At 38.5% G+C, this 105,433-nt stretch overlaps 1 protein-coding gene across 2 annotated transcripts; it reads left to right on the top strand.

The window, feature by feature from the left end:
- Positions 1-29,092: 29,092 nt before the first annotated feature.
- JMY (junction mediating and regulatory protein, p53 cofactor) lies at positions 29,093-97,923 on the top strand. 2 transcript variants are annotated; one of them, XR_013958838.1, is made up of 11 exons: positions 29,093-30,255; positions 50,779-50,952; positions 63,801-63,951; positions 66,511-66,680; positions 71,818-71,983; positions 75,620-75,807; positions 82,681-82,767; positions 84,480-84,575; positions 85,749-86,301; positions 88,343-88,744; positions 91,820-97,923. XR_013958838.1 is itself a non-coding variant. In XM_080638784.1 (11 exons), the coding sequence occupies exons 1-10, from the start codon at positions 29,380-29,382 to the stop codon at positions 88,648-88,650; spliced, it is 2,769 nt and encodes a 922-aa protein (XP_080494910.1). In that variant the 5' UTR covers positions 29,093-29,379; the 3' UTR covers positions 88,651-88,653; positions 91,820-97,923. The 2 variants fall into 2 exon arrangements, 1 of the variants encoding a protein (XP_080494910.1); XM_080638784.1 differs by having other exon boundaries at positions 88,343-88,653.
- Positions 97,924-105,433: the final 7,510 nt, after the last annotated feature.

The raw sequence follows: 105,433 nt of genomic DNA, 5'->3' as shown, positions 1-105,433 counted from the left end.
GTATTGTATTATCTTCATACCTTAAATCACAAGAGCTCAAACAGAATAACATACCTCTAGCAAACAACTGATTTTCAAATTGATCCAGTTGATTTCTGGATATTTAATTGGAAACACTAGTTTATCTCAAAACAGCATTTAAAATGAAGTTTCTTACAATATAACCCCTGTTAATAAGAGTTAATAAGAGAATGTTCCATGATTTATTTAAAGCTGACTCATTGACTCTAGAATCTTAGCTCTAAGAAGATATGAAATGGATCAATCCACCCAAATTAAGAATACCTGTGGACATTTATACACTGCACTTGTTGAGAAGGGTTTTCTTAGGAACAGTATTACTACACCTGGAAATTATGAAGGCCGAATTTCCATAGTTTATTTTTGTGAAATATCATACAACTTAGACTTCTCTCTAAAATATCATTCCCAACTATTCTACATTAAAGCCACTACCTTTATGAAAATATTATTCCCGAATTTAGCTTTTGTTGGACTACATTTTATGTATTAGCTTATTTCATTATTACTATCCATGTTGATATTCTGCAGTATTTAAAAATGTAACATTTAAATGGGAAATTTCAGGTATCCTTTTCAGACTGTTACTGGGAGATAGATTTTAGAAAAAAGCCATCTGCCTGCCCCAAGCTTATAACAGATTGAAATAGTTACTAGCTGGAAGTTTTGCCTGAAAGCCAAAAGTAGACAAATCAAGACAGCAGATAGTTTAAAAAGTAGATTTGGAAAGCATAAATGTAAGTATATATGCACTACATTAAAGTAGTTTCCTTCCTAAAGCCTTCTGGATGTATCCCCTGCAGAAAGTAGGGTAATGCAAAATCTGTACAACAAAAAGGCCAGATCTTTAATCATCACCAAAATGCATGCAATGTTAAAGGCATATGCATGATAAAGTGGCTTAAAATACAAGCTACAATTGATAAAGCAGTGTTTTGAACAATCATTACCAGTTTAGGGACTTCCTGTAGCAAAGGATGCAGCTTGACCATCATATTCTATACAAGCAGCTGGAGTGATCTTTTTGAAACTGCCCAAACATGCAGATACTGTACCAGAGTGCATGAGTTCAGAAGACAACACTGAAGAACCATGGTATTTAAGGTGATCAAACATGATTTTAAGCATTTATTTTTAGACAGCCAGTTTAAAAAGGATGAATTTTAATAGACACTAACAACAAGAAACATTTAAAAGGCTATTTGAAGCCATTCAAAAGGAGGGCTGACCCCAGAGGGAAGCTATACAATCCCCGTTTGATTCATATCATAGGCTGGGCTTACAAAGGAATTGACAGTAAGATGAAAACAATTGTCAGAATGCTTTATTGATCACTACAGAATCCCAAACTACCAACCTCCCCAAACAGAACAACCCAACACACACCTCCTCAAAAACCCCAGCAAACGAAACAGAAAACCTGAGCAGTAAAGTCAACAAAGCTTTACTTCTCATTTTTTTCTGTGTAACAACTTAGTGAGGGGTAAGGAAAATGTTAGCCGTATTAAAGCTGTCTAATGGTTTATTACATGACTTGTTAAGGAAATAAGACAGGCTGACAGCACAATCCTAGGAAATTTGTTTACTTAGAAATCCTGTCTGAAAACTTAGAAAGGAAGTGAAAAGAACCTTTGAAGGTCAACTCCTACATTTAGTACCCTAAGGTAGGATCAGCTACCTTAGGGAAAAAGTAGGGAAAGACACTTGCTTAACCTGTTTGGAAACACATTTAATGATGGAGCTTCCATGCTAACCCCAGGCAGTCTGATTACTTCACTTTCTTCTTAAGAAATTATTCCTAATTTGAATATTCCTTGATGGAATTTTAATCCATTATTTCTTTCCAGCTCTTTGCAGACATGAAGAATTTATTCCCTTAATATTTGCTGAAGTAGATTTACATACATTCCCTGTTCCTCAGCTGAACAGACACTGCTCATTTATCTTTCTCTGTGGCTTCTGAGTCTGCAGTTCATCAAAACTCAGAGATCACCTCCATCAAGTCTTTTCCCAGAGCTTCCAGCTTCCTACATCTATGGTTGGTTGGTTGGTTGGTTTGGGAGGTTTTTTGTTTATTTGTTTCTGGTTTTTACCAGCAAGCAGAAGTGAAGTGATATGAACCTTGGAAGTGCAGATCCAGAAGAGAAAATCCAAAGGCTTTGCTAACTAAAAAATAAATCTTTACTCACAAGGCTGATGAGTGTCAGGACAAGAGGGATCTGAACAAACAATAAACTTCAAAAACTACAAGTTCTCTGTGCTGTATAAACAGAGATGGCTATACATTTAGTCAGATCTGAAGTTTTCCAGAACACCATGCAAAAAAAGGCCTAAAACCCTGCTGTTTAATGGTCAGTTGTTGGCCTAATGTATCTGTAGACTGCAGGAAAGCATGGATGGGTTTTTGGTAAAAAAGTAAATTTTGGAATGAGGTAAAAAATCACAGAAACACCATTTTTTCCCCTGATGTTTTGAAAGGAGAGTTTTCTAAGAATCCTACCACATCTGAAATCACAGATTTCTTCATAAAGCAGTCTGTAGCTCATGCTTTCTTTTTCAACTCCAAAACCAAATGCAGTGGCAAATTCAGTGTCATATTTTAATCTAAACATTAAAAGAAGTGGATTCATAGATCTGTCTTGTTCTATTCCATGGAGTTAATAAAATATCAAGCATAAACTAATCTCAATTAATCCAGCAATGCCTTAATATATTATAATATTCTGCCCATACTACTTCAATACTGTCTTATACTTAAAATAATTTATTTCAGCATCTTGCTTTATTATAAAAATTCTTCATTACCTTTTCTTTGTGTTCCACTTTATTGACAGAGATGGTATCTGGGGTAAGTTTTATTTGAGATATCAACCTCCACTACATACAATTTGTGGAATTATGGCACTAAATTTGGTCGATGGTGTCTACCTCTGTATATACACAACTCCTGAGACAGTAACTTATTACACCCTAACTTTAGGAATCCAAAGATGGATTTTCCATGTATTTTGGTCAACTTCATCTCAGAGTTTCTGTGTCCAGTAAAGTTGTAAATCTGAAAAGAAAAGCAAATTTGGGTGGCAGGACTCAATGCTAACAGAGTGGATGGTAAAAAATGAATTTCAAAGCAGATTGAAGAAATCTTTGTTTGGAATAGGGAGAAGCATGATTCTATCTCATGACTAACAAAGTAACAGCAAACACACACAGAGCAAAAAAACCATTATAAGCTTCACCAGCTATCGATGAGTGGTTCAAGAGTGTTTTGTAGCATTTATTTGCAAACATGCAGACATTTGCAAATGAAGTGCAGTTGAAGAGATCAAGTGACAATTGAAACATGGGAGGGGAATGATTGAAACAAATAAGCTCTGCTTTGCAGTTTACCTACTTGCAAATCAAAAGAGTGCTAGAAACAGACAAAGCCTGTTGAGCCCAGTAGGCTAGTCTTTGCCTTTTGATAGACAAGGTAGCAAGCTTTGTAGTAGGTATTATGCAAAACCTCTTGATCAATTTTTATTGCTAATCAGATTTAAAAAAGTCGAACAGTTCCACTCAAGAAAAAAACAAGAATAACAAGACTGTCCAATTCTTTGGGTCAAGCAGCAGTGTTCTGTCACATTTGGAAGGGAAGTCTTCTTCTGTGAAATGAAAGGCTTACATACAGGGAAGTTTGCATGTTCTTTTCAATCATGTCAGCCAGCCTGCTGGAAGATCCTGCCAGCTCCTCCTACTAATCTTTCTGTTAAAAGGCATTTCTTACTAGTATCGCAGTACTATAGCTTCATGGAAAATCAAAGATGTGTCCTATTAAGGTGAAAGCTTTTTCTTTTAAATCTTGTTTCTCACGATATAATTTCTGCTCAGACTATTCCTGTATGATGAAATCTAATCATATCGTACTTTAAAAACGCGTGCTTGTGGCAATCTGTGCGAATACTGCCTCCTGGCGACTGCTTGTACGGCTACAGGACAGGGAAAAGCGTAACCTCAAATGGCTTCCCCAGTTTGTATACACAGACAAAAATCAGAACAGAAATATATTTCTATTTAATTTCAGAACAGACTTAATTCATCTGTATTTGTTATTTAACAAGGAAGCGTTTTCTTTGCAAGAACTGTCAAAGCTAATTAAGTCTCAAATTCTGCAACGTCTCAGTCTTACTTTACTGTGAGAATAAAATGGCTGGACTCAAGTTTTTCTTTTAATATGGCCAGGTCAGCTCATATATTAAAAAATCATACGGCATACAGTGTAGACAAACGGTTTAACTTATAAGGAACAGGACAGTAGAGAAAAGATTTAGAGGGCAGTCAATAACGGTAAAATTTAAAACATCTCTATAAACACTTACCTTCTCCTTGCCTCCCCTCTAACACTACTCTGAAGTCTCAACATTTTTAGAATGCAGAATTTCCTAAGTTTAATTCTTAGCAGTTTAGAAATTTAACCAGACCTCCTTAAATCTGCCTACCGGTGTGTTTATCCTACACAGTGAGCAATACAGAGGCAAAGAGACACTGTGTTCAATACTAAATGCCACGCAACACTGCATCTACCTCATAGCACGAAAGAATTTTGATGATTTCACAGGCATGCAGCACTGCATCCACCATAGCCACTGCTTTCTGCAAGGCTAGACCTTGCCAGGTTTCTGTCTGCCATCCTGGCAAGACTGGCCCATAACTAAACAGCAAACCAAGGCTATGTTCTCTAAACCTTCTACTGCCTTTCCTGGTGCTTTTATTCATATGAGAATGCTTGTCTCAGACAAATCACTGTTATTCCACCCTACTTTCATAGTGCTACACCTATGTTTAATGTGACTGGTTCTGCTGGTTCTGCTAGGCATACAGGACTCTGAAAGATAATTAGTATTTGCACCACTGACCTGAAAGACAATTTGCTTTTTATTTTGGACCTGAAATTTTATTCATACTGATACAGCAGCACAAAGGGGTAGAAACTGGATTAGCTGCGTTAGCCTGGAAACGAAGCAATCCTTGAGTGGCATAAAGATGGTAGGCCTGACTCTTGCCCGCCAGCTTCTTCTCAGATGTGAGAATATGGCACATTGCAAAGTTGTGAGAGCATAAGCAGGACAGCTCACACTCCAGTTGCCTTTGGATAGAGAATTAAAATAATTCATCAACTTTGTCATGTAAGCTTGTGGAAGGAAGGCTGCATAGGAGTATAAAAGTAAAGAATTATGGTTTGTTCATGCTTTACATTCATGCTGGACAGAACTGTTATGAACTGCCCAAAGTGTAACAGTATAGCAACCCAGCCCTTTGATTTTTTCTTTCAATGTTTACCAGAATATTTAGTTTGGAGTACCCTGAGGTGTTACTGAAAAGCTGTGTCAGGAAGTTGTCCTCAGCTAAGAATACAAAGGAGATAGGAGTATGTCCAAACGGTAACTGTCAGCATTTCTCAAACTGTATGCAGTAAACTGTTTTGCTGTACAAGGATTTGGCACTTGGTTCAAAGTCTCACGCAGAAGCCATGCAGAAATTCTCTGCAAACCTGATTAGCTATTTTGGTGTCAGTAATATACACAGAAAATCATGGATCTAAATTAGTATTCCCTTGATTCATTATTAGTAGTTGGGCATATCAGACAGGTGAGTATTCAATGCTGGCACACCAAGGCACTTCACTCCAAACCTCTGGGCTGGTGAACTTCCCTGCAGCACAGCTGAGTAGCCAGGATCAAGGCAAACGGACTTGGTAGCTAACTACAGCAGAAGCTCTAGAAGTAAGGATGAACTGCATTCACTATTGGATATGAATAATGTCCAATATATGGATATAATATTCTATGATTCTATGATTCTACGTCTTCACTATTCATGGCTCAGTTTCATAGCCTGGCTAGAACAGATCTGTCTTAAAATTGGGTGTCTGGATAACAAACAGTTATTTGTCTGAGGCATAAAGAGATTTCTGAGTAACATACATTACTCAGCTAGCTAGTTGTAGCTAATAAATCAAAGTTCTTCTCATTCTTTTGTCGTAATATCCTGGCCTCATTTCCAAGAGTACTGCCTGAATGTGTGTTGTGCATGTGATAGTATTACTTATGAATCCGCTCCTACAGGCACCCTACTGCTATAAAAGGTGCTTTGCAGAAGCGTCTGGTAGGACATTTTTCAGTTTTTTCCTACTCACAGAGAACATACACATCAAGCTTCTATAAACCAGCGAAAAATCACATTTACAGGAGCACAGAGTGATATTTTTGTTATAATCTTCAGCGACTTGATGCATTGAATTTATTAAAATAATAGAATGTGACATACTCACAGCTCAAGTCTTCCTTACACATGGAAAACACTATTTTCTACATGAAAACCTGCTGCCCCTCAGCGGTTTTAAAAGGAAACAACAGAACAATGCCATCGATCACCCAGAACAATAAAGACCTGCTTAGAATCTGGGTTCTTTTGGCTAATAACTAAATTAACAGTTAATTAATACAGTTAGTTATTTGTTTAATAACTAAAGAACAGCACGATGTCAAGGAACAGTGAACTGATGACAATGTCAAGTTGGTCTACGTATTTCCTGGCCCTACTACGTATACCTTCTTCCATCCATACAGTTCTTACTGTCATTTCCCATAGGGTGACAACGAACTTTGAGTTAGATGGTAAGTGGCTAGGTCACAGTGGATCCTGGAAATGTCAAGGAGGAAGATGCTATAGTAAAGAAATTATGAAATTCTTCAGAAAATAGGCCCTGAAGTTCAGAAGCATTCAGTGTTCGCAGCTACATATGGAGTCAATGTGACCTGCAAGCCGTCTGCACGACCAAAACAAAATTCTTCACCAAGTAAAGAAAATAGGACTGGATGGAAATACCATCTAGTCTCTGCAACCACTAACATGATGAATAAACAACAAGGACGTAGCAGAATGCTATGTTAATGAAAGTGCAATTCATCTGAGGAAGCTTATATAATTGGATTATATTTATATAACCTCTCTTCTTGCAATCATCTTAGTGCTTCAGAGTCTCTTAAAGTGTTTAATTTTTTAAAGGAATCCAGTGAGGTCAATGGCTACTGAACACCTATTTTACAGCTGGGAAGCCAAAGCAACTGAATGAACAGAGGCTACATTCAGACTGGCTCCTTTAAGTTAACTTTGCTATCATAAATACTTCCTCCACTGGTGCCACTAGAAGCTGGGTCTTCCTGTCTTGAATAAACAGCACTCTGAATTGCTGAGCAGCACAGCCTTAAACCTGGATGCCACAGCAGTTGCAAAACCAAAGGCTGGTACTGACAGCAAGTGGTCTGAACTTCTCCATGGTCATGCTGAGTTTGAAGTAGAGCAGAAAGTTGACATTGGATGCTTCCCAAGTCCCACAGGTCAGGCAGGAAAAATTTCGCAGAAAGCAGGATTCTGAAAGTGATCATATAATGTAATGGCTGTTTTAGGTGAGTCAGAGGAAAGCATGGTCCCCTCACCCAGCTTTGTAAGGTCCTGTTGGAGTTTCTGGCAGATCTTCACAAACCTACTTTGCCTCGGCATTCCATTCTTCCCAACACTGAGTTAGCTCCCTCTGCTCTCCATGACATTTTTTGTCATTTAAGAGACCAAGAGCCTCATTTTCAATTCAACTGAAGATGATTATAATTGATGTGAATTATGCAAAGCCTTTCGTCGCATTTTCCATTCTGGCTCATTCAAAGCTCTGGATCTGAAACCCCACTCTGTAAAGCTCTGGATCTGAAACCTGTACTGCTGTTTCAGGTCTGAATCTGTACAGCAGTCCCATATCTAGTTTCAGAAATCTTTGTCTGCTTGATCATACTTGTAATTACGATTTGTATGAATATAAGTCACTACATTTAAATTTGAGTCAGTGGATGAATACCGTCAGATGAAACTGTCCTTTAGTAAGTCCTCTGCAATCCATAAATAACTCTGCTGAGAGCATAACAAAGGCCCTTTGTGTTATTGCACAGTGGAGCCAAAAACGTTCTTGAAGCAAAGTTTGTTTTCAATATAATTACATACAGCTCATACATGAAACAGCTTGCCGTGCCGAAGCCAAAAATGTAGCCCTTTAGATTCTATGAACATCTTAATGTATCTACATTAACATTAGAAACAAATGTATGGTAAGAGCTTTTATATTTCACTGGTAGCTTTCTTTTATTTTATTTTACATATTACTTCTTGCCTAAGGACACGATCTTGCAACAATCTTACTGCTGGCGCAAATGTCTGCCTGTACAAACAGCCTTGCAGCACTGGGAGTTCAGTCAGTGAATTCAGAGCTGTTTTGATATCTTTTGGTATAGTGCCTGTTACTGATCCTGACCGTAGACTTAAAAATCTGCAGAAAATGAAGCAAATATATTTTCAAATACAACACAAAATGCTGTAAATAAAGACCTAGGGTTTGTGGTTTGGTTTTGTTTCATTTTGGCTGGTTGTTTGTTTGGGTTTTGTTTGCTTGTTTGTTTTGGGGAGGTTTTTTTTTTTTGTGTGTGTTTTGTTTTTTAGTATTGGGTATGCCAAGAACAGGAAGATGTATTCAAACTTTCCAGTGAAACCTTAGATGCCTAACATTTTATTTTAGGAAACTGAGTATGTCCTTACCCATCTCTAGCAGCTGAAGCATCCTATCAGGATGATCCATTTGGAGACTTCTCAACAATTGAACAATCAGTCTGCTGTTGAAATGATGGAAACAACTTTGGATCCGCCAATGTTGGTGAGAGAACCAAGCAATACTCCCCACAAGAAAGTACCATAATTCAGCTAGGAAATTTTGTTGCTTAGTCATTTGTTCTTACATCCCTCCATCCTTCTGTTCTGCATATAATGACTGTAGAGCCAGAAGCTGATAATATCCTAATTCTCTGCTGTGTTCTCTCTTGTATTTCAGCATTTAATAGCTTTCTTTTTGAGAGCACTAGTGTGAAAGCAAATGATGATAATCCACAGTGCTGTCCCATTCCTCAGTAGTATATGTTTATAGTATATAACATATATATATAAGAATATATATATTATAATATAATAATAATATATATAATAAAATATATAATAATATATATAATAATATAATATATAATAGTATATAACATATACAGTAGTATATGTTTCTCTGTCACTACAACACCTGGGCTTGTATGGTTCCAGGAAGAATCACTTTTTACAGAAATAATTTTCCCTTACAGAAATCTGAAGTCAAACGGTTGCTACAGTGACCCATCTCATCCTCATCATCACTCCTAGTGACAGGACAGAAGGGATGAGATAGCTATAACACAATGAGAGGTGGAACAGAATGAAGGACAGTGGTAGCTGAAATACTGCAAAAATATATAAATGCTGCCCTTCTCTTCTGGTGATGGATCAAATCCTTGGAGGCATAAGATCAAAGTAGCCAAGATCTGTATAGAGCACAGTTTACTTTGCTAAGAAAGCATGAACCAGATGCCACCACTGGAAAATTTCTCTTACTGTTGGGAAAAGTCTCTTTCCATTTCAGCTTTTGGGTTTGTTTTTTTTTTTATTTTCTTCAAGAAGCAAAAGACAGTTCTGACTCTGACACAACCTACACAACTGGAGCAGTATGTAGCTATTATTTCCACCACCAACTGGGAACCACATCATCAGACATCCATAGTCCTCTGGTTCTTCCCTTTCGCTTCCTGAACTACTCTCAGGAAAAAAAAAAAAGTATTATTGCAAGTATGCTACTTTACTGTTACAGTCTGGCACCTAAAAGGGTAGAGCTAATGCTTGAGCACCACCCGGCCCACCTCTGTCAGAAGAGCAGCTTTTAACAGCAAGCAGTGACTATACAGGAGCTCTGAAGTACGTTATAATAGTAGCTTTGTCCCCTCTGCTATTATCACCTGCATCTGCATATTCTTCATGCTCTACTCACTCTACTGATAGCAACAGTAGGAGCAATGAAGGCATCCAAAATTTTTTTTCATTTTCTACACACACAAGTAGGCCAGATCAGTCTTTTCCTAAATCACAATTTATATAAACAAAGCCTAGAAATAATGGAATCATAGAAGTATTTAGGTTGGAGAAGACCATTTAAATCATTAAGTCCAACGGTTAACCTAACACTGCCAAGTTCACCACATAATCACGTCCCTCAGTACCACATCTACACATCTTTTAAATAGCTCCAAGGGATGGTGACTTAACCACTTCCCTGGGAAGCCTGTTCTAGTGCTTGATAGTGCTTTCAGTGGACTTATTTTTCCTAATATCAAATCATATTATCATGTTGCCATATTAACAATGACAACACAAGATTGTGACAAAGGACATGAAACAAATCTTTCACTAGCTCAGAGGCTTCTGGCTTTGATAGAAATAAGCAAAACACTGGAATACCTTTTTCAGTGGCACTCAAAGACAGAACATAGAAAGAAACAAATTAAAAGAACATGTATTTAAAAGGCACATCCAATCTAAAATCTAAAAACTATCTGTTCATTACTTTGCAGAAAAGCTAAAATGTAAACTTTATAGAAATAGGAGAATAAGCCCATAAAATACGATATCCCTAACCATGGTAGATACCGTCATTGCATGGAAAGCATAACTTTATCTGTTTCATGGTAAGGAACATCACAAGGAAACATATGGCTTTACTGGTATAAATTAAATAGAGCCCTTTATCAAACAGAAGTAAGACATGCTCCAAGGATCAACATTCATTTTGTATTTATTGCTAAATCTCTAAAAATAAAATAGTTTAAATGACTGATTGTCTAAGCAGTTTCAAGCTAGCTGATAAGTTGCACTGACAAAAACACTTCTTCATCTGACAGCTAGAGGAAAACATAAACTCAGCCATGAGGAGTATTCTGTGCTAAGGAAGGAATACTCTTCATATACATTTCAAATATATGTCACAAATAAAGGCTGGCAAATATGGAATCCAGCACAGAAGAAACTACAAGATATCCCTTTAAATAGAAAACTATAGCAGAAAACAAATTAAAAAAATTAACAAAGGAATTTTGGACTCCTGAAACTTTAAACAATGGGAAGAGTCTACCAAAGCAGGACTATCTGCAGCAAATTTCAGGTAATGCTTCACTTCAGTCTTGGTACATCATAACTATCCATATATATCTGGAAACTGATAAAACACTGGCAGTCTGGGCCCTAAATTCTATCTTTAGTAGTTACCTGCCTGCACTTCAATACAAACTTCAGACTTAAATGATGAAAATAATTATCAAATTCACTAGTCAACCAATGAGGAAAGAAAAACTAGAAAAGTTAACCTGAAATTTTTACTGAAAAGTGTCATTAAAATATGTGGCATTTAGACAAACCAGTTCTCACTGAAGAACAATTCTAGAAGCAGAACTTTAGTTTTTTACTTGGTTTTATTTGGTTTGCTGTGATAGAGCCATAAAGAATATTCTGTAGTTCTCCAACAGCTAAATTCCCAGTGAATGAGTCTTTGATCTGTGGGCAATCACAGCACTTCACTGAAGTTGCTGGTATGATAATTATCTTCCACTTAGCCTATTTCAGGAAACAATTTAGAGGGATCCCTTTGTTCAGTGATGGCTAAAATTGCAGCAAATCAGTCACACAAGGATTAAGCCCTGCTGAGGGTGAGGCAAGAACTGAGCAGTAGGGTCCCATGGGTTCTCCCCAAGTGTGGCAAATAGCACAGAGGTATGGGATTGATTTGAATGCAGAACAGTGTGTGGTGTGTGTGTAGGCATTCATATGTATACATGTTTTTCACAAATAGAGCAGGAAAGAGAAGCTCTGCAGATACAGACAAACAAAAAAAAGCAAAGAAAGTAAGACACAACCAGTGAAACAGTGGTGGGAACATGGCTATGAAGAAAATTAAAGCAGTGTTTGGGCCATCAGTGCTAAAAAAGGCTTGGAACTGAGAACAGAGAAACTTGCTGCTATTACTCGAGTTAAAATATACTGAAAGAAATATGCTCAGCCTCTCTAAAAGCCCTGGATTGCATCATAAAAGACCTATCTGCATCTTCCTTTTCTTCTACTACTGGAAATACCCTGTGACTCCTTCCAAGCTGACAAATTATTCATGCCAAGATGGAGAAACAATATTTAAATAGAAAACATGGGAAGCTGTACAGGAACTGGAACTAAAATCTAAAATCAGAAGATAATCTGGAATGTATCTGCAACTAGTTTAATTCCTGGTTTGGGTGTATGCTTTTGAATTTCAATTTATGAAATTGAAATAAGGAATGTCTTCAACTACTTGATTTATGAAAGGTGCACAATTCCATGTCTGTACCTAATGCCTATATAAAGCTGTTGAATAAAATCCTAGGTTAGAATTCAGTTTTGATGCAAATGGACTTCCTTAGTGCCTTCTCTAGCAGCCAGACTGCTACCTCCAGAATGCAGACTGCCATCCGTCTCACCTGCCCTTTCCCCATCTCACCTATCAGAAAGCAAACTGAATGCATATACCGACAATATTACTGAGAACAGCAGAAGCTGTTACTGACTAAAATCACTATATTTGGAAAATAAAATATACTCCATATATATTACAAATCAATTACACAATTTGCTTGATTTCTTCTAACAAAAAAAAAAAAAAGGCAGAAAAATAAAAAGAAAAAAAAAAGAAACAATGCAGTGATTTAAACAGATCCATACATTACATTGTATTTCAGGGTATCTGTGCCACTCCAGACACTATTTTGATTGAGGCACAAACCTATAAATTTGCTGAACACTGGAATGTACTCAGAATATTATTTTCCTCCCTGTTGTTACTGCAAGGGCTTAACAGAGGTTGTAAATGGTGCCCCTTTCATAGAGATGATTCCACAATGGGATCAAAAAAGTGAAAATGTCTCACAGGAATTGGGAATTGTAACTAGAAATCAGAAATAACCTCTGCAATTGGCAGCGCAAATTGCAAACCAAAAGAAAATGGAAGTAAAATGTAAGCAGAAAAGAGCTGTTCACAGACAAATCCATAAAGATTATTGCTTTCATTTATATTTCAGTGATTTTTGAAGGAAGGAGATAAGAAAATAAAGTACCTTTATCTCTATGATGTATATACTCATAACCAAGGGAGAAAACAACTTGGAACTTTAAAAAATATGGCAGGATCAAAATTTCAAATCAATTTTGTCATACACCAAAAACATTTTAATGCTTTTAATTACATTGTCTAAGGAAAATGTAACAGAGAAAATCCCTTTTTTAATTAAAAAAAAAAAAGTGTTGGATTTTAATTGAGACGCGCAAAGAAGGCCAAGCAACAAGAACACAAGTGATGGAATTACAGAGCAAAGAGGAAAACAATAACCAAATTAGGAGGAAAACAAAAGCAGGGAAAGTAGAACAGGAGGAAAGAGTGAAACAAAACACTTGGCTCTTACTGCAGTGCTCTGAGAGTTTTTCTGTTTCATTTCTCTTTCACACTCACCACGTCCTCCCCAAGTGTTTCACAACTCTAGAGATGCATCATCATGAAAATGTATCTGCATCACAGCACATCCTACATTTTTTCAACCTTCCTTTTTCTTGACTCTCTTCACACCTCCATCATAGACTGCAATCCATTAAAATTATTTGGTGTGCATTCCTGAACCATCAATCTGTCTCCAACAAAGTCATCACTGCAGATTCCCACCCAGCAGTTTCCTGCCCCTCTACAGCTCCACCTTCTACTTCCCTCCAGACGGCCGCTGCTCTTCTTGACAGAGTTCATAGGTGGCAAAATGTATTCATGTGGCTGAATTGGAGAAACTGCTTCTTTCAGGGCAGTGGAAGACCTAATTACAAAATAGCCTTTCGTCTTCATTCAGCCATCAATTAATTCCTCCTGGGCCTCAATACCCTTATGTCTTGTAGGTTGAAGGCACAATAGCTCCCGTTGCTTCTTTACCCTTTATAAGCCACAGTATTCCAGCAAAGTACTTCAGAATTCCAGGAAAGTATTTCAGAAAAATATCTGTATTAATTACATGACTCCAAAATTTCATTTTCATAATAATGTTATTTTCTTCTGACTGTAAGAAAAAAAAACAATGAAAAACCACATTTTCTTTACATTTCTATCTAATGCCAATGAAAGAGTTTTTATTTCCAGTCAAAATGAAGAAGAAATCTGAACAAAATTGAAAAAAGTCTTTGGTTTTCTTTAATTTTTTTAATACAAAATCAGCTGGTTTTGCCTACAAGCCCAAGGGAGTGAAGGGTCTTGGCCTCCCCCAAGGCTTGGCCTGAAGGGCAGAAAAACACACCCCAAGTCATCCAAAGTACAGAAGTCCAGCTCAGTTGGTATGAACGAAAGATAGTTAATCCAAAATTGAGTGGTAAAGAGGGTAACTACTAAGCAGACTGTAGGATGGGAAATACCATTAAATGTAGGTTAAGAGAGCATCTGCTGCTGGCAGAAACACGGGGCTTGGCTTGCATGTGAAAGCTCAGCCAGACCAATTCTTTTGAACAGCAGGGAACAAAGAAGGGTAGAGAGGTCACTCACTCCTGAAAGAGATGCTAAACACGAAGTTTTCACAGTGAGGGTGGTGAGATGCTGGAACAGGTTGCTCAGAGAACTCATGGATGCCCTATTATTGGAAGCACTCAAGGTCAGGTTGGACAGGGCTTTGAGCAACGTGGTCTAGTGAAAGATGTGCCTGCCATGGCAGTGCACTTGAACTAGATGATCTTGAGACAGCACTTCAAACCCAAACAACTTTACAACTATCTTATGAAGTTTTCATCACAAGGTAAGGAAAAAAAATGATTAATGAGGACTAGCTGAAATTTACCCTGTATCCATCCCAGCTCAAATGAAAGTGTAATGGTTCTTTAAAGAAAACGCAGTCAGTAGCATGGCAAATCACCGTATTTGAAGACTTATGCATGGCTCTCAAACTGTAATAGGAACAGCAGATCATATTATATGATTATCAGACATTCAAAGGCACATGCCCTGAGAGCAGCTCAGACAGAGAAAAGACAGCTAGGAAACATCAGTGATGAGCAGAGGCAGCAGGCAGTAAAATAGCATTATCTATACAAGTCAGAGAAGATTAAAGTTACAAAGGTCTCCAGGTACACACACAACGACTATGAAAAGATTGTGTGGCAAACAAACAGATCAACTGTGACCCTGCTGGGTCTTCCTTCCTCAGTCCTAAGAAACACCCTGACTAGAAGGCCTAGAAGTGCCTAGAAGGGCGTGTGCTTGATACTGACTTCCTCCAGCTTCAGCAAATGCAGCTGCTGGAAAACAAGTTCCATTCTTGCCATCACATCTTTTCACTTAGGCCCTTTTTCTTCCCCAACATGTTTTTCTTTCTGCTTCTTTTCCTTTGCAGAAAGTTTATGTCTTAGCTGGCTTGATCACTCTTTTTGGCAGCACTGATGTAAGTCTAGAACAGGAGGGCAGAGTAAAGCAATGGCTTTGAACAGCTCAATGCTTGTAAAAGCCAAATCTTGGAGTCACCATGTGCTATGCTCAGTCTCCTCTAGCAACAATGCTGTAAATTAATGTCAGGAACAGAAACAGACGGTGCGTTTTCTAACTTGTTTCTTTTGGAGGTTTTTTCCCCCACTTTTGTGTGTGCTTCTCTTAATTTATCATTGAGTAGGCAGATTCAGGCTTTTACCACAACAGTAGTAACAGCAGCTCTGGCTCATCATCTTGACTTCATGTTCATCCAAAAAGAACTCTTATTACTGTCTTTAATACTACCTGAAAGGTTGCCAAATACAACAGTTTCCCTTATCATAAGTTACAAAACAAAACAAACAGCCATTATTGCAGCTATGGAGAAAGGAAATGTGGTTAAGATCTCCCTCAACCACTTTCCCTGCTTTTTCTTTTCTTTGTGACTATTAAAGGTTTAAACTTCTGGGGTTTGATTTGTTTTTTTTTTTTTTTTTCAGATGTGGGTGTTTACTGAAGGACTTTTGGATGTCTCTGAATGGCCAAACTTTTAAGTATTGTACAGTGGTTCATATAAATAAATACCTTTGACCCTCCTGACTCATTTGTTCCAGTGAATCAGGCCTAAAGCTTCTAATTAATACAGGATGCTACTATTATCCCTCCATCCCCCACATATGACTCTATAAACACTGTGCTATTGTTCCTTCATTATTTTCTTCCTCCTAATGCTCTTCCTCTCACTGCTTAGCTGCCATTCCTTGGGTTATCTGCACATCCTTACTGACTTAGGAGCCCCAAGCATCTCTGCTTTCCCCAGGGAAGAGCAGTTCTTACACTTAAATCCTTTACTGAAGTAAAAAGCAGTCCTTTATGCTAAAACTCAGGGTATTTACTTTTGGTTACATAACCCTGAGAAAACACTGTTCTACCAGTAATAATGAGATGAGGCCCCAGTACCTTTCAATAGTTCAGATCATTCCTATTCTTCCCTTCAAGATTCTGGCCTACAACTATGGTATAATTTGTTACCCTGTTGCAGTTTACTCCTCCCTTCTGGCCTCAGCAGCCACTGTGCATCTCCATTTCTTCCCACAGCATCACCTCACACTGTCTTCTGTGTAGCCACTTTCCTTGGAAAGACTCTCTATGCATGCCAGGCTCTCAGGCTTCCATACTCTCCTAAATTATTATTCCCTGTTAATATCACAAATTCTAGCCAATACAGAGCCAAAGGACTTCATGCAGTATTGAAACAGCAAAAGGTAGATAAGTTAGACACAAAGAAGTGTCTTCCCATTACAAAGAAAACTTGGTAGTGTAAGTTCAAGTGGCCACTTACAGGTTGTGGTCTAATTGCACTGAAGCCAAACTCTTGGTAATTGTTTAACAAAAGAGATATGCTGTCACCACCTATGACCCCATTGCAGTGTGCCCAGATCCACTGGTTCTTAGTGCCTGCTCCGTCCGCAGACATGTCAAGAGTAATAGCTTGTGTAGAATATTTGCCATACTACTTGGGAAGCGTTCCTTTCAAGTCAGTAAGACAATACAGGGTAGCAAAGTTAATCACATAATGTCTATAAAATACTAGTGTAATAACAATGCAGATTTGAGAGACTGTGGAGACTCACATTCAGATACCTATAATAATAAGGAATTACAAATCAGCTACATCAAAGCTAAACTTTTGATGGCTAAAATGGCATTGATGCTTTTGCAGTTCCACAAATTAAAAATAGGAACCTGCAGTTAAAGATAATTTTCACAGTCATATGAAAAACATTTGGTACTACTCAGAATCCTCAGGAAAATTTAAAATGTAATTTCTGAAATTAAAATGGATACTAAACAAAGGCACCAGGTGGGGAGTCCTCTGCTATTGATGAGGTCATCACTCAAACACCCATTCCCAGAAGGAAATTACTGGTATTCCACTGGAGCAAAGGCAAACAAAAGATGAGGCGATAGAAATTTTTGATTCAAAACACTGAACTCCTCTCACATAGCCAATAAAATCAGAATACATTTCAGCTGACTTGAATTAGTTGCAATAGGTGAAGATCTTTGGTAGATCCATTTCTGTCAGCAAACATAATCAAAACTTTGGCTAAAAATGATCAAAAGACAGAATTGGTTAAAGACCATGAAGTCTTACCAAAACAGAAAGCTACTAAGGAAATGCAGTTGTTAATTACAGAAGAACCAGTGACATTTTAAATAAGCAGAAATAGAGTGATTAAGCATAAATGCGTTTTCTGTGTTTATAGACAAGAAAGGAATTGCCAAGCAAAAGAAGCAGGGCCATTTTTCAGCATTCAACAAAAATAAAATAACATAATCATTAAGAAAACAAACCTTTTATACCAAAAACTATCCTGCAGACAGTGTAAAGGAAAAACAAATAGAATTTAACAGGTAAGGATAGTATCAATTAACAACATTCAAAACGAAGCATGCTTTTCACCCAGCTATATTTATCTAATAAAAGATACCTCTCTTTTATTTTAAATATTTTTAGCCTTGAATTTTCTATAACTATGGTTATGACAACCTGAATATCTCCAAAAGGAGTCAACATACAGAATACAGCTTTGATAAAATTAGACACAAAGGATCTGCTGCGGTATGATGATAAGTTACCAACAGAAACCTGAATAACAACTCAGAATTCTTCAGAACTTGCATCAACAGCAAAGGATAGTAAGATGTGTTTGTCACATGATGCAATTCTAGGAATAAAGACTGCCTGGAAAAGGTGTCAGCTGGTAATTAATAACAAGCATATGAGAAACCATTAATAAAAACTATCTGTAAGGATGGCTAGCTTCTCTACAAAAGAAAAAGACTACAGCCTTACAGGAAATACACAATACCATAATAAAAACTGGTTTGTCTTATGTATGCTATATTATGTTAAAACCAAATAGGTGATTGGTAAACTATATGATAATAGCTTATGGTGCCATTAGGTTTCATTTCAGTAATGTCAGATATGAAGCAAATTTGTTGAACAGATGCTGAAAGTAAACCTTGGTAATAGGAGAAGCAGACCTTGAGCTAGCAACACTGGAGTGCCAGGCTCGGAGCCCACTGCTGGGTACGCTACATTAGCCTGACCTTCTGAGTAAATAAGGCTTACACAGTCACCACCACGTCAATATCCCTGTCACACCACACCTAATAATACTTGAACATGCTGGCCAATTTTTGCACTGAATTGCAAAATGATTCGGGTTGGATGAGTCCAGGTGCTGAAGAATCCAAAGGTAAATTAATTTTAACAATGTTGAATCACAAAGTGATTTAGAATGGATGAAACCTCAAGAGGTCATCTCATTCAACTGGTGAAGCATCAGTGGGTGAATGCATTTTTTACAAGTTTCAAAAAAACCTGCAATTAAAATACACATATACACAGAGCTTATGCTTTATATCAGCTGACCGACAAACTAAGACACACATACCTGTATTAACATACCTTTAGGTGAGTCATGGAACATACTGATGCTTACCCAGATGGAGAGGCACCTAAGAGGAGTGTGTGGGGTATGCAGGATGAGTTAGGACATTGAACTGAGGATATAGAACATACATCTTTATGAAAATAGTTTTGAATATTCTACTGTTCATACAATAAATTGTTTGCCTGAGGCATAAGTGTAAGAACTGAAAACAGACTCATTAAATGAGAGGGTTGGAGAACAATAGCATAAAATCTGACACAGATAACCTTCTCATTTCAGTTAAAAAGGCCACATTTAATTTCTGCCTACAAACAACTTTATAAAAGTAATGATATTGACATTGTTTGTATACTAAAGGGCCTGCAATCAGAAGGTGAATTTTTGTACAGAGTTGAAGATACTGTGTGAGAGGAAGAATATTTATTTCTAAAAACAAAAGCTGATAAATTTTTTTATAAGCTTGTTTTTATTTCAGCCAATCAGTAATCTTGTTACAGCAATAATCAGAGAAGCCACCACTTTCTACAAATGTTGAAAATTATTTGGATACAGAAATGTGTATTATTTCTAATACAACACTCTTTTGTATCCCACATCCTTGAAATTTGCTGCTTTATTGCAGAAAGCCTACTTAGAGGCTTGCCAAACAGTAATTCCCATTACAAAAAGAAACAAAACTCATCTCACCTTCATCACTCTCCTTTAAACTACAAATTACAGCTCCATATGATCTCTCTCAGACTTTGCTACTCTTCAGAATCTGATCATCTGGATTTAACAAGGGATTTTATCTATCTTTTGGGAAGCATGCAGGCCCCTCAAGGGAAGATTTTGACTTCTACCAGGATTGTTTCCCTTCCTTGGTGCTGGCAGTGGGATCACATGGCAATTCAGCTGAAGATGGAACCAGATGAAGATGCCATCTGTTTCTCCTGTACTGAGTAACTGGATCAGACTCAAGTATGTAGCAGCTTTGGGTGTAGCTATGTCTACAGACAGCAGCTGATGCTATCCAGCATTTCTCCAGAACAGTTTAATCAGGTTGAGAATTTCTTTTGTAAGTGAAGATAAATGTCAGGCCTTCTACGGATGTGTAGAGGAGAACACCTCAGAAATCCTAGACATTGGAATCTGATCCTCACATGCTTTGATATGAACACTCAGAATGAAGGCTTTACCACATTGTCAGCAGCATTATTGTGACCTTTCACTCCATAAGCTGAGTTTGTACTGTTGTGTGCAGTGCTCCCATAGTGCTCTGGAGAATGCTGTTGCAAGACTTTCTCACTAATGTGCATTTCTTTACCCAGCAGGCTGTTCTGTGTCTTGAACAGTTTCCAGTCTCACTGGATCCCAAAATCCTGGAACATGTATCTGCCAAACTATGGCTGCTAGTTATTTCCACTCAAAATCTGAAAGGCTTTTTGCTCTAGCCTGTTGACTTGTGGTTTACTAGGAGACAGAATTTCAAAATGCCTAGGAAAACACTCTGTGCTTGGTAAACATCATACAAGCCTAATACTTTTTATGTTCCAAACTCTCTTAATAATGGTGTTAGTCTACCTTGTGTCTCTGCCTCTATCTTAGTACTCTGTTGCTGTTGTAACAAAAGATTAATTTTCTAATGTTGCTTTTCAGAGACTTTAAGTATGTCTACACTGCAGCCAGAGTTGTGACTGAATCCTGCACAGATACAAGGCAGCTTTAACATAGGCAGTTTAGGAATTTGGAAGCATACAGCTGAACTAGCACATAGACTACTTGCAGGCTGGAGATCCACTAGATTCTGTGTCGAGGTTAGCACTCCAAACACACAGGGCATCCTTGAGACAGGAGAAAATAATAAAGACTATCAGTAAGTATCCATGTGTTTCCCTGACCTGTATGAAGGAGGGGCAGAATGACAAATACCAAAATATGTTGGTGGGAAAAAAAAAAGGACAGTGTTCTTCTAATTATAAATCAGATACTTGGTCTGATAACTGATCATACTTAGAATCTTAAGCAATACAGAGAAAGCAATGAGGATTAATTGGACATGAAAAAAAACAAACCAGATTTCCTGTCACTCCCTGAAGGTGTTGTCTTGATTGCAGATCAAATTCCTTGTCTGATTAAGACAGCTTTGAAGTCACAAAGAATGCAAACAAATTCTGATGCTTTCTTGGCCAAGTGAGTATTTTTGTAACCTTAACAGATTAAATTCATCAGATTCAAGCTAAGCTCTCTTGAGTGTTGGCTAGAAATGGTATACTTACCCCTTAATCACATAATTGAGTAATATAGGCCCATTGCTCAATCTATTCTTAGCCTTTTAGAGAATGTATTTAGAAATTTTACCATCCAAAGTGTGACCGAAGGACAGCGCTGGCTGTGCTTACAATAGCTGTGAGGCTCATCTCAGCCAGCATATAATGCAATGACATAAGCCCTGCAGAATCTTGCAGGGGTCAGATGGTCTGGAAACGTACTGGAAATATGAGTGACTCATCCAGTGTTCAAAGTTTTCCTCTCTCAGATGAAAGGAACAACAGCTTATACATTTATGGGAAATACTAGGATCACATATAAAAAAGTTAAGTGGTTGCTGTGAGCTGACCTTGATGGCCAGGTGCCCACCAAGCTCCTCTATCATTCCCCTCCTCTGCTGGACATGAGAAGAAAAAAATATAGTAAAAGACTTGTGGGTTGACAGAAGGATAAGGACAACAATTACCACAACAGGCAAAATAAATTTGACCTAGGGGAATTAATTTAATTTATTGCCAATCAAATTGGAGTAGGATAATGAGAAATAAGTACAAAACTAAAGCCACTTTCCCCCACCTCTCCCTTCTTACTGGACTCAACTTCACTCCAGCTTTCTTTGTCTATTTCTCCCAGTGACAGAGGGGAACAAGGAATACGGTTGTGTTCAGTTCATCACACATCATCTTTGCCCGTCCTTCCTCCTCACCTTCTTCCCCTGCTCCAGCATGGGCTCCTCTCTTCACAGGGCCACAGGTCCTAGCAGAAGCCTGCTCCAGTGCCTGGAGCATCTCCTCCCCTCCTTTTTCACTGATCCTTGTGTCTACAGAGTTGCTGCTCTCACACATTTTTTCTCCTCTTTCTGGCTTCTGTGGTGCAGCAGTTATTTCTACTTCCTAAACATGTTATCTCAGAGGTGCTACCACTGTCACTGATGGGCTAAGCATTGGCCAGCAGTGGGTCCACCCTGGAGCTGGCTGGCACTGGCTCTGTTGGATACAGGGGAAGTTTCTAGCAGGTTTTCAAAGAAGCCACCCCTTTAATCTTTTGCTACCAAAAGTTTGCCTTGCAAACCCAATACAGTGGTCAAAAGCTAAGTGGTCTTCAACTTTCTCTTTTTACCCAAAGGCAATCTAGATTTCTTCATATAAATCTTTTTCCATACATTCAAATTATTTTAGTATAGGCCTGGTGTGATTTGGCAGATGGACCACGATTGTCAGGCTATCAATTTCCCATCAGTACATCAGGGATAAAGAGGATGGAACCTCCAAGACTAGTTAAAACCTTATGAACTGTTTTCTTGTCATACGTTCCACTGATTAATCAGAAGGAAGCCTATATTCACTCCCACAGGAACTACGATTTCCTTTTTTTAGATTCATGTAGGTATTTCTTCTCTTATATCTCAGTGCTTGTTCCGTGGTTTGTGGCTTCCTTGCCCTGTTACAGATGTTCTTGATTGAGTTGAATTGTAGATGTGGCTAAATATATTGCTTCCTCTTTCCTGAAAATTACCTACCAGTGCTTCACAGCAGTCTTGATATTGCTTCACAGCTCAGTACACTGGGTTCAGAGCCAAGTAGGCATCTTATTTATTGATCAATATTTTGAGAATCTCAAAATATGATGACTGGAGTTTTTCACTCTTGTCCTCAATGAAAATATGACTTTTAGGGAACCATTTGATAAAATTTTGTTTAATTATGAGATAGTAAGTATGGAAAAAAGTCATTATAATTATATCTCATAAATATTTCTTTCATCTGTAGAGAAAACCCCAAGTATTTAAAAACTTTGCACTTTCAAAGCTGCAAATTGTTCTATCTATCATTAGGATCATGTTCCCTATCCCATATACTTGGGTGGAGCATGTAAGAATATGGTTGCTGTAAACAAATAAGTTGTCTAATCGCCCTGTAAACCACTAAAGAGAACTGCAAGCACCACCACTCCCAAATCGTTCAGCCTGTAAGACAGAACTGCTCCAATTGTCTCTCTTGTTGCAAACTCTTTTCTATCTACCACAGAGACTACTGGTAACTTTCAAGCAACTTAGTAAAATTCTTATTAGTCAAATTTAGGATTTCCTACTACAATGGCTTGTTTATATTGGAAAGGAAGGGGTTTGTAGCATCTGAGCTTTCAAAGAGCGATTCTTGAGTACTACCAACATGATTTCTACTCCCTGAAGTTCCTTCTGCTGTTCACTTTAACAGACAAACTAACTCTGCCAGTATACTTGTTCAGCTGAAAGGGAGAAGATTAGCTTTTATGAATGACTCTTTTCAAAGGAAGATTGACTTATATTGAAACTACTAGGTCCTCTCAGCAGTAAGCGAGAGATTATATTACATGTTCATTTTATCACACATTTGTAAAGCTTACCACACAGTAAGAGCTCCACATGTTCTACAACTGTAATAATATTTGGTTGCAGAAAATTCTTCACTTTAGAGCCAGCATAAATATACAAAGTATACAGTTTTCCTCCATAAAATGGATGTGCTATCACATGCACGGCAGCTATACTGGTTCTGCTGTACCATGCAAGTCCTTGTCCTTGGAAACTACCCCAAATCTTTTATATAAAAGCTGTTAAGGGTAGGCACTTCCAGAATTTTAAGTGCAGATACAACTATTACTAGGAAGGATGCTTTCGGGTGGATATTTCATTCCTACTAAGCCATCACAAAGAGTCAACAGTGCTTTCATGCAGCCTGCTTCTTGTTTCACTTCACACAGACTCTCAAAAATATTCTTAAAGCTTTTGCCAGAAAAAAAGACTCCCACTAACAACAGACATTGCTATTTGGCATGCCTACATTAAGATTTGAATAATACTAGCAACAGAAACCTATTAAAAATGCTTGTCCATCATAGCTGTGCTAAGCACAATACTCAATACCAATTTCAGGACACCTAAAAGTACTCCTGATAGTGCTTTGAAACATTCTATTGAATATCCCCTCCCTCCTTCACCTCAACTACCATAACGAATTGTAAAACTGGTTAACTGAGAATAATAGTCTTGTATTTGGACAGAAATCATCTTGCAACAGCAGTTGTTTTGAAATTATCAAACTTTAAATCAGGCTTCCCAGATGAGATCTGTTTTTTTCAAAACCACTTTGTACAACAACTAGTTTACCCAAGGTGTTCAAAGACTTAGATCCAGAAGGATGTAATTTAGGTTCATCCTGCAGCATGCTGTCAGAGTCACATACTAGGTTCTGGAATGTTTGTACAAACACTTAGAGGAGTATTTCTGTTCTTTTTCACAATATCAGCACACTGAAAACAATTTAGACAGCACTGGATGAGATCACTTTGCAGGGGTTCAAAATACTGAATCCACAGAGGACTCAAACTTTTATATCCAACAATTACTAACCCACCTCATACATGTGTGTATGTGCAGTTCCATTGGGATTCACCAGCCCAGTTCTGCATCTATTATGTATGGATCTGCCTAGGTGTCGTGGTTTAAGCCCAGTCCGTAAATTAGAACCACGCCGTCTACTTCCCCCCCCACCCTTTCTTCTCCCCGCTCCTGGAGGGACGGAGAGGAGAATCGAAAGAATGCAACTCCCATGGGTTGAGATAAGAACAATTTAGTAACTAAGGTATAACACAAATCACTACTGCTACCACCAATAATAATAATGATAAAGGAAATAACACGGGAAGAGAATACAACTGCTCACTGACCGATACCTCGCCCCCTACCCAGCAGTGATCTAGCCCTTCCGGGTAACTCTCAGTTACATCCTGGGCATGACATGCTGTGGTATGGAATACCTCTTTGGCTAGTTTGGGTCAGGTGTCCTGTCCCTGCTTCCTCCTGGCTTCTCCTCCTCCCTGGCAGAGCATGAGACTCACAAAGTCCTTGGTCAGTCTAAACAGCGGTGTTATCAGCTCTGTTCCCAGGCCGAAAGTCAAAAACACAGCGTTGCACCACCTACTAAGAAGGAGAAAAAATGACTGCTACTGCTAAACCAGGACACTAGTGTCCTGGGTTCAGCAGTGGCAGTCAGTTTTTTTTTCTCCTTCTTAGTAGCTGTTGCAGCACTGTGTTTTTGATTTTTGGCTTGGGAACAAAAAACTGATAACACCGATGTTTAGACTGACCAAGGATTTTGTGAGTCTCATGCTCTGCCAGGGAGGAGGAGGGGCCGGGAGGAAGCGGGGACAGGACACCTGACCCAGACTGGCCAAGGAGGTGTTCCATACCACAGCACGTCATGCCAGGGGATGGAACTGGGAGCTACCCGGAAGGGCACGTCCCCTGGTCGGTCGGGCTGTCTTTTCCGGCGGGCGGTATCGTATTCTCTTCCCTTGTTATTTCTCTTGTCGTTGTTATTGTTGGTGGCGGCAGTGGTGATTTGTGTTATACCTTAGTTATTAAACTGTTCTTATCTCAACCCGTGGGAGCTGCATTCTTTTGGTTCTCCTCCCCGTCCCTCCAGAAGCGGAGGGAAGAAAGGTGGGGGGGGGCAGTAGACTGCGTGGTTCTGATTTACAGCTTGGGCTTAAACCACGACACTAGGCAGGCCACCTTTCCTGCTGAATTTGGATTCTGTAGTTTCCTTGATCTCCCAACACTGGCCTAAACTGAGATCATGTCTGAGAGCCATCAGAAACAGGCCCAGGGAAATGATACTGCAAGGCAGAAAAAGCACAGAGTAACTCCTGAAGTTTGCAAACCTACTCTCCACTCCTCACTAACTCAAGATCTTATTAAATATCACTACTCAGAGACTGTCCAGGGATAGCAATGACTCAAAGTATTCCCTGCCTTAAAAGTTCTGGCACTTGATCAAATTTTTAAATAAAAAATAGGACATCAACTAAATTCCTAACCTTACATTTCAGCTCACTAGTGACAGAACACTTGTGGCTCCTGAAAAGCTTTGGCTTTGCAATAATTCAGTTTGTCAGCTGTGTAACTGCTACTTCCAACAACCTGTTGGTAAGGTTAACTAGGCCTCTAACGTGTGCACTTTCCATGATAGTGTTGGGATCCTCATGATTTGAAGAGCCACGTCCTCAGCAACAGCATGGCAGCAGCTTCCTTCTCTCCAGACAGTTCATGTTTTCTTCACACTCCCAAGCAGATCTTTCAGTTGCTGCAAACGTGTCACCTTCTTAAACAGAGGGAATCAACCACTGGTCAGCTTGTCTGGGTGCTACGTAACCCATTCCTGCTTGGTGATAAAACACACACCACACCACAAGCCCTGCTCAAAAGACAATTTAAGCCTTTAAGCTTTTTGTTGTTGTTGTTGTTGTTGGTTTATTTGGTAGAAATTAGAGCTGTGTTTCCTTTAACCACCCTTAGGAATAATTCACCAACATCTGAAAAGCCTGCCCTTTTTATTTTTACGAATGGCAAGTTATGCATGCCTTCCCCCAAAACCGGAAGTTACTATGAAGGCTACTCAGTGCTCTGTGATAATGTGATTTTGAAAAACTGCTATTTCCTTCAGGTTTTTCTGTAAGGGTACAATTTTTGTGGACTATAACAGCAATTGAAAGCTTACGGTACAGCTTTTCTGCTGCATGAAAAGAGGCCTGTCAGAAACTTGATTGCAGCTGAGTGATTTTCAGACTAGTTTTCAGCCAGCTCACAAATATTACATTTACACAATACCTGCTTTAAATCACACCAGCTTGCCTCTGTGCGATGTGAGAATAGTCAGGCTAATACTGCTTTCAAAGACCTCAGGCCCTACGGTAGCGTATCTGAAAAGACTAACTCTTTGGCTGATGAGAAATACTAAGACTGACTCTTTGGCTGATGAGAAAATGAACATGAATCCACGGTTAACTCTCTTAAGCCTGGGGATATAGTGAGATACATATCTACTGCTGCACTTTCATTGTTTTAATTTTTCTTTCATGCATTACTAAAGACAAAATTGAATTGCTTGCTGCTTACATTCTTCTGAAAATGTTTCAGAATACTTAACAGAAAGAGACTGTATAACTTCCACCAGTGTATTTTTTGCTTGCTTGGCCACTTCCCACATAGCGTATAACCAAATCTTCCAGATCATTTCATCAGCTTTGATCTGATGCCTAAATCTGCAGTAATAGAAAAGAACGCTGCTCTCCAAGATGTACAGCACACATCACCCTTAGCTTTAGAACACAGATACGGTCCTTCCTTTGGCTGCTGAGCCATAATTTCCTCCTTTCTATTAACACCTGTGAGTATTCAAGACGTAACCTTGATTCTCCCATATTTATGAGGCTGCTTTGTTAATGACCAGAGAATGTTTGGACTGCCAGAGATCTTCCTCAAATACTTCAGCCTCCAAGAACAGGATGCTAGTCAGTACTGAAGCTTCAGAAAAAAGCTGTGACTCACTCTTGGTTCTCTGGCAAATGCAAATGAAATGTTTCATTTTCCCAAATCTTCCTTTGATTTGGAGTAGGACAACAATATCACGGATGTGTCAATGCATAGTCTACTGACCTTATTTTTGACACATGTATTCTGGGATTATTAAGAGTAAGGTTTTGTTTGTTTGTTTGATTTATACACATGAGAAATGCAATATCCAAAGGGCACCAGGAAACTGGCCTTTGGCCTTGGAATCACAGGTGATTAATCATTCCTTTCAGACATGCTTATGGGAGTTGTCTGTCCTGGGTTACTGTAACCTATGTGCTCTGCAGTATCCTTGGAAACCTCAGGGAGCACTTCAGGCAAGTTCTCAAGTACGACTGGCCAATACAAACTTAAAATGCCATCTCTCAGTGCAGTTCACATGAGATATAAACATACACAACTGCCCAAGACAGCCATTTCAGGGCATGCCCTCATCTCCAGGACTTGTCACAGATGCTAGACCCTCTTGCAGCCTAGCCACAAGTAAAAATTTCTGCTGCATTTCAAGCCATTGGGTGCTCTTGGTAATGACCTTTGAAGTATTTTGGTTTAATCTCTAGTCAGAATCAAGCCATACAACTAACACAACCTACTGAAGCACCACATCCTTTACTCCAACCATGCATCAAACTCCTTTCTGTGAAAAAATCATATTATGACACGCTGAGAGAGCTGGGGTTTTTCAGTCTGGAAAAAAACTCAGGGGAGACCTTATAGCAGCCTTCCAGTACCTAAAGGGGGCTTACAGGAAAGCTGGAAAGAGACATCCTACAAGGGACAGTAGTAACAGCACAAGGGGTAACAGCTTTAAGCTGAAAGAAGATGCATTGATTAGGAAGAAATTCTTCCCTGCGACGGTGGCAAGGCACTGGCACACATTGTCCAGAGAAGCTGTGGCTGCCCCATCCCTGGCAGGGTTCAAGGCCAGGTTGGATGGGTTTAGTGGAAGCTCTCCCAGGCTACTGGAGAGTGGCCAGGGGCGCTCCAACGCAGGAACGGGGAGGCCAGTGTACCCAAAGGGCTGACCAGGAATCAACCGCAATGCCGGAGTCGGGACAAGCAGAGCCGGCGCTGCCTCAGCAGCTACCCGGGAGAAGCAGCCGGGAGCCGCCGTGCAGGCAAGGCCACTACAACACACTCGGGCCGAACAGACCGCTTCCTCCCTACCCACTGCCGGGCACGACCTCACCCCCTCAACCCGCCTCAACCTGGCACGTGCCCGTCCCAGCATGCAGCGCGGGGCGCTCGCGCGGCTGCGTCGGACAGCCGAGAGAAGGGGCGTGACTTCATATTCCCTCGCCCACCTCGGCAGCGCAAGGAGGGAGGGCGGGAAACCGGCAGCGAAGAGGCGGGGCACCGCGCCAGGCCCCGCCCATCTCCCTCCGCCGGAGGCAGCAGGGGCAGGCAGCCAATGGGGAGGGCGCCGGGGTGGGGCGGGGCCTCGGGAGGCCGCGGGGCGGGCCCGGCTGAGTTGCCGCAGCGCCAGAGCTGCTTGTAAACAGATCCCGCCCCACGTGACGCGCGTGAAGTACCTGCGCGGGGGCACCGGGCATTGTCCGTCGTGCGGGCAGGCTGAGGAGGAGGGTCGGCTGCAACACTCTTCTGCGGCGGGTTCCGCGCTGACAGGAGGGGATTCCTCTCTGTCCTGCCTCCATCGCCGCGCCGGCGGGGATCCAGCGCATCCCCCGCCTCGGCGCCTTTCCCGTTCCTCCGCCGCTAAGATGGCTGATGGTGGGCGGTGAGGTGGCGAGCGGGGCTGCGGGGCGGCTGACGGGACGGTCGCGGGGAGGGTGGGGGGCGCGTGCGGGAAACCGCGCAGCGCCATGTCTGCCTTCGCCCTGGAGGAAACGCTGGAGGCCGACTGGGTGGCCGTGAGGCCTCACGCCTTCCAGGAGAGGGAGAAGCACAAGTTCGTCTTCATCGTGGCCTGGAACGAGATCGAGGGCAAGTTCGCCATCACCTGCCACAACCGCACAGCACAGCGCCAGCGTAGCGGCTCCCGAGAACTCCGACGCGGCGGCCCCGCAGGCCCCGAGCCCAGAGCCTCCTCGAAGGCCGGCAGCCCTGCGGTGCGCAGGGACAGCGGCCTGCCGCGGGGATCCTCGCATTTCCGCGCCGAGCCGGGGCTGCGGGGAGTGGCTGCCGAGGCGCTGCTTAGGAGCCCGCTTCGCGCCAAGAGCAGCCTGGCCCGGAGGCCGCAGCGGGGCCCGGAGGCGGCAGGTGCTGCCGAAGAGATAGAAGTGCTAGAGCTGGGGAAGGAGGAGGTGGCTACAGCGCTGTCGTTGCCGCCCTCGCCGCTCCAGGCAGCAGAGCCAGGCGCTTCCGACGCGGAGACCACCGGGGAGGAGTGCAGCTGGGCCGGCCTTTTCTCCTTTCAAGACTTGCGGGCGGTGCACCAGCAGCTGTGCTCGGTGAACTCGGAGCTGGAGCCCTACCTGCCTGCCTTCCCCGAGGAGCCCTCGGGCATGTGGACGGTGCTGTTCGGAGCCCCGGAGCTATCCGAGCAGGATATGGACGCTCTCTGTTGCAAACTGCAAGTTTACTTGGTCCACAGCTTGGATACCTGCGGTTGGAAGATCCTCTCGCAGGTGCTCTTCACCGAGACTGACGATCCCGAAGAGTATTATGAGAGTCTGAGTGAGCTGCGACAGAAGGGGTACGAAGAGGTGCTACAGCGGGCTCGCAGGCGGATCCAGGAGGTGAGGCTTCAGCATGGTCCAGATACCTCCGCTTTAGTGTTACCTTTTCTGTGACATCTTTAGCTGTTCTCTCCAGCTGCTCCTGCAGTTCGAATTGGTCGAACTATTGGACCAAACCCCGCCCCCCCCCCCCCAAAAAAAAAAAAAAACAACACCACCAACAAAATAACCCAAAACCATACAGGAAAAATTTGTAGTTAAAAAAACCAAAACCAAAAACAACAAAACAACCCAACTTTGAAAATGTTAGTAAGAAAATGAGGCTTAACTTTTCAAAGTTCTCTAGGGCCAGGATATAAGAATGTACAGATTTCCCAAGTGTGGCTCAGTACTTTATTCTGTACAGTGAAATGTCAATGTTTGTGAATAAGTATGTGATGGATTTGGCAAGGTCTTGTTCCCAGATTTTTGTTCTTGCATTGCTTTGCACCAGAATGTATTGGAGTCTGATTTTTTTGGTTTGATGGGAGCAGCAACGTGTTTATTTTGACAGTACAGTTTAGGCATTTGAGGCCAAAATATTCTAGGTTCCTACAGGGTCTGGGTGCTGAATCTGATTATTTCAAGGGAGATGATTTTTTCCAGTGGAATTACAGTAACTGCAACTTTTGTTCAGCTGGCAAGTTCTTGGAGTTGGGAGTTTAAAAAGCAAGCTGTCTGTTCCTAGTGAGTATTTACTGTGTTGCTGGTGGTAGTGTCTGACAAGACTTCTATGATTCAGGACATGCCATCTCTCGTATGTATACTGTTTGTCCGAAGGTAGTTAAGGAGATTTGGCTAACTAATTTCTAGTATCGAGGTGTGTGAATTTTTTCACCTCTTAGTGGACTGAAGTATACGAGGATCCAGATTTCCCCAGTGGGAAAGGAGAATTTTACACTGTTTTTTCTGTTTCAGTGGCATTGGTCCAGAATGTACCAGGATCTGTCTAGGCGTGACTGCGTATATGAATCAGGTTATGGAAGTTTTTTATTATTGCATACACCATCCAAATTCTGTTGTATCAATATATACATCAAATATTTGTTTGGCTGCTTCAGCTGCCTGCATGTATCCTGCTAATGTTGTGTGTTCAAAAATATGTGATGGTGAACTTTCTTTTCCCCCTTAATAGAGTATGAACATATCTCTGTGCTGTCTGTTTTGATGGCGTAGTTTTGAGTCTTTGTCGGATTCCAGCAGAGCTTTTTCTTAGTGACAGGAGTTACGGAATAGGAGAAAATTGTTTTATCAGTGATGAAATCATGATAAGACCATCCAAGTGTAGCATTGTAAGGTAAAAGTTAATTTCCAAGCTGTTCTGTTAGGGTATGTAATTGTGATTTGTCTTTTGTTCATGGTTATTTAAAGGACTGAAGTAATCCTCACTAAATTCTGTGTACAGCTGTGAGTTAGTTTAATAGTTTTTTGCAGTAGTTGACTTAGTCCAGAGAATATGAAATCGTACTGTTTTTTACTGTTTTTGTTTGACTGCGTGACTGCTTGGGAGTGTGTGCTTAGATTGACTTAGCCTCCAGCTCAGCAGTTCTTATAAGGAGCTGAGCAGTATAGGAGAAGTTCCTGTTAAATATGTGGAGTTTGGGAGCTGGGTGCCTAACTCAAAGCATGTGGTATATTTTTGTGAAACAGTGATTTCATATTACTGAGAAGAACTATTTGTTTCTTGGAGAGTCTCAGCTTCTATTTCATTAGCACCAGTATTAGCAGCAAAAAACCAAGTGGTTACTAATATGCAGTGCAAGCTTTATCTGTCAAGATCTGTAAGTTACAGCATCTTATTCTCTGTTTATGTGCAGAACTTTGTGCAGACAAAATGACAGAGCATTTTATGTGTGTATTTGACTATTGTGCAACCTCCCTTTCCCATGGTAACCAATCCAGTCATGGACCTAAAGTCAGTACAGCTATACTTCTGTCACTGTCAGTTGTGTAAATTGATCTGTCTTTAATTAAAGATAGTTCATGTTTAAGAAAGCAGTAGAATGACCTGTTTTTTCCCACGTGGCTCTCAGGTTTCTCGTTTCCTTACCTGTTACTAGTTCACTTGGTCCACAGGAAATGTCTTTCTTTTAAGCAAATACTGATATTCTTTGTCACAGCAATTCTAAGCAACCTAAGCAATAGATGATGTGTACCACTTGGTATTTCTGAGGTAAAGGTTTCTCATACTTTGAAGAAAACCTACTGAATCCATGTTAAATAGAATCATAGAATGGTTAGGGTTGGAAAGGACCTTAAGATCATCTAGTTCCAAGGCCCCTGCCACGGACAGGGACACCTTCCACTAGACCATGTTGCTCAAAGCCCTGTACAGCCTGACCTCAAACACTGTTAGGGATGGAGCATTTACGACTTCTCTGGACAACCTGTTCCAGTGCCTCACCACCCTCACAGTACAGAATTTTTTCAGTCTGTAATTTACTTTTCCATCTGTGCTTGAAGGCTGCCTCTTAGCTGATTCTCCTGGCTAGATGATTGCAGGAATGTTGGTTTCCTGCAGTTTTAGATGATTTTACCTATTGCAAGAAGTTTTGGGGAAAAGGGAAGTGATTGAGTAGCACTGGTAACTGAAATGGTATCTAGGAGCATAATGAACAAGGAGGGATTTTAGTAATCTAAAATTGTGCAAAACAAAGAAGTTTAGGACTCCCAAGATCTTGGCATAATGTTTTAAAATATATCTCTGGTTTATACTTACTTTGTATTTCATCTCTTTTTTTTGCGGGATAAATTCCTCTCTGCAGTTAGATTATTACTTGAGAAATGCTTGCAGTTTCTGTTGATTATATTCTTTGGGGTGGAGAAGCAAAGTGAGCAACAAAACCTCGTGTTTGTTGTTTCAGTAACCCCTACTTGGCCATCTGTTGCTTTCCATAAGTTCAGTGCAAGCCAGTTTATTTTCACAGCAGTTAATAATTGTTGCTTTTTGCAACAGTAATTTTTATCTCTGTCTCAATTATAGACCTTTAATAAGCCAAAAGAATGTTGCAAGTAGAAACAGATCCAAGATGAGGATCCAAGTTGTGGAGGAACCGTGTGACCTCAAATTAATTTCTTCCGCATAATTTGCAGTTTTGAAATACCTTATCTTTTACTTTTTCAAATGAAAGTATCAATTCTGGAATAGTTTAGGAATTCAGTTCATGTTAAAGTAAAAACTTGTATGAAAAGTAGCAAATATTATTGTGCCTCATTTTTGAAAACCAATAAACACTTGGTTGGAGCCTTTGTTTATTAATTTTATGCCTGTCTAAAAAATCCTTGGGTGCTTAGCTGGGGGTCTAAGTTCCCAAGTGGAGGCATGATACAGAATCAGCTAATGACCAGATAAAGATGAGGCAGGAGAGAGGATGGCAGTGAATCCTGATTTGGGATTCGAGCTTATTGACTAACATTTCTAAAGTCTTAAGCTTTGCATCTAGAAGGTAGAAAACGTTTACCTCTGTACTCTTGCTCCTGTCAGTTTCTGGTCTGTGTTCCTCCTAGGAAATGGGAGGAGTTTTTCTAGGCTGTGAGTGTACATCGTGAATTTTTTCTAAATGTGGTAATATCAAAGATGGTGGTTTATCTGTTTGAGTGCTGTGTTGGCAAAAGATTGAACCTAGTCACAGTTTTCCTGAAAAAAAAAGCAGTGTTAACATAAACTATGATTAAGAGGGTTTGGTGGCTTAGTCATGCCAACAAACATGTTCTGTTGTATACTTATCCTTTTACTTGCTCTTGCATAGCAAGTTGTGAGTTTGGGAAGACTGTATTTACATTATATGCTTACTTTGGCATCTTTGAGTTAATGGCACCTGGGAATCTCAGTTTCATGTAGCTCTTAATTGCCATGACAGTCTGAAACTTGATGGATAATAGTGTATAGGATCTTGAATGCCAGTTACAGAACTAGGCAGAGACTTGCTTTTGTTTTCTTGTTGCTCTGTAAAAATCTATGAATTCTAGTGGCTGCTGGCAGTCTGTTAAAAGACCGTTTTGCATCTCTCTTCTGTGTGTGTTCTTTCAAATTGCTTTTGAAAGCAATACAAAAGTTCAGAAACATTTTTTAGCGCATGAGTAAATTCTGAAGAAATTCTGAGAACATCGTATTTTCTGAGGCTGATTTGGTCCTCCTTGAGAATGAGGACCTACTGCTGTTTTCAGTATCTCATCTATATAGTGGAATATTTTACTAAGTACAAAAACAGCCCTGAAAACTTTTGTCTTGTATTGGTTGGCTTAATTTTCTTTTGATTTGAAGGGCTAGAAATGCTAAGGAAAAATAAAAATATTTTATCTATTTTATTACAGTAATAACTTGTATGAGAAGAAAACGTGGTGTGTTTTTTTTTTGTTGTTGGTTTTGTTTTTTTTTTACAGAAAGCTGTATGGTCACTTTATTTTCTTTTTAAATCACCATGGATGCAAATTATTTTTTTAACTACTCTTCTGCACAGCTTTAGTAGGCAAGGGTTGTTTTTTGGTTTGGTTGTTCTGGGTTTTTTTTCTTTTTTTAATTGTTGTTTTGAATGAAGTTTGATTTTCAGCTGACATAAATTGGCAAGGAATTGGTTCAGTTAAGTCACAGAACTTTATATTTGTTGCTTTCCAGGGGTGTTGTCACATATTTCTGTTTACATCAAACAAGCTAAATAATATCCATAGGTTATTTTGTTTTGTTGAATCTGTCCTAATATTTTAGTGAAAGACAATAGCCAGGATCATCTCGGTAATTAGGAGAATTGCTTTTGGTCATGTGCATTCAGTTCTAAAATAAATGTGTATGTGGTACGTAGTGAGGCACTGTACCAGAAATGCAAATTTTCCAAAGGTAGGATGACCTGTTGCTGTTCTGTGATTTAGTGCTAGGCACAATGTGATTTAAAGAGATATTCAACATCTAACTCGAAAATAATTGAAAAGTAAATAATATAAAACACCACAAAAAATATTCAGTGTTCTAGTAACACAAAAAATTGCCAGCAGTAGCATTTCCATCAAAGCCAATGTAACACCTTTCTATGCAAGTAGCAAAGAAAAGTGGAATTTAGAAGATATATGAGGTATCTCAGTAGAGAACACCTGTTCATGTTTAACTTCGGGAGTACATAGGATGAAAATAAGATATTATTTGAGTCTTTTTTTTTCTGTTGGTATGAATGGAGTAGAGTTAAGACTAATGCTGAGCATTCTGGAATTTTAAGCTATTTAGTTTGAATGCTGCTTTTTACATACTCATTATTTGTAGGTGTGAATGCTTGTTTCCAGTAAAATGGTTTTGATTCGCTTCTAAATGCTTTGTAAATAGCCTATTTAAGTATTGCACCAGTGCTGTAAATTGCTACTAACAAAAATACATCAGCACCTGTAGGGCATGCTCTGTAGCACAGGCAAGTAGGTTCTTAGGATATGCCTACATGATACTCGCACTCTGGCTAGGACTTCTGTTGCTGTCCTAAATAGAGTGTTTTCTCAGTGTTTATCTTTGTCAGCCATCATCTTTTTATTTATCTAATTTGCAGCTGGAGTTACTAACGGTTATTTTGGGTTGTTATGAACTAGTCCTAAATTAACAAATATTTGAAAGGCTCATCATTTTGTGCACTGGAAGTTCACACCTGACTCATTCTGGAAGCATCAAACTCAGTAGTAAGTAAATGTGGAGTAGTTTCCCCATCTCCTTTTTGGCAAATAATAAAAGTCTAAGTCACATGAATATTTTGTTTTCAGAGTTTCAGTGTGTGTCTGAATTGTGTCCTGTCTAGATAAATCTATGTTACAAGTGAAAACACTTCATGATGACATGTCATACTACTGGAAGATGTGGAGTACTCATAGCAGCCTTCAGTATCTTCAGTAACAGGTGAAATTCAGGTTAGGTGTAAGGAGGAAGTTCTTTACTGTGAGAGTGGTGAGGCACTGGAACAGGCTGCCCAGGAAAGTTGTGAATGCTCCATCCCTGGAAGCATTCAAGGCCAGGTAATAAGGAATGTAATAAACATTCTGTAATGTATTGTGCTTCTTGAGATTCACAGCTCATTTAATTTCTTAGCTTTTCTCTTTTTTGGGGGGATGTCTTTCCTTTGTGTTTACCTTTGTTTGAATATTTCTTTCCCAAATTTTCCAGCATGGTTTTCTTTCTCTTCAATTGAATGTCCTACTTGCAAGTCAGCACCTTTTAAAACTACTTTATTAATCCAGTAACATCTCTTTTTGTCTCCATTTCTGGCTGAGATAGTATTACCCAGCCAAGTTTAGAATTTAAAAACAGATTTATTCTAATAATTTAATCTTTTTACATTTCTATAATATGACAAAACACTGCTTACAGATGGTCAATGAATTTTATATTCTTTTTGTATGTAAATATTGGTACCACAGTTGAAGAAGGCACTGAAAAGCAGAGGTTTGCAGAAATGGCTGCTCTTACTTTTTTTTTTTTCCCCCTCTTTTAAGAGGTACTTGTAACATTCTTTTTTTAATTAGTAAAAGCATGCCATTGCAGTCCACTGGAATATTGCTGTTCCTGAAGAGAACTTTGATTGAGGTGAGGACTTGGTCCAACTGTAGTTCCATCTGCAAAACTTTTTTATCCTTTCAAGAGATTAAAATATAGCCATAGGGAAGATGGTAGACAGAAGGAAGCTAGGATAGGAAGAGAGGAAAGAAGAATGATGATATTTTTTAGAGATGCGTATTGACTTAGTGATGTTGCATATCTGTATCTGAGCTGTTGCTCAAGACTGTTATCTGCTAAATAGGCAGTAAAATAAAGTGGGATTGTGGGATGTTGAGCCTGTTGCTTTAACGGTTGAGAATATCTTCTAAATAGGCTCAATCCACTTCCTCCTTTTAAGTTCTCCGGAGAAGAATCAACTAGTAGCATTTGGTGCATTCATATTTTTGCTGTTTGTTTGTTTGTTTTAGTATCATACAAAAGCAAGAGGAACAAATAAATATGTATTGAACTCTGTAGAGGAAGCTGCATTGAACTCTGTAGAGGAAGCTGCACGTAGAATGTTTTGCAATTTTGGGCAACTGGAATGTGCAGGATTGGCCAGAAATACATCTGTCTTGCATATATGTATATCTTGCATATATATGTTCATATATCTTGCATTGTACTAACATCTCTGTAACCATTCAGAACAAAGATCTTGGATAGTTCACTGAAAATCAATCTAAGCTCTAAGACCAGTGCTGTTTAATAGCAAACATGCAGGAATGTTTTAGGAATGATGAAGACATAATTGTTATGGCCTTGCAGGAAGTAATAGTATGATCTCATCATAAATCTGGTGGTGACATTTGCTAGAATGTGTGTTAGTCTTTAAGAATAATTCGTGAAGCCCTCACATAACTTGAAACAGGATTGTAAAACCAAAGAAAATAGTCCAAATTTGTTGGGCAGGAGATTGGATGATCTCATAGTATCTTCCAGTCATAAACTGTATAAATTAATAAGGGAAATGTGGGAAATGTGGTTTTGTTTTAATTAGTTTGTTGTTGAAACTTGCCCAATTTCCATTTTCTTGAGAATTCAGGCCTGAAATGTAAACCAAACCATTATTAGTTTGACTGAAAACTTCATGAAGAATTTTAACACACAGTAGTAGATGTTAACTTGAAATGTCCCCTTATTTATTGGCTTTTGCTTATCAACTGTGTCTGTTATTATTAGTAACTTTTTATTAGAAGCTCATTTATGCAGTTTGGATTTTCCTTTTGGATAACTCTTCTAGTTGTAGGCAGAAAGGTGCTTTGATGTGAAGATAGCTTCCCTGACAAGGTAGTTACTGAAAGTGATCATCTGGAGCCATTCAGAGTAGGCCTAAATAGAATGCTGGTGGTGTATCTCCGCTCACCAGTTGCAAACATTTCAGCAGAGGTTGTTTTCAGTTAAAAACCTTTTACTAGTAAGACCTGATTTTTGGGTTTCCCTTCTATCCTTTTCTTTTGGTTGTATTTATATAGTAGGAGTTACCAAATATATTGATTTTTTTTTTTTTTTTTTTTTTGTTACATATGGGGCAGAAAGTCATTACTCATTCAGGCAAATCTGAATGCTTGGTGGGCTCCTTTTGTGTTTGGTTTGTTTTTTTTTTTTTTTTTCTGAAAGTAAGTTGAGTACCTCTAACTTCACACATACGTAAACTGAATTTTCATTGTTATAATACTTTGCAAAATGTATTTTAGACAAATGTTTATATAACCTTCTATCTGTGATATGGGTGTGAGGGAATTGGATGGGCTTTTTTTCCTTTGAAAAATTTTTTTTTTTTTTTAAATAATCAATTAGCATTTGTTTGTGATGACTTGCAAACAATTTATGTGGGTCATCTAAAATTAGTAGTAGCACAACTTTACATGTAACAGCATTGCATCATGAATTACTTTAGGGAGAGAGTATTGCAGAAGATTTTTCAGTAAATTAGAATCATAGATTATTATATTAGCAGGAACCTTTCTGGGTTTTCTAGCTGAACCCTATGATTAAAATAGAATTCATTTTGATTAGAGCTTTTTTCTTTTTCGTCTATTTTTCTTTTTTATTCTTAAAACCAAACCAAACCTAAACTTTAAATAATGCTCTGGGCTTTATATGTGTTTTAAGGCAATTGGGGGGGGTGGAGGGGAAGAGACGGACCAAGAAACAAACAAACTCTGAATATATTCAGTTGTGAAACTTTTGAGGAAGAAAATCTGTAGATCAGTTAGAAGTTTCTGAAAGTTTATAGTTTTTCTACAAATATTACTGGGCTTCAGAGCCCAAGTTCTTCAGCCTTCAGTAATATGATATTTATAATCATCAGATGTCAGAATTTTAAATTGTACGATTTTGTCACTTCTCAGTAGTATAATTCAGAAAAAAATCTGTATATGGGAGGAGTTTAAGAAAACCTAAACTACTTGCAATATTGGAGCCATTCTGGTAGAGTTCTATTAATAGGTAAGTGATATGTCTTGTTCCAGCTGTGTTTTATCATGCTGCTTTTTCAGGCATGGATTTTATTTAGCCATAACATTTAAACTATGTATGCTTTCTCTTTCATTTCTTCATGAAAAATAAAGAACAAAATCAACACCTCAGGCTAAAAGTCTGTGCACCTGATACTAATATAAATGGCTTTTGCCTGAAATGTTAAATAACTTTAATAGTAGTACAACAACTTGTAATTTACATGATACTTGCTGTTAAAGTAAGAAGAAAAATAGTGATCCAGGATTTTGGTAATTTATTTAACTTTTGGGTGCCCACCCGTGGCAGGAGGGTTGGAACTAGATGATCTTAGGGTCCTTTCCAACCTGAACCATTGTATGAATAGTGGACTGTAAATGTATCGTTCTGCTGGGCTTTATTGACTGTTATATTCAACTTTTAAATAAAACCCCCACTATTTTAGCTGAACACCTTTTAAAATTACATTTAAAATTACAATTTTAAAATTACGTTTAGTCATGCAAAATGCTGTTTCCTTCTTAGACCTGCCTCGCCATAATTTCACTATTGTGTCATGTGCTGCAGAGGTTGAAACCGTGTTGAACTATACCAGCCTTGAGAAATCACCCACAAGGCCATTTGATTTACCATGTCAGCAGTTGTCCAGGGTTTAAAGGTGGTTTCATCATCTGCATTGTTGAAGGGAGCTGAAGAACTGGATCATCAGCTTGCTAGTGCTGAAAAGGGGAGATCCTGTCTCTGTTCTCCACCATTCAGCTTTGCATTCCTTCCTGTTGTGCTTCTCTGGCCTTGTGGTGTGCTGACTGAACTCAGTAAACCTCAGTAAATTACCAAGAGAAACCACAGAAACAGCTTTCTGCCAGATGCTCAGTTATATTGTTAAAGGGTATGAGAAATACCAAGTCCAATGCAGTGGTAGAAGAGGGCACTTGGGAGCAGAAGGAACAAGGAACCAGGGTGGAGTTACAAAAAGAGAAAGAAGAGGAGAAGGGAAGGTCCTCTTTCAATAGGAGCAAGCCGTTAGTTCAGCTAAGCTTTAAAAAGTAAATTCATCCTTACAATGCTTTGAATTTGGTTATTGTCACAACGCTTTACCTTCTTTGAATTAGGTTCTTAAGTCAAACGTTAGGTTTATCAGACATTTGAGAATATCTGCTACCATGCTTAAATGCATGGTAAAATTGGTAAAAATACTAATTCAGTGTTGCTAATAGGGAATCCTAGTGTCATAGAATGGTTTGGGTTGGAAAGGGCCTTAAAATCATCTAGTTTCAAAGCCCCTGCTGTGAACAGGGGTGCCTCATTCTGGACTGTGTTCTAAGGCTCTGTCCAACCTGGCCTTGAACACTGCCACGGATGGAGCATTTACCACTTCTTTGGGCAACCTGTTCCAGTGCCTCACCACCCTCACAGTAAAGAATTTCTTCCTTTTATCTAACCTGAACTTCCCCTGTTTAAGTTTAAACCCATGGCCCCTTGTCCTATGGCTACAGTCCCTGATTAAGAGCCGCTCTCCAGCATCCTTGTAGGCCCCCCTCAGATACTGGAAGGCTGCTATGAGGTCTCCATGCAGCCTTCTCTGCCTGTGTTCGTACGGGAGGTACTCCAGCCCTCTCATCATCCTCATGGCCCTTCTCTGGACTTGTTCCAACAGCTCCATGTCCTTCTTGTCTTGAGAACACCAGAACTGCACGCAGTGCTCCAAGCTGCATCTCACAAGAGCAGAGATATGATTCCCATGAGCTTATTTCAGAGTGAAATTGATTATTTTTTTTTTCTTCCCACCAAATGTTCACCTGTGTTTTCATAAAAGAACATTTTCTCCTTACACAGTATGTATTTGGCCTGTGTTCCTGCAAACCTTACACAAAGAAGGGTTTTAAGAGCAGCATTGTAATACCTGCTAAATAAATGTATTCATTGTATGTAAATGTTGTTGACACAGTTGTCAGTTTTTACAGGCTTTTGAATGTTTTCCTGATTAATAACATAGTTCAGAAACACAGAACAGAGTCTGTGGACCAAAATGTAGCATATTTTATGGCATAGCATGAACACTTATGTAATGTATGTTGTCAGTCTTCTGGCTTTGGGTTTGGGTATTTTTTTAATCAGATTCCTGCAGAAAAAAAATACTTAGAACTCATTAGGGCATATGTAAAATAAGCTCTTTGCCAAGCCTCCAGGGTGAGGTGTTGCCTAGAAGTCTTTTTGTTCAGAGTTACCATGTTCAAACTGATTAGTGATTCATTAGTGACTGTATCTTTTAGTTATTTTGCCATTTTTCCAAAGGGAAGGAGGTGTAGAATGCCCATAATTGCTTCGGAATATAGTTAACAGATCTATTTTATTCATCAAATTACATTACATTACAATGCAAATACGTCTGTGTTACCAAGACAAAATAGGCTAGCACTCCTGTACAATGAGCTCCTCTGTGCAATTAGCCCTTGTTTGCTGTGATTTCTGCAGCTTATTTGTGACTATGCTATTCTGAGTAATGTACTGAATTAAATACTTGGTTTTATAGACACTCGTTTGGCATGATAGTGTAACTCAGGAGTGGCGCAGCCACATCACACATAAGGTAAAATGATCAGACAAGTACCATCTTAAAATAAAAGCAACTTTACCATGATATTGCTCATATATTTTGCTTAGAGAAAAGGAGTTGCATGGGTTTTAATTGTTGACATCTCCCTCCTGAGCTTTCAGAAGAGATCTGGTGTGCCATATATTACTGTCAGAGTTGGCAGCTTTAAGCTTGAGCCGTGTGATATCGCAGCAAGTTTTATGTGTATATACATACAGTTCTGCTGAGACTATTTAGAATTTTGGGTGGGAGGGGAGAAGTTGCATTGTTCAGTAATGATGCATACCTGGAAATAATGTTCTGGCTCACTTGGCTACATTAAAGCACTACTTCAGTTTTTATGACCCAGTTCAATTCTTTTCCTTTTCTATGGACTTATATTACAGGCAGTGTGTTGAAATGAGGTGTGTTTTGGTAGGCAGTGTTAAGTGAACTTGAGAAGGGTAATTGTTACTGTCCTAGGAGTTACAACATAACATTAGTAATGTAAGTCTAAATGAAGGTAACTGATACGAGTGAAGAGGGGCCAGGCAATCTGCAGTGTGCAGCCTCCTGGTGTGCTCTTTTGTAGTGGGTTGACTTTGGCCACCAGGTTCCCACCAAAGCCACTTTATTGCTACCCTTTCTCAGCTGATCTAGTGAGAAAATATGATGAAAGGCTTGTGGACTGAGATAAGGACAGGATTACCTGCGATTACCATCACAGGCAAAACAGTTTGGACTTTGAGAAATTAGTTTAATTTATTGCCAATCAAACCAGAGCAGGGTAATGAGAAACAAGACACATCTTAAGAATGCTTTCACCCAAACCTTCCTTCCTTTCTGGGCACAACCTGACTCCTTATTTCTCTGACTCCTTCCCCTGAGTGGCACAGAGGTACAAGAAACAGAGGCTGCGGTTGGTTCGTCACATGTTGTCTCTGCTGTTCCTTCCTTCTCACACTCTTCCCTTGCTCCAGCATGGGCTCCTCTTCCACAGGTTCTCTCAGGAGCTTGCTCCGGTGCAGGCTTCCCATGAGGTCACAGTCTCCTTCAGGCATTCCCCTGCTCTGGTGCAGTGTCCTCCATGGGATGTAGGTGGATATCTGCTCCAGCATGGACCTCCGTGGGCTGCAGGGGCACAGCCTGCCTCACCATGGTCTGCGCCAGGCGCTGCAGAGGAGTCTCTTCTCCTATGCATATAGCATCTCCTCTCTTCCTTCTTCACTGGTGGAAGGAGTGAAGAAGGTATCTGTAGAGTTGTTGCTCTCACATATACCCACTCCTCTCTCTGACTGCTATTGTGAAGCAGTTTTTTCTCCTTCTTAAACACGTTATTCCAGAGGCACTACCACTGTTGCTGATGGGGTTGGCCAGGGGTGGGTCTGCCCTGAAGCTGGCTGGCATTGGCACTGTCAGGCATACGGGAAGCTTCTGACATCTTTTCACAGATCCCAGCCCTGTAGATCTCCCCACTACTAAAACCTTGCCACCTACAGCCAATACATCTCTGCACACATGCATTGAGGTACACTCACTCACTTGATATGAGTAGTTCTTCAGAGGCCTAGAAGACACATCTTAAGGAATTATGGGGATTTTTTTTATTTTTTTATGTTTCAAACACCCCATGTTTCACTTTCCAGTATCTTTTTTGGATTTTTTTATTTTTTTGTTTGTGTGTGTGTCATGTGTGTTTACTGCTTGTTTGTTAGAGTAAGTGCAAACTTTGAACTTGGTTCAGACAATAACCTTTGCAGTGCACCAGCGTACATATCCAATTTCCTATCTTCAGAAGCCTGTCTGAAAAAAATCAGACATTTTTGTCCACTCAGTAGGTGGTTGATTGCTTTGTGTACCAATTGTAAGCTGTGTGGTTTCAAATAAGTTTAATATGGAATTCACTTATTTTTATCTTCTTTTAATCTAAAGAGGTTTGACAGATGTAGTGCTGGTTCCCACACCTCTGGTGCTGGACAGTATTACCTTATTTGTTTATGCTGTCCCAGCTCTGTATTCTTGTAGATGATTTCTGCCCCAAAATTAAAATATATTTTAGATCTGTATTGGAGAGTCAGGCTTTGGTCCAGTACTGGGACATTCACTTGCTACAATAATGCAAAAGGCCTTTTTATACTGCAAAAGTAAGCATTGTTGATTGCAATGCAGTCATGCAAACAGGAAGCTGAATGTCCAGCAAGTCTTGATCTTTTAGCCTCAACAGGTGACATTTAGATACAGGACCTTGCATGTAAGACAGAGAAAAGCAGCTTGCCCACAGTACAGGTTTGGTATAGTTGAGACTCTTACTCATTACCAGGACCTTTTAAAAAGATTTTTTTTCATTTGTTTGCTTAAATACAGCTTAAAAAGAGAGAGAACAGAAACCATTTTAAGCATGCTCTGATACAGGAAATTGCAGTCTAAATTCAGCTGCTAAGATTTTGCATTTAAAGCTTTAGTTCTTTTGAAACTCATTGTCTGGAGCCCATTGCAGACTATTGCAAATGTATCAGCCTGAGGGTTTGGTATTTTACTCTCAAGATCCTGCTTCAGTAGAAGGGATGCAGTATCTAAAAGCTATTTTATCTGCACTACTGGACTTTTACCTGTGATATTAAATATGCTGCTTCAAATAAAAGTCTTCAGAATTCTTCCTAGAAATGTCAGGTGTTACTATCAGGCTTCCAATAATCTGAATTCATAAGAAAACGGGGTATTCTTTAATTACTATCAAAAAATATGAAAAGGCTTAGGAAGACACTGAAAAATATCTTCATAGCCTGTTTTAGCTAAAAGTAGGTATGTGTCATACTGCAGTACTTTCATAAAATAATAGTAATGGGGAAAGTTTTGAGAGTAAGAGCAAAGGATATATTAAACTTGACTCTTCAGTGATTAAATCAAGCTTTGGACTGTTCTCCCAACTGAGATCAACCTGCACATAATTATCCTGCCTTCTGTAATACTTGTAAATCTTTATAGATAAAATACAATTTTTTAAAATACTGAAGACAGAAATAAGAGAAATTAGTCTGTTATATAGTTCAAATACATGTGCTGTTAAATTGAAAAAAAAAAAAAGAAAAAAAGTGTTTCCTGCTGGTTAGAATCTATCTGCATAATAGTTGCCTAAAATATATGGATTCATTTAGTTGTGAACAATGTAACATCTGTGAAAGATGATTCTTAAAATACATGCTGTATTCAATGGTTATAGCACTAGTCAGTCATGTACAGGATGTTACTCTACCCTCCTCCACCCACTTCTTTAAATAATATAATTAAAAATTTGTGAAAGTAAAAAGTTAATATTGAACTGTTGAAGTAAATGAACTCTATTCCTGAATGCCTTTGCTGAGACTTAATCATAAGCGGGGCATAGAACATGCCACAAAAATTGTTCATGTATTTTAATCTAACATCTTGAAAACTGTAGTTTTAAAGTACCAGGTTGGTTTAGGCATTTGGCCAGCTTAACCAATGTCTCAATCTTACTAAAAGGTATCAGCTGAATTTTCATGTTTCTTATATAGTGTATTGTCTGTTCACACTGCCTGTTTGAAAACTGGAATATTTTCACACAAACTAGCTGTGAGTCTATGGGGATCTTGGTTTGCCTTATGACATTGTTGATTCAGTGGATTCTGTACTAGACCTAGCGTTATTGTTATCCAGCACCATGAATACAGTTTGGATGGCAGCCAACTAAAAAAATGCTTCAGCTGGCTTTGATCCAGAACAGGAAAGCTTCCATCTGACTGCTTTATAGAGCAAAGTGGGAAGAGGTCCTCTGTGCGGATCTGTCGCCTGTGTCAGTGCCCCTTCAGGACTGATGGTAATAAAGCAGCCTGGACTCATCCGGCTTACAAGGCTCTGTGTAGAAGCACACTCAAAGCTATCAGTCTTCTGTTCATGCCACACCATACTGATGAAGACTTGGCGATTGGTAATCATATCAGTTCCAAAAAGTGAGAGAGTGTAGTGCCCCTTAGAATCATTAAGGTAGGAAAAGACCCTAAAGATCATTGAGTCCAACCATTAACGTAACACTGCCAAGTCCACCACTAAACCATGTCCCCAGGTGTCACATCTACACATCTTTTAAATACCTTCAGGGATGGTTACTCAACCACTTCCCTGGGCAGCCTGCTCCTATGCTTGACAGCCCTTTCGGTGAAGAATTTTTTTCTAATATCCAGCCCAAACCTTTCCCGAGGCTACCTGAGGCCATTTCCTTTTGTCCTATCACTTATTTAAGAAGAGAGCCCAACACCGGCTTTGCTACAGCATTGTTTCAAGTAGTTGTAGAGAACGATAGTGCCCCACCTCAGCTTCCTTTTCTTCAGACTAAACCACCCCAGTTCCTCATAATGTGCTCCAGACACTTCAGCAGCTTCATTGCCCCTTCTTTGGACACACTCCAGCACATCTGTGTCTGTTTTGGCGTGAGGGGCCCAGAACTGAGCGTAAGTTTTCGAGGTGCGTCCTCACCATGCTAAGTGCAGTGGGATGATCCTTCTGGCCACACTACTTCTGTTGTAAGCCAGGATGCCATTAGCCTTCTTGCCACCTGGCACTTACCATAACAATTATTTCAGATGCATATCATGATTTCTCTGTGGTGGTGTTTTTTTTTTTTTCTCCCAAACCTGTATTTTTTCACACTTCTGTTTCTTCTTTCTTTCATGTAACTCCACCTGAGTGAAATTTGAGGTACCAGTTTTATGGTGTTAATCTGACAGGACAAAAGAATTTCACGGTGTGTTTGAGCTCATTTGCAAAATTTTTAGAAAAGTTTAATATTTGGATGTTTCTCATCCATGTCTGAATAAGCCTGTAGAAGAACATGTTAATAGATTGATGGGTATAATAAAGTTGTATGTAACCAGTGCTTGAAGGTTGGTAAACTTGCTACCTGTTTCGAAGAACATTCCTAGTCTATAGCTCTTTGGTCTTTGCTCTAAACCAAATAAGGTGATACTCTTTGTTTTCCAAATCAGTTTTCATGTTTTGTCATGTATTTCCTGGCAACTGTAGTTTGACTGAAATTTCATCACTGTTTTCATGCAAAGAAGTCCTCATTAGTCGCAGGAAATGGATTCTGTGTGCATCATTAACTTCATTACCATAGGAAGAAAGAATGAGTGCTTATCTTGTGTTAATAATTTAAGAATATGTATATTCTGTGTGAAGGACCTGCCCTCAATTGTAGTGGGTGTTTTTAATTTTTTTTTGTTTTGTTTTGTTTTGTTTTGTTTGTTTTTGAGTTTGATATTTCTGAAGGAGTTGAGGATTACTGTTAGGATTGGGGTAACCTCAGCAGCACACCGAATAGAACCAGAAACAGTGCCCATTTACATATTTTCTGTATGTGCAGGAATGTAATGATAATTCATTACTTTATCTATACTGCTTCCAGCGATGGAGAGGATTTTTACAGAACAACCAACGAATTATAAGTAGATACTTGCTTTCAGTGTCCTTAAGATGTCTTTGTGCTATACTGATGGTTGTAAAATTGCAGTGATTCTTCATTTCCTGGCACTTCAACTCCAACTTCCACAAAGTTGTGACTATCTTCCAGAGCATCAGGACTATTAAATAGGCCTTAAAAATGGCCTGTAAAGAAAAAGAATGCCCTGCATTGTATTGTTTTGTTCCTGGAATGAGATTAATAAGTTTCTTCTTGACACGCTTGAGAGGTGGGCCAGTGTCAACCTCGTGAAGTTCAACAAAGTGAAGTGCAAGGTCCTACACCTGGGTTGGGACATTCCCAGGCACAGCTACAGGTTGGGCAAAGAAGAGATTCAGAGGAGCCTTGCGGAAAATGACTTGGGGGTGTTAGTTGGTAAGAAACTGAACATGAGCCAGCAGCCCAGAAACCAGCCGTATCTTGGGCTGCATCAAAAGGAGCATGACCAGCAGGTCGAAGGAGGTGATCCTGTCGCTCTACCAATAGCTGTCTCAATAAAATAATATTTGCATACAATGAATACATTTATTTAGCAGGTATTACAACGCTGCTCCTGAAACCCTTCTTTGTGCAAGGTTTGCAGTGTGTGGACACAGGCCAAATACACACTCTGCTAAGGAGAAAATGTTCTTTTATGAAAACAAAGCTGAACATTTGGTGGGAAGAAAAAATAATATAATCAATTTCATTCTGAAGTCAGCTCATGGGAATCATATCTCTGCTCTCATGAAACGCAGCTTGGAGTACTGCATCCAGCTCTGGTGTCCTCATGAAAAAGATATGGAGCTGTTGAAGCAAGTCCAGAGGAGGGCCATGAGGATGATAAGGGAAGTGGAGCATCTCCCATATGAAAAAAGGCTGAGAAAGTTAAGACTGTTCAGCCTGGAGAAGAGATGGCTGCGTGGAGACATCATAGCTGCCTTCCAGTATCTGAAGGGAGCCTACAAGGGTGCTGGAGAGGAGCTCGTCATTAGGGACTATAGTGATAGGACAAGAGGCAGTGGGTTTAAACTTAAATAGGGAAAGTTCAGGTCAGATATTAGGAAGAAGTTCTTTACTGCGAGAGTGGTGAGGCACTGGAACGGGTTGCCCAAAGAAGTGGTAAATGCTCCATCTGTGGCAGTGTTCAAGGCCAAGTTGGACAGAGCTTTGGGTACACGGTCTTGCGTGAGTTGTCCCTGTCCATGGCAGGGGGGTTGGAACTAGATGATCTTAAGGTCCTTTTGAATTGTAACCATTCTGTGATTCTGATTTTTTTGTTGCCCTCTAGAATTTGTATCCTAGTAGAAGAGTAGGGCTTTATGATGAAACAAAGGTGTGAATTTGTTGAATAATGTATTAATAGCCTGAGCAGCTAAAGGAAATGAACATTACTGTGTACTGTAGAGCTCCTGCTAATAATAGAGACCCTTCTTGCATTGGGTGCCTTGAGAAGAAAGGTTTGGTTTTTCAGTGCCTTGAAAGAGGGATGATTACAACATTGGGACTGCTAGAGAGTTTTCTGGTACTGCAGGGGAAAGTAGGAGAAGGCTTGAAATAGGCAACTAAAAGGCAACTCTGTTTATAGGCACTAATAACAAGAAAGAATTGCTGCGGAGAAAGGTGCCTGTGTGTTTAGAACTGCAAATGGACTGGAATAATGCATGAAATCCACAGGTACTTAGGGCTCACACCAAGGGCATCTCGAGTGACTTGTGTCCCTCTGCTTGCAGGTTGTTATGGGTGTTTAGCCCTGTATGTTCATAAAATGTTAGTTTTACAGGCTGCAAGCCTCAGTGTGCCACCCAATGGTGTGAGTGAGAATCAAACGCCACAGAATACTGTGTGCTGCTGAAAGACAGCAAAAGGGAGTTACAAATGACTTTGCAGTAGGAACAATTTCCTAGGTGAAGTTGTTCAGGTAATACAACAAATGATCTCATGCTACTGAGGAATGTCAAATCTGTTTTACACATTTTTCCCAGACCTTTCATCTTGACTAAGCCTTGTTGATGGAGAGCTCTTCCTGGCTTGTCATCTGACCATTATTTTAGTGCGCAACATATAAATAAAGCTAGCACGAGCTGTTCTACTTTCTCCTCTGCATCCTCTCTCTAATCTTGGTTGACTTGTAATGCTTCAAAGGGAGCCCAGGTTACAGGGGTCTTCAGAAGTGAACTTTACATTATGAAGAAAGAAAATTTTTCTTACCTTGTTATGTAACTGAACTACAGCATAGTAATATAAATGTAATGGAGTAAACTGAGTAGACAGTATGGTAATCAAGATTTCTGTTAACTGTCCTGGGATATAAACGAATCAGATGTCAAAGAACTGCTGACCAAACCTTCAATTTCTTATCAGCAGTACCCTTTTTTTGTTTCCCACTTATGGTACTTGATGCAGTTGGCTATACTGAGAACTTCATGTAGGCTTGGCATCCAACTTGAATGAACAGACAGAAGATACTATGTGCTTTTCCACATTGTACCTAATCTATGTTAGGTTTAAATAAACTTGGACTATGAATATATGCTTTTGAGATGATATATAAAGGACAAGAGGCTTTAAGTTTGAAGATTGCATAAGAAGGGAATTAATTTCATATAATCTTGTCTTTTAAAGACATCAAGTACTCCATAATTCTGTATGAGATTAGTTTTTGTTAAATGGTTGAATATTTTTTCAGAAATGGTAGAAGATTTCCAGCAGCATGTGAGGTCTGCCCAGACAAATGCCCCAAGTAGATGCAAATTAATAACATACAGTGTAGCAAATTTGCACAGATGAATTTTTTTGCTTCATAAGAACTAATGGAAGGAATGGACAGATTTTGATGATGTTGTGTTTTCTTATATGAATTAAACCATAAATTATTTTAAGGGGTTTTTTGTTTGTTTTGGGGTTTTTTGTTTGCATCATACTTAGATAATTTCCTTAGATAATAATCTTATTTGAAATTTAATGTCTGAACTGTCTAGGCTAAAATCATAAACAAGAAGACAAAATTACCAGAAATGCAGATCACTGTTTTGTTTCATATGGATTCTTCTGTATATGTGTGGAGCTGTACCTATGCAATGGGACTGTGTTGGTCCAAAGTACAGGCAGGCAAAAAGCCCCCAAACCCCCAAAATTATCAAAAGGTGACATTGCTTATGTCTCCTTTCCTATCACTCCTTCCTCTGTTTACCCCCTGACACCTGAAAGTGGGAAACATGGGAAGTGGCATATCTGATTACCACATTACCATATTCTAGTACTAGGCTGCTTTTTGTGCTTTGTGTTTGTATTTAATACTTCCCAGGGATTTTTTTGAACAAAAAGATCAAAAGGAGTGCTGCACATCTTGAGTTCAGGTTATCAGAGATGTGCTCGTACTTGACTGGCTAAGCTCAAGATGTCGGTTGGGGTTAAGATTTCGTTTGTTTGCTGATTTTGTGGAAGAGGGAATATACTGCAAGAGGATAGGCAAAAAAAAATTTTTTTTAATGACTCACTTTTAGGAAGAATGTTTTAATACATTAATTAAAATTGATGCTTTTTCTACAGCTTCTGGAAAGACATAAGAACACTGAAAGCATGGTAGAGCTGCTTGAACTGTATCAAATGGAAGATGAAGCCTACGGTAGTCTTGCAGAAGCTACCACAGAGCTTTACCAGTACTTACTACAGCCATTCCGAGATATGAGGGAACTTGCAATGCTTAGAAGACAGCAGATAAAGGTATGATAAAAGTAACTAACTTCCTATTAATGGAGAAATCATAGTCTTTACTTACTATTTGCTACTTTTGTTACGCAGTGTATGCAGTGATGGTTTCTCCAGTAGTTGTTGACCTTGTAGTTCTGGTTTCTTCACTCTTCTGCTTCTGAAGAGTGAGAATGTCTCTTGATTTTACACCAGTTTATCTTGCTGTGTTTGGTTGTTCAAATTCATTGTTGAATTTGATAGGTGAAACTTGGAATTATATGATTACTCGGAATATTGACTAAAATATAAAATAGAGACATAGGTACACTATCTGTACTGTTGTTATTTTTAAAAAAAATTTGCACAGGAAGCTACTTTTTGTTTTCTGAGATAATCTGATTAGTCATGAAAAGCAAGTAGCTTTTCATCTAATGTTGTGAAATGCTTAAACATGGACGGGTATTAGAAGCATATAATTTTTTGCAAAATTTAACAGTATATTTTCCTAAGAGCTAGAAGAAGTAGAGCCAGCTGAAGAATAATGCATTTTTGTAAACCTGTTTTAGAACACAGATGTTTGTTTTCTTTTAAAATAATTCTAATTTTAAATACTTAACCAAAAATAACAAATGTCACCTCCTTTATTGCATCTCAGAAGTACTTTTGATAAAGGTGTTATCTCTTGTGCAGATTATTAAGACTGTAGCCCTCTAATTCTTCTAATATATGTATTGTAACATAAAAGCTAAAATGGGTCTGTTTTGTTTTCAAATGTCAGTTTATCTCAGCTTGGCACCCATTCAGTTAGCCAGCATTGTTATTAATGGTTTCAATTTTAAAAAGACAGCTTCTCTTTCCCTCTGGTTTTGATTATAGAATAATGAGGAAGGGAGGCAAGAAGATTTGCGATTCCAAAACTAGTTTTATTTTGAGCTATTGCTGTGTCCCTAAAGTAATTTTTTCAAAACATTCAGCAATCTGAAAGTAACTCAGTGAGGTAATGCGATGATATTTGAACTAGAAGTGCTAAATTATAAATGCTGCTGCGTAGAGAATTGGGATGAATATTTTTTCAGATGTATTATATGGCTGAAGGTTGTGAACACTATATTTAATGTAAAGCCTTCTTTGAAGCATGATATAGTTCCCATTTTATTTGAATTTGTCACATAGGAAGAGATAATTTTGGTTTTCTTTGTTCTTTTTACAAGCAGGTAAATGTAAATAAATTGAGCACTAAATATGAATTGAGCTGTTTTTTGTTTTGTTGTGTTATTTTTTGGTTTTGTTTGTATGTTTGGTTTTTTTAACCTCAATGATCTCTTGCATTTCAATTTAAAAATAACTTATTTTCTACTTTTCCTGAAAAAGTAACTGTGGTAACTTTCAGGGACATGTTTTTGTGGTTGATCATTTTAGTTGTACATAGTTGAATCAAATGTACATTAAGTTCTTTCCCTAACTTGGCAATTTTTGAGTTATAAAACTTGGTCATCTGTATTATGTGGTAGAGAAAGATGCCATCTCTTGTTTTTCATTTCATTGTTTGAGAGAAAGCAGTACTTGTATCTATGATGACAAATACATATTACGCTGGGTAGCTAGGGTGGAAAAATTACTTTATAAATAGAACTTGTGCATGAAATAGTTTGTGTTAACTTGCTGCATATGTTTTTCTGGCAGGCTTAATAATGGAACAAAGATCCTTGGGTTTCAGTAAACCCTAATGGCTGGGGTCAGCTCCATTTTCATGCATAATATAAGTATTTCTCATGTTTACTACCTCAGTGAAATGGGAGCTGTGACCATATACTGTTTATGTATGAAGAGTGACAGGAGAAAGATAAAATTTGGATCTAGGGCAGGGTAAGGACTGAAAAGCCTGCAGAATGTGTTAATAAAATGAAAAAAATAGATTGCAAGGATAATTAAGCTTGAATACAAATACTAGGGTTTAGTCAGGATTGCATATGCTTTCTGTAATTTTACATTTTTAGACCTGTAGGTGCAGTTGTGTTCACTGGCCTAATAGAGAGAAAAGAATCATCTTGCTGCTTTGAATTTTCTGGTCTTATAATTGTGAGCAGTACTTCACACTGATGTTGAGTAGGCAATTCATTTGATCAAACTCTAGGTGAAATCAGGGAGAGGCTTTCTTTTTTTCATCCTTCTCTTTTTTTTTTCTTTTTTTTTTTTAGGCTACAGAGAAATGTAAGATAAGTTGTTTCATAGCATGTATGTAGATGCCAATAAAACTTTGACACAAGCATTCTCAAAGGTCTGAACTGGACTGGATTTGCTTAACTGAGAACTGATAATATCTTGATATAGGTGAGAGATTACAGTCATCATTACCTCTCAATTCATCTTCAGAAATCAGAACATTAAAATGTTCTTATATATTAAAAGCACTATTAGCTTCATCACATACATATTCATTATTTTCACTGACATGTTAATTAACTTGAATGTGAGGTGCTTTTGAGGACTTTAAAAACACTAATGTTAAGGTCTAGCACTGGAAATAAGAGATGAGAGCAGCGTATACCTTCATAATTAATTAAACTTTTTTTTCTTCATTAAATCATAGAATGCTTTATTATAATGTGCTTCGCTTTCAAGGAGATACTGATATTATTGAAAATATAACTCTGGGTCAGCTGTATGTGGATTTATTTATTGGTTTTATACTTGATGGTGAATTGCAGTAGTGTTCCTTATAACTAATTTGACTTTAATTTGTGTAAAATGAAATACTTAGAAATAAATTATGACCCTGGATTTGGAGAAGGCTGAGGTTCTTAATGACTTCTTTACCTTAGTCTTCACTGGCAAGTGCTCTGACCACACCACCCAAGTCTTGGAAGGCAGACGCAGGGACTGTGAGAATGAAGACCTTAGGCTCACTATAGGAGAGGATCTGGTTCGAGACCATCTTAAGAACCTGAACATGCACAAGTCCATGATGGGACCTGATGAAATCTGTCTGTGGTCCTGAAGGAGCTGGCGAGTGAAGTTGGTAAGCCACTGTCCATCATATTTGAAAATCATGGCAGTCAGGTGAAGTTCCTGACAGCTGGAAAAAGGGAAATGCAACCCCCATTTTCAAGAAGGGGAAAATGGATGACCCAGGGGCTTACAGACCAGTCAGTCTCACCTCTGTGCCTGGCAGGATCTTGCAGCAGGTTCTCCTGGAGAGCATGCGAAGGTAAATTAAAAACAACAAGGTGATTGGTGGCAGCCAGCATGGCTTCACTAAGGGGAAATCCTGCCTGACCAATTTGGTGGCCTGCTATGATGGGGCTACAGAACTGATGGACAGGGGTAGAGCAGTTGACATCATCTACCTGCAATTGTGCAAAGTGTCTGACACTGTCCCGCATGACATCCTTGTCTCTGAATTGGAGAGACATCAATTTGATAGATGGACCACTCGGTGGATAAAGAACTGGCTGGATGGCCGCACGCAAAGAGTTGTGGTGAATGTCTCAATATCCAGCTGAAGACAAGTAACAAGTGATGTCCCTCAGGGATCGGTGTTGGAACCGGTCTGTTGGTTCAACATCTTTGTCAGTGACATGGACAGTGGGATTGAGTGCACCCTTAGGAAGTTTGCCGATGACACCAAGCTGTGTGGTTCAGTTGATACACCGGAGGAAAGGAATGCCATCCAGAGAGACCTTGATATGCTTGTGAGGTGGGCTGATGCCAACCTTATGAAGTTTAACCATGCCAAGTGCAAGGTCCTACACCTGGGTCGGAGCAATCCCAGGCACAGCTACAGGTTGGGCAGAGAAGAGATTCAGAGCAGCCCTGAGGAGAAGGACTTGGGGATGTTGATTGATGAGAAGCTAAACGTGATCCGGTGCAGTGTGCACTGGCAGCCCTGAAACCAGCCGTATCCTGGGCTGCATCAAAAGGAGCGTGACCAGCAGGTCGAAGGAGGTGATCCTGCCCCTCTACTCTGCTCTCATGAGACCTTATTTGGAGTATTGTGTACAGTTCTGGTGTTCTCAGCATAAGAAGGACATGGAACTGTTGGAACAAGTCCAGAAGAGGGCCATGAGGATGATCAGGGGACTGGAGCACCTCCCGTATGAAGACAGGCTGAGAAAGTTGGGGCTGTTCAGCCTGGAGAAGAGAAGGCTGCATGGAGACCTCATAGCAGCCTTCCAGTAACTGAAGGGGGGCTATAGGGATGCTGGGGAGGGACTCTTCATTAGGGACTGTAGTGGTAGGACAAGGGGTGACGGGTTAAAACTTAAACAGGGGAAGTTTAGATTGGATATAAGGAAGAAGTTCTTTACTGTGAGGGTGGTGAGGCACTGGAATGTGTTGCCCAGGGAAGTTGTGAATGCTCCATCCCTGACGATGTTCAAGGCTGAGTTGGACAGAGCCTTGGGTGACATGGTTTAGTGCGAGGTGTCTCTGCCCATTGCAGGAGGGCTGGAACTAGATGATGTTAAGGTCCTTTCTAATCCTAACTATTCTGTGATTCTATGCATTGAATGTTTTAGATATTGGTTTTAAAAAGTATTTTCATGAAGTGAGAAGCAAGCTTACAGGAGAAGATAAATCTAGTGATGAGAATAGCTAGAAAAATAGAATTACTTTAAAAAATACTTAGAGAATACTTTGAATAAAGTCTCACAATCAACTGAATTATGTTTTGGGGAAGGTGCATGGATGTCAGTGCTTCAAACTCTAATCTGTAGTGTTGCTTTCATATATCAGATGGATGAGTTCAATATTACTTAATGTTTTTATTAGTGGCTCTTGAATAACTGATGTCTTAACTGATTTTTGAACTGTGCTTTTAATAATATTTTTGAGTGCATGGTGGTCTTGCAGTTAAAAACATGAGAATAAGGCTACACAAGGCACATAGGAGGGCACAAAAGCAGCACTCATTAAAATTTATGCATTACTTGCATGTTAATCAGCTCAATTTAATTCCTCTCTGTTTTGCAACCCACACTTTCTAGTAGTTATAGACTAGTGACTTGCAGAAAACAAGGTGATGAAAAACTCTCTGGTAAAAAACCTTAAGGGTAGTATTCAGTGGAGTGACTGAAATACTTCAAAGAGTTCTTAAATTGCTTTTAGTATATATGTAGTTGAAGATGTGTCCTAGCATCATCAGAAATGATAGTTGAATAAACTTGGCTTTTGAAAAACATGCGGAGTATGGAAGAAATGGTAATACAAATTTATGCAAAATGTCTAGATTTGCAAATTAAGGTTATAAACATCACTGAAAATACTGCTTTCTTTTTTTGAGAAACTGGTATAATATGCTGAATTAGGCTGTGATAGTCTTTATAGTCTCAAAGTCTGTTTCAGAAGAGTTGTATGCCAGTTTGTTTACATTCTGAACTATAAATCCACTAAACTATTGTATGAACTCATAGCAAAATATTTTGCCTACTTAAAATCAGGGGTTTGTGGGCTTTCTGAAAAAATAATGTTCTAAAGAGGCCACCTATGTAAGGCAGGCTGTGGTAGTCTGAATCGGTGAGGAAACTGAGCTCTTGCTGTGAGGCTGCTGATTAGAAAATTGTGGTATGTATCTGATCACTTAAATTTGCCTGTCTGCAAAGTGAAATGCTTTAACTTGATTTAGCACTTGAGCTCACTTGCTTAAGCAAGTTTTCAGATAACTAGCAGAATATATCTTGTTAAAAAATATTTTTTTCTTTTTAAAAAAGCTTTCTTTTTGAAAGTGAACTTTTTTTAGCCTGGAGCTCAGCCAATGAAGAAGAAGTGTGAATAAAAGTTCAATGATACACACGTGGGTAAATAAGGAGGGTATAATGCAGAGTGCACAGTTTAGCTTAATTCTGTCAATTAACATTATAAAATACTTTACCTTAGTGGTTTAAATGCTCTTCTATATACACTGATACGTGTCTGGGGAAAAAAATACCACAATGGAATAATCTCAGTCATTCCTCCTACTCTTGCTATAGCCTTACTCTTCTGTGATTTTTCTCTTCTGAATACTACTTCATTTTTCAGCCTTCTCCATAGTTCTGGAAAAAAAAATCACCACTGCTCTTTGCAGTACAATGACGTTATTGTTCAGTCTTCTTTCTGTATGTCCTAACATCTTGTCTGCTTTTTCGTTTGTTACTTCCTTTACAGTCTTTATTTAATTGTGTTTGTAATTCTCCTGTGTCTTGATTGATAATCAAAACCCCTGTTGTTTGTATTGCTAGTCACAGGTTCCAGATATTTTAAGGAATCTCGACCATCCAATCTAAGTTAGTTTGCATGTATTAACATTAAAGTCCATGTCAGTATTCATTAGGATAAGCCAAGTAAAACTGTAAAGCTCTTTTTACACCTGAGTGCTTTATATATTTTGGGGCTGTACATCTGGAATTATAACATATTTTGAGAAATAGTTGTGGGTTTGTGTTACCAGCTGGGAGCATAGTTAAAATGTGTAAGACTAACTTTGAGAAATCGCTGAATAGATCATGAAGCTGAAATGCATACTTCTGGCTACTACATCCAGAAGGCTGTGTTTGGAATTAGTTGTTTGGCCTCCTGGAATGTTTCAAAGGAACATAGTTGAGTGAGCTGAAACACTCCTTTATGTCTGAAGCTATTCCTTTTTGTGTATTGCCTCTGCCATCTGTAGTACTCCCTCAACTTACTTCCTTTTGTTGTTATAATTAATTGACCGGATGTTATGATATCTCATGTTTTTCTCCTTTTCTGCCTCTTACAAGACCTTCCAAAAGAGAGGTAATAAAGGGAGCTGGAGAGATGTCACAGATCTCTGCCTAAGTTATAATGTGGTCTGGCCTGTCTTTTTCTGTCAAGTCTTGTCTCAGCTGTCTTCAGAAAGAACCTGGAAAGTATTAAAGACCCTTGAGGACTATTTCTTTATAGAGAAGATGTATACTATATAAAACTTAAAAATCCTATAGTTGCAGGCCTCTTTCTTCTGTCTTCTCACAATAAACTTACTTTACACTCTTCAAAACTTAACAACAATCTGTGAACTTTCTAAAGAAGAATGTTTCCAGTAGAAAAGCCTTGCCTCTCTGCTTCATTCTCACCTGCTCACAGGCTAGATGAGGCACTTCTTTTCAGTTTGTTTCCTCTGAAGAACTTGTTTTCCTCCAGAAACATATCCATGTGGTGTAGAAATGCATTCTTTTATGTTCCATTACGCTGAAGCAATAGTTGATGGAAATATGTTTACACAATATGTTGAAGTTAATGGCTCTGCTGTTTCTTCTTGTGTGCTTTATGACAACTACTTTTGTGAAAGCCATCATAATTTTCCTAGTTGCAAAGCATTATCTGAAGTAGAGTTTGCAAAACATGAAAATGTCCAAAAGCAAGTTTCATCATCATGGAAAAAAATTTTAGTTGGTTTTATCATGAGGCTTGGATTCTTCTCAAAGAGAATATAGTTTTAGAAAGAATGGCTGGAATGGGTTTTTTGAGAAAGTGATTATTAGAAGAGAAAGTGTAGATTTGGCTCTGTGATCTAGTTCTCAAAAGAAAGGGTTTTTAGTTAGGTCATACTTTCTCCGGAACTTTGAGTCCAAATCAAGAAATTCCAGACCAGAAAGTGAGTTTGAGAAAATGTTAGGGAAATTAAAAGCCTGTTAGATTAGATAACTATATCAGAGTTTCTTAATTTTTAACTAAAACAAATTTTCACTGGATCAAAAATAGATACCATGTTTATAAGAAGTGCCAATCAGATGAAAACACTTCATTTTTCTTTCCTCACTGTCCATTTCAATTCTTTGGTGCCTTCTCTTAGTCATATTTAGCATGACAATGGTAATTTAAAAAATACATTTGTGTTTAGTCTATAAAGTGACCTGTGCTCTGTTATGGACTATAAAAGCAAAAGCTGCTGGCATCATAAAGGCATGCAGTGAGCAGAATGAAGCATGAATGTGTTATGCATGCATTGCAAACAGTAATGGAATGCAAAAGGACAAAAGAGCTTCTTTTAATTCCATGAGAGTATTGTTTTATATCAAAGTGGTTAATTGTTGAATGCAATATAGAAAACAAAGGCTTCAAAACTCTTGAGCCTGCTCGTGTTACTGTTGAATGATCCACATGCGTTTCCCTTTTCCTTTTTAAATTCTTAGCTAGGGAAAATGAAGTGGTCATTTCCAGCATGAAGGTTTTGTAGATGTGGAGGAAAGCTGCTATATATTCTTCTTAAGCTGTTACCTCCAGGGGCAGGTTCCCAGGCTTTCCTCCTCAACTTTTCTCCCTATTACACGTGTGGTCTTACCTTAGTTAAACTACCTTCCCCTCACCCCCATGGTCTTGCTTTCTAGTTCCTGTGATAATATACAACTGTAAATAGTGTAAATGTATCCAAATTATGTAATTTAAATTGAATATTATGATTTAATATATATTTGCATATATTTGCTGTTGTGGCATGTTAGTGAACTGGAACATAATGCTTATACAGCCATTTGGAAAAGGGGGACCTTGTATATTTTACCACTATGTCTCAGTTGTTCATCTTTGGTTTTCCCTTGTGACTGTTTGTCCTGCCCCACAAGGATGACAAGCATATATTTCATTAATTTTCTAGGTAGGTTGCACTTCAGAACTGGTAATTCTTCTCTCAAGTGGTCAGTGACTGTCAGTTTTTATACTCATAATGTGGCTATCATTTTTTTCATGTTTCCTCAGAGTGTGTCAGGTACATGACCAAAAGTGACTATTTGTATGCCATTTGTCTTTCAGTTTGTCACAGTTATTTTGTTTTGATGATAAAGAATGATAGTGATTACCTTTTGAAAGGTTGCTAGCAGTGTTTATTTTACACTGGAGTGGTTTTTTTTGAGTTTTGTTTTTTTGTTTGTTTGCTTGCTTGTTTGTTAGGGGTTTTTTTGTTAACAATTCTGATTTTCTTTGTTGCATTTCTGGATGGAGAGATTGGATGTGGTAGAGCATACTGGCTGGATGGGAGGAGATTGCTTTTCCCATGGGGGAGCACTGTAACACGTTCAGGTCAATGGAGAGGTTCTTAGAGGCCACAGGGCGTGTATGTTAGGCAAGACCAGAAAAGTAAGCTTGGAAAGAAGCAGGGAGTGGCAGACAGCTAGACCCCAGAGGCTGCAATTTCCAAGGTAGCAAAGAGGACTCTTAAAAGTTTGCTGCCACTCAGAAAGTTATTGACAGAAGTGGGAAGTAAGGCCTTGTCTTCAAGAATACAGTGGGGTCTGTGTTCATAGAGTACCTTTCTGGAGTCTCCGTCTGACAAGTCTGCTTTCCCCAAAACTGTATCCTCTCATGAAGTGAAATATTAAAGCATCTTGATTCATTTTCCTCTTCCTTGCATTAGAATATCTCTGGCTGCTCTACATGAAAGACTACCTATATTTGTACTACGCAGTGCCAAGCTCCTGACATGCTGATAGGTACTTAACTTCCATGAATTTTATTTTTTAATTCATTTGATTCCTACTGCCCTGTGAATGATCTGAGGTTAGTCCTGCTGGCAGCAAATGGCCGCGGGGCGTTAACTAGGCTATCCAAAGAGTAACAAAAGAGATCTGTGGCTGAAGACTACTACTTCACGAATCAGCAAGGGAGTGTGGATCTTCAGAGCATTTGCAGATCTTGATTATTCTTGAACTTTCTCGTTCTGAATTTTTCATCCTGAACCTTGATTGCCTCTTGGTGGCAAAGCTGTTAAATGGTTGTTGAAACAAGTATTCTGGCCTAACAGCTTTAAATGTGAAAGGAACAAGCTTTTCTGCTTAGGGTTTGTCCTCAGCTCATAGCTAGCCCCCTTTTTTAAGGAAGCAGCTTTTTCACCTGTTAAAGACTGTTCTCCACAGGCACCTAGACTGTGACTTGACCTGTTCCCTTTGAAGCAATGAGAACATCCTCTCTTGTCATGGTTTAACCCTGACTAGCAGGGTTAAAATAAGTAGTACTGGAAGATACTAAGCACTACCCAGCTGCTTGCTTGCTTCAGTCTATGAGATGGGGGAGAGAATGGGAAGGCTAAAAATGAGAAAACTCATGGGTTGAGATAAAGACAGTTTAATAGGTTAAGCAAAAGCCATGTGTGCAAGCTAAGCAAAATAAGGAATTATTTCCCATTCACCACTTCCCATCAGCAGGCAAGTGTTCAGCCATCTCTAGACTGCGGGGCTCTATCACATGTAGTGGTTACTTGGAAAAACAAGTGCCATCACTCTAAACGTTGCCCCTTCCTTCTTCCCACAGCTTTATGTGCTGAGCACAATGCCACATGGTGTGGAATATCCCTTGGGTCAGTTGGCTTTGTTGCCTTCCAGCTTCTTGTGCACCCCCAGCCTGCTTGCTGGCTGGGTGGCATAAGAAGCAGAAAGGCCTTGGCTCTATGTAAGCACACCTCAGCAGTAACTGAAATATCTCTGTATTACCAGCAGAGTGCTTCCCAAATCCAAAACATAGCCCCATCCCAACTGCTATGAAGAACATTATCACAGCTAAAACCAGCATATTCCTCCTTCATCATTTCATGGCTTCAGAGCCAGAAAGATGCAAAGTCCAAACATGAACCTTAGCAGTCTTTGTACTTCGTCTTTGTAATAGAAGACACTCTAGAAGAATCATAATATATTCATGTTCATGGTCTATAATTCTAAAGAGTTCAACTGTCTTGCCAGATAACAAGCTGTTTAGATACAGGCTATAAGACTGCTAAGCATCAGGGCAGGTCAGCCCAAGCAGCATTTGAGGTATACATCTGTCCTGTGTGTCTTTTGGAGGCTCCTTTCAGACTTCTGTTAAGCATGCCACTGTTGCTGCAGGCTTGAGGCATGATGTTGGTCTGTTCTTACTCGTGCAACTACTTGGGGACCTCCTTTCAGACAGTAGTAATTTGTAGGGTATGCTACTTGGTGTCTTCTAAATGTGAATGTGTACATGAACAGATGTATAAAGGGAAAGTATACATCAGTAAGTCTACCAGGTTGAACTGGTTTATCCTCGTAAACATTTACAACCCTGTCATCTTCCTTGTTTCCCCGGTTTCTAAGGCTCTGCAAGATCATGACTGTCTACTTACAGCTGTGCATAGATGTACATACTTGTATGGGAATTAGTAAAGCAAAGACTTCTTGGGGTTTGGGATTTTTTGTGCCTTGCTGCATGACTACCCTGAGTATGAATGATGGCATGGATTACATACTTGGGATTGCAGTTAATGAAAAGGTGCTTCCCTTTTTTTGTTACTTGTAGATACTTGTTGTAGGAACAAAGATAAAATCGTATTATGCTGTCCTAAATCTGTGTAGCTTGCACTATGTGTGAATAATGCTTTGGCTGGCAAAACTTTATGAAGAAGTATTACTTCAAGGCTTCTTACTCTCCTAGAAATGATACATACAAGAAGTTACTTCCATTACTCAGTGACCCTGTGTCAATTTCAGTATTAAATCACCTCATCGTTACCAAGGAATAGAAAACGGAAGAGTTTTAACTGTATTGGTTTTTGTCCTGCTTCTCAAAGGAGCTTACTGTTTCAGAGTAGTGTGTAAATGGAAAGCAGTAACTTCACCAGTCATCATTCAGTAGTATGTACATAGTTTGACGTTTATTTGGAAACTGTTGTCTGTTGACTCATAAGTATTCTGTGTGGGAATCACAGAATCATAAAATTCTTTAGGTTGGAAAAGATCTTTCAGATCATCATGGCACATATGTGCTCCTTTGAATTATGTGATACAGTCTATCTAGTAAAATTATCACTTACTATTTGTCCACATTTTTATTTTGCCTATTCCCTTTTAAAGGTTTTTGGAAATATATAAGTAGATCAAAATACCTTATTAAACTACTTCAGACATTTTTCAACAAATTAAGAGTTACTTAGAAGGCATCTATGTGTTTTTACTTGTAAAAATCACCTCTCTAAGATGTGGGATAAGTGGCTGTACAGACATCCTGAACAGTTAAAAACCTACTGTTCATAGCATAACTATACAGTAGAACGCCTTTCTGAGACCAAACGGAAGATTTGTAAAATCAAGCTTAGTATTTGAGGCACTAGAACTTCACGTTAACATATCTGGGGACATAAAAGATGATAAGCACTTTTGGGTTTGGGGAGTTTTGTATATACTAGCGAGGTGTCTTCTTGATTGATGAAAAATATTGACAATTAATTGGCTTTGGTGTCACAGGAGCAGGCTTAAATATTTAGTTGCTTAGAAAAATAGTCTGTTGTCTGTGGTGGGACTATACAATAGCTTCTAAAAACTTTAAAGATTTCTATTTTGGGGAGAGAAAGTTGTATTTTTAATATTTCTGAAAAGAAACTCTGAATCTTTTACTGGCTTCAGATAGTTTCCACTTCAAAATAAAATTGTCTTGATCTTGTCAATGAAAAGATATTTGGATTCCCAGGCACTAGAAAATACATTTTAAAAAGTCATTTATAACAGAGAAAAACTACCAAATTGTTGACGATTACTTACCATTACCCCAACACATCCCCTGTTTCCAGCTTCATTCTGACTGAAGAGCATTCATTTACTTCAGAATGAAATATTGCAGGCTGGAAGAAAGCCTGGAGGAAACATACTCATTATCGTAAGGTAGTAAGATATTTAACAAAAAAGATACTGACAGATCAAATGTACAGTTAAGTTTTTGGTGCTTCCAGTAATACTAGCAATGAAACTGTAGATTTACTTTTTCAGCAGAAAATGACTTCAAAGAGTCTTTTTTTCTGTTGAATAGAAGTCAGTAGTTTTCTCTCTCTGCTGCGCCCTCCTGCCCCCTGGCCCTCTTTTTTTTTCTTAGCCACCCTGAAACTGGTCGCTGTTGGCAAAATAGCAACAATTAATTGTGTGGCTGATTGTGGACTGATTTCTTTTCAGATCTCGATAGAGAACGACTACCTAGGACCTAGAAGAATTGAGAGTCTGCAGAAAGAAGATGCTGACTGGCAAAGAAAAGCTCACATGGCTGTGCTTTCTATTCAAGATCTTACAGTTAAATACTTTGAAATAACGGCTAAAACACAGAAAGGTAGTTACAGTCTACTGTCCACCAAATGAAAGATCTTTAAAAAATTATTTCATGTTTAGCATGTTCTGTATTGTACTGTGGTTTATTTGTGTTTTTTTTTGTCACTGCTTCATGAAGAAAATGCAGTTGTCATTACCATTTGTTTTTACTTCTGTGTCTATTCAAATCTTTCACCAATAAGCCTTTTCAAAACATCATCAGAAGTGAGCAGAGTAGAAATCTTACATAAAAGTTTCATAATCGCTTTCTTAATGTGATTGTATTAGCTGCACGGTACATTTGCAAAGAATTTAAGGAGCATAGAATCCTGATGAATTCTGTCCTTTATACTGGATATGGCAGACCACCACAGTAAGTGCATATTACTTTTCAGTTAATTTCCTTTTTTCTGTCTCCCCTGCCTTTCACTACTTTTTTTTCCATAGCTCTAAATACTGAACAACAGCTCAGTCTAAGTACTCAGTGAAAACTGCTCTGTTCTGAAGTCTTGGATATAACCTTGGCATTTTTATGCCTGAGGAGTGCAGGAGTTTTACTGAAGAGTTGATGCAGTAAAACCAGGTCATATGACTTGTCACATACATCTGCACTCTGATCCTTGTACCATTTAGAATCATAGAATCATAGAATAGTTAGGGTTGGAAAGGACCTTAAGATCATCCAGTTCCAACTCCCCTGCCATGGGCAGGGACACCCCACACTAACCCATGCCACCCAAGGCCTCATCCAACAGCCTTGAACATCGCCAGGGATGGAGCATTCACAACTTCCCTGGGCAACCCATTCCAGTGCATTACCACCCTCTCAGTAAAGAACTTCCTCCTTATATCCAATCTAAACTTCCCCTGTTTAAGTTTTAACCCATTACCCCTTGTCCTGTCACTGCAGTCCCTGATGAATAGTCCCTCCCCAGCATCCTTGTAGGCCGCCTTCAGATACTGGAAGGCTGCTATGAGGTCTTCATGCAGCCTTCTCTTCTCCAGGCTGAATAGCCCCAACTTTCTAGCCTCTCTTCATACGGGAGGTATGCCAGTTTATTGGAGCAAATACACCTGAGAATATGGTTCCCTGTCACCAATTTTAGTAGTTTGGCTGCAGGTTACCAGTCCCACTGTCTTCCATGCCTGACTGTGGGTTCCTGTTTCTTTCTTTACCTTGGTGGTAGTGATTGTGCAACCAGATGAGCTGTATCGCTGGGAGAAAATCTTTGATGGGTTTCCTGTCATCTCACTGCATGACTGCTAGATCTGCCTCAAGAGAAGCAGTCACTGCAAAATGATTCCTTTCAATGAAAACCCAAGTTAAGCATAACATGAAACTCCTTATTTTGAAAAGTGACTAAACCAGTTCAGGCATGTTGGAAAGAGTTTAATTAGAGCAAATTCTAAATGTATTTAGTCAGGTTGGTTCCTTTTTTACTTTGACAAAGGCAGCAAATAAAATACTTCACTGGTTGAAGAACATGTATTTACAGTTGCCTTTTTTTTTTTTTTGTTCACATGCTTGTTTTTTGTGGGGAAAACTGCTGAGAAATGGAATGTCTGGAGACTGTTTATAACCATAGAACTTTGGTATACAGGTTGCTTGCCTGGGAGTTTTTTTGGCCTCCTGGTGATCACAAAGTGGTCTTATGTACCAAAATACTAACAGATGGCAGAGGAAAACCACATGACAACATAGAAGTATTTTTTGTTACCTGTCAACAGCATGTAATGTCTTCTAGCACCTGGGGACGGAACGCTACCCATTTGACTGTGTGACTTGTATGGCTTTAGCTTTGGAAAGCTAAGTGTACAGTATCATGTGGTTGTTCTATATATTAAAAGCTGTGAAAATCTCATGTGTGTCAGCTTAGATGTCTGGGGCTCAAGAAAGAAAACCTGAATCAGGCAAAGGACTGTTGCTACTCTGAAGGCTTCCTGAGAAGATTATTCTTATATTAAGAACAGATTATAATTTGTTTAGTTAATTTGAAGTTATTTTGTGAAGCAACCTTTGTTTTGAGTTTAAAGATGGCTGTTATTTAATTTTAATTTAGTATTTTTACAGAGTTGCACATGGTCAAGCTGAAATGTTTGTTTTAAACTGTAATTCTTTTCACTCTGCAGATCTGTTTAAACTTATAACTGCACTATAGAAGTTATTAAGAAAGACTGGAGACTTCAGTAGCTGATGATTGGCCCTTTTAGAAGCAGGGGAGAATTTGGGATACAGTTTAAGACCACATGGTAGCATTAATGAGATATTTTTATTATGTTAGGAATTCTGAACCAGTGGTTCAAGTTTTCAGGTACTGTGTGTTCAGAATGGTCCCTCTTGGATAACAAAAATCAGAATTGTAATGATAAAAGGATCAACAAATAGCTAACTGTAGTTTATATGAATCCTAAGAGTACTTATATCCTGGATTTGAAAATTAGTGCTCTGTGGAATAACTACTCCCAGCTAAGAGAACTTTGAATGCTTTTGGGTACAAATGTGTGCATTGCCTCTGCAGTAGGATCACTGGTGATCTGAGGAACAGACTGGTAAACTGTCTGCCTTTTCTTCCTTCTGTAGCTGTGTATGATCGAATGCGAGCAGACCAGAAGAAGTTTGGTAAGGCAGCATGGGCAGCAGCAGTGGAACGTATGGAAAAACTTCAGTATGCAGTTTCTAAGGAGACTTTGCAGTTGATGCGTGCAAAAGAAATCTGTTTGGAGCAGAAGAAGCATGCACTGAAAGAGGAGGTAATTGTTTGTACTAATAAATAGAAAAATAAAACATGCAGAAAACCCCAAACCTTAAAGAATGTTCATGTACTTAAAAACAAACAAACAACAAAACCCAGAGCTGAAAGTAATTTTTTTTCAGTTTTTATTAATAGAAGTGTGTATTTGAACTTCTATTACACTTTACCATGTTAGACGAAGTTGCAATGTAGGTGTGGTGGGTTTTGTGCCACATTTTCTGTTCACCTTTTTCTGGTTAGTTAACCATCAAGACAGTTTTTACTGTCAATGTTTACAAATATCTACTGAGATTAATAAAATCAAGAGAAGGGATAGGACAGAAATCTGCTGCTATGTAATCTCCATGTGTTAGCTACTTGAGGCATAACCACGTTTTCAGAATAGTTCTAACATTCCAGATGGAAGATGTCTGACCATTAGTAAATATATAAATGTTGTACTGTTGTACTATACTCTCTTTGTCTCTGCTTACCCTAATTATTAAGGCAGTCTTCCTTTGGGCTTGTGCTAGCTACAGCTTTCTGAGGAAAGAGTGCATGCATTAAACTGTGTTTAAATGTCTTAGCAGAAAAAACCCCATATTTACTGGGGTTTATGACACCTCCTAAAAAAGCTACAAATCCTCTTTTAAAATCTGCTTTCATACAGATATTTGGTGCTAAGAACTTTCTGTCATACTAATATTAATTTGCATTCTGTCCAGTCAGTGGTTTGTTTTTAGAGCGCTTTTCAAAAATGTTTTAGCAAAATTTGATTAAACCAGTGGCTCTGTTGTGAGCAGGCTATCCAGAGAACTCAAGATTTTAGTGCTGTATAGACTGGTAGGTTTGTAAGCCTGACGGACTACATGCCTATCTTAGGAGCTTCTATAAAAGACAGCTTGATCTGCAAGGAAGAGAGAATACCTGCAAAACCCAGACCATGAAAAAAAAGTTTGCTCCATTTCAATGTTCTTGAGAATTAGAAGGCCAAGAGCTGAAACCTAAGTTTATCAGGCTGTTGCCATTTTTATCTTGATGAGAGAACTAGGAGTACTAATTGGAAACACCATATTGAAGATGTTCACATATTTATAGGAGCCAAATGTCATATTTTCTGTAGCACATCTTATTTTTCTCCCAGTGGAAACCTTCCGTGAATTTTATTGAATGAGATCTCTCAGTCTGGTAAATAAGTAAGTGTTTGTTTAGATGTACCAAAGCATTAGGGGCTGCGTAGGAAAAAGGAGAGGTTTGTTGTGGTATACAACAACAGGTGAGAGGCTCTGAAGTGAGAGTTTGGGGCTTTTTGGGGACGGAGAAATGAGGAACATCTGATGGGCATGCATGCGCATGGTGGTTTGGCATGGTGTATTGTTTGGCAGGGTATGGAGAGCTGTGGATCAAAACATGATGATGGGGAGATAAGAAGACCTGATTCTGTTGTTGCTTTCAGAACATAAAAGCTGAAGTATGCGAAGTTGAATGCGACAAATGTGACTGGGATCCCATATTGGAGAAGAAGAGTTGCATTCTGAGAGAATGAAAATAAAAAAAAAAAAAATCTTTTCTGGCAAACCATTTAGCTACTATTTTCTATAAGATAAAACCAGGATATTCCTTTGAAAAGACCAGAATGCTTGAGAAACTATCAGGATTTGAGTTGAGGATAAAGACAGAAAGAACAACATTTCAGAACAACGACCAGGTTTGACTGTTTATGAGGACACTCTTGGTGTTCAGCAGGTTGTCTATGAGACTTTGAACATTTACTCTTGGAAAAGAAAGTAAGTTTATATAAACCAGTGGTACACCCTTTTGAAGAGGAAAAGATCTTTTAGTGTCTGAAATTTTCCTGATTGCCCAGGATGCTAACTGTGAGCGAGTTTCTTAACTTCACTTTTTTAATATTTTGTCCTGTAGTATCATGACTACGGCATATATCATGGCATGACTATGGCATATATCATGGCATGACTATAATTGACTCCTCATACTTAATAGGTTGGAGGAATACTTTTGTTAAACAAGTTGCAAGGTATGTGTGAGAGCCTGCCTTTTATCAGTGGTCAGAGTGCTCCATGTTTCCCTTAAAATAATTTAGAAATTCTTTAAAATTATTTTCTGTTGGTTTTGAGGATGAGTTTTTGTATTCACACTGAAAGACTTGAGTTTTTCTTCAGAATTTTACTCCCTTCTGAGATTTCTCTGTCAGCAATAGTGATGAATTAAAATGAATACTTGAGCTGGAGAACAGTCAGGATTCACACAGGGTGGATTGAAACATGGCTTTGAATTCCATCTGACAGTAACAGATTACTTAAAAGGCTGGATAATAGAAAATGTAATAATAGTTATTCATATATATTGCTAGGAAAAAGTAGTACAAATTTTTACCACGAACTGCAGGTTAATTACTTTGTAAATGACAGGAGATGAGAATGACCATGTTCTGATAATCTGGCCATAGCAATGTGATTGAACCACCAGTGCAGCAGAGTACTACAGCAGCAGATGCTCTCCGATCTGTCAGTCACGTATTTCCAGCAAAAGCATAAGTGTTAGTGTCACTGCACATGGAGTTGTGAGATTTCTTCTACATCTTTCTTCCACACGTTTCTGGTCACCAAAGAAAAATTGGTTCTAACTGGAGCAGTTACAGACAGGACCACTGCTCTGATGACAGGAATGGCAAATCTGTGTTCCCAGAGAAGTTGAAATTGTTCTGACAAATAAAATGAAGGCTGAGATAATAGAAAATTGCTTTTCATAAAAATACTAAAGGGAATAAATACTAGTCAAGAGCAATGCGTGGTGTTGTTCAGTACTGGCACACGAACAAATGGTATTATCTGATTGTGAATACGCTGGAAATCTGGAAGATGTTTCCTGGCAGTTAGGAGGGAGTATCTGGAACAGACTTCCAGTGGGAGTAACGAACACAGATTTTTGTGGAAGCTTTTTGTTTTGTTTTTGTTTTTACAAAAGCAGAAAAGAACAACACAATAACATGGAGATTATTTTAAGAACACACATTATGAAAGCAGTTCATTTTAGATTTGTCTGAAAGTATTCCGTGATGGTGGAAAGCTGGATTTGATGGCACTCACTTCTGTATTTCATGTTTGACTGTATTTCTATTAATTTTGTCATCTGTCCCTTTAGTATGTGTGCTCATAGTTCCTGTCAGAGGCTTTTTGTATTAACATATTATATCTTAGTAACCACACGTGGGTTTACAGATGATATATTTCTTCCTTAGAACTACTAAGAAATCTAAGTTCCTGCTTAAGTTCTTCACTTAAAGGCCAGGCAGATTTAATTATTTGCTTGAGTTAATGCAGGAAATTGTGGCATAGCAGGAAATTGAACTCTGGTCACCCCAGTTCTAGTTCTTTGTCCAACTGCTGAATGTTTATTCCCTGTAACATTCCCATGTTAAAGTTGTGTTTTTTTCACTAGCTGATCAGCCTGACACCTACCAAGGAGACAGCAAATTACTAGTACAGATTAGATAGCAACTTGTAACATTAAGAATTGAATCACTCTTAAATTTTTAACAGGGAATGTCAAAGTTTTCCTGAGAGTGATGATACTGTTTTGAATTACCATGTGTATATAATATCTCACATAAAGTTTAACATAAATTATTGAAATTAAAAGTTCTCATTTTTCTTTTTCATGAGGGGCTCTTATGTAGCTAGGAATCTTTGAGAGACATCTGACAATATTAATTCCCATTGCTGTTGCACCTGAAAGTTGAATATAGTGGTGGTGTACACCTAAAACAGACCAAGTAGCTGGCAGCATCTGGAATGTATGCTTGCAGGGCTAAGATCTGGTTGTAAGACAGGTCCTTTATCAGGCAGATGCCAGTGCGGTGGAATGAAATACTGAAATAACTTGATAAGCTGATACTTTTGAAGATGGCATATTTACGTCTCTATTCTGTCTTTATACAAAATCTTTGGACTTAAATTTGGAGACATTTTTTTTTTTTTAGGAAAAATAAAAAATAAAGTAAGTTTGAGTGAATTTCACAGTTCACTGCCAAAGCAAGTTGTGGTAGAAGTTTGAATGATATTGCCTTGCTTTAAACAAACAAACAAAACCAAAACAAAAAGAAAGATAAAACCACAGGCAAAACAAAGAAAGAAAAAACCGAAATCCCCACAAACCTGCCACATTTTGTTGCTATAGTATATTTTTTTTACAATGAGAAAACTTTGGAAATGCCAAAACCCAGAACAACCCTGCCTTACCAATGAACATTATCACTTCTATATGGAAAAACTGGCATGTTCAAGAGTCAAATCTTTCGTCTTGAAAGCTAGCCTCCAATTCACTCCAAATCTGGCATCATTATATCATTTACTGTTCTGGTCACAATTAGTAACTTAATATGGATGCAGAGTAATAGAATGGCATAACAAGACATTTTGGTGTCACACTGGACTGAAGCATACGTTATTGACTGTAAGATTTATGATACTAACTTAAGGACTTACTGAGCCTTTCACATTAATAATTGATACACACAAAAAAAGGCAATCAGTAAATAAACAATATAGTTGAAGAAATTTTTCAAATTGACATTACAAGAATTGATTCACAGGTCTTCTGTCTATTCATCTTACATGAAAAGAAATGTAATATACAGAACTGTTTCCTTAGTTTTTAGTTGAGCTGTGAAATCCCTCTTCTGAATGGGTAATGATGCAGGTTGTGAAAGCATACATGCTATGAAAAAAGGGATAGAACAAATTTATGAAGTAAAATCCAGTAAATCTATTCTGTATAAAGGGCAAGCTGTGCTGGAGGCTGGTGAGGTTTCACCAGGAGGTATCACTTCACTGCCTACTATGTTTCATTTATGTTTCTGGCCATTTGTGGTTAACCTTTGTCCAAAACTGGGCAGTGAGTAAGATGGATCTTTGGTTTAATTCAGTAGAGGTATCTAGTGTAGTTACATTTAAACATACTGAAAAAATGTCAGGTATTAAAGATGTCTGAAAGGATGTGGCTAATCAAAACCTTATCCTCTTGATGTGTTCAATTTTAATACGTTACATTTAGTGTATGAGACTCATATGGTTTTGTTTTTTCTTTTTGTTTGTTTGTTTGTTTTTGTGTTTTCTTTCTTTCTTTTCATTTAGATGCAGAGCCTGAAAGGTGGTACAGAAGCCATAGCCCATTTGGACCAGTTAGAAGCTGACTATTACGATCTACAGCTTCAACTATATGAAGTGCAGTTTGAGATCTTGAAATGTGAAGAGCTGCTGTTGACAGCACAACTTGAAAGCATCAGAAGACTGATGTCAGGTGCTGCTTTGTGCATTTTAATTAAGATGTAATCTGCAAAAATATAGTTCTGTTCGTAAAAGTCTACTAAAGCCTGTGGGAATGAAATGAGAACAGACCATATGAAAAGCATTAACAGGACTTTTAACATAGGTACTGTTAAAATTTATACCCAGTCATAAGGCAAACAAATACAGAAGTTTTAGTCTGGTTCTCATTGCCTGTGTTGGAAATAAGCATTTAAGATATTATGTAAGTTTCGGAAAACTAAATTCAGAGAGGAGGAAATTTCTTACTTACTGGACTTGTCTCACTAAAAATTTGCATTGGTATTCTTAATTTCTTTGAAGTGATTAGTTTTAAAAGGTATTCCTGCAAATCAGAGTCCTTCAGCTAAACTTTGAAGCTTGTTGTATTGCCATCTCACTAATTTAGAGCAGAGATGCATACCTTAAGTTTCCAAAACCTACTACACCTTGTGTACTTACAAACTATAGAAATAGTACAGGTAAATTGTATAGCGCTTTTGAATGCAGTTCTGTCCTGTGGACCTTTCTGTAGTTAATGTTTTTATTCACCCAAGCTGTTTTACTGTTTAGTGCATAGGGTTTGCATAGCAAATTTTGTTATGGATAGAAAAGTCCCTTGAGAGATTTGAAGCTGGATTGCGTTGTTAATTGCCTCTGGAAAAAGAGGAAACATAGGTATCACGGATTCTTCTCACTGTTATGTGAATCTCCTCCTTTTACGCTTGTAATGGCAACAACTGTAACTGCATGTATGGAAGATAATGACTGAAAACTTCTTAAATTACTTAAAGAAATGTGGCAGTTTTGACCAGATTCTTCTGTGGAGAGCTAGTTAGTGCTTCAGATACAGTTTTTGTACTTGGGAAATCAGACATTTAATTTTGGTACTGAAGACACAGTATAGTTTGCTTACCTATGTACCCAGGAGGCTATGAAGGAATGTGTATCAAAATCCTTTCTCTTTGATGTAGTGATTGTAAAACCTAAGGGCCCTCAGAGATTAAGCCTGCTGTAAAACATCATAGGTTATGACTTGTCACTAATGTTTTCTCCAGAAATTTCAAAACAAAATCCCCAACCCCAAACAAAAAACCCAGCCCCACAACCTGACCTAAAATAAAACAAGCCCCCTAGCGAGCTAAGCAACCAACCTTCTCCTTCCCCCATGGCAACAAAATAGTTTTGTTCTGGCTTCGTATGCTGTTTTAAATTTGTAAGGTATTCTTTAAGAATAAATTCAGAAAAGTGTTGTTTTGTTTTGTTTTCCCTTATTAAAGACAGCTATGTTAGAATGAATTCCTGGTTTTTTAACAACTCTTAATTAATATACCATAGAACAGACATGGAAAAGCACAGTTCTTAAATGTGTGCGAATCTCTTTCAGAGAATGAAATTACCTCTTTGGACTTTGGTAGAGGTGATAGAGCAATTAATATGAAGAGTGTGACACTGAAGTGACTACACCTCTTCAAGTCTGCACCAAATCTGAATGAAAGCATTGTCATGGTTTAAGCCCAGTTGGTAACTCAGAACCACGCAGCACTTCACTACCCCTTCCCTTTTCCCGCCTCCGGGTGGGGTGGGGAGGAGAATCGAAAGAATGTAAACCCCACGGCTTGAGATAAGAACAGTCCAATAACTAGAGTATAATAACTATTACTACTCATATACTACTACTATATAAGTATTGCTACTACTGATAATGATAAGGGAAGTAACAAGGGGAGAGAATATAAAACTTAAAGGGGAGAGGGAAAAAACCCCCAATAATAAAGAGCAATGATGTACAATACAGTTGCTCACCACCCGCCAACCGATACCCAGCGATCTGCCCTTCCGGGTGACTTCTCCCAGTTTACATACTGGGCATGACGTACTGTGGTATGGAATATCCCTTTGGCTAGTTTGGGTCAGGTGTCCTGTCTCTGCTCCCTCCCGGCTTCCTGTGCCCCTCCACGCTGGCAGAACATGAAACTGAAAAGCCCTTGATTGAAGAAAGCATTACTTAGCAACAACTGAAACATTGATGTGTTATCAGCATTGTCCTCAGACTAAAGCTGAAACACAGCACTGCACCAGCTACTAAGGTGAAAAATAACTGTTGCGTCTGAACCCAGAGCAAGCATCTGAAACATATAGTGGTCTCTTAATATGTATTGCTTCCTGTACTGTCAAAGAGAATAGTCTGTTGCATCTTCTGTTGCCCTTCCTTTTTAAAGTGTACTTACAGTCAGTAAAGTAATAGCATTTTAAATGTACACGTCTTGGTGATTTGTAGATGCTGTTGTTGTCCTTTACTCTTGAACTGTATTGGCTCTGTAGAGATATTTCAGAGGGTTCTGGAATTGAGGGTTCTCGCAATTGAGGCTGAGGTCTCAAGGTGGGCTCTAGTGACTTTGGCAGTTTTATGTATGGATGAAACTGCTTTGTTTTCATTTAGGTTTTTTTTTTAAACTGAGCACTGAAGTAAAGAATCTAGTAGATCAGGCCTTCTTAGTGTTTATTTTAAGGTTGATATAGTGCTGTGCTTTCTTTTCTGGTCCTGCCATGTCTCCTGATGAGTTGAAATTAACATGGCAGTCACAATTTTAGTTACAGCAGAGACTGTACACACAAATACCATGAACTGACAATAGCTTTTAAAATGGAAATTGAGGTGAGGACAACTCTTCCAAATAATCTAGTAGCAGAAATAGGAGGAAACTGCAGTCTTGCTGAAAGTAGTTATGAAGTTAAAATGAGGTGCTACAGAGTATGTACTTGATAGTTATGCCAGCTGCTATCTGTCTGTGTCAGCCATAATGCATATCCTGCTTGGTATATTACAAAAATATCCAACTTGGTGTAGGGAATAAGGAATGAGAGGCCTTTGCTGCTTGTTTATTCCAGCATTCTGCAAGGATTTATAATTGTCACTCTTTCCTTCTTGGCAAGAGATGAGAACACAGCATTCAGAGATGAGCTCAATGGTACACTACATGCTTCACTCAGGAGGCAAAAAATCATGAGTGTTGATAAAACTATTGGTAATGACCTCCTTTTCAGGCTTGCAATGCTCTAAAGGATTGCGTTGATGTTACTTTCCTTCTGCTACCTCTGAGCAGATGCTTTAAATGGGAGGTCAGAATTCTAAGAGTGTTTTTGATCTTCTGTTGGCTGATTCCCCTTTCACAAAATTCATAGTTGACAGAGGTAGGATAAACTCATGTTAAAGACTTTAGAAAGAGCCTGTGTATCCTGAACTTCATAGTGAAAGCCAGAGGATATTACTGCACATCTTGGGTCCATTGGTAAGAGACCCAAAGACATATGTCGACATTGTAATCAAGTTAGACTACAGACACACGTGTACATTTACAGTTGCATTTGGGCCTTTTTGATGCCCTGAACTTACCTGTATAGCAGGCTGTGCTCCATTGGTATTGATTCCTGTTCTTCATAAACAGTGCTTTGCTGTTTAGTGCTTTTCCTCTGACCTTTTGATTTTTGATAGTCCTCTGAAAGGACTGTAGCATTCTTCTATATTAAGTCTTGCAACTCAGTAGGAGGATTGTTGTTAAGCAAAACAAAATGTTAATCAAATACAGACTATTGATTTGACTTTTTCATTGCTGACATTTTAAAACAGAGAAGAGAGATGAAGTGGTATATTATGACACTTTCGAAAGTATGGAAGCCATGCTTGAAAAAGAGGATACGGCAACATCTATATACTTGCAAAAAGAAGAGCTGCAAAAGTTACAACAAAAAATCCGCCAGCTGGAAGCAAGGCGTGGACGTATTTCAGCCAAGAAAGCCTACCTCAGAAACAAGAAGGTATTATTAAATTGCAAATTTCTAGCATAATTAGCAAATTTAATAAAACTTCAAAAGATTTCATTTCAGATACAACTTCCAAGTCTACTAGAATTTTCATGCATTATATTTACCACTTAGTAGACATTGTTTTACACAGTATCAGACACGGTAGTGTGTATTATTAAACTGTATTTAAGATGCAGTTTACCTTTTAGTTTTAAAGGAATCTTTAATTACTTTGGAGGCAATAAATAAACTTCTTTCTACTGACTAATGAAAATACTTTAATGTGGAAAGTATATGCTAGAATGCATGTTTCTACAGAGAGTAGTTTTATATATATTTGCAGAAGAGAATTTTCAAGGGTGTTTTCTCACTAATGAGTTCTATTTTCATTTTCTTGCCTGATCATTTTAAACTTGCACCATGTGTCATTGATACTCTGTGTTCAGCAGATATATATGAAATATGGTATATATTCTTAATTTTTAAAGCAAGGTGTGCTGCTTGGGACCACTCAACTTTTTCATGCGTTACATGACTGGGATGTTGTGCAGAAAATCGTTTTAATATAGCTAATGTTTTGAAGTTGTGTACATGTGTATGCAAATATGTTCATTCCTTTTTTCCAGAATTACTCATTTATTATTCCCTAGCAGTTTGTGGTTACATCAATATCATAGAATCATAGGTTTGAGTTGGAAAGGACCTTAAGATCACCTAGTTCCGACCTCCCTGCCATGGGCAGGGACACCTGACACTAGACCATGTCGCCCAAGGCTCTGTCTAACCTGGCCTTGAACACTGCCACGGATGCATTTACTACTTCTTTGGGCAACCCATTCCAGTGCCTCACCACCCTCACAGTAAAGAACTTCTTCCTTATATCTGAGCTAAATCTCCTCTGTTGAAGTTTAAACCCATTACCCCGTGTCCTGTCACTACAGTCCCCGATGAACAGTCTCTCTCCAACATCTTTGTAGACCCCCTTCAGATACCGGAAGGCTGCTGTGAGGTCTCTACACAGCCTTTTCTTCTCCAGGCCAAACAGTCCAAATTTTCTGAGCCTGTCTTCATACAGGAGGTGCTCCAGCCCCCTTGTCATCCTTGTGGCCTCCTCTGAACTTGCATTATTAATAGGTGAGATAGCTTAATGAATAGAATTGATCAAAGTTTTGAGGGAGCATTGTAATACTTGTTATGAAATAGGTATACTATAGGTTATACTATAATCTATATGCTTATGAAATAGGTGTACTATAGGTTATACTATATATGGTTATGCAGAAGTCACAGTTGAGACTATTGTTGATTGAGGTCCACCTTTGATTGGCTTACTTGTTTCGAGGTTATGCTATGATAAAATGTCTTGTTTAAACTGAAGGAATTAGTTCTGTGCTGTAACATTAGTTGGAGCTTGTGCACTGAGACATGATGCAAAGTTGTATGTGGCAGTATTGCTCATCTTGGTATGTGTGTGGGAGTAATATGTCTGCTCAACATTGTGCTGCAAGAACATGGCTATACTGTTTTCAGGACCTGAAGTAGTGTCTTCAAATGGAACCTCATTGCTGGAAATCACAGCATGGACATCCCAGCACTCTCACAACTAGTTCCAGCTTTGCTGATTCCATTGCACAGCATAGCATTATCTGCAATTGAGTGCTGCAGAGAGATACTTACCTTTCAACTTCTAAAGAAATCACAGATTAGAATAATGTGTATTTAAACTTGCAGAGGGAAATAAAAGATTTTTATTTGAGCAAAAAGAATAGGCAGAATCTGGTATTATACCATTTTCTAGTACTTGTTGGGCAGAAAAGAACACAGCCACTTTGATGGATATTTGTTAGAGGTGTTTATTGTAGCTGCACTTACTATTCCCAAGAAATTCAGACCTCTGCTAAGTTTACTAGTAATTACTTGAAAATCAACTCTTGTGGCTTTGATTCAGACGTAAACAAGCTTTTTTCTTGAGTGACCATTCTAGTGATGTTGCAAAACATTGTTAATGAACACTATTTATAGTGCCTGATGCTGGGAGTTGTACTTTACAAAACTGGGAGGAAAAAAGGGTTCTTGCTCTGAAGTGCTTGCAGTTTAAGATAGAACAAAGATACAGATAGGATGCAAAAGCAGACTCTACATAGTGAAAATGAGAGCAGTGGTGACTGCACGCTAAGTGGAAAAAAGAATGTTTTGAGGGTGCATTTGGAAAGTACATATCATGGTAAAATTCTCAAAGTCTGTCTGTCTCAGTTAGGAAACTTTTATTGTTGAACTGTGACGAGTCTACTTAATACTTTTCAGATTCTGTTCCTGATCATGCTTGTTTCAGCAAAGTATCTTAAAACAGACCTGTAAGCAAGTGTTCTGTTTTGGACTGGGTTGGTGAGGCTTTGGTGGGGTTTTTATTTTTTTTTTTTTCCCCTTCCCCAACCCCCCTGTTTTTTTTTTTTTTTTGTTTTTTTGTTTTTTTTTTTGTTTTTTTTTTTTTTTTTTTTTTTGTTGTTGTTGTTGTTGTTGTTTTGTTTGTTGGTTTGTTTCTGGGTTTTTTTTTTACCTTGACAGTTTTGTATTTAAAAACTAAGAAAGCTGTGCACTAAGTAGTATACATCACAGTCCTATGATATACTTAGAAATTACAGTCCTTGCTTGTCACTTAAGATTTTGGCAAAGATTGCCTTAGGAGAATGCCTCCTTTCTAGCACAGATACCAACATTAAGAAAACAATAGGAAATGATTCTCTGTCATCAGTTTGTATTTTTTGGTTGTTTTATCATCTGGCTAATCAAAAACATTTTCAATTGAGATAATACAGTGAAAGAGAATCAATTACTCTGTGTAGAATAAGGCTAAGTGTAATACAAATACAGACATCTGTGACTATAGTCTTTATTAATCTTGTTTTTCAGAAATTCCGTCCCTGGTTTTGCAGTTGATGATTTAATTTTTTAATGATGATGTCAAATAATTCTGTCAAACCTTTATTTAGAAATATTTGCTAAGTGTTTGTTAGAAAGCTCGTTCAGTTGTGATTCTGAATAATTGAGACAGGATTTTTTAAATATATGGATTTAGAGAGGTTGATGTTCTTTCACTGTGCTACCACGAGTATAAACTCCTGATTTTTCTTACAAAACTATTCGCATTTTTTAAACAGTCATTTCCCGATGTTCTTTTGTGTTGATGACAGTGGGTTAGTTATTACAAAATGGAGTTGAAATAGTGATCTCACTACTTACTTCTTGAAAGCTAGTTACAGGTTTTTTCATGCAGGATATTGCTATTGTTATCCCAGTCTACCCCCTGCTGGCTGTACAGTAGTATTAATTAGGTTATCATATGGAACAAACAGCTGGGTTTTTTTAGGGAGTTATATTTGTAGTAAAGAGTTAAGGTAAAAAAGATAGTATAAAAGGTGTCTAGAAAAATACCTTTGAAAAAATAGAGTTATGAAGAAATTTAATTATTTCACATCCAGGAAAGGTATTCCTTATTGCGAGCAGACTGGGAGGAGCAACTGGTTAGTGAAGTTGGGATATGTTCATAATATGTGCTTTTATCTAGGAAGCTTCTTAATGTGCAGGTGTGTCCATTTGATAGGACTTCTTCACTATTTTGCACATATGCAGTTTAAAGCAATGTTTAAATTAATGTTAAATGTTTAAATTAATTTAATTAAAGCAAAGTTTAAAGCATGCCAAAATAGATAGATACAGTTGACAGCTGGCATAGGGTTACTTGGTATGCTTTCATTTACTGTTACTACTACTACTTCAACAGCAACTTAATGGCATAACTACACAGAAGGCCTATAGTATAGTAAAATTCTGCACATACTGAGCTTACTAAATGCTTAACTTCCATAATTTTCAATATGAAAGCAAAGCTCAGTGGAACTGGTTTAATATACTACTAATGTAGATTTCTTCTATGTATATTACATGTTTCTAGTCTTAAAAAAGGTAGCTTATCCAGTGATGAGGGTTGAAATGGTTCCTCGGCTCTCCTTTTTTTGTTTTCAATAGATGTAAAGTTTGATACTATGAAATTAGTTAGAAGATTAAAAGAGAAATGAATTATTCTTCTTGATGCTGTCTCACACACATACAGTTGGGCAACATCCTTCTTGAAGTGTGGCTCTCACTGGACATAATGCTCCTGCTTACCCAATGCTGAGAATGAAGGGAAAGCACTTCATCTATTCAGCAGGCTGTATTCCTGCTCATTTAGTCAATTATGATGCTTTCTTTTTTTGCCAGAGTTAGTGGGTTTATGTTCAGCTTGTCATCTGCCATAATTATCCAGATAATTTTCTTTAATGCTGTTACCTGGCTGGGTTTTTGATTCGTCTTTTTTTTTTTTGGGCCATTTCTGTTATTAGTTAAGATGATTCAGATTTCTAATCCTATGCTGTAATATGTTTTCAGCCCCTCCTAGTCTTTTTTATTATTTCAAGAGATTTAATTACATTAAAGCAGGTTGTTTATTAGTACAAAGTCAGCATCAAATATGTTTTGGTTTGGTTTATCCTCTCTACATGCTTAAAATAGCTTTCATTATTGCTCTTCATCAGAAAGATTTAAATACTGATTCTAAAGAGAAAATACCTTATAATAGTCTGCCTCCCAAGTACTTATGAGTCAGAAACCCCCAAACCAAACCTAACATATGTTTTCTCATTGTTTTATACCTTTTCTGTGTCTCATGACATACATTCCTCATTATTTTAGCAGACAGTTGAACTTAGCACATAATTAGGGAATAAATTACATCAGTGGTAGTATTATGAAAAGTCATTCAGATTCTCTTATAATATTCTGAAGCTATTGCTGTGTCTTTGAAATGCATTAACTTTTCCAGATGTATTAAGTCAACACTTTTCATCATGAAAAAAACGTAAATTCCACAAACAAATATAAAACACAACAGTGTTTATCTGTACGTATGTATCTCTGATCAAGCTGGGACAGCATTTCCACAGAAACTTACTCTCTTTTTTGTTACCTGTATATGGTAGCAACATGAATGGTCTTAATGTTCAGGAACTGTCATGGTTTAAGCCCAGACAATAACTCAGAACCACACAGCTATTTGCTCACCGCTTCCCCATCCCTCTGGCTCCTGGCAGGATGGGGAGGAGAATCAAAAGAATGTAGACCACACGGGTTGAGATAAGAACAGTCCAGTAACTAAAGTGTAATATAAAACTATTACTACTAATAATAATGATAATAATGATAAGGGAAGTAACAAGGGGAGTGCTATAAAAATAAAAAGGGAAAGAGGAAAAAACCCCAATAAACACAAGTGATGCACAATATGATTGCTCACCTCCCACTGATCAATTCCCAGCCTCAGCCGAAGAGCAATCTGGGCCTTCTGGGTAACTCTCTCCAGTTACAACGTTATGACATGCTGTGGTATGGAGTACCCCTTTGGCTAGTTTGGGTCAGTTGTCCTGTCTCTGCTTCCTCCCGGCTTCCCGTGCCCCTCTGTGTTGGCAGAGCATGAGACTGAAAAGTCCTTGATTAGAGAAAGCATTACTTAGCAGCAGCTGAAACATCGGTGTGTTACCAGCATTGTTCTCTGACTAAAGTCAAATGCACAGCACTGCAGCAGCTACTAAGGAGAAAAATAACTGTTACAGCTGAACCCAGGACAGAAACATTCAAGACAGCACAGTATTTCTGCCCTTTATAGGAACACTGGCTACCCATCTGCGTGATCTCAGCATGTCCATAGTCTGCTTGTAGGAGAATGTAGCTTTAAAGTGCATTCCCAAGTGTCCAAAATGTGTTATTTTTCTTTTCCCCAACTCTCCCCTCCTTGTTTTTTGTTTTTTGGGGTTTTTTTGCCACTACTGTAGTATCTTATTTCATGGCTGATAATTCTGTCAGCTGCCCCAAGCCATGCTTTCAATGGCAATGCTATTATCTGGTTTCACCCAGTAAGTCAAGCTGAGTGATGCCTGGGAAGTCCATCATTTCGGTGTTATAGCTGCAGTTAATTCCAAACTGCTTCCTTAACACTGTCCCCTCTTATACATTTGTGAGATCTAACTAGACAATATGACTTTGTTCTGCTTCTGTGTGGTGTTTATACTAGGCATAATCTCATTGCCCATACTGTCTAATTTACTGGGCCTCAGTATTCTTTGAGCTTTCAAGTTCCTGGAGTCTTGTCACTACTCCAGATTCCTGTTTACATTCCTCTTCTTTGTAACTGACACATAATTCAGTTCTTTTTATTATCTACCTGAAGTTTGAGTGTCATCCTGTTTCTTGTCATCTGTTGTAACATGGCCTGTTTTGTTTTGTTGTGATTTTTTTAACCTGTTCATACTTGCAGGCAATGCAATAAATAGCGCTTTTTTTAAACCGGATATTACAGATGTGAACTTGGTGAGCCTGGTTTTGCAGGCATAAAATTTTAACAACTTTATTAGTGTTTGTGCTTGCAGGTTGTACATGCAAAAGATGAACTGACATTTGTAAATGAGAATCTGTCCTGTCGCATAAACAAATATGTAGTATGTTTGGGAGTTAGTTATTATCCATTTATACAAACACATGGAGTTACACAGGGTTTTAGGAAGTATTTGACCAATCAGTGTTTGTTACTGCTTTGTAGAATAGTTTTCAAGCAGCTGTTATTTTTGTATGGTTTTTTGACAGTTAAAAGTAATAGGTTTGAGTTTGGCTTTCTTTTGTTTTAATATTTTTGTTTTATTGTAAGTTAAGTTAGCTTGCTTAAATTAGCTCATTTGAGATAGCACTAAGAATTAGAAAAATAAAAATTACAAAGCCTATTTGGTAAGTATATTATGTGCAGTAAATCAATACTAGAAATTCATATTTTATAGATAACCTTTTATATCTCTACAGGAGATCTGTATCGCAAAGCATAATGAGAAGATCCAGCAGCGTCACCAGAGTGAGGAAGAATACAAAATGCACCATACTGTTCAGCTAGTAAGTTTGAGTTTTCTGCTGTTGAGATTAGCATTAGTTAGTAGCTTGTGTTCCTCATTATACATTAATTAGGAGAGTTTTCAAAGTGATAGCTGTTTTAAAAAGAGTGTGTGTGTCCCTGACCTTTGCACCATGGATTTCTGTGTCATGTTATGCTGGTAAGCGGGAGCATAATAGCACTGTTAAGATGACATTGAACCCAAGCAATAAGGAAGTTTTTTTAATGGTAGGTTCACAATGTAAGTGATTACTGCTAGGGTTAGGTTGAATTCTTATTTATAAACAAAACCAAACACAATCAAACAAGCAAATCCCCAAAAGAAACAAACAAATCAACCCCCTTGAGCTTGAGACTGCTTCAGGAAAAGTTTGATCAGATTGCATATGGAACATTGAAATGTGTTAGTAGAACTATCCTTTCTTCTTGGTACAGTCTTTTCTTTATGCTTCTGTTTTAACTTCTCTGCCCCATTGCTGTTACTTTCTTTTCACCATATGCTTCTATTCCTCTTCACCTTTTCCTGTTTCTTGTCTTTACTCTTTTTAGACATGTTCTCCTCTTCCTGTCCCTGATGTGTCTGATTTACTTCCTTCCAAATCACAGGGTTGGCTTTTTATGAAGGACACCAGGCCACTAGCTGACTCCTGAAAATGGCAGGCAGGCAGACATTGCTTTTGTGTTGACTTAATGACAGTAAAAGGCAAAAGTGATCAGATTTTTTAATTATGATGATGAAGATTAGCTTGTAAAATTAATATTAAATGCTGGGAGTAATTTAAGAATTAAAGCTGCTGTTTCTGCTTAAGGTTTATTCTGTACAGTCACCTGCTCTATCACTTTTCCTGGTAACTTCTGAACTTATATACAGTGACTTTTGCCATTTGACAACTAGCAGTCACTTTCAATAAATGTGACTGAATGGTAGTATTATGTTTCAGAGATGTAGAAACTTTGCTGAAGTTGTGTGAAAATGCATGACTAGTTAAAGGAGGTAGATCCAAATGTGTGTTTTCACTGAGGTAATATCCCTAAATAAATAATTGTGTTAGGAAGGAAAAATTACAAGGAAGAGCTTCAACAGTTTATTAAAGTAAGATTACAGAAAAATGAAGCTGGATTAAATAATGACAGCTGAAGTTAATTAAATACAAATTTTTCATTTACTGTTGTAAATTCTAATGAAAATATTTACTTAAATTCTTCAGTATTGTATTCAAAACTTTGTGGCAGTGAGTTCTGTGATTTCTTGCACTGTGAAAATCCTAATATGATATCTTAACACAAAAGGGCAACCTTGCACTTTGGGTTGTCATTTTGTGCTTGAAATGAGAGAAAATGGATACTGGTTTGTTGTCTGGCTCATTTATACCATTTTTAATCTAAGCGGTCTTTTTTCAGTATAATATTCTGTCACATCTCTAGTTATTTCTCATCTTTCAAGGTAACAAATCTTCAAGTGTTCCAATTCCAGATGGAAATATTTCTTTACAGAGCTTTTCATGTTTTTGAAGTTATGAAACATGAAATGCATAATATTTTGTAAGGGGAAGACAAAGGCCAAGTTTTGAAGTTCAGAAAATGTGTTTATTTGAGAAGTAGATTGTTAGGTAGTTATTAATAATTAGTAGAAGAGTTATTTTTATTCATTTTTTGGTGATGCTAAATGTAGCATTGGATATAATATTTACATGCTTTGTATGTATTTCCTCAGAAGCGAGATCAGTTACAAGATGAAGAGGAAAGAAAGAGCTCCTGGGTTAGTCAGGAACGACAGAAAACACTGGACAGACTTCGCACATTTAAACAGGTAATAGAAGAAGAGTTGTGCTTTTCCACCAGTTCCTTTTGCAAAAGAAATTTTTACTTATTCCACACATTCCAGGACTAAACTATGTAATTAACTGTTCTTTTTCATTGTGCAGTTAACTGTTTGATTCATATTTACAAGAAAATATGGCATTGGTGGTGGTAACGACTATCTATGTCTTGCAACAAGACACTTATGAAACTTTCCTAAAAGAAGTATAATCTAAATGTATTTCCCACTACCACTGATGGCTAGAATACCTGCCAGTGCTTCCTCCTACAATGGAAGTATCAGAAAATGAATAGAAGATAGAGTGAAGGGGAATGAATAAGAAAAGGGATTAAAGTGCAATAAAATAGAGATTGTATTAATTGGTGAAGACTTTTTTTTGTTTTGCTGAATACATTAAAAAAATACAGGTATGAGAAATTTCTTTACTTGGCAGTACTTCGCTCAGCAGTACAGTTTTTGTATCCTTACTGTTTGCAAGGCTTTTGAATTGCATAGGTTCTGTAAATTAGAACAGCTGTGAATGAGTTGACTTACTGTATAAGCATATTTATATTGTTTGCTATAGGCTTATTGTTTGTGAAAGGTATTAGAACTGTCTTTCAGAAGCATCTCAAATTTTTGCATAGAAGTGGCTATGGATGAAACTAATATGAAAGGACAGATAGTGAGGCAGCAGTTTAGTTCTTAAAATACTTTGTAAAATCTCCAAATGTTTGATGTTTTCACGAGGTAAATTTTTAGGCAGTATGCTTCACATCTAAGGCCAGTGTATTGGGTCAGAGAGGACTTTGTTGCAGAGGGAGCCATTGGCCAGTTTTAGAAAAGGAAATCAAGAGGGATTTTAATTTCAGTTTTCAGAAAAACAGTTTTGAATGTACATTCTGATTCTTCATGAAATCCTAATTCTAGCCGGTGTATATCCCAGACCAGTCTTGTAAATTGTGGCTTAACCAAGAATAAAAATTAAGAAAATTAATCATTTTTGCATAAATGTGAGGATATATTTGCTTTGTTTTTACATCAAGAGCAAAATGCATGAAAGTAGCAGATGAATTCTGCTTGTCAGAAAGGCAAACCCCAACAGCAGGTACTTAGAATCTAGAATAGTACTTGCATATTAGTTGCATACTTCTCTAACTGTCAATAACTTATCCCCTTTAGCGGTACCCTGGGCAAGTAATACTTAAGTCAACCAGACTACGGCTAGCTCATGCAAGAAGAAAATGTGCGGCCAGCTCAGCGGCCTGTGTTGATCAGCCTCAATCTTTGCCAGCAGTCGTACAAAGCCAAGAGAAAACTGAAGAGGTGGAATCAGAAAACGCAGTTCAGCCATTGCAAGTGCAAGAATTCACAAGCTTAGAACAACTTCGAGATACCCCATTACTTCCTGATGTTCTTAACTCTGAACTGCCTCCTGTTAGTACTTCTCCACTCACCAGTAATGAGGTTGAACCAGAGATTGTTACTGTAGTACCACTTCCACCCCCTTTGCCTCCACCACCACCTCCGCCTCCCCCTTTGCCCTCCAAGGAAGATGCTACTGCAAAACCCTTAGAGAAAAGTGACAGCTTTGTTAAACGTCAGAGTGAGGAGAAGGGAGTTCAGCACTCTTCTGGTGTCCCACCAGCATATCTGTTTGACAGCAGTCAGCTAGTCAGTGCCAAGAAGAAGCTTAAGAAGACCGGTGATCTAGAAGGTTTACAGAGGAGAAGAGGTAATGTTACATTTCTGTATATTTAATTATAATGCACATTAGTTCTATTTTTTAATTGCTTTGTAGAAAGGTGTATACTGTGATTTATTGATAGTTATTAATGGGAAAGTCATTAGATCTTTTTTGGTTGACAGATGCTGGCAACTGAAACAAATGATAGGACTTTCAGGACAGAGTGCTGTATATTTGTTTAGTTAGACAGAGCACACTTGTGAAACTGACTTTACAATATACCATGTTAGACTAGCTAGAAAATGGAGCTAAACATTGTCTAAAAGAATCTTTTCCTATCTAGCTTACAGCCAGCTCTACAAATACTATATGCTTCACCTAAGGGGGTGCTACTTGTTTTTAACTGTTTATCCTTTAACCCATATATAAAATGGGGAGAATGGCAGCCATGTTTGAACAAAATAATCCTGGTGGTGTGGTGAAACGTGCTATATTGGAGCAAAGTTTTTAATTGAAAATCAGAGATGGGATTTTCAGAAATGCTCAGCAAAACTATTTTACTGGAAGTCACTGAGAAAAAATACCTTGAGTGAGCCTTGATTCATGCTGCAATAATATGGCTGCAATAACATTTTATTAAAAATTCTACCTTGCTCTATCAATTACATCTACAGAAAACATCCCTTCACTGACATTTTCCCTCATCCAGATAAAATCAAAATTAGAACTGTCTTCATTCAGACAGAAACGAGAGGGTTTCTCCTAGAATTGTCCTTAAATGACTGAAAACCCTCGAAGCAACTGCATAGTTATAGAATTCTTAAGCTGTAATAAATTTTGCAGCTAACGGGTAGTGTCTTGAGTTCATTATCAATTTTGATGCTGCTGCGCTCCATTTTTCAATAATCCTATTGCTTGTTTTTCTGATATCCATTTTATCTTGCAATTTTATATAAAGCATGTATTGTGTCTGCAATTTGATCTACTTCATAGAATGACAAATATAAAATCAAATTATATCCTCTCGAGAGTATTGTTAATGTCTGTAGCAGCACTCTGCCTGCTGCTCTGTGTTCCCCAAGATGTTCCAAGTCTGTGTTTTCAGAAATTTGTTTCTGTATGACAGATGATTGTTCTACAGTCCTTCCTTCTTCCTTCAAATGTGCAATCCTGTTTTCTTTTATTTCTCTTTTCCTTGTGTCTATTCCAACTGTCCTGGCCATTAGTCTGATGGATTCATAAATGCAAAATAGGTTAAAAAAAAATTTATTCCAAGATGTACAAAAAAGAACTGGAGATGAATACTCATTTACTGATTGGTATGTGCTAGTGTATGTGAGCATTTGAAACTGCTGGTACTTCACTGTAGTGTGTTTTCTTGGGTAGAGATCTTATCTGCTTGTACTTTTTCAAAGAGCCAAATCTCTTTCAAAGATTTTTATTTCTGCAAAGAACTGTTTTCAAGTTGGTGATAAAGAAAAGGCTTGGGATAAAATATTAACTCTGTTTTCATTAATTATAAAGGAAAGCATATAAGAAAAATATATAGGAATGCTGTGACTGTGTGCTAGTTCATACATGACTCCAGAGGAGCAGGAAGTGCATGCTGTTGCACTTGACTGTACTGCTGCTTCCCTCAGTGACATGTAGTAGTAGTCATACAGTAGGTAAAATCCACCACAAAATGCAAGTACTGAGAATGGATTGCACAGTCTGATACTTAGGATATATACTCATTACCTGTTTCAAAGTGAAGAAGGCTAATCTGATAAGTATTTTGACTGTGTTGGATTCATTGCAGCTGTTTTAATTTTCTTACCTGCAAACAGGAAAGCCGTCTTTCTCAAAAGGTTTTACTAACTCCCTCATAGGAAGTTAAGTGGTTTCAGAAATGATAATTGTCTATATAAACCAGTTTGACCTTGTAATAGGGAAGATAAACTTGGAGGCTAAAGCAGTATCGGAGCTACCATTATACTGACAGTATGGGACTATAACATTACTAGTACTTTTTGGTCTGTAGGAAATATAAATGAAGACTGATAAAATTTAATAAAAATAATACTGAAGGTCTTTTGATTTACTGCAGTGAGTTCCCCGATGGATGAAGTGCTGGCTTCCTTGAAACGTGGCAGCTTTCACTTAAGAAAGGTTGAGCAAAGAAGTCTCCCGCCTTTTCCTGATGAAGATGATAGCAATAACATCTTGGCACAGATCAGGAAAGGGGTGAAACTGAAGAAAGTGCAGAAAGATGTTTTGAGAGAGTCCTTTACAATTCTGCCCGATACTGACCCCCTGACAAGGAGCATCCATGAAGCATTGCGACGGATTAAGGAAGCATCACCTGAATCAGAGGATGAAGAGGAGAGTTTGCCTTGCACAGACTGGGAAAATTAACCTGTAAATAATCTACCTTTAAAAAAATACTTCTTCAACATGTTTTGTATAACAATGCAGGCTAATCCTCAAGTTCTTCATTGTAGGAGACTTGGTATGAATGTGACTAAACTTTCTGACATCAAACGTGGTAAAATATGCACATACGAATTCAGTATCACTGACTTTTCAAAGAATTTAAGGTTTATAGGAAGAAAAACTTTTTTTAGGCAACATCTTACCCTTTTCTTGTTTGAATACTTTTGCTGAATATTGACAGGACTAGCCCTAGGAAAAGCTCTATTTTATTTAGTAAATTTAAAAGGACTGTTTGCATCTTACCAAAAAGCTTTTAAGTAAGAAAGCAGCACAGTCATTCTCGGACAGACCTTGTACTTATTTTCTAATTACTTCTGCCCTTGTAAAAAATTAGGATGTTTATCACTTCAGACTGAATAGCTTTTAGTGAAGGATAGTTAGATTTGACTGTTGAACACATTGGCATCTCTTTGGTTACCCTGTGTGACTGACTCTTTGATAGCTTGGTTTCAGTCTGTAAACTCCCTGACTTAATTGAATTTCCAGACTATAAACAGTAAATATAAAAAAAATTATCTATACTTCTGCTACTCATACAAATTAACTTGCATTATATGAAGCTACAGTGCCTTAAAGTACACATGCTAGACTTCAGCAGATGAAATTAATGATTTCAGAACAAATCAGAAATTAGCAAGAGATTATCTTCAAAATTATGGCTTCATCAGTAGCATGAACAGATTCTTGGTTACTACAACAGTGTACACCACTATTGTTCTGCAATGGTTCTTTTCTGCTACTGGCATGTGGATGAACTTAAGTCTTAATGAAAGCTCCCACTAGACTTAAAATTTGTAGAAAAGATATGAAAATCAGCAAAGAATTTTAAAATATTTTTAGAAATCCAAGGCTATTTCAAGAGTATGGAAGACAAATATTTATAATCCTTGCAACACAGCTAGCAGCAGGAAAAAGATAACCTTTTTGGATGTTTTACCCTGGTTAGTTATTACCATAGCTGGAGAGTGAGTATTGATAAAGTGCTGCAGCTGTTTAAAAAATGAAAGTGACTTAGCACATCCTCTGCTGAATGTCATTGTGATTATGAAATACCATGTCTCAAATTGTTCCATTGGTATGCTATTTTCAAATAATACTACTTAAAGTTTTTTAAAAGGAGAATCAATGTTGCCTTTATTTCCTCATGAACTAGCCATTGGGCACACTAGTGATTTACAACTGTTTAATTATGGCATGCCAGTTCTTTTCCATACCAAATGTTCTGCTGCTTTTTGGAGTTGAAGATCCAGGAGCAGAGGTACACTTAACTCTTGCTAAAAGTCAAAGTAAAAATAGTTTTAATTGGATGTCACTTTTTTCTTCACTTGCATACTGTGAACTCCCACTACCTTCAGAAATCAAGTGACAGCTATAAAAGAAGACATGCCTTGGAATTGATTTGGCTTTCTCAGTGCAATTATTCTCTATTCATTTACTAGATAACTGAGCAAATTTAAACTTTGTGATTTGACTTAATGATTTTATTTAATCTAAGTTATTCTTTGGCTCTTGTTGCATTGCTTAGCAAGAATACTCTTCAATACCATGGGTCTCCGAAAAAAAAAAGGGGGGAAGATTTTTCCAAGAATGACTTTGAATATTTTAACCTAATTAATGGGATGGGCATCGCTAACATTTTCCATTGGAAGTATGTCCTCTTAGAAGTCTTACACGTACATTGTCATACATTATAAATAGGCGTTTTCCTCTGCTATCCTTTGCAGCCCTGTAGAAGCAGTTCACAGTGCACATGCCCCTTGGAGTTCTTCTCACATCTGGGACCTGCTTTCTCTTAATAGTGTCATATTTTATTATGGAAACAGTCATGTTTTCATGAGATGAAACTATTTCACAGATAGTACAGATTGTGATTGAAAAATGGTTATACAAAATACCTAACACTCAGAAAGGGAAAATAGCCCCCTGCTGTGGAAGCAAGTGAAATAATCTGGGAGAACTGAGATTGAGACAAAGGCCTCATGAAATTCAGATGAATAAAGACTTTTCACATAGATGAATGTGTTTGCTTGAACATACAGACTGGTTACCCAGAATTTATTGCACAAGAGTAAAATCTAATGAAAGTGTGTTGTAGAAGTTGCAGAATAGCATTTTTTCGATCAGGTTATCCATTTAATACCAAGCTTTAAGATTGACTTACTGGTTTTTAATTGTAAGCTCTGCATATCCAAAAATTAGTTGCATGGAGATTTTAAGGTTGAAAAGTTATACAAAAGTGTATTGGTATGTTACAGACTATATTTAATACATGTACATCCTTATAGGCTAAATGTAAAGTGATTTTTTGCCTTAGTCATGAAGGCTAAATCTGATCTAACATTTGTCAAGTGCCAAAAAGTGTCTTGATATATGTGCAAGGAGTATGAACAGTGCCCACTGAAGCAGTTTCATTAATTATTGAACTTTGAAGACAAACTAATAGTAACTGATTCCCGCAGGAAATGTAGTCATCTCTTGTATTATATTTATGAGTTAACTTCTACATAATGTTATGAGTAGTTTGTTTTTGAGAGCAGTTCCTTCCTTGTGGGCACTCTAAACCATGCACAAAAATGTCGAGGCATTCTGTGTATTGGAAGTACAGCTGAACAAGCAGTATAAAGATGCAGTAGCTTCTGTATGAAAAATTGGAAGATCACTGTTTGTCAGAAGATACCAGAAAGTATCCCAAGCCTATCTCTGTGTGTGTACATAATGGTACACATAAATAACAATAGTACATTAAAGGGTACCGTAAGCAATGTGAAACCTGGGCTTCTGGGAGTGACAAAGTAACGGAGAAGCAGCAAGGTTTTGTTCTCCACAGTCTTCTAATGCAGTATTTTGAGCCTCTTAAAACTCTAATCTGCATTCACTGCCAATAATACAGAAGGCAAAAAAAGACCTGGTCATACTCTGTGTGTTCTGGCTCTGGAGTTAAGTGTGTCATTACCCTGGGAGCAATGAGAGTCAAGGCTTTTGAAGACACTGCTCAGTATTGCATGTTGGAATTGCCTAATATGTTGATCAGACAGTATTTGTACAGCCATTTAGCTTTTCAGATGTTCCTTTTTCTTTTTTCCCCGAACAGGTGATTCACAGCTACTGACCTGAGAGGAGAAACCCCCATTGAAGATTACTTTTCCTCATCATTTTTGAAAATTCAGAGCCAGCAGTTATGACCATCAATTGCACAGGAGGCTTTCTTCGGCAAACAATTCAGTATATGGAAAAAATAGCCTGAAATGTTAATTTTTGAGTCACTACTTTTTGTTTGTTTGGTTGGGGTTTTTTTTTCCTTTTTTGTTTGGTTGTTTTGGTTTTGGGTTGTTTTGGGGTTTTTTTTAATTCAAAAAAATTCTGGTTTGGACAGAAAACTAAGTTGTTTAGATGTGTATTTTATAGGATCAAGAATGCCCAATTCTTAAGCACATTTTATATCTACGTAAGTAATGTGTGGCCAGTTAAGTGAGGGGAGCATATTGAGTATATATGAGAACATACTCAAGAATACTTCTGTTAGAGTAACTTCGGGATTCAGCCAAGACATCAAACCTAGCTATAAAACGTTCCCTTCACTCACTGAATATATCATCTGCCTTGAAATCCGACTAAATATCTCCTTGCAGAGAAGGTGTAGCAGTGTGATGTTCCAGAAAGAGCAGAATTCCTAGTTGCACTACAGTAGCTGAAATTCAGTAACACGCAACTTAAACTTTTTTTCTTCTTAGTTCGAAGAAGAGTACGTCAGTGTGAAAAGTAGTAAGTGACGCAGCACACTATGGAATAAGAGTTGAATTCAGTACGTGTTCAAGCATGTGTTTATTTCCAACATGGTACATTTAGCAAGACATTGCATCACCTTTTTAGAAGTTCATTTGTGATCTGACACCTTTTTAAAGTGACATCTTCTTGCTTTTTTTTAATAATAATATTTAGCTATGCTGAACCAAGGTAGTTTTATCATTTGTTATAAGAAGCAGTATTCTGTAATTTCATACTTAAAATTATTTTTCTTTTTTGGTTTAAAATGGTTTTTGATTAGTCTAAGCAGCCTTCTTTAAAAAAGATCAGAGCACTTAAACATACTGATGATTCACTTGTGAAAATCATGCTTCTCGCTTCTCTTGCTATTTTCATTATTCCCTTTAGTAGCTTCAAAAGTGTTTGCATTCCATACCCAAAGGCTTATGGGCTGAAAAAAAAAAGTTCCCTTTTTTTCTTCTTTTTTTTTTTTTTTTAAACAAGAATTACAACTTTCTCTGTTGTGAATGCTTAAAGTATTCCTAAACTTCATGACTAATGGCTGCAGGCAGCTATTCTTACACTACCACAGTACTAAGAGGTAGGTCAGTACAGAGATACAAATAACCTTGTACCATCTATAAACTCTATGTGATGGTCAGTCCATTACAATTTTAAGAAAACTGAATTTTCTGTAGCATTTTATTTTTACTACCATGACATATGCTGTGTTTGAGAAATACACAGTACCTGTCCTTTGTGTAGTGCGGTCCATTCACTGTTCCTCTTGTGACAGACACACTATTATGCAGATTTTGGTTTTTTTAAGTGGAGTTATGTATTGCTGCTGTCATGTAATGAAACATGTACTGTGTTAATAATAGAAGATTTCATGTCTTGCCATTTACTTTATATAAAGAGGAATAGGAGAGGTTACCTTAGCAATAGGCTGTGTAACCTAAAGGAACCTTAGGTCTTGGACCCTTCAGGGTTTTTGCTGTGGCTGTCCTGAAATTGAAGCTCTGTCAGATGTCCTGAAAGGATGTCACTTTACCCTTGCTCTCACAGGCATTTTCTTAATGTTGTTGCCTTATTTATGAAGTTAGTGAACATTCATTTTCAAAGCACCTATGAGCAGCATTCTGTAGAGTCGTATGGATTTTGCTATATTAGTCATCAGGTCTGTATTTCTCTGTACCGAGATCAGCTCTATGAAGCACATGATACTGGCTTTCCAAGGACCTAAACCTATGTGATTTATTTTTCTTAAACTGCTCTGAACCCCAAGTTACATGGCATGGTTGCAGGCTGTCTAATACTCTGTTCATGTAGCAGTAACAGCACTTTCAAAGTTCATCATTTGACAATGCCTCTACTGTAAGCTGTGGTGTTTCTGCTCAAGTCACACCACACATTAAAAACAAGATAATAAATAATTTTTTGGCTGTAGCACAAAGCAGAACTATGATGCAGAACTGTAATTCAGATTATACGGTTCATCTGAAAATCAGTGCTACATTAGCAGAGTTGATTGAGCAACTTTAATGTCCTTTTTTTCCTGTCTTCCAGGCTTCAGTTTTTTTCCTTAGACTACACATATGGGACACCAGCAAAATTCTGAGGGGAGGAAAAATAGTGTCATTTTTAAGTATAGGTGCAGTGGTCCTCTTGCACAGCATTTGTGTCTGCAGTTTAACACTGTGTTGTGATTTGTGCGATTAGCTCTGTGCTGTACTGTACCACAGTTTTCAGATTTGTTTGCCATGTGATCTGTCATCTTTGCCTTGAAAAATGTGTGCATGATTGAAAAGAATAACTGTCCTTAATATGGTTTATATTTAGCTGAAATCTTAGATTCCTGTAATAGCTTAGTATATAGAGTTCTTATAAGAACGTGTATTTTATACGCACACAGAAAGTAGTTGTTATGCTAAGCATAGCAGTTTGTATCAGTTGAAAACTGCCATCTTCAGTGTGGAAAGTAAATGGTTTTTTTCCACATACTGCTAAAAAAAGAGAAAAACCAAACCTGAATTTTAATCCTCCATGAGTCACTAGATGTCACAATTTCACAAAATTCTCCACTTTGATATAAAAACTGTGACTATTATCCATAAAACTTCCCATCTTCTGTAATATGAAATTTTGTGGTGGAATGGCTACAGCAGCAAATGGGGAAATTTAAGAATATTCACAAGAAACTCATGGAAACTATTGACAGTCCTGCATTGAGGTTGGTTCTCCCATAGCTGAGAAAAGCTGTGTTGGTCCTTGAGAAATCTTAGAAAGCATAACTACATTAAAAACACATAAACTTATGCAAAGGAAAGAGAACCTCCATAAAAAGACCTTTCTGTCTATTACCAGTATTTTTCATTTGTGGCTGGACTTTATTGTTGTGGCCGCATTGTTCTCTTGCTAGTCACTTCAGCAGTTTGTCAGCTTTCAGGCTTTTTCCATTTTTAGAAACTTCTTTCTCTGTTCAGATTAAAACTATTCTATTATAGTGTAACTGATCCAGCAAGGTAAAAAATGTTTATTGTATAAATGCTTATATTAGGACTGAAAAATCTTCTATGAGTGGGAACAAGAAACAAAGTATTCAATTTCTACTAAAATAACCAAAATACAAGGTAAAACAGCAATAGTCTTTTGATCAGAAATGGAATCTGCATCAACATGAATTTGATGCTCTCATTCACAGAGATTCCAGATCCTTTACAAGTGACCAATAGTCTTATTTTATTCACTTTACTATGTTTTCATATATTGGTTAAGTTACCTATCTAGGGTAGATGAAGGTTTGGGGATTTTTTTTTTTAAATATTACTTCCGAGTTTTTGGGGTTTGTTTGTTTGTTTGTTCTGTTGTTTTTGATTTTTTATTTTTTAAGTCTGATGTCTGCATCCTACACCAGAGACCTGTAAAACCAATTAGTATAATTATATACTGTGGTTTTTTTGTGGCTGCATTGGGGATAGAATTCAACATACTTCACATTATTTGTAAAGAATCATTTTACTATAAGCACTATATTCTGTAATGTTTAATATTAATGACAGGTGCATTACTGAAGATGCAACTTACTGAGGAGACAGAAACTTTTGTTGGTTAATGTTACCTTTATTCCGTTTGTTGCACTGAATTTCAGGAGTGTAATTTGTAAATCAAGTTTGCTCACGTGTGTAATCAGATTTTTTTCTTTGCAATGCTTATGCAATTAGATTACCTAGATATATTTCTGGTAATTATTCCATAAGCATGGACAATATGTTATGTTTAGCACTACAGAATTCATGTTAAGAACACGCAAAGCTTCTTGCAAAGAAAAGGAATAAACAGAAGCACCTTACTGGGAGAGCGCGTTGCATGATTTCAGTGCTACTGGAGCTGACAGGCAGTAGGTCATCCTCAACTTGACTGCAGATTGCTCTTTGGTGTAATAAGCACATTGATGTACTGCTAGCAGAGCTGTAAAAAGTACAGCAATGGCTATTTTTAACCTATAAATATACTGTAATTTAAACTTTTCCTACAGAATGAATTTATATTTAATTGCTAATATGCCTACTACATAAATACGTAAAATTAGAATTTTTAGGAGGGTCATGGGTGGGTGGCCATGCCAGTGTATTTTGGGGAGGGGCTGTTGTATATACGGTTCTTTGCACTTCCCGTTCAGTTTGATTATTAATCCAAAACTCCCAGCTCTGACTGTGGTGAATCTGCAACCTGACATTTATGTATTTTTATTGTGATTCAGGTCTTCTATATTCTGCAGCTCACAGCTTCAGAATTTGACAGAAAAGGTCATCTTTCCATTCTCAAATGTGAATGCTCTGATGTACCTCTAATATGGAAAATGACCAGGCAATGGATTTTACTCTGCTGAGTTTCCAGTGTTAATCTAGAGTATTATCGAAAGCTGATACCCAAGGCTGTTAACTGGTAGTGTGTCCAGTTGGAACAAGTGAAAAGGATGATGGCTGTTTTGGTGAGGATAGTCCAAACTCTGCAGAGATTTTATTCCAGAGACTGTCACCTATTTGATACTTAGGTTTGCCATAGACTGGCTTGATTTTCAGATTTAGAAACATATTTTTTATTACGAAATGTTGGGGATATTCGCTTAACATCTCCCAGTGTGTTACTGTGGTTGTTGTATGTTTTGAATTTAATCTTACGTATGTACAAATACATCATCATAAGATGAAAGCTTAAGAAATACAGATGGCTGCAGGTTGTCTTGCATGAGTGAAGCCAGTGAAGTTTAATGAAACTAATTTTTTTGTTAAGTCTATTGAATATGTAAGAAATAATCAAAAGAAAACGAATTTGCCATTCACTAGCTTTGTGCAATATTATCAGTAGACTCAAACACTACTAGCACATTGTGCTTGGCTTTAAGAAAGTTCTTTAACTCCATTATATTCAAAAGAACATATTCAATGCATATTTTATTGTAAACGACTGCAAAGTTACTATGCCTAAAATTGCTCAATGTTATAAAGTATTAAGCAACAAGTATGTTTAAAAAAAAGGTAAAAAACTAAACAAACATTTCTATCAATACCTAAAAACAAACGAAGTTTTAACTGTCTGCTTTTTGGTCTTTTTCTTTAGTGCGGCTTTTCTGCAATGCAAGTTTATTGCTGTGTATTTCATGTTTTTTATTATCATGACTCAGAAATGTAAACCTGTACTCACCTTCTTGTACATGCGATGTAACATCATACTCACAATTTTGGTGCTTTAAAATTATTCCTTTTTCCTTTATTAAAGGATATTTATTTGACCACTGTCTGGTTTTAACTTTGAATATGTACTAACATGAAAAAAATATTTTTAGTAGTTTAGTTCCCATGGGGAAAAACAATCATACCCAGTTCATTTGGTTTCCATTGTTATTCTTTGAACTCCTCAAGCTGCCTGTCATTGCTTCATGGCAGATGGTTGTGCTTAAGCTATGTTGCAGCGGGGAGTAATTACATTTGGGTAACATCCTTGTAACTAAATCACATAATATAGGTGTTGTAGAAGAATATTACTCTTAAGTAACGCAGGATAGTTTTGCTGAAATACAAATCACATACACTTCTCATCCTTAAAGACAAAAACACTATGAAGAAGGGTAAAAAATTAAACCCAGAAATATTAAGAGCTTAGTTCCCTTACTACAGTCTTCTACCCTTTCACAGATAGCCAGTGGCAATGCCATTATAAGGAAAGAGCAAGGCTCCACCTGCAGTCAATTTAAAAGTCAAGTGAGGATCATGGAAAAGCTCAAATCAGAAACTTGCAGCTTCTCTACTATTTGCTTTTTTGGTATATGTACACTATATTTCAAAAGCAAAGCTGATTGTAAATGAAGATACTGTAGAAGTACCTTTATGAGTGTTTTTAAGTTGTTCTGGTTTGTTTTCTTGGGGAGGGGACATAACCCAAAATAGACAACCGATCATGTCCCAGACTAGAGTTGCCAGCTGCTTGTTTGTTTTTCTCTATAGCCATTCTGTGTTGTTACTTACCTACATAAATCTTATGCAAGAAATACGTTTGTGTTGTGTATCTTTGTTTTCTAACTCTGGTGTTTCTGGTACAAGAACTAGAGCACAGGTAAGTCGGTGCAGACACGTTCTGTGCCTGTACTGTAGCACATTTTAACATAAGAAAAGAAAAGGGGTGTATTTCTGTAGCAGGAACTTTTTAGTGCAGTTATAATCCTGAGAAAACAAGAAAAAGGTATGACATTTCTAGTGACAAAGAGGTGGTGGTGTTTTCAGTACAAACCTACGCTGCCAGTTGTCTTAACCAAAATCCAAGGCGTGGCTCAGGTTTCCCAGTGGTGTTTTTCACTTCTAGTGATAATGGCACATGTTGTGAATTTTGGGTTGTGGCAGAGCATGTTGAACAAGTAGGAAATGAGCATCAAAACAATCCAGTTCTTTATCACCACTGGCCTTTCCTACAAGGGGAGGGTTGTGGTTGTAGCTGTGCCCTCAGCAGCATGTGTGACCCTGGTGGTGTTGCCTTCATGTGTCCTGCACTGCAGGACAAACTCCTGTGGAAGACTGTTTGCTGCCATCAGCTGGTGTCTACTTTGGCATTGCAGAAAAGTGGCTTCTCTTTTATGACTGATGGGTATTACTGCAGGTTAGAAGTATATTCAATGCATGCACCAGAATTGCAAATTAGTAAGTATATCCGCAGGCGCACTTTGAAGGTGGTGATCTGCTACTAAGGCCTGAATGTTTTACAGCACATAGAAGATGGGAGGGAGGTAGAACCATTTTTTCTTTTTTCATGTTCATTACAAGTCAGATCAAAAAGTACATTGTAAGTATTGAGTGGCAGCAGCCCTTCTCAAAGCTGTAGAAATAAAACACCTCCTCTTTCTCACAGAAACCATTACCTGGTTTCTGTTGTATTTGTTTCTGTTTTACCACTTAATACTCAGCAGAGGTGATGGAGAGAAGGGAGAGAAGTAAAAATATAAAGTGAGTTTGTCAGGTCTCTTTTTCCAAACCCATGAACTGTTCCTTACCCTGCAGGTCTTACTGCTGCTTCCCATCATAGGGAGAAACCCCTTTTACAGGGCTTACTCTTCCTGCCATAGGAGGGAGCTTACAGAAGTCCTAGAGTTCTGCAGCACCTCTGAATCACACCAGCAAAGCCTGGGCTTCATGCTTCATGTCATGGATCACTTACCTAGGTCTAGTGCTATAGAAGTGTTTTGCCACTCTGCTTTTACCCTTCAGGTAAGAGGGATGTAATTAACCTGATGATAAAATAGCCTCTAAACTTTAGATGTCCCCTTTGCACCTCAGTCTCATGCTTTCTCTAAACTGTATTCAAATCTTCACCACTCAAATGCTGACTGTTCAGATGTTCATCAGCTTGAAGACAGCACATCTCTGGGCAGGTGAATAAAAACAGGCAATGATTCCTATCTGCTGTTGCAACTGCTGCCTGTCTGTGTTAGTGTCAGGGTTCACTCACTCCTCATTAATCACACAAAACTCTGGGGAAAAAGCCCAAACCAAAACAAAAACTACATTCAGGATCACTCTCTCCATCTGCTGCCTTTGTACCTACCTATTTGTGTGCTGTCTGTGGGATGTTTGAGACACTTGTGCCACAGACAAATTGCCTGTATTACCTTTTTTCACTCTTCTCGCCAGGAAGACAGTAGATTTGACTTCCCTAAGACATCTCAATATGCCCCATATTGCTTATATAAAGCCAAGCACATTCATGGTCTTTCAAACAGAATTCATTGTTTACTTCATGCTTTTATCTTAAACAACTTCTCTAATTTGCATCACACTCCCCTCATATATTAAGGTTTAAAAGTCACAGGAATAAGAAAAATTGAAGAGCCATGCAATTCATACAAAGCATTTATATTAACTATACTTCCTCAGTATTTAATTTTAATCCCATCAGATTTCAGTAGGCATGTACCCGAGCTCTTAGCATACAAAATCATCAATGCATGCTCAAACTGCCATGCATATTAACTACACAATGTAAACAACACAACAGACACGTTATGAATCAACTTCATATGACACATCATAAAGCGATGGCCTTTTTTTATCCCCACACTCACTTGCTGTGAGTAAAATGACTGTTGGAGTGGACAGAGTTTGGCAAAAACAATTTGACAAAGAAGGCATTGTACACTGCTCTTGGTTTCAAATGTTCACATGTTGAAAACAAGAACTGGCATTAAAAAATAAAATCAGCAATATAAAAAATATTTTAAAATCACACATCCTATCCTTTTTTTTTGCTGGAGAACATATACCTGTGTCATTCCCATAATAGTTTCCTGAAGGTTTCTACTGATGGAAGGTCACCTCCTCTCCAAGGGATCCACTGCAGTGCTTACTGGTTGAAGGCTTCTCATAGTTAGTGTCATCAATGCTAAAGCACACGTTCATTCTCCTCCTGCCCACTACCACTGCATGAATGAGCTATTTCCACCCGCTCTGCAACAGCGGTTTGTGTGCCCGCATCCCGCACTCCCTGCTCCGTCACGCACCTTTACATAAAGCTGCGCTCAGTGGCGCCTGATGGCGCTGGCGAGGTCTGACCCTTCCTGGGCCACTCCTCTGGTGCTCAGGGGCAGCACTGAAAGGATGGAGAAAAGCGGCATGCTCGTGAGCGACACTTGGAGCATGTCTGCTGCTGCTCAACCCACTCTGGGAAGTGACAGGAGGAGTGCGGGACTTGCCTCAGTCAAAGGCAGCAGTAACTAAACACTGCTGACCGACAGAGCAAAGCTCTGTTCAGGAGATAGAGTCTGTCATCTTTATTAACATCAACCAAACACTCCCCTGTGAAAAAAACCCCAAAACTATCGTGTCTACTCAGGCTATGTTTTCAGGCAGAACACAGCCCAGCACTGCCTACCGGGGCTTGCTTTGCTTAAGTTTGTGCACAAACTAACATCTATTACAACTAAAATGCATTTAAATACTCAAAAGTAGGTGCAATTCCAAGTCGATGCTATGTTCCATTTCACAGAAAAAAAGCCCTTCAAATCTTTGGCTTTTAATCTCAATTCACAATAAGAAGCTTTAAACAGAAACTCTGTGTCTCAACCAGCACTTGTCAAGACTGCTCTCTCAGCCACCTGGGATAAACCTGGATTCTGCTTCCAGCCATCAGCTGCCCAACAGATCTGAAGTCTTCTTGCCTTTTGAGGCCCAGACACAGGAACCTGCTGCAGTTCTTAGTGTATACTCAAGGTTTCAGGGATGGTCCTGAGCAAGACGTTGTCAGTACCAGCCTGGCTAAGTCACTAAATGTGTCATTTGGCTCCTGCTCCTTTTGGAGCTCACCCAGTGGAAGGAGCCTAGCTGTTTCGTAAAGGGACACTACAATGCTGTCTGTTAGCCCATCAACAGGTCACTGAAACAGCAGTTCTTTAAAAAACCTCCTAACACTCTGAAATACTGTAGATGAGAATTCCTTCACTTCTGTCAAGACCTTTCAGCTGATGAATACCTGATCCCTTGACACAGCACTCACCAGGTAACTGTTTTCCAAGTAGCTATGGCCCAGCTTTTATCCAATATATGACACACAGTTATGCTTATGGGGGCTATGAAAGCCAGCTTACAACTTCAAGTAGCAGCTCCCTCTTCTGGTGCAGCACTTCGAAAGAGAGACTTGAAATGTCATGTCCACAGGTGGATGATCTGTTTCCTTGAATCCTGTAATAAACCTTCTGCTCCGCCAGGGTTAACGAGGAGATTGTGTGTTTGGACATACCGAGAGTCCTTGGTGTGGTTGCTTGGTCACCCACAGGGCTGACTCCTGCTGCGTCCTGAGGCCTTCATTCCCTCTGGGTTTTATTTTCAGACACTATGTCCTTGTTACAGCTTCACTACTGCAATTGGGTGCAAGTGCCACAATTCCCTTAAAAGCCCTTGAACCTACAGCACAGTTGGTACCTGCCCGTCCCACCGGGCCACACAGGTAAGTCTTGCAGGTAGCTTTCCCAGTCTGGCTCAGTGTCCTGCACACTGCAGCAGCGGCACAGAGCTCTGCTCTCATCTTTGTACTGCTGCTCTAAGGGAAGTTTCCTAACGTTGCTGTAATTCCTTTGCAAAAGATCTGTCTCCTCTCCTAGCTGATGGCAGAAATCCTCTGGCTAGATGAGAATATTTGCTGGCCAGTATATGATCCCTTTGTTTTAGCAAGACAATCAGCTCAGTTTCTTCTGCAAACAGCCTGCCAATCCTGACATATTATTGTATATTGACTTGAGGAGTTATACATGCCTTAGAGGAATTCTCTGTTTCTGCAGTGCAGTCATCATCCATAAAGAGCACACAGACTCCTTCTCCTGAAGATACTTTCATTGCTCTCTGCTTTAGCCAGCCTTGATTCAAAATACTTCCTTGTGGCATGCTTCGGTTAATACTTGCCTAGAACATCCCTGATGCTTCCTCATTGCCTCTTCTCTTGGCATCTCTGGCTGGCTGACTCCTTCACTGAGGCTAAAACATGTTCACACACAACAGACAGCACCCTATACCTACAGGTATCTTCTACGTGGTTTTTGTTTGGGTTGCTGATGTTCCTGCCTAGTGAGCAGGACACTGGATGTTTATGTGTCTCATTCCAAAAGCAGCTGAGGACTGTATTACATTCATTATAAATGTGTGCTTGGCTGCTCCATGTTATGCAGATCAAAACAACATAGACGGAAAAGGGAAAAATACAAGAACTATAGGATAAAACAAGCATTGACTTGAGGGTTCAACTGGTAACAATAACCACCCCAAATAAAGCCTTCATCATTTCTTTTTCTTTCAAAGAGGTGGTGAAAAGGTGCTTACATCAACCCAGCACTTAGCCTGTGTCTTTAAGAGCTGCAGAATTACATTTCCCCTCTGATTTCTTCCCCTGCAAGTGTATCTCCAGCCATCTCTGGAGCAAAAAGGTTCAACTGGTAGTGACAGGGCTGCGGTTCGAACCAGCAGCTTCTGAACAAAGGGCAACAAATCCTCCAGGGCTGCTTCTTGGACAGATATCGAGGGCAGCAAGTGCAGCCGCGACTGGGCTGGCTTCCACACTGCTAGCAGGGTTTAGCATGGAGCCTCAGCAGCAGGGACTCCGTGCAGGATGCTCACACTAGGTACTATCTGAGTCACTGCATACACCCTATTATCCTGGCTCCTCTCACTAAGTGGAAGTCAAATAGAGAGGTGTGCCTTTCACTGATAGATTTCTGGTTCCTGTTGCTGCAGATTCCTCAGAAACAACACTGCTGGAATTACAAAAACAACAGTGTATTCACAGGCAGAAAAAGTAGATTTGATCTTTACATTTCCATCCACAGGTAAGGGCTGTGATGTCTCTCTTTGCAGGGAAGTGCAAGATCATTTTGCTTCCCATTTCTTTTGTTTTGTTTAAATTCCTGTCATCATTTAACAAACTACAATCCAGAATCAGGATTTCCACGTTCTTGCTCCCACTCTGAAAATCTTATGCTTGCAAATACCCACATGACTGTGTTTAACTCAAAAAGGGGAAATCCATACACACAGATTGTACTTAAACATACCTTGTCAGTGTAGCTCTTCCTTTCTCCCTAGCACATGGATGCTCGTATTGTTTGTGAAGGTCGTGGGCTCTGCCTCCTTCTTGATCTACTAGGAAAAGAATTCTTCATCTTCAAGGATTACCAGTCACAGAAATGCAAGTTCTCTTCCAAGAAAACTTCTAGGTTCCTACTTTCAATCTAGTGGAAGCAAAAGCAGCTGACACTGCTGGGGCCATGCAGTGAGATGAGGCTCAGATGAGAGCAGACGAACATCCCCAGAGCAGGGATGGACAAGGTCTGAAACTACTTCCAAGTTAAAAGAAAAATCCCCAAATCCACCTCAGAACTTTGTTACACAGACACCACAGTGACAGGAATTGATGGCAGGAAAAAACAGGGAGTGTTGTCAAACAGTACCGATACCGAACCTCTAGAGTTGTGAAAAGGCTGAAAGGACCTGAAGGGGTTTGCAGACTGTCAGGCTGTCGGCTGTGTTCATGACACACATGCCTAATGCTGACCTTGGGAAACCTACAGCAACCAGACCAGAGTTTTGGGGCAAGCCAGGTGTGTTCAGTATTATCAGGCTGTGAATGCCTAAGAAAAGCAAAATCCCTTTTAATGAATGTTTCCTACCTGCTGCACAGCTCAGGTGGTCTGTCCTTTGCTGTGCAAACCATTTCTGCCTATGTACAGGTACACATAAAGGAATCTTGTTGACAACTCTGCACTTCCCCCCAGATCGGAAACATCTTTGATGGTTGCTCCTTCTGCCCATGCCTGTGTCTGAAAATGACACAGACTGCCAGATGCTGTTACAGCTGAGCTTTGCTTTTGCAGGACCTGGCAATGAGGGGAAAAGCGGGTACAAATTAAGCTTCTGTTTCTTTGGTCCTAGGATTAGCTGCCAGAGGCAGTACTGTGGAGGCAGTACGGGCAGCTACAGGTCCCTGAGAGGTTGTGGAGGGCAAGCTACGAGATCCCGTACGGTTCTGTCTATAGAGGTATTGTGATATAAACACTGGCACCTGCTTTCTGGCTTTGCTGCATGGCCAGAAGAGTGGACATGAGCCAAACTGACTTCAGGATCTAACACAAAACTGTTCTTTGTTCCCAAACATTTAACATAATGGGGAAAACTAATCCTACTTTTCTGAAAAAAGTGGAGTGAAACAAGGGACTAATGCTACTAAGCAAAAATACAGATTTTTAAAAGTAAGTTATTCGTTGACGTGTTCTCTGCTTAGCACCATTCAGAAGTAGTGCACACATGCAGCACTACTAAGAATATGTAAACAAGACAATCTGAACATTGCTTTGCAGAGCCAGGTCCGTTTCCTGAAGAAAACCTGATGTATAGGGGGGCACTTCACTGACATGTCCAATTACTGAGGCTGAAATGTGCACATTTGGATGGAATTTCTTGATGTTCCTTATCTTTAACTGTGTTCTGACATCCAGACCTAATCTCTAATCAGGTTTATCTTTGGCCTCAAGATCCATGATTTCTGCAGTCAACCAAATTAAGCAGTTTTACTGACATCCACAGTTCTGCAGAGAATTAAGGTCTGCAACAGTTTTCCATTCTTCTCTCCGTGCAGTATTTCTGAAAACAGGTTTTGATTTTGACTTTTGAATGCAGTGTTCATAAAGCACTCTTCAGTACAGAATATAAAAGAAGACAGAACAAATTGAGGGTTAGCCTCTTACTGAAGGTAAACCTGAAGTTAATCCCTAACTGGTAGAAAAATGAGCAGAAATCAGAAATCTTTCATAACTGACAAGACACATCTCAAAGTACTAATTTTTAATTGATGCATTGTTCATACTTGCGTGGTTTTCTTTAAAGGAATTATCCTGGGAATGCCACCGACAGCATTAAAGAATACTTGTTAGTGT

This window comes from Psittacula echo (genome assembly GCF_963264785.1).
Source record: "Psittacula echo genome assembly, chromosome: Z".
NCBI classification, from domain to species: Eukaryota; Metazoa; Chordata; class Aves; order Psittaciformes; family Psittacidae; genus Psittacula; species Psittacula echo.
The sequence above is the reverse complement of the archived record's forward strand: the minus strand, read 5'-3'. Positions and strand labels throughout refer to the sequence as shown.

Bases quoted from the DNA above. Each gene is read 5' to 3' on its own strand.
- JMY (XM_080638784.1), top strand. From the start codon at position 29,380: ATGTCTGCCTTCGCCCTGGAGGAAACGCTGGAGGCCGACTGGGTGGCC. The intron at 50,953-63,800 runs GTATGATAAAAG...ATTTCTTTTCAG, and splicing joins TTAGAAGACAGCAGATAAAG to ATCTCGATAGAGAACGACTA. The intron at 63,952-66,510 runs GTAGTTACAGTC...TTCCTTCTGTAG, and splicing joins AACGGCTAAAACACAGAAAG to CTGTGTATGATCGAATGCGA.